The 144,179-nt window shown below is 35.0% G+C and overlaps 1 long non-coding RNA gene across 1 annotated transcript; it reads left to right on the forward strand.

Moving 5' to 3' along the window:
• The first annotated feature begins 10,282 nt into the window (after positions 1–10,282).
• Positions 10,283–83,791, forward strand: LOC134733088 (uncharacterized). The gene is made up of 4 exons (XR_010116651.1): positions 10,283–10,522; positions 36,484–36,637; positions 37,238–37,393; positions 83,629–83,791. It is a non-coding gene; the product is annotated as an uncharacterized lncRNA (long non-coding RNA).
• The last annotated feature ends 60,388 nt before the right edge of the window (positions 83,792–144,179 follow it).

Consider the following 144,179-nt stretch of genomic DNA (forward strand, 5'->3'; position numbering starts at 1 on the left):
ATTCTCCCAATATTTCAAACTTTTTCATCATTATTCTATTATAATGATCTATTTCACCAATATTTGATGTTACCGTTGTGTTTCATGAACTGCACCCATAAAAGATGACAAACTTTTTCCGTAAATATTGTGTGTTCTGACTGCTCCACCAACAAGCCGTTTCCCATCTGCCTTTCTCTCCTTAAGCCTCCCCATTCCCTGAGACACAACAATATTAAAATTAGGCCAATTACTAATCCTGCAATAGCCTCTAAGTGTTCCCAAGAAACAGAGACTCACATATCTTTCACTTTAAATCAAAACCTAGAAATGATTGAGCTCTGTAAGAAAAGCATACCAAAGCTGACATAGGCTGAAACTAGGCCACTTGCACTAAACAGCAAGCCAAATTGTGAATACAGAGGAAAAAATCTTAAAGAAAATTTAAAGTGCTACTCCAGTGGACACACAAATGATAAAACAAAACAGCATTATTGCTGATATGGAGAAGGTTTGAGTGGTTTGATAGAAGATCAAATCAGCCACAGCATTCTTTAAGCTAAAGCCTAATCCAGAGCAAGGCCCTAACTCTCTTCAATTCTGTGAAGACTGAGAAAGGTGAGGAATCTAGAAAAGAAAATCCGGGGGCCGGGCATGGTGGCTCATGTCTGTAAACCCAGCACTTTGGGAGCCTGAGGCAGATGGATCACCTGAGACCAGGAGATCGAGACCAGCCTGGCCAATATGGTGAAACCCTGTCTCAACTAAAAATACAAAATTAGCCAGGCGTAGTGGCACACACCTGTAATCCCAGCTACTCAGGAGGCTGAGGCAAGAGAATCACTTGAACCTGGGATGTGAAAGTTGCAGTGAGCCGAGATCGTGTCATTGCACTCCAACCTGGGCAAAAAGAGCGAAACTCTGTCTCAAAAAAATAAATAAATAAATATATATATATATATATAAACAAGAAAAGCTGGAAGCTAGCAGAGTTTGGCTTGTGAGGTTTAAGGAAAAAGCCATCTTCATGACAAATAATGCAAGGTGAAAAAGCAAGTGTTGATGGAGAAGACAGGCTGACTCTCTTGTTAGGGGCTAATACAAGCTGGTGACTTCAAGTGGAAGCCAATGCTCATTTGCCATTCTGAAAATGCTAGGGCCCTTCAGAATTCTGCTAAATTTACTCTGTCTGTGCTTTATAAATGGAACAACAAAGCTGGATGACAGCATATCTGTTTACAGCATGGTTTACCGAATATTTCACTTCCACTGTTGAAACCTACTTTCCAGAAAAAAGATTCCCTTCAAAACATTACTGCTCATTGGCCAGAGCACCTGGTCACCCAAGAGCTCTGATGGAGATGTACGCAGAGATTCATATTGTTTTCATACCTGTTAACACTATATCCATTCTGCAGCTCGTGGATTAAAGAGTAATACTGGCTTTTAACTCTTATTATTTAAGAAATACATTTCATGAGGCTACAGCTGCCGTAGATAGTGATTCCAATGATAAATCTGAGCGAAGTAAACTGAAGGCATTCTGAAAAAGGTTCACCATTCTTGAAGCCATTAAGAACACTTGTGACTCATGAGAGGAAGTCAAAATATCAACATTAACAGGAGTTTGGATGACAGGGATTCCAAACCCCATGGGTGATTTTGAGAGATTCAATACTTTAGTGAAAGAAGTAATAGCAGATGTGGTGGAAATAGCAAGATAACTTGAATTAAAAGTGGAGCTTGAAGATGTGACTGAACTGCTGCAATCTCATGATAAAACTTGAACGGATGAGGAGTTGTTCTTAGAGATGAGTGAAGAAGGTGGTTTCTTGAGATGGAATCTACCCCGGTGAAGATGCTGTGAATGTTGTTGAAATAATAGCAAAGGACTTAAATATCACATACCCTTAGTAGATAAATCAGCAGCAGGGTTTCAGAGGATTGACTCCTATTTTGAAATAAGTTCTACTGTGGCTAAAATGCTATCAAACAGCATTGTGTGCTACAGAGAAATCTTTCACGAAAGGCAGACCAAATCATTGCAACAAACTTCATTGTTGTCTTATTTTAAGTAACTGCCACAGCCACCCCAACCTTCAGCAACCGCTACCCTTATCAGTCAACATCAAAGCAGTACTCTCCATGGGCAAAAAGATAAGGATTAACTGAAGGCTCAGATTGTTAGCATTTTTAGTAATGAACTACTTTTAGACATAGTGCTATTTTCTATAGACTACAGTATGTTGTAAACTTAACTTTAATACGCACTGAGAAACAACAACAAAAAAAAATGTGCCACTGGCTTTATTGTGATACTTACTCTATTGTGGTAGTCAGAACCAAACTCACAATATCTGCAAGGTATTCCTGTATTTGACTATTTATCTCCTTTCCAAGCTTCATTGGATTGCTTCAGTTGTTTGGTAAGTTCTTTTCCTCATCCCTAAAAGTTCTGCTTTCAAGGGGGCTTTATTATAAAAGAATTCAGACACAAGATTATCTGTCTCCAGGCTAAAAAAAAAAAATAAAACAAGACAGAAAGATTATTTACTGGGGCATTTCTCTCACTTCCCTGAGACTAAATATTCTCCAGACTTGGGAAGAGAATTTAAAGTGAGAAGCAATTTGTAAACATTGGTTGGTTATGCAATAAGAGTTACAACCTGCCTTCCTTGTTCACTTCAGTGGGAAGGAAATAATGAAATAAACTTCTTAAAATGTATCAGGATACAAGTTTAGGAGAAATGATTCTCCTTTCTCACAGAAAATCTTGAGAAGGAGAAAGCTTGAGGGAATCCCCTTTACCTCACAGTAGAGAAATGTTCTGAGACAAATGGGTGTTCACGTGCTGAGGGCATGAACAAGCCATGAAAGGCATCCTTGAAGCCAAATCTAACATTTCCTGCCTTTGAGAAGGTCATTAAATACAACTGAAAGAGAAAAAGACTCTGAAAGAGTTCTGAGTCTTTGACAAGGGGGGCATGGCAGCAGAAGGCAGTCTAGACCATATGGTCAGAGACCAGGGAGGAAGATTGACACCTCAGAGGATGCCATTGCAGAGGGATGACAATGCAAGGGCCCAGATTTATATACCCCAGTGGATGCCAGCATGGAACAACTGTGGACCATATGCCTTTATTTAACTAACTTGCACCATAATGCCACATAATTCCCCCTGCCCACCCCAAAGACATACACAAACATCACCACCACTATTGCTTAGATAAATCCAATGGAGAAGGAAAGATATTAGAATGATTGCAATTTTGCATTGACTGTGTTCCAATCAGAAATCACTATTTATTTAGAATTTACTAAGTTGTTTGCTGCCATCATTTCAAATGCCAGCAAAAAACAGCGTAGATACTGAATTAGGAAAAAATAATTACTTGTATATTTGTGTTTATGGTCAGGAAACCAATTCCACTACATGGCTTTTGTAATACAGCGCCACGTTGCCGTCTCCACTCCATAAGTTATTGGGGATCGTAGGATTCTTGTGTGATTCACGCTATACTCAAATGCCATCTTCTCAGAGAGTCTGTGGTTTATGTATATAATATAGTTTCCCTGTCACTACCTATCACTTCTCTGCTTATTTTTTTTCTCCATAGCACTTACTATTACCTGACACTGTAAATTTATTTGCTTATGGATTGTCAGTCTCCCTCTGCAGAAATAAACTCCCAGAGGACATGGACCTTGTGTTGTTGACTGTGATTTTCCTAGCGCTTAGAAAACTCCCTGGTACAGAAAATACCTCGAATAAATATACATAGGGTGAATTAAACATTATATGTATATATATATATAATGTGTTTACATGTATTTACTTAGTGTATATAAATTTATATAAAATATAAAGTACATATTATATAACATGTCATATGTATTTTGATAGTATTTGTGTTAGGTAGATGTGATTTTTCTTTTCTCTTCTTTTCCTTTTCCAATAATTACTGAAGAAGTTATAGGTTATTTCTCAGTAATCATAAAGTAAGGAATTCACTGAATTATGATATTTTGCAGGAGAGGCAGATCCTTGTTTTTGGCCTTAAAGGCATAGAAGTGAAGAAAGGGCTCAAAGAGGTGACCTTAGAAGTGATATTTTCTGTTTCATAATTTTACCTAATATTACCCCTACATACAAGTCTATCTATCTGAAGTGGGTTTTTTATTGATTAATACACCTTTGTTTTCATAGAATAGAAGAAAGGAAGACAGTCTCAAATGTTTTGTAGGTTCAATTCACACTGGAATTTTTTTATCACAGGAAGATATCTGGGTTAATTATAATGTTTGCATTATGCCACATTATCATCCCCGGTGCACACAAAGTCCTCTGTTCTATCTGTCTGTCTGTCTGTCTGTCTATCTATCTATCTATCTATCTATCGATCTATCATCTATCTATCTTCCTATCTATCTGCTTATCCCTCTCTGAGCTCTCATTTCACACTCTCAACCTAGGCAATAATTCTAAAGTGTTTAATGTATATGGTTTTTTCTTTACCTTCCTAAAATATATGCATTAATATTTTGAATGGATGCATTTAAATTAACTATGTGATATTTTGTTATACATAAAAATGTTTCACTTCTTTTCATTCAGCTGTATGTTATTAAGACCAGAAGTGTTGTTATGTTCACATCTTTGCCACTTCCAAATACTGTATGCTATTCGTTTTATTTTGTTTTTTATAACTACCATATCTTGCCTATCTACTTTCTGTAAATAAATATTTATATATTTAAAGCAAATTACAAAACTACAGAAGGGTCTACATAAATACCTAGTGCATCTTTGTGAAATAAAATGCATCATTAAGGAAATCTCAATTCTGTTTTTTAAGTTTTTTCTTCAGCTGAATTTGGTTTAAGTTACTTTTCAACCAGCTCAAATACTTAGTGTTCTATTTTAAATTAGAAGGGTAAGTAATTTATTTTTCATATTAGCAACGAAAATGCTTACACTCACGTGTTTATGTGTATGTGCACTCAAGTCTCTTTTTAAAAGAACGAAAGGATCCAGAGAGGCTTTTTCCTGCTGTGAAGGACAAAAACTCAAGATAGTGTACTCTGACACAAAGTGCATTTCTTTGCCAATCTCTAAAATGTCACTTCATGGGCAGCCTGCTGGGCTCGGCTCAGAGCCATGGTGCCTAGTCTGCTAATAAAAAAGAATAAAGGTTAATGAAGGTATTGGGTTATTTATGATCTTGAATAAAATAGCCTAGGTTTCATCTGGATGGTTTGTTCAAGGCATAAGATCTTGCCTTTGATTTTTAACATTGTATTATTCTTTTCTGCAGACCTTGGATTTTAATGCTTTTTGCCAGGATACAGTCTTATCACATTTATTATATATGCAATTATATTACAAAAATAAATGGATATATCAGAGATATTTAAATGTGATGACTGACATACATGAAAAGTAAAATAATAAATCCTTCAGAAAACTTACTTTGCAATTTAGAAAGGGATAATCTTGTACATTAAGCACATCTTTTGTTGCTCATAAGCAACTTATTTAGAGAAAATAAATGCCAACATTTAATTGTGGCATAATGACATATAGGAAAATATTGTTTATAAAGAACATATCATGCTTAAGTCACACACTTCAGATTTAGGTTTAGGAATTTCAATTTCATTTAAAAGAAGACAAAGGGTGCAATCAAACTAGTCTTCTTGTCAAGTGACAGAATGTGACATGCCAGAAGTATGTCATGCTCCATAGTCAGGATCTCATCATAGAGTTTTGAAGTCAGCTGAAAGTGAGTATATGTGCTATTTAGCCCGCTACTGGTAAATACAAGAATACCAAACGTGTAAGGTATATAAAGTGGTTTAGTTCTATGCTCCAATCCAGAATCAGAATTGTCTACATTTATAATATACACAATTTGAAACATTATATTTACTGTGATAAAGTCTGTAGCTGTGGATAATCATCTCTTACACCTTCAATTTGCTCTGAAGTTAAGTGCTAAATATGAAGCCATCTTTCAAATGACCACTAACCATTTCGCAATCCATTGTACAATATTAGAAAAATAAACAAATCCTTATTAAAATTAACCTATTTGACATTTTTCTTAATTTTCCAATTTCTTAATTCTTAGGCCTTGGATGTGTGAGTCTCTATTAATTTTTATGTTTGACTTTTTCTTCTGGTTTGTAGGTCAATTTATATTGTAATGACACAATCTATTGTACTATTTTTTTCTTGACTGAAACAAACAGTATTTAATTATCTCTTTAAAAAATTCTACTCACTAAAATTACGCACATCATACATTTGACAAATATTTTTGGTGTGGCTAATATGTGCCAGACATTGTTTTAATATTGAGGCTATAGCCATAAAAAATTATTTTAGAGCTTGTGTTATAAGTTATCAGGAAAATACTAAAGATTGTTAGTAAACCTAATTTTCCAAAACTGCATAGACAATCTACAGAACATCATACGTTTATCTGTGAGGTAAAATCCCATGACCATATATGTATTTTTAGCGTTTAGGTAAGAGAAACTCAATTTATGATCATTGGTGGAGAAAAATATTTCGTACCCTATTGGAGCAGGTCAAAGAATGTGGTTAATGTAGTTTGGATATTTGTCCCTACCAAAGCCTCATGTTGAATTGTAATCCTCAATGCTGGAGGTGGGACCTGGTGGGAGTTGTCTGGATGACGGGTCTGAATTCCTCATTGCTTGGTGCTTTCTTCATGATAGTAAGTTCTTGCAAGATCTGGTTGTTTAAAAGAGTGTGACACCTCCCTCCCCACCTCTCTCTCTCTTGCTTTCGTTCTGCCACATGACATGCCTGCTTCCCCTTTGCCTTTTGCCATGAGTAAAAGCTCCCTGAGGCCTCCCCAGAACTGAACAGAAGCCTGTGCCATGCTTCCTGCACAGCCTGCAGAACCACAAGCCAATTAAATCTCTCTTCTTTATAAATTATCCAGTCTCAGGTATTTCTTTATAGCAATGCAAGAGCAGCCTAATACAATGATGATCATTAATCTTTGGAGTTTTCACTGTACTCACTTTCTCTCTGCAATATGTGAAATGGTGGCTTCTCCTCCAACCTAAGTCCTAAAATGAGGACTACTTGAAGCAAACCTCCCAGCTGACCCATGATGGATATACAGCCTGAGTGAGATATAAAACTTCATTAACTTTAAGTCAGTTTAGTGAGCAATAATTAACACACAGTAAAACTCACCCGTTTTAGATAGATACTTTGATGAGTTTTAACAAATGTCATGGTGGCCACAATTGAGATGAAGAACATTTCTACTACCTCAACCACTAAAGTAATAAAAAATAGCCACAACAACCAGATTTTCTTTTTAAGTGGTAGTACCTAGTTTCTGAAAAAATCAGAAGCAAGCTTCATAAATATTACTTGCAGCAAAGTACACTGGTGCAAAATTTCTGAACCCGACTTTGAAATTACGTTTCAAGAACCTTAAACTTTTATAAATGTTATACAATTTTAAATAATCGATATTTTTACATATGTAATTATGTGGCCTAACAGATCAAAATCAGAAACAACCATATCAACTAATTGTCTTGCACCCCCATAATGTACTACAATATAGCCACTATGGCTATAAAAACATCTTACAACATGAGAAAATGTTCCAGATTATTTTTATATGGGGAGAAAATGTAAATTAAAATGCAGTAGATACAGCAGAACCTAATTATGCAAAATATATATTAACATAGGATTTTATATACCAAATGCTTAGAATTATTGGCCTGTTTCAAAAGATTGTCATTTATGGCATGTGAAATATTGCTAGCATTCAGATATATGATCAGACACAGTTCAGTTAAGGTTCAGAGAATGAAGTTTCCTAATCCTCATTTGAAAGATTTACTAAAAACATAATCCTGGCTTTTCCACATCTAATTTTGTGACCTTGGTCAGATTATTTAATCCTTCTAAGCTTTAGCTTCCACATTTTAAAATGTTATTTAAATAACAATAGAAGCAGTAGTGGTAATAATAGCACTAATAGTAATGAAGGTTATATTTATCTCATAAGGTTATTTTGGTCCTGAAAAATTACAAAAAATGGCATAGTGTCTTGCACTTTGTGGATGCTCGATAAAAATTAGTTGCTTTTCTGAAAAGAGATAAGATATAGAACTTTTCACGGTATTCTATTGCTTGGATTAACAAATTTTGATTGGCCCATAGTCTCCCAAGAGAAGAGTATATATCTTTTGTAAAGAAATATTCTGTAGATAACCTAATAGAACAATGTGTGGTGTTTCAGTACTGAGTTATGAGGAACAGTGGGCATAGAAAAAGAAGGCAGAGCTCTTTGTAAGATTGGGTTTTACACGTACCCAGAAAAAAAAAAGTCAACTTAAATAACAAGATTTCAATTCAAGTTAAAATTAACCTTTATATTTTGTTCTATATCTTATTTCATAGGTATCTTTCTACTTATTTTGAAAGATGAAGATCCCACATAGAGTTTTATATGTCCAAGACACACAATCACTGTGACTAATTCAGACGCTGCTGCTATCAGAAAATGTGATGAGTTGCAGAATTCAGTACTGAATTGCATCTATCAGTGCCTGAAAATCAGCATTGCATGCAGAAGAGCCCATTACAATGTTAAATTGGTCTCATACCTAGATGAGCAATTATTTGCCTATTTTCACAATAATGTATCTGCTGCATTAGCTTCTTTGTTAATATAAGTGCAACACATGTACTGAATGCTTGAATCCTAATAAATAAATGAGTGAATAAAATTCTCTCATTTCTCATACAAAAGGCTAGAAATGAAAGCCAAAAGGAAACCATCTAAAAAGTCTATAAAAGCCAAGAATAAACAATCACAGAATCCTATAATAAAACTTGTCCTAATTGAGTCAATGCTGTCTGGTTCACTTATTCCTTCAAGAAATGTTTACCGAGCACCTATATGCCAAATGGTATAGGCTCCAGGAATAACGCAGATAATTTTGCAGATTATTTCTGTTTTCATGAAGCTTTAATAGTTTCAGGGAAATTGGAGAGCTGGCAAGGTATGCTTGAGACAGGAAAATAAGCAAAGAAGAAAGTTTCAAATATGACAAGTACTTTAAGGATAATTAAAGAAAATTAAAATTGTATGCATATGCATTTCTACATGACATTTTGTGTCTGGAATTGGTGGGTTCTTGGTCTCACTGATTTCAAGAATGAAGCCGCGGACCCTCGCGGTGAGTGTTACAGTTCTTAAAGGCTGCGTGTCCGGAGTTTGTTCCTTCAGATGTTCAGATGTGTTGGGAGTTTCTTCCTTCTGGTGGGCTCGTGGTCTCGCTGGCTTCAGGAGTGAAGCTGCAGACCTTCGCGGTGATTGTTACAGCTCATAAAGGCAGTATGGACCCAAAGAGTGAGCAGCAGCAAGATTTAATGCAAAGAGCTTATGAACAAAGCTTTCACAGTGTGGAAAGGGACCCGAGCGGGTTGCCACTGCTGGCTCGGGCAGCCTGCTTTTATTCTCTTATCTGGCCCCATCCACATCCTGCTGATTGGTAGAGCCCAGTGGTCTGTTTTGACAGGGCACTGATTGGTGCGTTTACAATCCCTGAGCTAGACACAAAGGTTCTCCACGTCCCCACCAGATTAGCTAGATACAGAGTGTGGACACAAAGTTTCTCCAAGTCCCCACCAGAGTAGCTAGATACAGAGTATCCGTTGGTGCATTCACAAACCGTGAGCTAGACACAGGGTGCTGATTGGTGTGTTTACAAACCTTGAGCTAGATACAGAGTGCCTATTGGTGTATTTACAATCCCTGAGCTAGACATAAAGGTTCTCCACGTCCCCACCAGACTCAGGAGCCCAGCTGGCTTCACTCAGTGGATCCCATACCTGGGCTGCAGGTGGAGCTGCTTGCCAGTCCTGCGCTCTGCGCCCGCACTCCTCAGCCCTTGGGTGGTCGATGGGACTGGGCGCCGTGGAGCAGGGGGCGGTGCTCATCGAGGAGGCTTGGGCCGCACAGGAGCCCACGGCGGAGGGCCGGGGGAGGCTCAGGCATGGCGGGCTGCAGGTCCCGAGCCCTGCCCCACGGAAAGGCAGCTACGGCCCGGCGAGAAATCGAGCACAGCGCCGGTGGGCTGGCAATGCTGGGGGACCCAGTACACCCTCCGCAGCCACTGGCCCGGGTGCTAAGCCCCTCGTTGCCCAGCCCGGCAGGGCCGGCCGGCTGCTCCGAGTGCGGGGCCCGCCAAGCCCACGCCCACCCGGAACTCCAGCTGACCCGGAACTCCAGCTGGCCCGCAAGCGCCGCGCGCAGCCCCGGTTCCTGCTCGCGCCTCTCCCTCCACACCTCCCTGCAAGCTGAGGGAGCGGCTCCGGCCTTGGCCAGCCCACAAAGGAGCTCCCACAGGGCAGCGGTGGGCTGAAGGGCTTCTCAAGTGCCGCGGAAGTGGGAGCTCAGGCAGAGGAGGCCCGGAGAGCGAGCGAGGGCTGTGAAGACTGCCAGCACGCTGTCATCTCTCAATTTGAGCAGAGGTACTCACTGTCTTTGTTTTAGACCACCTTTTCATGAATGTGTGTGTGGAAAACAGCATTAGAAGATAGAGATACTGTCTTCCTCCAGGCAAAGGTAGCTTTGTTTACAAAGTCTGATGATAAGAATAGTGTCTCTCTCCAGAGCATAGGGAAAATTGTTTTTTTATTTTCACCCCCCATTTGGTATAATATAAATAATGTCATCCTCTGGGTCAAAGATCAGGAATTTTCACTATCTATTATAAAGATTTAAACTGTGAGAAATAAGCTACTATTTCTCACAGACCAAGTCACTATAGGGAAACTCAGAGACAGCTAAGAATTAGGGGTTTTGGTGACATTGTATTTCTCATCCAGGAATCTTGTTGGTCCCATTAACAAAATCAGCAGAAACAAATCTGAATTTAGATAGGAGGATGGCTGCTTAGAAAATATGCCTTAAAATATTCCTAAGAATCATAGCACAGGCAATCCAACTTGGCCCTTATTAGCGTACTTGATTGCTCAGATGATGCTAGACATGTTAGAAAGTAAAATATACCCAGACTCGAGTTCTGGGCAGAAACTGAAGAAGGCTAGTCTGCAGAAACTACTAATAAAATGTACCCAGACTGGAGTTTTTGGCAGAAACTCTGCAAAAGGCTACTCTCAGGTGTTGACATACAAATGTTCCTGATACAAGTACTCATGATAGCTCATTTAGAGGAAAATTACTAGCTTGTTATGGGGCACTGATCAAAACTACCTCTACCATGGAACAGCACCAAGATTCTTAGGTCAGAAATATCAATCATACTAAAAAGAAAGATGTCAGAATAAAAGACAGAAGAAAAGGCCAGGAACGTTTGTTAACAAAATGAAAGTGGCACATTCAAAATTATGAGTGAGTGCAGTATTTTGCAGGCTTCAAAGGGAAGACAGCATATATGTGGGTAGGTTGCCTCACCCACTGTAGGGCCCATCATAGAGCCCACCAGTGCTATCCATCTCTATTAGCATGTGCTTCGAAGCTTATGATTTTCTTTTTGTCGAAGCAAAGAAGTTTGCCTGGCTTGCCAACGCAAAGGACAACAATAAGAAGAAAAGATGCTTAAATATTAGTAATCAGTAAAATGTTAATTTGTCCCAAAGAAATTTAATGTGGCAGTACCAAGCACAAGCAAGGATTTGTAGACATTGACCCCTACACATTCCTTGTGACAGGAGATTTTTTTTTTTTTTTTTTTTTTTTTTTTTTTTTTTTTGAGACGGAGTCTCGCTCTGTCGCCCAGGCTGGAGTGCAGTGGCGCCCTCTTGGCTCACTGCAAGCTCCGCCTCCCGGGTTCACGCCATTCTCCTGCCTCAGCCTCTCCGAGTAGCTGGGACTACAGGCGCCCGCCACTACGCCCGGCTAATTTTTTTGTATTTTTAGTAGAGACGGGGTTTCACCGTGGTCTCGATCTCCTGACCTCGTGATCCGCCCGCCTCGGCCTCCCAAAGTGCTGGGATTACAAGCGTGAGCCACCGCGCCCGGCCGGTGACAGGAGATTTTTAAAAGCACTTTGGAAGAGTATCTTGCATTATCTAAATGTAACAATTGCATACTTTAAAATCCAGAATACTCTTGTACATATTCATCAGGAAACATGGACAAGAAATCTCATTTGCAAATGAAAAATATGGAAGAATTTATTTAAAAAAACATATTTAGAATAATAGTTATCTCTGTAAAAAGTGAGTGGAGCATGTGATTGTGTAGCATGCACACTGGATTTCAAGGCTCCTGGTAATTTTGTTTTTCTTGAGTGATAAAGTGAGTACATAGGAGAATGTTTTATTTTGCTTAGAAAACTACACAATACACATATACATTATGTGTGTGTATGTGTTGAATACACATACACAAAAGATATTTCAAACGTTCTAAAAATGGAATGATGCATGTCTATGGTACAGGCTGAATGCTTATTTCAGACAGCTCTCATCTGTTATAAAATCATAAATAGTCTTTATATGTAGCACTCGCTTAGGTAAATGCTTCTGAATGTTGATGTAAATCATTTGATGAGACATTTATCTCACTTCAAGAGACTAAATTGAATACCTGGCCTAGTTATTGACAAGCATAGACTGTAAAAGGAGATAATTGGGCTACCTCAAATTAGACCCACTTCTGCCTTTCCCTCCAAGGGCTCTAGCCACTAGTGGTTTGTGTGAGTTGCTATGTTTCATATCAGTAACTACTTATCAACTGAGAATTTGAATTTTTATCTAAATGCAGTAAAATGGAATTCTCAACAATGGAAGGTGAAGTGAAAAATTACACAATTGCTAGCTACCTATAATAAAAGTAAAAGGTAAAAGAACTGTGTCAAATAAGAGTTGGACTCTGCCTCCATATTTTAGGAACCTATGTTATCAAAAATAATGGCTCTACTTTTTCTCAAATAAACTAAACAAGAAAACAAAATGAGTGGGGAAAAATCTAAATTATATGTTCATATAGCTAAGCAACACCGAACAGAAAAAAAAACAAAAACTGAGACAAGCAGGAAAAAATGAGAAGACAAGTGACAGACTGGCAGTGGCAGAACCCAAAAGAGGAAGTTCCACAAGGAATGGGAAATGCTGTGAGCGGGAGTCAGAGTGAAGCAGGAAGATCACTAAGGAGATTAAGAAAAGAAAGCAAGGAAACTCCCTAAGAGGTGTCCAGATTTAGAATGTATCAAGAAATATCACCTTCGGATAAATGCTAAGAAGATAGCAGAAGCATGTCTTTAGAGCTCTACTAAAATCTCCACAAATCCAAAAAAGTGGATGGAGCAACCAGGATAGCAGAACAAAACTATGGAAATGACGTGTTGAATAAGACCTGATGAATATGCATCAAGGAGACTGGGGCAAACCACCAGGTCAGCAGTGGTGTGAGAACAAAAGGAAGAAAGAGAAGACGGCTCTGAGCAATCCTAAATCCTCACCACTCCAAACAGTCTTCCCACTGGGAGTAAAGAAATTGGTGGATCTGAGAACAGCAATCCAAACTGGTGAGTACAAGATTCTCTGGGAAGGAACTGACCATGAGGGGTGACCTAGGACTTCACAGCTACTGAAATACTCAACAAAAGGACAGAGACTTGGCAACAGAGACAGACAACTTGAAGTAAAATACAAATTGCTTAAGGAATAAAACAGATTTGGGGTAAAAGGAAGGCAAGTTTTCGATACCATTTGAGGAAAACTTGAGAGAAAGCAGGTGGCAGAAATTCTGGTAAAGTGACGGAGAGACTATTTTCTCAATATTAGTTGTCACATCTCAGGTTGGGTCCTAGAAGCAAGCTCTGAGACGGGATTTAGCACACTGGATGCTTATGAAGGGGGAGCCTTCGGGATCAATACTTGTGAAAGGGAGGGAAGGAAGTGAGGCTGGATACAGGGAGCTACCAAGCTGCAATGTCAGCGCAATAGCCTCAGCTGTCCACACTGGGAGCTCTACAGCAAGAAAAGCCCTTCAGGAATTGTTCGGAGTTGGGTTTTCATTCCCATCCTCATCCTTTTTTTTTTTTTTGAGACGGAGTCTCGCCTTGTCGCCCAGGCTGGAGTGCAGTGGTGCGGTCTCGGCTCACTGCAAGCTCCACCTCCTGGGTTCACGCCATTCTCCTGCCTCAGCCTCCCCAGCAGCTGGGACTACAGGCGCCTGCCACCACACCTGGCTAATTTTTTGTGTGTATTTTTAGTAGAGACAGGGGTTTCACCATGTTAGCCAGGATGGTTTTGATCTCCTGACCTCCTGATCCTCCAGCCTCAGCCTCCCAAAGTGCTGGGATTAAAGGCGTGAGCCACCGTGCCCGGCCTCCCACCCTCATCCTAATTGGTTGTAGATCACTCCAGGAAGGGGAGTGAATGTGAGCAAAGTGGTTTTCTGTAGCTGAGCTAATCCCTGAAAAGGCTGATAGCTCAGAGCTTCCTCCTGACAGCACCCCTAGTGGCATTCGCAATAATATTTTCATCACACCCCCAAAGAAGCAGCCCTGGAGCCATAAAATGAGAAATGCTTTTCTGGCTTAAACTTCTAAAATTATAACAAAATTCATCTGACTTAGACATAAAGAATAAAAAAGGATTACATTCAAACCCATAGTAAATACTAGAAGAATAAAAGAGGATAATGAGAATCAAATACCTATTGGAAATGGAGACACACCAGAAAAATGTGTCATAATGCAGGGAAAACCTATAAACTAGTATTGCTATAGGAGTAAACAGGGATTATGAAAGAAAAATAGGATAACTGGTAGAAAGATTGGAAAAAATGAGAAATAAGGACCTGAAAGACAGTTAAAAGAATTTGGGAAATAATTATAAGTAAAGTTTAATAATCAGAAAAAAGATTAGAATTAACACAAGCGTAAAGAGATATGGCAGAAAATATATTGTTTTGAATAGATAATAAATAAAAAAATAAATCACATATTAAAAGAGAATACAAAGGAGGTTTTTCAATACTGAGGTAATGGTAAAATTAGAAAATTAGTATTTTGTGGTATCTAATGAAATAATGGAACTAGACCAGGCATTCTTAAAATATGATCTGACAACTAATGGTCGTCCGACTTACTCTATTTTCCAACTGCCTAACTAGATGAGGCCCAATTGTCTTCATGCACTTAAACCAAAATAACGTATTGCAACAGGTTGAATGCAGAAACAGATATGAGAATTTAGCTATATTCAAACAATGAAAATTAAAGAGTTTTGTAAAAATATAAAATAATGCTATATTTTGAAAAATATTACTTTTTATATATGTCTATGTTAACAAAATAATTAATATTGAACAAATAAATTTATATCGGTATATAACATACAACAATCTTAAGACCCACATTCCTTTCAAGCAAAAAAGGAATATTCACAAAATTGACTCTATTTTCATCCATGAAGAAAATCTCTACAATTTCCAAAGGATTGATAAAGTATAGAATATGTTCTCTGACCACAGTGAAATTTACCTAGGCAACTACAACAAACAGCCTCTAGAAAAACTCTATTTGCTAAGTAAGAAGTGAATGTTATTTAAACCTTAAATAAAAAGAAATAACAACAGATATTATAAAATGTCTTAAACTGAATGATAATAAAAGTGTGTTATACAAAAAACCTGGGACACTTTAAAATAGTAACAGATGAAAATTTATAGCCTTAAAGTAATGCACTAGGAAATAAGGACAGCTCGAAGTATAAGGAGTAAGCATCCATCTAAAGATGTTAGAAATAAAACAGCAAAGAAAACTTTAATAAAAAAAGGAAAGATAATGTAGATGAAAGCTGAATAATAAACTGAAAAAATATAAAGAGATGATTAATACATTGAAGTGTTAATTCTTTGAAAAGACTAAAAGCAAACATCTGGCAAAATGATTTTAAAAAGAGGGGAAAGGGGTTAGAAGGCATAAATAACTTGTAACAAATTAAAAAGTAAAAGTACTTTGTCTCTAAAAGCTAGCAGGTATTAAAAAGATAATAAATTATTATGAAAAGTTATGTCTGGAAATTTAGATGAAATAGGCAACATTTTAGGAAACCATAATATTAAAAGATAGACACAAGAAGTAACTAGTAACAGTGACATCAGCAAGATGGCTGACTAGAAGCTCCTTGTGGTCTTCATTCCCATAAAAAGAAATTCCAAAACTACAAAAAAAAATCTACACTTTATCCAAAATAACTAAAGGAGCACTGGAGAATAGTGAAGAAGCTGCAGAAATCTTGTAGAGCACAGAAACTCAGGATGGTCACACATGGAAGGAAAGGAGACACTTTGCCTCTGCCACCTCATTCCCCTAAGTCAGAATCGGCTTGGAAACAGAAGGGACTTCGCTTTGCAAGGAAAAGGTAAACAAGAGGACCTCACAGCGCCCATTATCATCACAGGCATCTGCATCTGCACTCCTGGAGACACCTGTAGTCCTCAGAGGCTCTAAGCCCAGCTGGGGAAGCTCCCGAGAGTACATGTGCTGAGCTACCCCTAGAGAAGGAACTGACACTGTGCCCCACCCTCATCCCTGTGGCCCATGCGGCCACCTCTCTGCACCATCTTAGAACCAGAGCCACTGCTAGAGTGCATCCTACTGCGGAGATTAGCAGCAAATGCATCCCTCCATCTCAGAGGCTAAGCTGCCACTGCAGCATGCCCACTGAGTAGTGTTCCATCTCCAAGCAAAGGTAATGCTTCATCTTTGCCCCTTACAGCTAAGCTACTGCAGATCCCCTACATTCCCCTCAGCCCAGTTGCTGTTGCACCCTCTATATAATTATATATATATATTTATTATATTTATTTATATTATATTTATATATATTTATATATATATGATATATCATATATATATATCATATATATATAATTGAGAGCTTCAACAGCAGACTAGGTCCAACAGAAGAGAGAATCTGTGAACCTGAAGAAGGTCTTTTGAATTGACTCATTCAAAAGAAAAGAAAAAAGAAATTAAAAAAAAGAAAAAAGAATAAAAAATAGTGAAGATAGTCTACAGGACTTATGAGATACCATTAAGCAAACAAAGTTTCACATTGTGAGAGTTTAAAAGAAGGAAAAGAGATAGAGAAAGAAACAGAAAGCTTATTTAATGAAGTACTTTCTGAAAACTTCTCAAGTCTTGGGAAAGACATGGACATCCATGAAGCTCAAAAGTCCCCAAATAAATTCAATGCAAAGAGATTTTCTCCAACACATATTAAAATCAAAACATCAAAAGTCAAAGACAAAGAAGCTGAAAAGCAGCAAGAGAAAAGCATCAACTCACATATAAGGAAATCCTCATTAAATCATAAGCAGTTTTCTCAGCAGAAACCTTGCAGGTCAGAAGAGAATGAGATGATATATTCAAAGTGCTAGAAAAAAAACTGCCAGTCAAGAATACTATTCCCATCAAAGCTGTGCCTCGGAAGTGAAAAAAAAAAAGTAGACTTTCACAGAGAAGCAAAAGGTCAGGTTATTTGTTACCACTAGATCAGCTTTGTAAGAAATGCTTAAGAGTTCTTAAAGCAGAAATGAAAGGACAATAATTGTTATCATGTATATATATAAAAGCATAAAACTCACTGTTAGAATTAAATGTGTAGTAAAATCCAGAATACTCCAGTACTACAATGATGCTGTGTAAATCATACATACGTCTAGTATGATGTCTAAAGGTCAAAAGAGTAAAAAGTGAAGCTACAATAAGTTATTAAGAAACACACACTATAAAAAGATGTAAATTGAGACATAAAAACATAAATTGTGAGGGGAAGGGTAAAAGTCTGGAATTTTTTGTATGTACAGAAGTTAAGTTGTTATCAGCTTAAATAGTAGATTACAACTATAAGATATTTTATGCAAACCTCATTGTAACAAAACAAAACAAAAAACTATAGCAGATATGCAAATGATAAAGAGAAAGGAATTTAAGCATAGGACTACAGAATATTATAAAATTATAAAGGTAGTCAACAAGAGATGAAAAAAGGGAAAAAAGAGACACAAAACAACCAGGAAAAATTAACAGAATGGCAGTAGTAAGTGCTACCCTACCAATAATAACCTTGAATGTAAATGGATTAAATTTTCCAATCAAAGGACATAGAGTGGCTGAATGCATAGGAAAACAAGAACTAACTATATGCTGCATACAGGAGACTCATGTAAACTTTAAGAACACACATAGGCTAAAAGTGAGAGGATGAAAGAAGATATTCCATGTAAATGGCAACTACAAGAGAGCAGAAGTGGCTATACTTATATCTGATTAAATAGGTTTCAAGTCAAAATCTATCACGAGAGACAAAGAAGGTCTCTATTTAATGATAAAAAGGTAAATTAATTGTGAGGACATAACCACTGTAAATATACATGCACCCAACATTGGAGCACCTAGATACATAAAGCAAATATTAATAAATGTGAAGGAAAAGAGAGATTGCAATACAATAAAGTAGGGGCCTTCCATAAGCCTCCTTGAACAATGAATAAATCAACCAGTTAGAAAATTAATAAGGTAATACTAAATTGAATTGTATTTTTGAACAAATGGACCTAAAACACACTTACAAAACTTTACCTCCAACAACAACAGAACACACATTTTTCTTCAGTGCACACGAAACACTCTCCAGTATAGAACCTATGTTAGGCTACAAAATGAGTCTTAACAAATTTTAAAAGTTTGAAATTATATCTAGTATCATTTCATATCACAAAGATATGAAACTAAACATAAATAACATGGTGAATTGTGGAAAATTCACAAATATGTGGAAATTAAACAACACACTTCCGAACAACCAATGAGTAAAGAAAGAAATGAAAAGAAATATTTAAAAATATATGGAGTCCAACAACAATGGAAACACAACATACCAAAACCCATGAAATGTAAGAAGGACATGATATTTGAGAGGGGCCCGGAGTGGAATTATATGGTTTGGATCTGTGTGCTCACCCAAATCTCATGTTGAAATGTCCCATTGCTGGAGGTGGGGCCTGGTGGGAGGTGATTAGATATGGGAGTGAAATTCTCATGAATGGTTTATTACCATTCCCCCTTATTATTATATAGTGATAGCACTTCATTTCACTTATATGTAGAATCTTAAAAAATAATTAAAATCTACACAGATGAATAATAAAACAGTGGTTACCAAGGGTGGAAGGTGGGGGGAGGATATAAGAAATGTATGTCAGAGAATACAAAGCAGCATATTTGCAGGATAAACAAGTTCAGAGACCTCATGTTTAACCTACGGTTTATAGGTAATAACATTGTACTGTATATTGAATTCATGCTACATAAGTAAATTTTAACTATTCTTGCCACAAAAACAAAAAAAAAATGGGTAACCATGTGAGATAATGGATATGTTAATTGGCTTCACCATAGTAACCTTTTCACTATCTATATGTATTCCATAACATCATGTTGTATACATATACACAATAAAGTTTATTTTAAATAAATAAAGAACTGGTAAAACTAAATATTCTATTGGCTATTAAAGAAATTAAACTCATAATTTTGAAACTTTGTATAAGAAAAACCTCTAGGTCCATATGGCAAACTCTACCAAAGAATTAGAAAGATAATACCAGCCTTATACAAACTTTCTGTAGAAAGTAATAGTGTATTTCTAAGCTCCATGTGGCAAATACCACTTTGATACCAAAATTTGACAAGGAGAAGAAAGAAAACCTATAAGCTCATCTCATTAATGACAATACATGTAAAGATCCTAAACAAAATAATAGAAAACAAAATCTAGCCTAGCAAAACACATTTAATAACCCAGACTAAGATGAATTTATTCCATGCAAGAATAAAATTAGAATATCAATTCTTTTAGTTTGCTACGTTATCAGAAGAAGACAATCATATTATCAACATGCTGATGAGAAATAGAGTTTGATTATAGCAATCTATGAAAATATAAAAACTATATTGCAAATATACCTAATAGTAAAGCATTGAAACTGTTCTTTTTGAGATTGGGCACAAGACAATGGTAATTTTTGCTTCCACAACTATGTAACAATTTACTGATTTTCTAGTCAGTACACTAAGTGGAGAGAAAAATAGTATATTTGAGGACTGAAAAAAAGAAACAAAACTTAACTTTCTATAGATTATATGTAGGGAGAAAATGCAAATAAATCTACCCATAAAAATTAGAGTGAATGAGTTAGCAAGTTTGCATGATACAATGATAATGTATATTAATATTATCAATTGTTTCACTGTATAATGGCAATCAAAAGAAAATTTCTTTTAAATGATACCATCTATAATAGTGTAAGATATTAAATATCCTGGAATGAACCCTACAAAAGGTACACATGGCTTCTCAACAGAAAATCAGAAACTTACATGAAGAGAAAATAAGGAATACCTAAATATACCATGTTTACGATTAAGAAGAAACTATATTGTAAGGGTATCAATATTTTCTAAGTTGATTTAAAGAGTATGTGCAATCTCAATTTTAAAACCCTAAGAGTCTCTATATTTGTGGGTGTGTGCAAGTATATATGGCTTATCAAACTTAGTCTAATATTACTATGGCTATGGACATGACCAAGAATAGATGAGACACCCTGAGAAAAGAACAAAATTGGACTATATGTTCTACCAAATATCAAGATCACAGTAAAGCTACAGTAATTAACATTGTATCATATTAGTGCAAAACATAGAACTATTTCAACCAAAGTTCTCAGAAACTGACTCATGGATACTTGAATCATGATAGAGATCTTTGTAGAGTTGTGCTCTCTCAAGCAATAAAGTAATAATATTATTATTAATCAAAGTTTTAAATAATACTAGTAATATATGTGCATTATCTCCAGTTTACTACTAAAATTGTCCTCATTTTATAGTAGGGAAACTGAATAGGTTAATCAATTTGCTCACAGTCAAACAGAATGGGACAGTGGAGCCAAAATGTGCACTGAGCTATTCTGAGTCTAAAACCTATGTATATTTTGTGCTTCCTATGCCAGACACTGTACTAGAAAATTTTGTGTATATTATGGCACTACCAGAAAAGAATTATTCTTAGAAATGTTTCATGTATGAAACATTTGGCTTATTGTGATGAAGCAGAAGTTTTTCTTGTCTATGTTTATGAATTTTTAAAAATGACAATTATAATATTGATGACTTTTTATTGAGAAACAATTTTCCAGAGCAAACATCAATACACTAATCATTTAACTAGATTCTATACAGAAAACATAAATCCTAATTGTTTGTTCTTATTACTTTATGAGAAATTTTACAATAATTATTAGGATTATAAGTCAAATTTTGGTACGTGTTAATTTTACCCATCACAACTTCTGTTGTGAGTTTATTCATGACTACTATTTCTCTTGTGTCTATTTTTCTCTCAGGTCAGATTTTGCTGATCTAATTTTATAAAGAAAGTTAAAATTTTCAATAACTTTTCATTGCCTTCTGCATTTTAAGCTCCTGTTTTGTTTTGAGTTTATTTGTTCTATGAAATCTAATTTTACCCAGATCAATTTTGTTAGGTTTCTGTCATGCCAGTAAGACATATTTTCTTCATTTTGTTTTGCATTCATAATAAATTATACTCAGATTCATTCAAATTGTCATCAGAGTTAAAATGGTTGGATCCAGATTTCCTGCTTTATAGCTATTTGTATTCCAGTTTTTGTTCAGATAGTGAAATTGAGGCTCACACAGTAAGTGCCATGGCATACATTTGAAAACAGGTCTGTCTGACAACCTGGTTTCCAGTTTTTCTTTTGTATGCTAATGTCTCTGACATCAGTTATCTCAAATTTAATTCTGACTTTGGGGATAATTTCGCCTTGCCTTCCTTACAGCTTGTTGTCTGGATAAAATGTGGAAACTTTTGTAATCTGTAAATAATATGCAAGTTTAGACATAATTTATCTATGTAAGTATCCTTTATTATTATTATTACTATTATTTATTTTTATTTATTTATTTTTTTTTTTTTGAGACGGAGTCTTGCTCTGTCGCCCAGGCTGGAGTGCAGTGGCGCAATCTCGGTTCACTGCAAGCTCCGCCTACCGGGTTCACGCCATTCTCCTGCCTCAGCCTCTCCGAGTAGCTGGGACTACAGGCGCCCGCCACCACGCCCGGCTAATTTTTTGTATTTTTAGTACAGACGGGGTTTCACCATGGTCTCGATCTCCTGACCTCGTGATCCACCCACCTCGGCCTCCCAAAGTGTTGGGATTACAAGCGTGAGCCACCGCGCCTGGCCAGTATCCTTTATTATTATGACTATGATCCAAATGTTTGTGCGCTTTCACCAGATTCAGAATCGTTCAGGGCCTTCATCCTGGAATTCCCAGCCCCCAGAACTGTGAGAAATAAATTCCTGTTGTTTATAAGCCACCCAGTTTATAGTAAAGCCACCTGAATGAGCTGAGACAATTATTAACATTTATTCTATTTGAAATTATTAGATAAACCTGTTTTTTTGCAGCTCAATAAATTTCCTTGGCCTACTTCTAAGATGGATAACCATTAAAGATATATCTGATTCTGGCTGGGGGCGGTGGCTCACGCCTATAATCCAGCACTTTGGGAGGCTGAGGCGGGTGGATCATCTGAGGTCAGGAGTTCAGGACCAGGCTGACCAACATGGTGAAACCCCGTCTCTACTAAAAACACAAAAAAATTAGCCAGGCGAAGTGGCGGATGCCTGTAATCCCAGCTCCTTGGGAGACTGAGGCAGGAGAATTGCTTGAACTGGGGAGGTGGAGGCTGCAGTGAGCCAAGATCATGCCATTGCACTCTAGCCTGGGCGACAAGAGTGAAACTCTGTGTCCAAAAAAAAAAAGGCTCTGACTCTGAGAGGTGAAGCCAGCTGGACTTCCTGGGTCGACTGAGGACTTGGAGAACTTTTCTGTCTTACAAGAGGATTGTAAAATGCACCAGTGCTCCGTAAAAACGCACCAATCAGCGCTCTGTAGCTAGCTAAAGGTTCGTAAAATGGGCTAGTCAGCACTCTGTAAAATGGACCAATCAGCACACTGTAAAATGGACCAATCAGCACTCTGTAAAATGGACCAATTAGCAGGATATAAACAGGGACAAATAAGGGAATAAAAGCTGGCCACCCCCAGCTGGCAGCGGCAACCGGCTCAGGTCCCCTTCCACGTTGTGGAAGCGTTATTCTTTCGCTCTTCACAATAAATCTTGCTGCTGCTCACTCTTTGGGTCCCTGCCATCTTTAAGAGCTGTAACACTCACCGTGGAGGTCTGCAGCTCCATTCTTGAAGTCAGCGAGACCACGAACCCACTAGAAGGAACGAAATCTGGACACAAGTCTATATATTAATCTTATTTTTTAGTATTAATCCTTGATATGTATTAGGTAAGAGTTCCTTTATGCTTATTACACTTGTTAACTCGTGAGTCTTCCCATTCTTTTGAACAATGAATATGAACATTTTCTCATTTGGTAATTTCTTACTCGAAGTTTGCATTTGGCCATGTTTGAGTTAGGAATACACAGGGAAAGTACCATTGCTAAATAATTTTTACAACTACCCTTTTCCTGTTTTTCTTCTATAAAGTATTTGATGAGGTTTAGAAAAGAAAGCAAGAGTTTAATTAAAATCATGTAAACAAGAGCAGATTTTCACGTCTGAACATGTTAAACAGAAATTGGATACAGCCTCATGCTGTAAACATTTGAAAACTGAACAAAATGTATGAAGTCACTTTTCAGACATTATACAAAAGCCAGGACAGAACCATGACACCCAAGAGTAAAGTAAACATAATGGTGGAGCCTGGTTTCCCAGACTTTCATTCTAGCAAGGGTGGGAATAGAATGCCAAGAAAAATGAGGCTGCCTTACTGAAGTGAAGAGCCAGAGATCAGAGATCGGGAACATTGAGAGTTACAAGTAGTGGGACAGGGTTTCAGTGAGCCGGAGGTTATATAGCAAAAAAAAAAAACAACAGCTCCAAACATCTTCATAAGGATTCTCTTGAGTCTTTGCTGAACATGAACTTTAAATTATGCATAGACATGATAAAACTTCAATGACTTCTGAGCTGAATATTGAACAATTCCTAAAGTTTCAAACATTCCAGGAGGACATTTAAACTCTGACAAGCCAGAGCAAGACCTTGTTGGTTACTCAAGCAATCTGTTGAGAACCAAAGATGGACCTGATAGTAATACATAGCACCTCACCTCTAGATTAAAGAATAATTAAGGACTACTTTTTAAAATGTGCCTCAAAGATTCAAGCTAATCTGTTGCTTGAGTGAAACAAGAGCCAACGAATTTAAAGGAATAAAACAATATTCAACCACTCAATGGTAAAGCACTTGCAGTGTTCAGAATCTGGCCAAGTGCAGGAAATTGAAATGCATAACCAGGAAAAACTAGTCAATATAAATGAATCCAGAAATGAGAGAAATTTTGGAATTATCAGACAAGAACTTTAAAATAGCTAATGTAAATATACCAAAATGCTCAAAGGAAAACAAAAACATAAAGAAAAGAGAAATGTAAGATACGAAAATAGCAATGTAGAACTTATAGAATTGAAAAATATAATAGCTTAAGAAAAAAACTAGATATGATTAATCACAGATGAGAAACTGCAGAAGAAAAAATCAGTGAATATGACTCTATTATTAATAGAAATGGTCAAAATTGAAGTAAATAAAAATAAAAGACCTAAGAAAATGAGCATTATAAAATGGGACAGTATCAAATAATTGAACACATGGGTATTTGGATTTCCTTAAAATGGGGAGAAAAAAATTGGAAAAATTATGAATAAAAATTTTTCCAATGTTGATAAAAATCATGAGCTAGTAAATTCGAGAAAAAATATAAAACAACAAGTAGGCTTTTATTTCATTGAGCAGTGGTTTGTAGTTCTCCTTGAAGAGGTCCTTCACATCCCTTGTAAGCTGGATTCCTAGGTATTTTATTCTCTTTGAAGCAATTGTGAATGGGAGTTCACTCATGATTTGGCTCTCTGTTTGTCTGTTATTGGTGTACAAGAATGCTTGTGATTTTTGTACATTAATTTTGTATCCTGAGACTTTGCTGAAGTTGCTAATCAGCTTAAGGAGATTTTGGGCTGAGACAATGGGGTTTTCTAGATATACAATCATGTCATCTGCAAACAGGGACAATTTGACTTCCTCTTTTCCTAATTGAATACCCTTTATTTCCTTCTCCTGCCTGATTGCTCTGGCCAGAACTTCCAGCACTATGTTGAATAGGAGCGGTGAGAGAGGGCATCCCTGTCTTGTGCCAGTTTTCAGAGGGAATGCTTCCAGTTTTTGCCCATTCAGTATGATATTGGCTGTGGGTTTGTCGTAGATAGCTCTTATTATTTTGAGATACGTCCCATCAATACCTAATTTATTGAGAGTTTTTAGCATGAAGGGTTGTTGAATTTTGTCAAAGGCCTTTTCTGCATCTATTGAGATAATCATGTGGTTTTTGTCTTTGGTTCTGTTTATATGCTGGATTACATTTATTGATTTCAGGTCATAGGCGTGGGCAAGGACTTCATGTCTAAAACACCAAAAGCAATGGCAACAAAAGCCAAAATCGACAAATGGGATCTCATTAAACTAAAGAGCTTCTGCACAGCAAAAGAAACTATCATCAGAGTGAACAGGCAACCTACACAATGGGAGAAAATTTTTGCAACCTACTCATCTGACAAAGGGCTAATATCCAGAATCTACAATGAACTCAAACAAATTTACAAGAAAAAAACAAACAACCCCATCAAAAAGTGGGCAGAGGACATGAACAGACACTTCTCAAAAGAAGACATTTATGCAGCCAAAAAACACATGAAGAAATGCTCCTCATCACTGGCCATCAGAGAAATGCAAATCAAAACCACAGTGAGATACCATCTCACACCAGTTAGAATGGCCATCATTAAAAAATCAGGAAACAACAGGTGCTGGAGAGGATGTGGAGAAATAGGAACACTTTTACACTGTTGGTGGGACTGTAAACTAGTTCAACCATTGTGGAAGTCAGTGTGGCGATTCCTCAGGGATCTCGAACTAGAAATACCATTTGACCCAGCCATCCCATTACTGGGTATATACCCAAAGGACTATAAATCATGCTGCTATAAAGACACATGCACACGTATGTTTATTGCGGCACTATTCACAATAGCAAAGACTTGGAACCAACCCAAATGTCCAACAACGATAGACTGGATTAAGAAAATGTGGCACATATACACCATGGAATACTATGCAGCCATAAAAAATGATGAGTTCATGTCCTTTGTAGGGACATGGATGAAACTGGAAAACATCATTCTCAGTAAACTATCGCAAGGACAAAAAACCAAACACCGCATGTTCTCACTCATAGGTGGGAATTGAACAATGAGAACTCATGGACACAGGAAGGGGAACATCACACTCCGGGGACTGTTGTGGGGTGGGGGGAGGGGGGAGGGACAGCATTAGGAGATACAACTAATGCTAAATGACGAATTAATGGGTGCAGGAAATCAACATGGCACATGGATACATATGTAACAAAACTGCACATTGTGCACATGTACCCTAAAACCCTAAAGTATAATAAAAAAAAAGAAAAAAAAAAAAAAAAAAAAAAAAAAAAAAAAAAAACAAGTAGGCTAAAACACCAACAAACAAAACAAAAGTACATGAAGGCATATAATCCAACTACACAAAAACAGTTATGAAAATATAAAATCACCCAGACAAAAAAACACATTATGGATACAGGAACAAAGATATGAATGACTCCAGGCTTCTCAACAGGAACTTTACAGGCAATGGAACATTATTTTTAAAGTGCTAAAAGAGAGAAGAAAAAAAATCTATATCCAGCAAAAACACCTTTCACAAATGAAAGTGAATGAAGATTTTTTTTCAGACAGACAAAAGCTGAGAGGATGTATTTTCAGCAGACCCACAGTATAAAAAATATCTTCAGGCTGAAGGAAAACAATGCCAGATGAAAAATTGGATTTATAAAAGGAAATGAACAGCTCCAGAAATGGTCATTATGTGAGCAAATATGCAATAGTTTTCTGTCCCTTTAAAAAATTTTTTGAAAGACAAATACTTAGAATGAAAATAACAATGTACTGTAAAGTTTACAACATATCTAGAAGGGGGAATGCCTGACATCAATAGCACAAAATATAAGGAGCACACTATTGTAATTATACTGTGTCATGTTCAGTTATACATAAAGAAGCAAAATATTATTTGAATATAGACTTTATTAATTTAAAGATTCATTTTAAAAACCATACACTAGCCTTTAAAAAGTAAAACAAAGAGGTATTGCAAATAAGCCAATAATGGAGATAAAATGTAATATTAAAGAGCAAAAATAATTCAAAAAAAGAAAGAATGGAAAAATATATAAAAAAGCAAGATTGTAGTTAAACTCAACCATAAAAATAATTACAATAAATTTGATCTATACTTTATTTGAATTGAATTACTTTAAATATGCACTTTTTGATACGGTAGCCACTAGCCACATGTGGCTATTTAGCATTTGGAGTGTGGCTAGCATACATCAAGAACTAAATTTTTAACTTTATTAAATGTTTAATTAATTAAAGTTTAAATTGGAAAACAAACAATTCGGTTATTCTGAGACTTTTCAGTATTTTTGGAACCCTGCGTGTATGTGAATCAACATTTTTAACTGTAAATTTTAAGAAATCTAAAGATAAGATATTTTCAATGAAAATTTTATGTTAGACTTGAAATAAGTTTAAGTGTAAAATATAAACTGGATTTCAAATATTTAGTATGAAAAATAATGTAAAAATCCCATGAATATATTTGTATTTATTACTTAGTGAAATGACAATATGTTGGATATACTGAGTTAAATATATAACTGCTATCAGTTGCCTGTTTCTTTTTATGCTTTCAAATGTGTCTACTGCTATCATTTCAACATTTTAAAAAATGTATCACTTGTCTAAAACACTTTGATAAAAAGGCAGAGATTGTCAAGCTGTACAATAAAGCAATAATCAACTACATGCTGTCTGTAAGAAACCACTTTAAATATAAAGTTGTAAAGCATCCAGAATATCTCAAGTGATATTGAAAAAGAATAACAATTTTGGAGACTTAGAGTACCTGTATTCAACACAACTAAATTTTATGTTAAGGACATTGTGGTACTGACAAAGGACAGCAAGATCAATGTAAGAGAATAGAGTGCCTATCAAGATACTGATCTATACATATGTATGGTTAGATTGTTGACAAAGATTCCAAAACAGGCCAAAGGAAGAAAGTCTTTTCAAAAAGAGGTGCTAGAACAACTCAATATTTATATAGGAGAAAAAATTTGAACTTATGCATTATACCAAGAATTAATTTCACATGGATAATTAATCTAAACATAAAAACAGCCACCATAAAACTTTTTTAAAAACTCACCAGATAATATATTCATCAATTGGGTAAACAAACACTTCTTAGTCTGGACAAAAAGCAATAACCATAAAAATTTTTTTTAAATTAGATTTCATTAAAATTAAAAATTTCTGTTCATCAAAAGATATCATTAAAAATTAATGTGAAAGACACAGAGTAGCAGAAAAAAATCACTGGAAGAAACTTTGTATGGTGATGAAAAGATTCGATAATGATACACATTTGTAAAAACTCATCGAACTTTACAGTAAATGTTCTCATGGTTGTGGACTATTAGGTCTCTCCTACATTATTGGTGAGGACCTAAGATAATACACCTAACTGGCAAATATCTGGTAGTTTCTTACTATTTTAAACATAATCTACTCATAAGTATTAGCCCAAATAAATTAAATCGTTAAAAAAAGTACACACATGTCCATAGTAGATTAATCTACAAGTAAATCTATGTATTTATCATAGTAGCCCAAATCTGGAAACTATCTAGTTGTCCAGGTATCCAATATAAAAAAATGACTAAAAAAACCCTAGCATATTCATACACATTCATTCATGGAGTACTATGTAACAATAAGAGGGAAACTCGTGTATGGAATTACATGAACATATATCAGGACCATGATGCTGAGAAACAGAAACCAAATACCAAAAGAATGCATATTGTATGATTTCGTTTGTATGAAGTTCCAAAAGAGGCAAAACTAACATATGCTGGGAAAAAAAAAATCAGAACATTGGTTGCCTCTGCCACTTGAGAACTCACCATTAAGTTTTCTACTTAGGTGTTAAAGAGGCAAAAAAGTGGAATGCTTTGTCTCAATATCTGGGAAAAAAAGCAATATTATATAGTTGAGAAAGACACATTTTTTTCTAGTACTACGGTCTTAGGCAAAAGAGTCTTCAACTGAAGGATATTGAAAAACAAATAAAAACAAATGTTTATTTTTCAATAATATATAGGTTAGATATCCCCAATCTAAAAATCTGAAATCTGGAAAGTTCCAAAATCAACTATTTTTTGAATACCAACACAATGCCACAAGTGAAAAATTTCACAACTGATCTTGTGAGGCATCACAGTGAAAATACAATAAAAAACTGTTTCATGTACAAAATCATTGAAAATATGTGTATATTTTACAGATAAAATATTTGTTAAAAAATTGTGTAAAAGTACCTTCAGATTATTTGTATAAAGTGAATATGAAACAAAAGAATTTTATGTATAGAATTGGGTTCCTTCCCTAAAATATCTTATGTACATGCAAATTTCCAAAAATCTGAAAAAATTCAAGATCTGAAACATTTCTGATCTCAAGAAATTTGGATAAGGGATACTGCATATTTAAAGTACAAAGTTAATCTTTATGTGGCCATTTTATCTTCTAGAAATGTCAAGTACATCATTTTGTTATAATTAGCATTTATATCACCATGTAACCTTCTTTTAAAGAATTATCTCCTTTTATACAAACAACAAATGACCCTGCAAACTGAATTCTAATTCTCTAAACTTAACAGGCTTGTTTAAAACTGTTGAAATGTTTATTTTTATACACATACTTACTTCCATGTGCAATGTCTGTTTTCCCCTTTTCTCCTAAAGAATTACTTACCCTTTACCTTTTGTTACTTGCTACATCTACTGTAGTTCCAAATTATATTGTTGATATCTCTGTTGGAATATATATATTATAGTGTATTATATATTATACACATACATATTTCTTTTTGTGTTTTTAAATGTGTCTACTGCTATCATTTCAACATTTTAAAAAATGTATCACTTGTCTAAAACACTTTGATAAAAAGACAGAGATTGTCAAGCTATACAACAAAGCAATAATCAATTACATGCTCCCTGTAAGAAACCCCTTTTAAATATAAATATATATTATACACATATATAATATACAATCATATATAGATATGATTCTGTGCCCTGCATTCCTTAAGAAGTGACAATTGTTTCTATCCTCAGTGCCCAGCAGATTTGCAACAGAGATATTTGTTAACTGAATAAATAAATGATTCTGAGAATGCATTTTTGAAGGTTTGTTGGAGGTCTACTGATAGAGACATATAGTAGTGGCAAGCTCAAATGCAAAGTTTTAAATTTTGATACACCACAACTCATTATATAAAGAACAAATTTATATAGTGAAATTTTGCCATAAAGATTCTACGTTTTATAGTCAAGCTTCACATATCTGGCAAATTGAAAAAATCAATATTTTTAAGGCATTATAGATGTTTTAGAAAATGTTTCATTTTTAGAATGCTTTCTTTGGAAAATAATTTTGATCTAAATTTTCTAGATAAAAATTTATTTCTACTTTAGTCTTCTATTTGTATTTTTAACACAAAAAAGCAGAAGACTCAAATTTATTACATAGAATTATTTAATAATTCCCCATAAATAATTGTGTCTACTGCCAGTTTGCTGTAATTCATTACATAGATTAATCAGTTCATGATTGCAGAGAGACAGAATAGTTTTTTCCTTCCATTACTTAAAAAACCTAGAAATTCAAAGCTGAGAGAATCTTGCATTTTACCTAGAAAATCTTCCTTATTTCAAAGACTAAGAATGGGAAGCACAGAAAAATCACAACTTAAATTTTGTGGCTAAGAGAAGAGGCCATCCCTTAAACTAACCTCATCTGCATCCATTTCTTTATCATAGAAAAGCAATATTTTATCAAGGAAATCCTTTATTCAAGATACTGATGAAGAAGTAGAATGTGGTAGGCTAAGGCTGTCAATTCTAGAAACACAGTAGTTATTTATGGGAGCTTAACAAAGTATCAATGCTTGGGCCCTAGTTCCCAGAGATTATTTGTTAATTGGTCTCTGAAGGCATATGCCCATCTATTAGTATTCCAGTGTGCAATTCAGTTGAAATCTAAGACAATATCAATTTTTTAAAGTCATAAATATTTCCTTAATCTGTTATAAATTTATGCCTCTGAACCATTTTAGTTGACAATTAGACACTGTTAGGAACTTCTGATAAAAAGCATGCAGATTTTAACATTTCAGGCTTCATGTATTAAAAAATTATCATAATGTTTCAGTTAATTTTTATGTTTGTCTGGAACTGAGTATATAACTAACACCCCAAAAATTTACTGTGTATTATATCATTATTTTTCTGTGAATGCTGTGTCCCTAGAAGAATGAAACAGCCCACAATAGAGCCTCATCCATATTATAGCACACATTGTTATAACAGTCTTGTGGTATAGTGAATTATGGCTAAAATCTACGTTAATATATACTATATTTCATTTAACTTGGCAGTCAATAGCAACATATTTTCAAATATTAAGCTGAAATACAGCTCAAGTTTTAAAAACATCACTATTTTAAACTAAACGCTCTATTTCCAAAACACTATTAAATGCAACCAGAATTTTTATGTTTTTATGCAGTTTGATATGGTTTTTATTACTAAGTTTATGCCAAAATCAAATATGAAATGAATATTTCTGTTTCCAACGGTATTTGAAATATCATTCTGCATTTAAAGTCCAGCAATAAATCGTTTATATTAATTATTAACCTGTGTTGGTCTAAAACTATGAACTGTAATTAAATAGTCCAATAACAGCACAAAAGTAAGTTGATTCAATCTTGCAACTTGTATTTCTTGACACAGATATATTTTCTTAACAGAACATGTAATCAAATCGAGGCTATCAATAACAGACAGCTCCACCTCACTCACAAATATGGAAGTATCAAAATTGCAGTAGAGTTAATCTCTAAGAATAAACTCAGGGCTTCTTCCCTACTGCAACGTTAAAAAAAGAAATTCTATCAATGAAATGATGGGGGTTTCTAAGCTCCCCTTAAAGAAATTAGGTTTCATTGAAATGAGGAAAGGCAACACTCTGGAAAAGTGTTATCTTGGGCCCAATATCATTATGATCAGTTCCTTCTGGGATGATGTTAAAGATTAGTTTATAAAAGTTCTTAAAGAGTTTAATATCTTTTCTTATTGGGCCTAGTTGTATTTATGGAAATTGTGGCAATGTTTGTGATAGCAGCCTCGCAAAAACATGAGAAAGCTTTAAGAAAGAAAAAAAAAAATGCATCTGGCTGATCATTAGCTCAACGTCTAAATGTCACTCTTTCCAAAATACTTTTCTGAGAAATGACCATGGGATTTTTCGCACTATTTTCTGACAAAAGGAAATAGCAGCCTATAAAGATAAATTCTGAAAAGAAGCCAATCTTTTCCCATCAAAAGATACTTACTTTGCTGTAGGTGAGTCACTTGTAACAAGTGTTCCACACTGATGCGGGATGTTGATGGTGGGGGAGGTTGTGCATGTGTGGGGACAAGGGGTACACAGGAACTCTTTGTAATTTCCACTCAATTTTGCTATAAACCTAGAACTCCTCTAAGAAATAAATTCTAGGTGGGGCACAATGGCTCATGCCTGTAATCCCAGCATTTTGAGAGGATGAGGGGGGCGAATCACTTGAGGTTAAGAGTTTGAGACAAGCCTGACCAACATGGCGAAACCGCATCTCTACTAAAAATACAAAAATTAGCTGTGCATGGTGGTGCACACCTGTGATCCCAGCTACTGAGGAGGCTGAGGCAGGAGAATCACTTCAACCCAGGAGGTGGAGATTGAAGTGAGCCGAGATTGCGCCGCTGCACTCTAGCCTGTGTGACAGAGTGAGACTCCATCTCAAAAAAGAAAAAGTAAAAATAAAAAAATTAAAGAAATAAAGTCTATTTATATAAAAAAGAGATTTAATTTACTTATAAAATATTTATAAAGATTTCTGGATTTACCATAGTAGGAAAAAGTTGTTTTTTATTTATTGTTTATTTTATCCTGTTAAAAACTATCCAAAGTCAATAAGCACAAAAATTTTTTGAAATCCCATCTTTGGTGAAAGTACTATTTGTTTGAAACTCGAAACCACGCAATACAAGAGGAGTATGGTTTGGCCCTAAGAGCTTCACTGTGCTCAATTTATTTCCAAACAGAAGTAGTGGGGCTGACCCATATTTATGGCCAGAATTCTGCAGGAAAGCAATGAGAAGACTGGTGTGAACAGTCCTTTGTCTGACAAACTCAGGTAGTTGGTGAGAGACAAAAAGTAAATAGTGAATAGCGAATATTCCCAGCTCTTACTCTACTTTTGGATCACTTGAGAAAGTTTTGAAAATACATATGCTAGGGTCTCAAACCAATGATCCAGGTGCAATTCTCTTGGGACATTGTGTAGATTGTCATTTGTTTTTTAGTTCTCCAAGTTACACTGCACAAAGCTATTCTGTAGCACTTTCTCAATGAGGGCTAAGAGAGCCCACTCACATGCAGTTCTCTATCATAAGGAATATTCTTGATGGCCTGTCAATTATCCCAGTCTTTTCTCCAAAAATCAGCTTATCAGTGAAGAATTCACCTAACTGAAAGACAAATGATTGAGTCTTGTTGATTCAATCTCCTTACTAGAGAGGAAAAGAAAAACAAATTTTAAAAGGTGAACATTCAAAGTAAATTTCTGCCAAAAAGAATGAAATTTCTAAACTTCTAAAATACGATGCAGTTTTTTAAAAACTTAATGAAGACATTGTACAGGAGCTTAGGGAAAGACATGACAAGATCATAGAAACAAAAAAGTCATAACCACCAACCTTACCTTCACAGTTACGCCACTCATATCGTTTTCCCCGATCCCAGACTTCCTTTATATCTAATTCCTTCTCAATTTCAAGATGATTTCTATTTGGTTTTAGTGTCCCACTGACCTTTTTATTATGTTTCTAATAAGCTAATGGTGAATGTTGTGATTTAGGTTTGGGAGAGTCATTTTCAGATTTGCTATTCAGCACTAATGTTTTGAACATTTTGAGTTTTCTGAAGTGAGAACAATTCCAAACTAATGATCCCTTCTTTCTCAAATTGAAAACAACGTTAAATGATATGAAAGTGCTCAGACAACAACATAACTGCAAAAACAGTCACCAACTCAATTCAAATCACATGCAAAATTTTATTTTTTACTGAAATCAATTTGAATAACCTAAAGACATTCTATATGTAATCCACCTAATTATAAATAGTATATTTGAAGAAGTGATCAATTTCCTATTTTTATAGAGTACGGTGTTTGCATTTCTGAGGAAAAATGAATATATGAAAGACTGATATTATCTATTAATCAAAAAAATATAGACAAATGCAGGCAGGAGAGGGAGAGATAATTAAACATTGACCCATTAACACTCTACAAACTTATACCAGATTGATTCTTGCTAGAAGCATTGAAGAATGCATCCCATTTCCTATGGCTGTTTCAGATGCCATAGGGTAAAATCCTCTGGTCACAGCTATTGCTTGGACTCTGTTCTTTCTCAGTTCTTCTATTCTTATATTTTCATACCTATTCTTTTTTTAATCCAATTTTTCTTAGCTAAAATATAATCATAAATGAATTCCAATCTGATATATAAATATAATTGTGAACATAAAGTAAATGTTCATAATATAAGACAATAATAAACTTCCAAATCTGGATTCAATCTTAATTCTAATGTTATTTTCACACTTATTTGAATGTGCTTAATGCTCCCATGAAGACATTTCATTTCTATTGAAGGAATTCCTTTCCTTTGTGTTCAGTATAAAATAAATGGTTTGACTTTGCTCAAAATTATGGATAGTCTTTTCAGTAAAGCTTGAACATGGCAGACAGATTTCTTCTTTGTAAGGAGGTGATACAAAGAACTGACATTTTAATAGACATCATGATAAATAAGCCTTCAAGTTGATGGCATGGTAGCAAGATAACACTAAGGTAATCTTTTCCTCATTTTTTTTTCTCTTTTTAAAGATTTTATAAACTTAAACTGTTGGACAAAATTTGGTTTTATTTAAAATAACCTCTTAAACATATGGATGATTCAACCAACTACTATAAAATGTTAATAATGTTATTACTTGATGGTAGAAAGTCCTATTAATATTCAGTTGTAATGATGGCCATATATTTTGTCGATATCTCAAGATTAATAGCACCTGACATTTTTATCACACCTAACAGTATTTAGATGCGTCTATATATGGAATTTCAATTTCTCTTAAGATGCCTCTTCCTTTCTTCCTGAAGTTCTTTCCTTTCTGTCTCCACTGCTACCACTGGGGTTGAGTTCCACAGATTCATTGCTATACCCTCACTTACCAAGGTAGTCACAGGTGGGAAAATGCAGAAATAAAAATCCTTTTCCTATATATTAGTTGAACAGTGACAGCCTGATAATTTGCAAAGAATAATACTTAAAAAAGTGGGGAGAAAGTATTTCAGGAAATTGTGGTCCCATGAAAGCACATGAAATTCATTCCCAGGTGCTTAGTGCCACAACTTTTTTCCCAAAGACTTTATTAATAGAGACAGTGGAAGGAAAACTCATTAATTTTATTACATGCGACAGATGGTGGCTATTTAATATTCTTGTTAGGCTTAACAAATACTTCTCCTGTCTTGAGGTTTGGATTTTCTCAGCAAGTTCAATGCCCCAATCCTAAATTTAAAACAAAATAATAACAATAACTGAAAGCAGAAACTTAAAATTCCACATTAAATTTTCAAAATTAACATTGAGCAGTTAATTCTTATTCACGGAAGTGAATTAAATTCATCTTTGAAGAAGACAACTTCTTTTCATGAAAAACCATCATAATGGCCTTTTGGTTTTGCATTCTTTATTCCAGAGGTAAGAATAAGAAGCAACCCAAAAGACAAAGTGTAAGACTGTGAAAAAGTCTTTTTGTATTGTAATTTAGTATATATTTTAAAAGAGTCAAGTACAAATAGCCCTTGTTGCTTCCTTTGGTAAGATGTTTCTTGACTCCATATAAACTTAGAGACTGTAGTGTCATAAATTGCTGGAAAATGTTATTACAGAGTTTTTTCTGTTTTGTTTTGTTCATATTTGTTGCAGATTGGATTCCCAGCAAATAGTCTCTTAGATGGAGTTTAGTGTTTAGGATATTAACTATGGAGTGCCTTTAGAGTCAATACAGGAGGGAGAGAAGGAAAGAAAACTGTGAAGAACAAGAAGTCAATTTGCGGCAGCCACCACAGCTTAACTTATGGTGAGGTGTGGATCCTTTAGAATTGTCTCAAGTTGGGCTAAGATGGCCAAGCCTTAGACTTCTAATTCAGTCAATCACGGGAAGTGGGCTGACCTGGGAAGGGAAATGACTTTAAGCAAAGTGGCTGTCTTAAGCAGAGTCTAATCCTCATAGGAGCTAACAGCTGAAGGCTATATGCCAATAGTAATTCCAGAAGAAGGGGCAACAAGTCCAACATTGAAGGGCCATCAGAGTTTTCACCACAGTTCATCTCTTACATAACTCAAATTCACCTCTGCATATACATCCTGGCAGACCTATCATCTGGAGGAAAATTTAGCAAAGCAGGTCAATGAGACAAAAACACCCTTTGCCCCTTCCAACAGATGTGCATTGTCTCTCCTCTCCACTACCCGTTTTAGATTCCCCATAATATCATCTCGTACCTCTGCTAGTACCTAGTGGCATGACCTGTTGCTCTAAGCCCCTGGTCACCATGGCCTTCTCAGGTTAGTGTGCTGCCAGAAATTGCCCATTTATTATCAAAACTGGGCAAGGGAGTTCCAACAGACACCTAAATAGATTCCCCTGATAACATTTTTTCTTTCCCTTTTTATGCAGCAGCAGCCCTGGACCTCATTTCAACGAATCGGGTCAATATGGTGAGAAACAGAAATGAAATTTGAAGCTCCTCAGCTAACTGAATGGACCCCCTCTTGGCCAATGGGACTCCAGAGCAACCTTGAAAACTGAGCTTTTGGCCCTGATGAGTAGGAGGTCAGACATATGTTGTTATATCCCCTCCCTCCCTAACTGCCATTAGGCTTTCATTCCTAAGGGCTAAACAGAAAGCAGATCTTTCTTTTTTCTTTTTTTTTTTTTTTTTAATGAAGAAAAGAGGTTTATTTGACTCACAGTTCTGCAGGCTATACAGGAAGCATGGCTGTGAGGCCTCAGGAAACTTGCAATTATGACGGAAGGTGAAGGGGAAGCAAGCATGTCTTACCATGGTGGAGCAGGAGAGAGAGAGCAAAGGGGAAAGTGCTACACACATTTTTTTGAGACAGCGTCTTGCTCTGTTGCTCAGGTTGAAGTGTAGGGGCGTGATTTCAGCTCACTGCAACCCCCGCCTCCTGGGCTCAAGCAGTGCTCCCACCTCAGCCTCCCCATTAGCTGGGACTACAGGCAGATGCCACCACACCTGGGTAATTTTTGTAGAGATGGAGTTTTGCCATATTGCCCAGGCTGGTTTCAAACTCCTGGGCTCAAGCCATCTGCCTGCATTGGCCTCCCAAAGTGCTGGGATTACAGGCATGAGCCACTGCACCCACCCATGCTAGACACTTTTAACCAACAAGATCTTGTGAGAACTCACTATCATGAGAACAGGAAGGGAGAAATCTGCCCCCATGATCTAATCACCTCCCACTAGGTCACTCCCTCAACATTGGAAATTATAACATGAGACTTGGGTGGGGACACAGAATCACAGAATCAAACCATATCACTGTCATAGGCTCCCAAATATTGTTTCTGACCAAGGAACTCATTTGCTGTGAGATTAATGAGAGGATAAACAGAAAGCAGATCTTTCAAAAGACTCCATGGCTGCTATCAGGCTTATATCAACCAACTGCCTGATGCTGCTCCTCCCTTCTGCAGTTTCCACACAACAATTGATCAGCATTTCTTCCTGATAAGAGACCACCCATGGAGTGGTTCTGGCCAAGCCAATCTATATGCAACTTATGAAGGGGCATGAAGTTCCATTGCACGTGTGCATGTTTCTCCTTTCAAAGATATTCATGACTCCTTCTACTTTATTAAATAGGTATATTCTGCCACCCTGCTCAGCATCAATTCCTGTTCCCTTTGTTCTTCCCTTTAAGTGTCTGTTTCTGGCTTATGGCCAGAGGCCATGCTTTCCAGTCTGTCAGAATGGCCACCCTGCAGGCTACAATGCTTTATGAAAAATAAAGCTTTCCTTTCCAAATTTATGAGCCTCATTATTCTTGGGTTGACAATGGATACATTCTTTATATTAAAAATAAAACCCACAGTACGTAAATATTTGAATTAGACCATCTTAAGTTTGAATTGTCACTATTTGCTAGCTAGGATTGTGGGCAGGTTACCTAAATGATCACCCCTTAGTATCATCCCTGTAAAATACCAATAGTAATACCTACACTGAAGTTTTCTGAAAGGATTGAAGACAATGTAAAATGACTTGCAAAATACCCTGACACATAGCAGTTCACAAGAAATATCAATGATTCTCATAAAAGTTAATTTTCTACATGGTTTACCTTTGCATACCTATCTGATAGATAAGAAAAATGGGAACAGAGAGAGTTAGAAATGTTTAAACTGCAATCACATTAGCAGTTTGTGTAAATAAATACATTTGCTATGTATCATTTGAACACCATTGAAAGATCCCTTTGATTATTGCTGTTTACCTATTTGTTCTGCTTGGCAATTCTTCTTTGCCCCAGGGCAGCTCTCTAAAGCCTTGCATTTAGTTATATTGCAAACAGACTGGTATGTTTCTCATTTAGTTATATTGCAAACAGACTGGTAAACTTCTCATTTGGTGAGAAGTTTAGAAGGTGCATTTCACCTTTAGATTTACCTTAATTATTAAGTGGAAATAATTTCTATGATCCATGGTTCATCTCACTTTCATAAAAACCAATGCAGATAATTTTTCAATATATTAAAGACATTTAAATAGCTAACAGTTGATATACTAATGAGTAGATTGATATACGTAGTTGATGTATTAGGTTGGTGCAAAAGTAATTGCGGTTTTTGCCATTAAAAGTAATATAAACAGTTAATAAATTGATAGCTAGGTAGGTATCCTCCCTTTTTTTCACCATCATAAACGGTGTGAAAGATTGCACTAATGGCCCCAGTTCTTTACCTCTCCCTGTATGGACTCCGTTTGTCAAGTAACTTTGTGGTGGTTTCTTACTGTAAGTGGAGATTCTTTCTCACCCCTAGATTCTTGAATTGAACATACGCTTGCTCTGTTAATGAAATTTCAGTAGACCCGTTGCAAGAAGAGGTATGCATTTCTGCTGTTAACATGAGAAAAACATGCCCCAGCTGCAGCCAGATCACAGGAAAGGAGTAAGAGACATGTGGAACTGAGCTAAACCCAGTCATGTCCGTCAAGATTAGCTGACCTTTTAGCTGTGCCAGGATGTGTGAGCTAACAAAGTTGAAACCAGAGAATCACCAAATGTAACTCAGCCTTCATCAGCCTATCCTCAGGCTTATAATCCTCAGCTGATCTGCATACTTGTGAAAAATGATAAGTAGTTGCTATTTTAAGCCACTGAATTTTGTGTGGCTGTTACAAAGTTAGTTTTCCTGAAATTGGTTAATTTTCAGAATAGAATTTTTTTTCATTTTCTTCAGATGTGTCATCTATTCATGAAATATCAGGTTATCATCTGACATTAGAAGCTCTAGGCATGAAATACATCTGTCAATAGCAATAATTAGAATAACTCGTTTTATACCACATGTTCTCACTCATATGTGGAAGCTTAAACTGTTGTGATGTTGTGCTCACAGAAATAGAGAGTAGAATAGTAGTTGTTAGAAGCTGGGAAGCAGAAGAAGGAGAAGGGAGAGGGTGGTTAATGGACACAAAATTATAGCTAGATAGAAGGAATAAGTTCTAGTGTTCTATCGCATTGATGGGTGACTAATAACAACTCATTGTATATTTTCAAACAGCTAGAAGGGAAGAGTTTGAATGTTCCCAACACAAAGAAATGATAAATGTTTGAGGTGATGGATATGCTAACTACCCTGAATTGGTCAATACATCTTATATACATGTATCAAAATATCACTCCATACCCCCAAAATATGTACAATTATGTGTCAATTTTTATTTTATTTATCGATTTTTTTTATTATTATTGTTTTGAGACAGGGTCTCACTCGGTAGCCCAGGCTGGAGTGCAGTGACGTGATCTCGGCTGCAACCTCTACCTCCTGGGTTCAAGTGATTCTCCTGCCTCAGCCTCCTGAGTATCTTGGATTATAGGTGCCTGCCACCACACCTGGCTAATTTTTGTATTTTTAGTAGAGATGGGGTTTTGCCATGTTGGCCAGGCTGGTCTCAAACTCCTGACCTCAGGTGATCCACCTGCCTCGGCCTCCCAAAGTACTGAGATTACAGGCATGAGCCTCTGCACCCAGCCTATCTGCCAATTATTAAAAATAAAAATTAGAAACTAAAAAAAGTTAAAGAATAATTTTAACTAGGGAAAATTTGTTAAAATTAGGAAAGTGTAAATCATATTACTCAGTAGAAGAAATTTATGTGGTTAAATTTTAAAATTACATTAAATGAGAGTACATTGGAGCTGTAAGTAAAGAAGATACTGGGTAAATCAGGAGTTGATTTCATTCATTTCTGCTTTGTTGAGGATGTGGTAGTGGAAAAAATTCATTCTGTTTATGTTCCACACTCTTAGTTTCAAAAATGTAGTTTCCTAAATGTAGTCTCTTGAATCATTTTTAAATTTTGCATAATTTTTTTGCTAAAGAGTAAAAGGGAAAAATTAACCTCAAAATCTTGAGAAATTTATGAACTCATTGTAAGTATTGATCATGAAACTGTACAGTCAACTCATGAAAATATGAAACTGTAATACCATGAAAAATGAAATTTCACTTCCATTCATCCATTATGTTGCTTAACAACATCAAGGCTCGCCATTGAGTATGGGAATTAGATAGTGTAAACATTTTTAAGGGGACGTAAAGAGGACAGTCATTTGAGACTAACACCAGTGATTTCACTTCAAGTTAGCAAGATGGCTGGGTAGTTATACCTGGGAGTAGAATGGAAAACTTTTAGCTTAATGAAAACACTTCAGTCTATTATCAAAGAAGCAATGATGTTGGGAAAACAAACTTAACTTGTAAGTTAAACAGGAGAGTCACAAAAAAACTGCTATTTAAATAGAGTCCAGAATTGGAAAATAGAAGAAGCAACCAAGCAAATGGAGCAAGAAATATTGAGGACCTGGTCCATGGCCATTTGCCTGTTGCCCTGAGGCATCTTAGAGACAGAGGAGGCATCTGATTCTTGGTGATCTGACACATAGAAGGCACAATAAATACAGGAGTTGATGTGCATTCACAAATATTGCCAAAGGAAGGAGGGCACCACTCAAAATATTACGGTATTGTTAAACAATTCAAAAGACAGATCTCTAAGAAAAAAAAAAAGAGAAGCATCCAAATTTGTGAAGTATCAAGCAAAACGGTAATGCATTTATTATAAAATAAAAATTTGGAGACTGTGGCAGTAGCAGTAATGTTTTAAAAAGAAGAAGTTTAATATTCTATTCCTTACGCAATTGCTGCATCCTGCATAGTTTTGGTTATTAATACAGCATACACATCAGGGTTGAAGAGATTTATACATACCCCAGAGAAATTGTATAAGATGTTCTCTTTTCTCCAATACAGTTGCAAACCCTGAAGCAGCTCAATGTACTGCATATTAATGGGTTTTCAGATATTCTCCAGGAAGTTATTAGAAAAGGGTTGGCAATGAGCTCTGATTACTGTAATCTGATAATCTCCAGTGGAAAGCATTAACAATGTGAATTTCGAGAAGTTAACAAATCTCTCAAGACCAGGGGAAATCTGATAGTCCAACACGGGGAAAATAAAAACAATATGTTTTGCGAATTGCTTTTCTTGTATTTTGCTTTTGGAGGTCAGATATTTCAGAGGGGACTTTTTAAAGCTGAAAATTAAAATCCAGTATATTTTATTAAAATAGAGAAGCTCTTATAATATTTTATGAAAATAGAATGTTAAATAGGTAATGGCTAAATGTAACTACAATTTAACTATTACTGAATGTCAAAATCAAGTGAGTCAAAACATTTTAAATATCAGGATAAATTTTAGAACCTAATTTGGGACTATAATTCACATGTAAATCAGATTTTAACTCAATTTTAATTCAGTTGTACTTTTTTTTCTCATTTTGCTATTTAAGGAGTTGATAAAGTAGAACAGTAAATGTTTCTGCTGATATCTGCTATTTTATCTTCTATACAGAGCCTGAAGATTATTGTTTTTGGGGAAATTTCCCATTTTATGAGACTCTGCAGAAAGCAAGCTCTTGATTCTCACTAGTAAAGCCAGAGAATCCAAGTGTATCTCTCTTGTCCCATCTAAGATAGGAAAAAGGCTTAAGAAATAACTTAAAGGACACTTTTTCTTCTCCCTGGAATTTCAAATCTGATAAGAGTGATGGGAAAACAAAGAGTTGAGAAATCAGTCACAGATAGAGTATTAAGAGTCCAAGCATAGTGGCAGTGGCAAATTCAGCAATAGTAGCATTACTATCAGTTGCCTTCCTACCACATTGTCCTTATGCTATGACTGTGTCTCTGATATCTTGCATTGCTAGATTCCTGCCTCTGTTCTGAGCTGGGTATTTTCCCTTCAGTTTCTTTATAGATTGCGATATACAACATCTTTACTATTTTTAAGTCTTTGTTCAAAACATCTTCTCAGTGAAGATGTAACCTAGTATTATATGTAATACTATAATATGTAACCCAGTATTTTAATGTAACCTAGTATTATAATGTCTTGGCCCTCTCCACACAGCCTACAACTTAGTCTTTAATTTCTCCTTACTGTGTACTATTTTTACAGCAGTTATTAATCTCTAATGTGAAATATATTTACTATACTTATTATTTATGCATTCCAATTCTACCTCTGGAATGTGGGTGTCATGAAAGCAGAGATCTTTATGTTATTCACTGTTGAATCGTAAAGCCTAACACAAGGCCTAGCATATAATAAGAGTCAATAGGATTTATAAGATGGACCCATAAATGAACGAATGTTCTCCCCTTTGTAGGACCTTTTCATTAACTATTCCTTTTGGAATGTTCCGTCCTCATAGTCACTGTTGTGGACTGAATGTTTGTGTTACCGCAAAATGCTTATGTTGAAATCCTGAATGTGATGATGTTAGGAGGTGGGGCTTTTGGGAGGTAATTAGGTTATGAGGATGTAATCCTCATGAATGGGATTAGTGCCCTTATAAAAGGGATCCCAGGGAGTCTCTTGCCCTCTTTCCACTATATGAGGATACAATGAGAAGTTGACTGCAACCCAACCAGAAGAGGGCTCTCACCAGAACCCAGCCCTGCGTGCACCCTGATATCAAACTGTGAGGAATAAATTTCTTTTTAATTAAACCACTAAGTATTAGGTATCTTGCTACAGCAGCTTGAATTGACTGAGACAGTCACACAGTAGCTCTTTCTGATCATTTATTACTCAAAACCAAAAAGAAGTCTTTCCTAATAACACAATCTAAGAGCAGTACCAGTCACCTGCTGTCTCACCACTCTATTTTCATGGTTCTTATCACTATTGAGTATATTTTATTTATCTATTTTGTTTATATATACGGCTTCTCCCTCCCCACCCAAGACGGGTTAATATTATGAGGTTCTGTAGAAAGCAAGCTCTTGATTCCCAAGGGGATTAATATTCACCTTTTAATCCCTAAGAACAAGAATAATGCCTAGCATATATCAGACACACATAAGGCAAACATTACATTTTCATGAGATATTTGAAGAAATATCACAAGGCTAGTGTGCCAATTAAAAGGCATTACAAAAATTATATGTATATATGGTGGGTTCAATGCAGAATTTAATAGGTCAAAGTCCCTCAATAGGTATTCTGCCAGTTTAGCAACCAGAAGAATGCTAAACAAGAGGACAGTAGATTTCAACCATCATGATTTCTCTAAATTAAAACCTAGCTTTCAGACATGTAGCTAAAACCCATGGAGTGTTGAAAATCTTTATTATTTCCCCATTTCATGGAGTATCTACTGTTACAGGCATAGAGAACAGCCTGTAATGCCAGCCCTAAGGTAAGAGCAGGCCTTGCAAGCTTGAGGAACAGAAAGGATTTCAGTATAAATAGAGGAGCTTGAGTGAGGATAAGAACCGAAATAGATGAGGCAACTTTTTTTCATACTGTTCTCTCCTCTGGTTCCATTTAATTGGCCCGAGGACAAACATCAAGCCAGAAACAGAGTTTTGTTCTAGGATTTTTCAAACAAGACCTTGTAGGACCTGTATTCTCCAATGATGATGCTGTAAGATGGAAGATACAGGAGTTTCAGGCAACTATGTCTATCTAATGGGAACGATATTGAGGAACATGAAGAAGCTGCACATCACATATCATAGGCAATCTTATTAAGCCAAAGAAATCGGTATTTTCTAGAAATGTTTCAATCCTCAGTTGAATTCCCTAAAGCCCAGCTGCAACCCTGCCCTTCTTAGAGTTGTTTTTTTTTTTTTTTTCTGATGATCAATTATGTCTTTTACCCCTTAGGCTGAAGTAGGGTTTCTGTCACTTTTAACCAAAGAGCTTCCCCTCCACCTAAATAGAAAAACAAAAAGAATAAAATTCAGCTGCTTGGGTTGAGACCTTGATGGTGCCTCAAAGCCCTGTCCACTTGTCATACCATCCACTGCTCAGGCTTCACAGGCACCTCCGGATACTAGATTTCCATTAAAAATAATTTAACATATTGTCCTAGGAAGAGTATAAGAAGTATCTAGGCCGGGCGCGGTGGCTCACGCCTGTAATCCCAGCACTTTGGGAGGCCGAGGCGGGCGGATCATGAGGTCAGGAGATAGAGACCATCCTGGCTGACATGGTGAAACCCCGTCTCTACTAAAAATACAAAAAAATTAGCCGGACGTGGCTGCAGGCACCTGTAGTCCCAGCTACTCGGGTTGCTGAGGCAGGAGAATGGCGTGAACCCGGGAGGCGGAGCTTGCAGTGAGCCGAGATTGCGCCACTGCACTCCGGCCTCGGCGAAACAGCGAGACTCCTTCTCAAAAAAAAAAAAAAAAAAAAAAAAAAAAAGAAGTATCTAAAGGTCTTATTAACAACTCTTTATGAATCCTCACTAGTCTTCCTTTTCCCTTTTTCATTTACTCGCTTTGTCTCATCTTCCTTAGATTTGTTTTTTATTTCTTTTTCTCAACAGTACATTCTCCTCCAAATAAATCCAACTCAGTTCTTATTTAACCATATTCTCCATTAATCCCTGACCCCATCAACTGGAAGAAATGTCTCTCTCCTTTGAACTCTTTGGCATTTATCCACTGCTCTTTCTTTGCACTTATCAATCCTGGCCAGTGCTATTTTTATTTAAATGCTGTCTAAATTAATCCATGAATATTTCAAGTAAAGCAATGCAAAAATAAATTGGACCTGGTGACCACAGTATGTCACATCTAATATGTATTCTATAAACATTTAACTGATTGATGAAATATTTATAGAGGATTATCTAAAGGATAAGAAATTAAGTCATTTTAGCTGTAGTTTAACAGAATTTATCTTTGTGTTAAGGTAGACTATATCAAAAAGCTTCACACTTAGATTAAACTCACAGAAACTATTTTACTGTATAACTTGGGAAAATATCAAATTGTTCAAATAATATAAAGCCATATTTAGCCAGATACTCTGCCAAGCATGCAGAGTAAAGAAAGTGATTTCTTCTAAAGTGTAGAAATTGTGGGAAAGGGAGAGGAGGGGAGGGAGAAATAGGGAGGAAAAATGTTCACTTTCTTAAGAATATTTCTGTTCATTTTCATTTTTACTATAAGAGTTTTCTTAAAACTAAAAAAATAGCTGTAGGAAACTCATTTTATTTACTGCATGGATATTGGGATATGTTATCCTTTTCATACTGACAAATATGTGAAATTTATCTCTAGTGTAAGTACCTACAAGCTTCAACATCAGCCTTATTTCTCCCGAGAAATATTTTTTTTTTTCTCTTAGGAATTGTGAATTACATAATATCTACAACATACTAGTGTCTGATTTCTTCACTCAGTCCATCAACTACTTTGAAGAGTATTCTTCATGTTCCTCCATCTACAAGAGGAGTATTAATTTCATGTTTAGGTGAGATAAAGATTACATGAAATTATGAAAAGTACTTTTCCCAGTGCATAGCTCAGAGTAAGGGCTTAAAAGTTAGAAGCCTTCATCATTTTGTCATTTTTGTAACATCTACGATCATTATAACTTCGAAGCCTACAATGTTTGGCATTGTGTTATGCTGTTTTCTTCCCCAGTATTTTTTGGTGCATAAGATCTAGAAATTTCAAAATCTATTTTAGTTATTTTTTAATATTATAGGAGTTATGCTTGGGTAGGAGTTTTTTCAAATAGTATCAGAAGGTCAGGAAAATGATAAACCATTCTCTCAATAAACCTTAAGTTTTAGGCAGCATTTGTTAGCAACTTTTGTTTTTAGTTGTTTTGATAATTACCACGCAGGGAACATACATTCATATTACTAATTTTTCATTACGAATTGTAGTCTGCCTCTTGTTTCCTTTCAGTTTTTAACAAAAATGCTGTATGTAACATTTTATTAAATTATATGTGATGCTAGTTGGATACGTCAGAAGGAGGAAAAGTGGTAGATTGTATGATAACATATGAAGTCAACTGGCATGTTTAACGGGCAGAGGAAGAATGGGGAATAAGGACATATGCAGCATGATGTCCATCTTATATAGACTCTTGTTAATAAAATATTATTTTGAGATGTACTTATTTCATTAGGTCTAAGACTGTCTTAGTGATGGAACAGAATTACCCTTCAGGAAGTCCAGTCTTTGCCAACTTACTCTGTTTTAACAATTATCATGGAGACTTATGGTAGTTGAAGCCATCCTAAAGTTTGGTTTTCTTTTTACAATGGTGAGTCTTTATCAGTAGACTGTAGTCTTTCCTTCCCATGTGAGCTCTATGAGGACATTGCCTTGTCCATGTTGTGTCTCCAGCACCTAGTACAGTGTCTCAATGAAAATCTGTTGAAGGGATCAATGTTTTGCTTTTAGCATTGACTGATAAATTTGCTGCTAAATTGTGATCTTTATTGTCATAAGTGTTCAGAAGCTCATGACGTTTTCATTTGGTATATGAACCTGCCTCATAAATTTCTCTACCTTTGCTTTCCCGTTTTTGAAATTTCTTTATATCCATCATTTTGAACATTTTTGCACTACTTTTTATATATTTTTAGATATTATTTAAAATATATAATTAAGTAATCTTGAATAATGTTCAGTTCAATATTAGGTAGAACTGGCCAGGCACGGTGGCTCACGCCTATAATCCCAGCAATTTGGGAGGCTGAGGCAGGTGGATAACTTGAGGTCAGGAGTTCAAGACCAGCCTGGCCAACATGGTGAAATCTCGTCTCTACTAAAAATACGAAAATTAGCCGGGCACGGTGGTGTGCGCCCGTAATCACAGCTACTCAGGAGGCTGAGGTGGGAGAATCACTTGAAACCGGGGAGGTGGAAGTTGCATGGAGCAGAGATAGTGCCACTGCATTCCAGTCTGGGCAGCAGAGCTAGACTCTGTGTCAAATATATATATATATATATATATATATATATATATATATATATATATATATATATGAAGGTTACTAGTGAAGGATGCAGAGGAGTGAAAGGGGTGAAAAGCAAGAGCCATATTCCCCACCAGTTGATTATGTAGTAGCCAGACTGTCCCCGGTTGTAAATCTCTTATGATGTGAAGTTCCTAAGGTAGAAGTGGAGACAAAGCAGTTCTGGCTAAGTTATTACTCACTTGTTATAAGTGACCAAATGTAAGACGATTGAGAAATAATCATTGTTACCAGATTTGATTTAGTTCTAGTTATTTGAGGCTTTAAGATAGCAAAATTCTTGAATCAAAGCAAGTGGACATGATGCAACTTGGAAATTCAACAAAACATCTACTTTATTCATAAGATTTCTACAACCCCAGACTTGCCAACATACAACTGTGACCTTTCTTTTTAGCATTTCTAAATCCCTACATTCACTATCTCAGAGAGCGAAATGAATATGTCCATTTCATTATGAGTTTGAAATACCAGAAGATGGGTTTCCTGTCATTGAAATACATGATCCTTTTTATAGTCCAGTTCCTCTTTCTCCCTTTATCTACTTATGTTGGTGATAAAGATTAAAGACTATCTCTTGCTGTCTATTGTTTCTTCCTCATTTTAAGAATAGAACATACTAAGTGTTAGATGAGAATATGTCCTCCCAGCTACACTTTTCATTCTCCCATGAAGAAAGATATGGCCACAGGATGCTAACAGAATCCCAGTCATCCACTTAAAGATGTCTGCCCTGTATTTTCTCTGCCTCTGTTGCCACTGGCTAGGAAATGGTGACAATCAGAACAATCTAGGGGAGCCTTATGGTGACAATGATGCAGCTGCTTCATATTCCTGGTTCACTTGCCACTCTCACTATTAAATGAGAGATTTGAAAAAAAAAATCTATCTTACTTAAGATATGATATTAGCTAAGCTACTATAACATAAAGACTGCAGCAGCATTAATTCTCATGTTCTTATGTTAACTGCAAATGAAATCACATTTGATTCTTATGTTTTATTGATATATTTGTTTTATTTACCTGCAAGACCTAATTACCCAAAGTAGCAGTAAAGCGAAAACTCTATAAAGGTTTTCCCAAACTCCGTGAGGTGTATCAGACCCTATGAGGTGTTCCCGGCCCAAAGGAAACATTTTGCTAGCAAGTGCATACCAAAAGAGATATACCAGGTTTTATGTTGGACCTCATTAAAATATTTGAATTAGCAGGTCACTGTGGTTAATATATTTGAGGAAAAAGAATCACTTTCATCTCCTTGGTAGGAATATATTTGGGCATTTCGTATCTACAAAAATTAAAAATGTATAAACTGTTTGTTCCAGAAATTTTGACTCTAGTAATTTAGTATAGGAATATACTCAATGAATTATGCTAAGATATAAATTTCTTACAGTGCTGTTTAGAAGAGAAAAATAACTAAAATCTGAACCAAACTGGAAACAACCCAAATTCTCTTTTTTTTTTTTTTTTTGGAGACGGAGTCTTGCTCTGTCCCCCAGGCTGGAGTGCAGTGGCGCGATCTTGGCTCACTGCAAGCTCTGCCTCCGGGGTTCACACCATTCTCCTGCCTCAGCCTCCCGAGTAGCTGGGACTACAGGTGCCCGCCAACGCGCCGGGCTAATTTTTTGTATTTTTAGTAGAGACGGGGTTTCACCGTGTTAGCCAGGATGGTCTCTATCTCCTGACCTCGTGCCCGCCTCGGCCTCCCAAAGTGCTGGGATTACAGACTTGAGCCACCGCGCCCGGCCCCCAAATTCTCTTAAAAAAAAAAGTTGATTTTATAAATTATGGTACCTCCATACATTGATATTCTTAGCAGTTATTTAAAATCTATTTAAAAAGTTAAATAGATTTCATTCTACAGATCAGTAACTGACAAAAGCAAGTTGCCAAAAATATAACATAATAATACTTTATTTTACTACATATTCAAAAAAGTCTTTAAATACAAGGGATCAATATTATTTATAAAATTTTACACCTTAACCAACCTTTCTCTTTTCTTGATCCTATTATTATTAGAAAAAATTAAAAATAAGAAATGTTTCTTTCATCACAATAAGAAAGAGCCCAAAAGAAACTTCTGGGACCTAATGATAAATCATATTCTAATTCTTTCTTTCTTCCCTCACTAATGTTTTGTATGACTTAAAACCAGATGGGGCAATTGCAAGATAGTAAAACCATTTATTTAACATTCCAACTCCACTATTATTGTTGCCTTATCAACTTTTCCTTATTTGGTTTATAATAGTTATCACAGCCTGAACTTATTCATTGTTTCCATTTGTTTCTTTGTGTCTTCGTTATTGTCTGTTTACTCTGTCCTCCATAAACCTGCTGAACTGTAAGTTGCATGAGCCTGGAGCTTTGTTTTTTCTGTTGTTTAGTATATTATCTTGATGTCAAAGAGCAATATCCTTTATGAATGAGTGAATCAATGAATATTAATTGAAAGAATACTTTTCCAAATTAATGAATTATAAACTTGGAGTTTGTACCTCTTCTCTTGTATTGTTTCCCTAGTGTAACAATCATATTAAGATCTAGTCTAATATTTTACCAAAAAATGTGTGCAAAAGTTGTTCAAAAAGCATGAAAGTAAAATTAATTTTTATTAAATCAGAGAATATATTTTTTTCATTATTTGTATTTAAAAACATATATACCTTTTATTCTAACAATACATTCAGCAAATTTAGCATTATACCAGTGACTGGCTTCAGTTAAAATGCAAGTTTCAATATGTGTTTGGTCTGTATAATTTGGGGAAAAAGTTTCTGGAGTGGTGTTTTTTCTTGTTCTAACTGAAAAATCATTCTGCATAAAAATTATTTGCTTCCATACTGAACATGTTAAAGTTTTTCAGATTGGGTACTTAACCCAAAAATTGAATGTGTGCTAGGGCATTACCTTGCACTTTCTTCTATGAGTCTCATAGTAACTTTGATTTAGTTGTTAGAGTAAGAAAAAAAATGGAAATAAGTCAAGGACTCTTTGTGTTGGGAAAAAGAATCATTCCTGTAATTTCACAAAAGTTGGTGCCTTCTTATGAAGGTGATGTGATTAAAATAGAGAGATGATTGAATATGTCTGGGGAAATAAAGTCGGTTGGTGTGTTAAATATTCTTTTGAGTGAAAAGGTACTTAAAAAATAAAATGTAGTACTTTGAAAATAAGAATGTAACTTGTAAGAAAAATGCTTAACCTTGGATTCAATAATTACTTTTGAAGATTTGCTATTCATTTGAAGAAGTCTGTCTATTATATAACACATCAATGAAAGATAAGAATAAAAACCACTCGTGATTTGTTTGTGTGTTTAGACCATGATGTAAATTGATCCAACAAATTAAGCATCACATTTGGATCTATCTAGAACTATGGGTCCGAAGTACAGTAATTGAATATTATCAAAATTTGTATCCCTCAAGAAAAACTACTTGGCTCTAAAACTCTATTTAACACAAATATGTAATAAAATCTAGAAACATTTAAAAATACTTGAAAGAATAGCATACTCATTTTAAATATTGACTTTTTTTCTTATTTACACAGCACTATTGTCTAAGCTGGATAACTGAGAAACACTGAATATAGAAAGATTTTTATGATTGACCAAATGGTAGGTTTTCCTATCAATTCTATCTAGCATTGTGTTCAGTGCTCTCCTTTACTAGGTTGTTGTATGGTTGATGCCCATAAAATCTAAGTAAAAATAGAAAGTCTTCTCTGGAAAAAAAAATTAAAAAACAACTTATGATTAACCAAAGATCAAGAATATAGGCAAAGAAACTGTGGAGATGTATGGTGATGGCAGGTTATTGCCCTTTCCTCTGGATTTGGTGGCCAAATGTCTTTGCCAGGAGGTAGTAACATCTCATCAATGATTTATGACTAAAAAAGCTAATTGAAGGAAGAAATTTTAAATGTCAAAAATATGCTATATGCAGTTTGTAGTAGTCACGGAACCACAGCCCTTCAATCTCTCTTCAAGGAATATCTTGCTCTCCAACTGCAACGAGTGTAATGACCTACTGCCTCCAGCTCTTAGAACCTTCAAGATTCACTTCAGCTTTTCTGATGGAACCAAAATCTTGCTGGATAGCCCCCAGGCAATAAATGAGCATGTCAGTGATAACAGGTCCAGTCTCACTCAACTCAATGCAGGACCTCTCTGCCTGGCATTCCTTATTGTTCACAAATGGACTGGCCAAGACATTGCCATATCTGCATCAGAGTTGGAGGCTTCCCGTGCCCAATCCTGCTTTCTCTTCCCATTCTTTTCACAGGTGTCAGATCTATATCATGGTCTGAACACTTTCCCTATTTAATCCTACTTTCTCTCCCGTTTATCTTTCATAAGCATTGCCTGTCCCAATGAACCTCTCACTCTTAATTTAGAAACAGGTCTCATTATCTGTTTCTCACTTTAAAAATGTAAATTTGCATACATATAATTTTCTTTGAGGCCATTGCATACTGTGCTAGTTAATTAAGTAAAAAGTTTGATTACATGAAAGCTATGTCCTTTTTGCCCTGCCACAAGGCTCCAGGCAGTTACTGTATGTTATTGGCTAGTATTTGGGCTTTAAACATCTATACAGTGTTGTAGTATTCAAACATTTGAGCTGTTCTCTGTCATTTGTACCCCACGTAGCCTAAATCAGTGGTTACCTCTCCTGGCTTCTAGCAGAATCACTTGGATGACTTTTTCAAAAGACTGATGCCGAAACTCCAGGTCAGGTTACAGTCAGGCTTGCGAAGCAGTAACATATACTCAATGTTGAGAAAATAGATTCCTTTGTCCTTATCTCCAAAGTCCACATTGTGATCCCAGCCCTAGAATTTCACCACCTTCTAACACTAAGATCCATGGAAAGGCAAACACAGAAGAAAGCATTTGCTTCAATCTTTGTTCATTTATACTGTCCCAAATAAAAACTTCACATTCTATAACTGAGACTCGATTTTGGTATTCCCAATTTGTACATTCTTGACCCATATCAGAAGTTCCAATAAGTAGAGACCTTAAACTCCTCCAGAGGGGAAACTATGCCACTAATAATGCTGACCAGAAGCCAGGAAACATAACCTTTGGAAAAATTGATTTCTCCAAATCACCATAGACTTTTCTTGTTATTAAAGAGCTAAAAAACAGAACTGTTTTCTTCTTCTTGTTGTTGTTGTGTTTACATCACTCATGGTGTTGTGCTTAATTCTCAGTCTTTCCTTTTATTTGGTTTTGTTTTTCTAGTTCTAGTTTGTACTTGTGCTTTCATAAGTTAACTCTCTGTTGCCCAGGCTGGAGTGCAGTTGCATGCACATGGCTGACTACTGCCTCAACCTCCCGGGCTCGAGCAATCCTCCCACCTTAGCCTTCCAAATAGCTGAAACTACAGGCACTGGCCACCATACCTGGCTAATTTTTGTATGTCCTCAAGCCACTTTTAATTAAACAATAATAAATTGAAAAGACATGGTGTGACTGCCAGCAGAAATTAAGATGACCTAGTATCCAGAATCTCTGCTCAAGCCATCGCTTCCAGGGAGGCCTGCCTTAGCTTTGCTTACTACTCATTAATGTACCCATTAATATCAGCACATTTATAGACCTACTGACACCACAATGCTTGTGTAATTTAATTACAAGCAAGACATCTGTGTCTTAATACATAAAAGACATTTATAGTAATGAATGATAATGGATGTTTATTAGCATATCAACAATTAAAAATTATTTGCCACTTACTCTTTCTTCAAGTTTATAAGGTATAATTTCCATGCTAATTTTATATTGGAAATAAGAGTTGACAAACTGCTATTAGAATACAGGGATTATAGTGATAGCTCTATTTTATTAATTCAATTTTATTAAACAATAATGCAGTGAAAAGGAATAATTTAAGAGGGACTAAAGCAGGCATTTTTACAAAACATACTGCCTCTGCAATTTTTGCATAGTTTTGATATAATGAAACATTACACAAACATAAATATGAGAAATGAACTTCAGAGGAAATAAATATCTACCTCCAGCTATTACATTTCATTTAGATGGATTAGTTGAGTATGGTATATTAAACAGATACACAATTTCTTATCTCTAGAGATTCAATATGGTTTTCTGACAATTTATATTTGATTAACAGCAATACCAACTACAGAGATTTAATTGGCATTTTATTGAGCCAAAGTAAGTAATATTTTTTGTAAAATGCTACAAGTATTTTTTTCACCTAATGAATACAAGCCCCAAAATGCTGCTGACTTATTGATAGCTAAATTCGTTTGACTTAATACACCACTTGCTGTGTAAGCAATAACTTGTTCAGCTAGGCCCAAGTTAAGATGTAGGATAAAAGTCACAGAGAACAGTGAATGGACTGAAACAGAATGCAGGCTTTCTATTTTTGGCCCAAACAGTATTTTTAAAAAATTGTAATTAGCTAATTTAAAAGCTGATAAATTTCACATTAAAGTCATCCAGAATCTGGCTTTTCTTGAAAAAGCAAAATATTTCCAAGTGCTACTCCCACATTCACCCAAGGAAACAGAATGAAGACAATCATACCTATTTTTTTTCCAAAATGATAAAACAAGGTATTCTATCTGTTTATAGAATCAGAAAAGGTTTATAGAGAAACCAGGTGTCTGCTTAAGGAAAAATCCATCCAAAATGTGGCAAACAATTGTGCTACTTCTAACAAAAATATTTTGCTTCCTTGAAGAATTTTTGTTTGGATGCCTGCAGCCATATATCTTATCCTGCCTCCTTTTCTCTGGCAGCTAGCAAACACAAAGTCAAGATGAGCTTCTGAAATTCTGCCCAAATATGCTCTTCTCAAATTCTTTCCTAAACCAATAAACAGCATTGTTTTTCTTCTGGCTGCTTAAATGACAAACTTGGGGTCATTTTGGATACTCTTTTTCTATCATGATTATGTTTTTTTTGTTAATTTTAATTATATATTCACAGTTGTACATATTATGGAGTACCAAGTGTTATTACAATTTTTGAACAAAATTTGGAATAATTTAAGTGAGTAACATATCTAACACATCAAATTTTAGCTCTTTTTGTGATGAGAATATTAGAAATTTGCTGTCTTAGTGATATTGAATTGTACCATACTCAATTATTAGCTATATTCAACACGCTACGCTATAGATGTAAAAAGAAAAATCAAACTTATTCCTCCTTTCTAAATGAGGCTTTGTACTTTTTGGTGATCATCTCTCCATTCTCTCCACCTCTAAGCCTCTGATAACCACCTGATATGGTTTGGCTGTGTCCCCACCCAAATCTCATCTTGAATTGTAGCACCCATAATTCCCACATGTCATGGGAGGGACCTGGTGGGAGGTAATTGAATCATAGGGGTGGGTCTTTCCCTTGCTGTTCTCATGATACTGAATAAGTTTCAGGAGATCTGATGCTTTTATAAAGGGGAATTCCTCTACACTAGCTTTTTGCCTGCCACCATGTAAGACATGACTTTGTCCCTCATTTGCCTTCCATCATGATTGTGAGGCCTCCCCAGCCATGTGGAAATGTGAGTCAATTAAACTTCTTTCCTTTATAAATTATCCAGTCTTAGATATGTCTTTATTAGCAGCATGAGAGCAAACTAATACACCATCATTCTATTCTCTGCTTTTATGGGTTCAATTGTTTTAGATTCCACATGTAAACGACAATGTGCATTATTTGTCTTTCTGTGTTTTGCTCATTTCACTTAGCATAATGTTCTTGAATTTAAACCATATTGTATAAATTATAGAATTTCTCCTTTTTAAAGGCTGAATAGTATTCTGTGGTATATATATGCCACATTTTCTTTATCAATTCATCTCTCGATGGAAACTTAGGTTGATTTGATAACTTGGCAACTGTGAATAGCACTGCAATGAACATGGGAGTGCACACATTCCTTCAACATGGTGATTTCAAATCTTTGGGGTAAATATCCAGAATGGGATTGCTGGTTGATATGGTAATTCTATGTCTAGTATTTTGAACTGTATTCCATAATAACTTTAGTAACTTACATTCCCTCCAAGAGTAAGGGCTGCATTTTTACTATATCCTTGCCAACACCCACTGTCTTTCGCCTTTTTGATTATACCCATTATAATAAATATGAGATGGTATCTCACTGTGGTTCTAATTTGCATCTCCCTAAGGATTAGTGAGATTAAGCATTATTTCATGTATCTGTTAGCCACTCTGTTGTTTAATTTCCATGTATGTTTTAATTTTCTGAAGTTTCTTGTTTTATTGATTTCTAGTTTTATACCACTGTAGTTAAAAAAGGTATTTGATATAATTTACATTTTCTTAAATTTGCTAAGATTTGTCTCATGGTATAATAAATGTAATCTATCCTGAGGAGTATGCCATGTGCACTTAAGAAGAATATGTATGCTGTTGCTTTTGAATAGGATGCTCTGTATATGTCTGTTAGTTCCATTTGTTCTAATGGCTGGAAGTGTTTTTCCTACAGCATTTTGAATACATCATTCCACTCTTTCCTGAATTACAGGGTTTTTGCTGGGAAGTCCATTGATAGTGGTATTGGTACTCCTTTGTGTGTGATGTATTTCTTATTTCTCTTTGCTCTCAGAATTTCCCTTTGTCTTTGCTCTTTAAGAGTTTGATCATTATGTGTGGTGAACTTCCTTAGGGTGAATTTGACTGAAGATCTCTGAACTTTCTGTGCCTGGATGTTGTCTTATTTCCTCAGATTAGGGAAGCTTTCAGCCATTATTTCTTTAAATATCTTTTTAAAACTTTTTTTCTTCTTTAACTCCTATTAAGTGTAGGTTAGGTGTCTTGATTGTGTCCCATAATTCCTGTAAGCTTTCTTCATTATTTTTCATTCTTTCTTCTTCTTGTTGCTCTGATTGGGTGATTTCAAATGTTCTGACTTCAAGCTTATTGATTATTTCCTTTTATGTTCTAGTTTGATTTTAATTAACAAATAATAATTGTACATATATAGAGGGATCACTGATGTTTTGACACTTGTACACATTGTGTAAATATTAAATGAGGATATTTAGTAGAAACATTACCTCAAACATTTATCATTTCCTTGTGGTGAGAACATTCAAAACCCTTTCTTCTAGTTATCTTAAAATATATAATACGATATTGTTAACTCCAGTCACCTTTCTGGGCAATAAAACAACAGAACTTCTTCCTCCTATGTAACTGTAATTTTGTACCTGTTCACTAATCTCTTTCCATCCGCCCTTCCCCCTACAATCTCCAGCCTTTGGTAACTACCATTCTACTCTGTACTTCCAGGAGATCATCTTTTTTAGATTCCACAAATGAGCGGATTCATGCAGTATTTGTCTTTGTTGGCTGGCTTATTCCACTTAACATAATGTCTTCCAGGTTTATCCATGTTGCCACGAATAACAGTGTTGCAACTGTTTTTGCTCCCATAGCTCGGCAAATGGGAGGGAGTGGTGCCCAGCAGCTTCTTCACTCTGGCAGCTCAGTGAGCAGGAGAGCATTTTACAGCTCTCTCACCACCCGCAGCTCGGCAAGCGGGATTGTTACAGTTCTTTCACTCTCGCAGTTTGGCGAGTTCTAGGTTCTTGTCCTGCAACCAAGAGGAATAAGGTACTTGGACACCAGCGAGTGAGTAAGGCAGAGTAGAATTTTATTGAGAGACAGAAGGAAAGCTCTCAGCAGCAAGACAGGGTTCGAAATTGGATTGCCATCTGCGAGGCTGAGTCCAGTGTTTTCATGGGCTTAGAATAGGGGAATGTGTTCTGATTGGTCTATGGGTGGGCTTGGAAAAGGTACCATTCGATTGGTTAAAAGGCATGATCCACAAGGAACCAAGAGAGAAAGTGGGTGAGACGGGGTTGGAAGTTCTCACTCCAGTCGTGGATTCTATCCAAAACTGGTAGCTTGGTTTTCAGGCTTTAGACTGTCCTTGGCCTGAAGGTCGAGTTTCACCAGGGACCCATCCCTGTCTGCCTAGGAATTTGTCTGTCTCCTGTCGCTATCAACATGATTTTATTTTTTATGGCTAAATAGTATTTTATTGTATATACATACAATATTTTCTTTATTGATTTATCCATTGATGAACCTATAGGTTGATCCCATGTCTTGGCTGTTGTGAATAGTACTGCCATAAACATGAGAGTCCAGATAGCACTTCAACAGACTGATTTTCTTATTTTTGTATAAATACCCACTAGTGAGATTGCTGGATCATTTGGTAGTTCTACTTTTCTTTTTGAGAAACCTCCATACCTTTTCTATAATGCTGGTATTAGTTTACATTCCCACCAACAATGTATAAAGGTTCCAGTATCTGTAAATGCAAATCAGCCTTTTTTTTCCTTGTCTTTTTGATGATACCCATTGTAATTGGGGTGAGATAATATCTCACTGTGGTTTTGATTTGCATTTCTGTGATGATTAGCAATGTTAAGCCTTTTTTCATATACCTTTTGGCCATTTGTTTGTTTTCTTTTGAGAAATGTCCATTCAGGACTTTTGTTCATGTTCTAATTGGATTATTTGGTTTTGTGCTATTAAGTTGTTTGAGTTTTTCATATATTCTGGACATGAACTGCTTGTCAGATGCATAGTTTGCTCATATTTTCTCCCATTCTGTAGGTTGTCTCTTTACTGTTTATTCCTTTATTGTGCAAAAGCTATTTAGTTTGATATAATCCCACTTGTCTATTTTGCCTTAGTTGCTTATGCTTTTGTATTCTTATCTTAAAAAATCCTTGCCCAGAACAATGTAATGAAGCTTTTACCCTATGTTTTCTTTTAGTAGTTTTATAGTTTCAAATCTTACATTTAAGTCTTTAATCCATTTTGAGTTGATTTTTTAATACACTGAGAGATAGGAACCTAGTTTCATTCTGCTGCATGTGGATATCAAGCTTCTTACCATCATTTATTGAAGAGACAGTTCTTTCCTCAACATATGTTTTTGGGGCATTTGTCAAAATCAGTTGGCTGTAACTGTGTGGATTTATTTCTGTGTTGTCTATCTGTTCCATTTGTCTATGTATCTATTTTTATGCCAATACCATGTTGTTTGGTAGCTATAGCTTTAGCTGTAGCTTTGCAGTATGTTTTGAAGTCAGACAGTGTGATGCCCCAGCTTTGTTCTTTTTGCTCAAGATTGCTTTGGCTATTCAGGGTCTTTTGTAATTCCACACATTGATTTTCTTTATTTTTTTTATTTTTGAGAACAGTGTTATTGGTACTTTGATAGGGATTACCATAAATCTATAAATTGCTTTAGTATATATTTTAGCAATATTAATTCTTCCAATTCATGAACACAGATTATCCTTCAATTTTTGTCTTTCAACTTATTTTATCAATGTTTTATAATTTTTATTGTAAATTTTTTTCCTTCTCAGTTAAATTTATTCTTAGGTTTTTAAATTTTGTTTGTTGCTATCATAAATTGGATTGCTTTCTTGATTTCTTTTTCAGATAGGTTGCTATTGACATATAGAAATGATACTCATTTTTATGTTGATTTTGTACCCTAAAACTACACTAAATTTATTTGTTAGTTCTAACAGTTTTTAGTGGAGTCTTCAGAGTTTTCTACATATGAATACAATATCATGCTATCTGCAAACAAGGAAAATTTGACTTCCTCCTTTCCAATTTGGATGCCTTTATTTCTTTCCCTTTCCTAATTACTTTGTCTAGAACTTCCAGTGCTATAATGAATAGGAGGGTGTGTGAGTTGGGGGGCGGATCCAGATCTTAGCAGAAATGTTTTCAACTCTTCCTTATTTGGCATGATATTATATGTGGCTTTGCCATATATGGCCTTTATTGTATTGAGGTATGTTCCTTTTTTTTTTTTTGAGACAGAGTCTTGCTCTGTCGCACAGGCTGGAGTGCAGTGGCGCGATCTCGGCTCATTGCAAGCTCCGCCTCCTGGATTCACGCCATTCTCCTGCCTCAGCCTCCCGAGTAGCTGGGACTACAGGGGCCGGCCACCATGCCTGGCTAATTTTTTATATTTTTTAGGAGAGACAGGGTTTCACCATGTTAGCCAGGATGGTCTCGATCTCCTGATCTTGTGATCTGCCCGCCTCGGCCTCCCAAAGTGCTGGGATTATAGGTGTGAGCCACTGCGCCCTGCTGAGATATGTTCCTTTTATACCTAATTTGTTGGGAGTTTTTATCATAAAAGATTTATAAAATCCTTTTTCTATGTCTATTGAAGTGGTCACACAGTTTTTGTCCTTGATTCTGTTTATGTGATATGTTTTGTTTATTGATCTGCATATATAAAATTGAATCATCTTTGTGTCCCTGCGATAAATCCTGCTGGATCATGGTAAATTATCTTTTTTATGTATTGTTGAATTTGGTTTGCTAGTATTTTGTTGAGGTCTGTGGTTTTCTGTTTTTGTTGTGTCCTTGTCTGGTTTTGGTATCAGGGTGATGTTGGCTTAGCAGAATAAATTTAGAAGAATTCCCTTATCTTCAATTTTTTGGAATAATTATCAAAGTGTTGTTATAAGTTCTTTAAATGTTTGGTGAAATTTAGCAGTAAGGTGAAGAAAAGCCCTTGAGGTCCTGGACTTTTCTTTGATAGGAGACTTTTTATTACTGATTAGATCTCATTACTCATTATTGATCTATTCACATTTTCTATTTATTACAGACTTAATTTTGGTAAGTTTTACTTAATTTTGGTAGGAATTTATTTATTTTTTCTAAGTTTGGCTATTTATTGGTGTATAGTTGTTCATTATATTGTTTTATGATCCTTTGTATTTCTGTGATGTCAATATAACGTTTCTTTCTCCATCTATAATTTTGTTTATTTGAATCTTTCTCTTTTCTTCTTGGTCTTGCCAAAAGTTTGTCTATTTTGTTTACGTCTTTTAAAAAACAGTATGTCTCATAGACCTTTTTGGTTTTTTTCAGTCTCTGTTTCGTTTTGTTCTGCCATGGTCTTTATTATTTCTTTTCTTCTACTATTTTTCTTTTAGATTTTTTTTTGTAGTTTCTATGGGTAAAACATTAAGTTGTTTATTTAAGATCTTATTAAATTTTTGATGAATGCTTTTATTTCTATGAACTTCCTTTGTAGAACCACTTTTGCTGTATCTCATAGATTTTGGTATGTTGTGCTTACATTTCCATTTATGTCAAATTATTTTTAAATTTCTTCTTTGTCCTAGTCATTGTTCAGAAGTATATTCCTTTATTTTCATATAATTTTATAGTTTTTAAAGTTATTCCTGTTATTGATTTCTAGTTTTAATCCATTGTGGTAAAAAAGATACTTGATATGATTTTGATTTTTAAAAATTTGTTGAGACTTGTGTTTTAGCTTAATATATTATCTATCTTGGAGAAAGTTCTTTGTGCTGATGAAAAGAATGTATTCTGCAACTGTCGAGTGAAATAATCTGTAAATGTCTGTGAGGTCCATTTGAACCAGGGTTTGGTTTACATTCAATTTTTTTTGTTGATTTTCTGCATGGATGACTTGTCTATGGCTGAATGTGGGTGTTGAAGTCCCCTGCTATTATTGTATTGCAGTCTCTCACTTTAGATCTACTAACATGTGCTTTATGTATTTCGGTGCTCCATATTAGGTGCATATATATTTATAATTGTTATATTCCCTTGATTAACAGACACTTTTATCATTATATAATTAACAGTTAATTGACACTTTTATCATTATTTAATTATATAATGATCTTTGTCCCCTTTTATAGTTTTGGACTTACTGTCTAGTTGTCTGATGTAAATATAACTACTTGTGCTTTCTTTTGGTTTCCATTAGCATGGGATATAATTTTTCATCCCTTTATTTTTAATCTGTTTGTGCCCTTAGGGATGAAGTGAATGTCTTATAGGCAGCATATAGTTGGGTGTTTTCCTTTTCTTTTCCATACAGCCACTCTATATTTTTTCATTGGAGGATTTAATCCTTTTATAGTTGAGGTTGTTATTTACAGGTAAGGACTTACTATTGCCATTCTGTGAATTGCTTTCTGATTATTTTGTATATCTTTTTTTCTTTCATTTTTCTTGTTTACCTTTGTAGCTTGACAGTTTCTGTAGTAATGACGTTTGATTCATTTTCATTTGTGTATCTGCTATAATTTTTTAGTGTGTGAATATGTGTGGTTGCTCTGGTGCTTACATTAAATATTATGGCTATAAAAACGTATTTTGGTTGATAACAACTTAACTGTGGTCATTGACAAACATTCTAGACTTCTACCCTAGCCCTCATACAATTTGAATTTTTTTGCCTTACTTTACATATTTTATATTATATATTCCTTAACAACATATTGTAGTTATCGTTAGCATTGTCCACTTTGATTTTTAACTTTCACACTACAGATTTGAAAGATTATGTACCACCATTAGAATAATGCAGTAGTCTGAATTTGATTATGAGTTTACCTCTACCAATGAGTTTTATACTTTTATATGGTTTATGGTAGTAATTAACATCCTTTTACTTCCAGCTGAAGCACTCCCTTAGCATTTCTTATAAGACTGGCCTTGTGATGATAAATTTCCTCAGATTTTACTAGTCTGGGAAATATTTTATTACTCCTTCATTTTTGAAGGTTAGCTTTGGGGGTTATAGCATTCTTGGTGGATTCTTTTTTTACTTTTTTTCTTTGAGCACTTTGAATATATCAGCCCATTCTTTTCTGGCCTGAAAGATTTCTGCTAAAAAATCTGCTGATAGTTTAATATAATTTTCTTATATGTGACCAGGCACTTTTGGCGCTTTTAGAATTCTCTCTTTGTCTTTGACTTTTCACAGTTTGATTATAATGTGACTTGAAGAGGACATCTTTTGGTTGAATCTAATTGAGGTTCTTTGAATTTCTTAGATCTGAATGTACTTATATCTCCCAAGACTTGTGAAGTTTTCATCTATTATTTCATTCAGTAAGCTTTCTGTACTTTTCTTTATTTCTTCTCCCTCTGGTAGTCCCACAATGCAAAAATTTGGTTGTTAATGGCGTTGCACACACCTTGTAGGCTTTTTTACTTCTAAAAATTCTTTTTTCCCCTTTGATTGGGTTATTTCAAAAGACCTGTCTTTAAGTTTAGAATTTCTGTCTTCTTCCTGATCTTATGTGCTGTTGAAGCTCTCAGTTGTATTTTTTATTTCATTCATTGAAGTCTTCAATTTTAAGATTTTTATTTGACTTTTTAAATGATCTCTATTTGTTGAATTGTCTATTTGTATTTTCTTGTATCTCACTGAATTTCCATAAGATTATTATCTTGAAGTCATTTTCAGGCAATTTGTAAATTTTCCTTTCTTTATGATTAATTACCTGAACATAATTGTGCTCTCTTGGTGGCATCATGTTTCCTTGTTTTTTCATATTTTGTGCGTCCCTGTGTTGATACCCATGTATTTTGTGGAGCAATTACCTCTTCCAATATTAGCAAATGGTTATTATAGGGAAACTTTTTCACCTGCAAATGTGTCCTAGGGTGTTGGTTGGATTTGATGCATTAGATTTGGTTCTAAGTAGGTGCAACAGTGTAGTCAATGAAGTTTCTTCAGCTGTAGTCAACGTCAGTGATGCCTGTGAATGTCTCAGCGGCCTAGACTGCAGGAGTTTGTGCAGCTGCTCCAACAGGTCAGGTGCACCTCTGCTGAGGGTGGGTGTACCAGGTTGTTTTGTGTGCCTTGTGTTCATGGGGGCTACTTTTTTGGGATCTGGCATGGTCTCCCACTGGGGTCAGGGTGCTTGGCTGTTCCAGGTGCCACAGGTGTACAGGGACTGCTCCACTAGGGTCAGGTGCAGCCTCCCCACTGGGCAAGATTTCCTGTTCTTTTGGGGGCCAGGGAGCCACTTAGAGTCTGGTACTAGGATTATGGCTGTTCCACTTGGCCTAAGCTTTCTGTAGCCAAATCTGAGCATTGCAGCCACTGAGATGAGAACAATGGAGTGCCTCCTAGGAGATTATTACCAGGGATAAAAGGCTGTAGCTGCTTAGCTGCAGAATGATGTGCTATTATGCAGGTGAGTAGTGTAGTGGCAGTGGAGCTTCAGGGATGAGGACATGCAATGCCTATTGGCTCCTAGAGCAGTGGCTCTGGTCTCAAGATTTTACCTTAAAGTAGCGGCTTGGATCATGGGCATACACAATATGGGTTTTTTGGGGGGTAATGCAGCCATGTGAACTTCAGTCAGTTCGCTAGCCTGGGCTCAGAGCCTGTGATTACTTAAGAGTTCTCTAGCAGTAAAGACTGTAAGTGTTTGCATTTTTAATGATACCTTCTGGGGTCTCCTGCTTAACTTTTCCTCTCAAAAGTAGTCCCTCCTGGATCCAACTTGATGCTAATTGGGGAGATGGGGAGACAGGGTTGCAAAGGCAGGGTGTTTTGTTCTTTTTTTTTTTTTTTTTTTTTTTTTTTTTTAGACGGAGTCTCGCTCTGTCGCCCAGGCTGGAGTGCAGTGGCGCAATCTCGGCTCACTGCAAGCTCCCCCTCCCGGGTTCACGCCATTCTCCTGACTCAGCCTCTCCGAGTAGCTGGGACTACAGGCGCCCGCCACCACGCCCGGCTAATTTTTTCTATTTTTTAGTAGAGACGGGGTTTCACCATGGTCTCGATCTCCTGACCTCATGATCCGCCCGCCTTGGCCTCCCAAAGTGCTGGGATTACAAGCGTGAGCCACCGCGCCCGGCCTTTTTTTTTTTTTTTTTTTTTTTTGAGACAGAGTCTCGTTCTGTTGCCCAGGCTGGAGTTCAATGGTGCGATCTCAGCTCACTGCAACCTCTGCCTCCTGGGTTCAAGTGATTCTCCTGCCTTAGCCTCCTGAGTAGCTGGGATTACAGACATGCACCCCCACGGCCAGCTAAGTTTTTTATTTTTAGTAGAGATGGAGTTTCACCATGTTGCTCAAGCTGGTCCTGAATTCCTGACCTCAATTCACCCGCCTTGGCCTCCCAAAGTGCTTGGATTACAGGCATGAGCCACTGTACCCGGCCTTTTCTATTTTTTTATTTGGCAATCCTGAGTTCCCTGATTTGCAGTGTCTCTACCACTCTTCCACTGAACACCAGCACTCTCCTTTAAATACTGTAGTTGAAATATGGTTGTTTATTGCTTGTTTTGGTCCTTTTGTTGTGAGGGACATAGGTGTTAGGCACCTCTAGTCAGCAACCTTGCTGACTTCCCTCACCAATTCTTTTTTCAATTTGGTTGAGCTAGCTATTAAAAGTATTTATTCTTTTCTTCAATTCAGTAATTGCATTCTTCATCTCTAAGATTTCTAAGGTTTTAAAATATTTCTATTTCTTCGTCAAACTTCTCATTTTGTTTGTATATGGTTTTTCAAGTTTTTAAAAATTTTTTATCTGTATATTAATGGAGTTCTCTGAACTTTTTAAGAGGATTATTCCAAATTCTTTTTCTGTCATTTTATAGGTCTTTTTTTGGCCCATTGTTTGAACTTTTGGTCCATTGTTAGTTTCTATTGGAGGTGCCATGATTTCCTGAGTCTTTGTAATCCTTGTATTCTCCCACTGGTGTGTGTGTGTTTGCAGCGACAACCATCTTTTCTGGCTTTTACAGATGTTTCCTGGCAATGATAGATCTTCACTATTTAGTCTAGCCTATGATTGATTCTTGTTGGGCCAGCTGGCATTAATTCTGGCCAAGCTAAGCTTGCTTTCAGGTTCTCTAGATGGCTTGGCTGCTACCTTTGCTCTACATTCATGTGGAGCAGCTGGCTAAGTTCTGCTACCCAGCAAGAAAACTGGCTGAGCTCTGGAATTAGGCTGAGCTCCGGATGGGCACCGCAATCACCTCTGATCTACCTAGGCTGCAGCATGTATTCCCTGACCAGAAGGGACCATATATGTATCAGCATTTGCACAGTGTTGCAGGAGGGTCCCTGAGGTTAAGTGTATCAGTATGAATGGAGCAACTGCTGTGTTCAATAGAAATGCATGACTGAGATTTGCCTCCCTTTCTGGGCCAGGTATGGGGATGGACTTTGAGGCCAGGGGGATTGCTGATTAAACTCCCTGGTGTGCCAAACTAGTGCTTATCAAATTTTGCTCAGTTCTGCTGTGACAGAGGCTGGCAATCCTGTCCTTGTGGTTCACATTAGCTAGTCTCACAGAAGTTCTTTACACGAGTGAAATTAATCCCTGGTACAGCAGAGAAAGGCTGAAAGGCAAGGCAGGGCTTCTGGATCCGCTGTGTAATGAAGACTGGTAAATCTGTTTCAGTGGCTCATATGGGAGAGTCATCCAGCATATCCCTGTGTTTGGGGATAGATCCCTGACCACAGTGACAGGGGCTGGAACTGAGACTGGTCCCCTTCAAGATCTGCTGTGCAACAGAGTCAGGCATGTCTGTCGTAGTGGTTCAGCTAGTGTGCATGTCTCACAGCAGTTCCCTACATAGATTCCCTGACTTCAACAAAAGGGGCTACAGCTGAGACTAAGCCCCTTTGAGATCTGCTATGGAACGGGGTGGGCAAACCTGTTGCAGACTCTCTGACAGGTGCATCTCCCAGCAGTTTCCTGCACAGGTGATATACTTCCCTGGCTGTGGCAAAGGGTAGTTGAGCCTCAGATGGATAAATCTCCAAGCAGTTCTCTGCATGTGCAGGATACTTCCTGGGTTTTATGGCAGAGAAGGGCTGGAACCAAGACAGGATATCTTTAAGATCTACTGTGGGAATGAAGCCAAAAAGCTGGTCATGGTGGCTCAGATGGGTAAGTCTCCCTCTGGGTCCTTGTTGGGGTAGTACTCAGCTGGGACAACAGCTGAGGGGCCTGGAATTGAATTACGGACAACTTTTGGCTCCACTACTGCTATGGTTTGGATATGGTTTGTTTGGCCCCACCAAATCTCATGTTGAAATTTGATCCCCACTGTTGGAGTTGAGTCCTGATGGGAAGTGTTTGTGTTGTGGGGACAAATCCCTCATGAGTGGCTTGACGCCATTCTTGTGATAATGAGCGAGTTCTCGCTGTATTTGTTCCTGCAAAAGCTGGTTGTTAAAAAGAGTCTGGTACTGCCCCTTCCCCTCTAGTTTTTAATCATGCCATGTGATCTCTGCATGCTGGTTCCCCCTTGCCTTCCACCTTGAGTAGAAGTAGCATGAAATTCTCACCAGAATCTAAACTGGCACCATGGATCTTGCACAGTCTGCAGAACTGTGAGCCAAAGAAACCTTTTTTCTTTATAAATTATCCAGCCCTGTAAATATAATGGCCCCATAAAAATTTTGATGTCAAATTTCCTAAAATTTGTGACTCTGTTACCTGACATGGCAAAAGGGAAACTACGGTTGCAGGTATTACTTTATAGCAATGCAGAAATGGACTAAGACAACCACTAAGACCAATGGCTCTCACAAGGAGACTTTTGTCCATGGATAGGCACAGATTTCTTATGTGAGGAGATATGAGTAGTAACTTCCTATTTCATGATCTTGCTGACATCACTCTTCGTGATTCAGGTTTAAACTAAAAGGTCACCTTCTCATTAGCCTCTGTATAGGTAAAGAGAAAATAAAAGCTAAGAGACCAAAGTTGAATGCTTACTAGAAGTTTTACGTTTCCTAGTAGGAAAAGTAATCCTACATGGCGGATAAAACTTAGGGCAGTAAACACGGGAATGGCCCTTTCAGAGCTACAAAGATCTCTGTCTCATTTTAGAAGAACGATATTTCAAAGTGCCACTGATTGCTGGCAATATCTAGGCTTATTGATTAGGTATTGTGTAAAGGCTGGGCTGCCTGATACTGGTTTCTGCTGTATCATGAATTACCTATTTTAGAATTATAACTTTCATCTGCCTTTGCTACACTGATGAGGTACCCAATTCAGCAATATTGTATCCAGTTGTTATTTTAACCAAAGTGAGATGTATACCACTGCCAACAGCTGAGATAACCCTGTCAGGGCTCCCTGGCCCTTAATCTGAAAGACCAGTAAATGCTCCCTTTTTATCCCCATCCCATTATCTACATACACATAATACTTAGTTTTCTCCATTAAAATATATGTAATATATTATGTATTTTACTTATGTTGTTATTGTTCATCTTTCCCATTGAAATATAAACTCCATGGTATAACTTTATGTTTTCTTTTTACTGCTATGTCCTCATTACCTAGAGCAGGGTCTGCTTAATAGTAAACAAACAATAAATACCTAATTAACACTAAGATATAATCCTTTACTAGCAAGTGTACCTTCATGTTGCATAGTGTTGAAATAGAATAAGGTACAAATTAATTAATTATAATAAAAAATTTAAAACATTTCTGTAGATTTTTACACATTAAAAGCAAAGCAATGATATGACATTAGTTATTGTAGAAGGCAGAATAATGGTCCCACAAAAATTTTGATGTCAAAATCCCTAAAATTTGTGATTCTGTTACTTACATGGCAAAAGGGAAACTTTCATGGCAGATGAGACTAAGGTTGCTAATCATCAAACCTTAAGAAAATGAGATTTGGGGGATTTGGGGGATGGCCCAATGTAATCACAAGGACCTTTGAAGTGAAACAGGGAGGCAGAACAGAAGGTCAGAATGATATGGTGTGAGAACTCAACCCACTGTTGCTGGCTTTGAAGACAGAGGAGAGGCTATGAGCCATGCAATACAGGAAGCTTCTGGAAGCCGAACAGTGAGACCCACGTCAGACTTCTGACCTACACAGCTATTAAAACAGTGTGTGGTTTAAGCCAAGTTGGTGGTGATCTGTCGTAGCAGTAATAGAAAACCAATATAGTTATTTTTTTTCTTTTTTTTAATTATTATTATACTTTAAGTTTTAGGGTACATGTGCACAATGTGCAGGTTTGTTACATATGTATCTATGTGCCATGTTGGTGTGCTGCACCCATTAACTCGTCATTTAGCATTAGGTATATCTCCTAATGCTATCTCTCCCCCCTCCCCCCATCCCACAACAGTCCCCGGAGTGTGATGTTCCCCTTCCTGTGTCCATGTGTTCTCATTGTTCAATTCCCACCTATGAGTGAGAACATGTGGTGTTTGGTTTTTTGTCCTTGCGATAGTTTACTGAGAATGATGGTTTCCAGTTTCATCCATGTCCCTACAAATGACATGAACTCATCATTTTTTATGGCTGCATAGTATTCCATGGTGTATATGTGCCACATTTTCTTAATCCAGTCTATCGTTGTTGGACATTTGGGTTGGTTCCAACTCTTTTCTATTGTGAATAGTGCCGCAATAAACATACATGTGCATGTATCTTTATAGCAGCATGATTTATAGTCCTTTGGGTATATACCCAGTAATGGGATGGCTGAGTCAAATGGTATTTCTAGTTCTAGATCCCTGAGGAATCGCCACACTGACTTCCACAATGGTTGAACTAGTTTACAGTCCCACCAACAGTGTAAAAATGTTCCTATTTCTCCACATCCTCTCCAGCACCTGTTGTTTCCTGACTTTTTAATGATCGCCATTCTAACTGGTGTGAGATGTTATCTCATTGTGGTTTTGATTTGCATTTCTCTGATGGCCAGTGATGATGAGCATTTTTTCATGTGTCTTTTGGCTGCATAAATGTCTTCTTTTGAGAAGTGTCTGTTCATGTCCTTTGCCCACTTTTTGATGGGGTTGTTTGTATTTTCCTGTAAATTTGTTTGAGTTCATTGTAGATTCTGGATATTAGCCCTTTGTCAGATGAGTAGGTTGCAAAAATTTTCTCCCATTTTGTAGGTTGCCTGTTTACTGTGATGGTAGTTTCTTTTGCTGTGCAGAAGCTCTTTAGTTTAATGAGATCCCATTTGTCAATTTTGGCTTTTGTTGCCATTGCTTTTGATGTTTTAGACATGAAGTCCTTGCCCATGCCTATGTCCTGAATGGTATTGCCTAGGTTTTCTTCTAGGGTTTTTATGGTTTTAGGTCTAACATGTAAGTCTTTAATCCATCTTGAATTAATTTTTGTATAAGGTGTAAGTAAGGGATCCAGAATATACATTTTTTCAGCACCACACCACACCTATTCCAAAATTGACCACATAGTTGGAAGTAAAGCACTCCTCAGCAAATGTAAAAGAACAGAAATTATAACAAACTGTCTCTCAGACCACAGTGCAATCAAACTAGAATTCAGGATTAAGAAACTCACTCAAAACCGCTCAACTACATGGAAACTGAACAACCTGCTCCTGAATGACTACTGGGTACATAACGAAATGAAGGCAGAAATAAAGATGTTCTTTGAAACCAACGAGAACAAAGACACAACATACCAGAATCTCTGGGACACATTCAAAGCAGTGTGTAGAGGGAAAGTTATAGCACTAAATGCCCACAAAAGAAAGCAGGAAAGATCTAAAATTGACACCCTAACATCACAATTAAAAGAACTAGAGAAGCAAGAGCAAACACATTCAAAAGCTAGCAGAAGGCAAGAAATAACTAAGATCAGAGCAGAACTGAAGGAAATAGAGACACAAAAAACCCTTCAAAAAATCAATGAATCCAGGAGCTGGTTTTTTGAAAAGATCAACAAGATTGATAGACCGCTAGCAAGATCAATAAAGAAGAAAAGAGAGAAGAATCAAATAGACACAATAAAAAATCACAAAGGGGATGTCACCACCGATCCCACAGAAATACAAACTACCCTCAGAGAATACTATAAACACCTCTACGCAAATAAACTAGAAAATCTAGAAGAAATGGATAAATTCCTCGACACATACACTCTCCCAAGACTAAACCAGGAAGAAGTTGAATCTCTGAATAGACAATAACAGGCTCTGAAATTGTGGCAATAATCAATAGCTTACCAACCAAAAAGAGTCCAGGACCTGATGGATTCACAGCCGAATTTTACCAGAGGCACAAGGAGGAACTGATACCATTCCTTCTGAAACTATTCCAATCGACAGAAAAAGAGGGAATCCTCCCTAACACATTTTATGAGGCCAGCATCATCCTGATACCAAAGCCTGGCAGAGACACAACAAAAAAAGAGAATTTTAGACCAATATCCTTGATGAACATTGATGCAAAAATCCTCAATAAAATACTGGCAAACTGAATCCAGCAGCACATCAAAAAGCTTATCCACCATGATCAAGTGGGCTTCATCCCTGGGATGCAAGGCTGGTTCAACATACGCAAATCAATAAATGTAATCCAGCATATAAACAGAACCAAAGACAAAAACCACATGATTATCTCAATTGATGCAGAAAAGGCCTTTGACAAAATTCAACAACCCTTCATGCTAAAAACTCTCAATAAATTAGGTATTGGTGGGATGTATCTCAAAATAATAAGAGCTATCTATGACACACCCACAGCTAATATCATACTGAATGGGCAAAAACTGGAAGCATTCCCTTTGAAAACTGGCACAAGACAGGGATGCCCTCTCTCAACACTCCTATTCAACATAGTGTCGGAAGTTCTGGCCAGGGCAATCAGGCAGGAGAAGGAAATAAAGGGTATTCAATTAGGAAAAGAGGAAGTCAAACTGTCCCTGTTTGCAGATGACATGATTATATATCTAGAAAACCCCATTGTCTCAGCCCAAAATCTCCTCAAGCTGATAAGCAACTTCAGCAAAGTCTCAGGATACAAAATCAATGTACAAAAATCACAAGCATTCTTGTACACCAATAACAAACAGAGAGCCAAATCATGAGTGAACTCCCATTCACAATTGCTTCAAAGAGAATAAAATACCTAGGAATCCAACTTACAAGGGAAGTGAAGGACCTCTTCAAGGAGAATTACAAACCACTGCTCAATGAAATAAAAGAGGATACAAACAAATGGAAGAACATTCCATGCTCATGGGCAGGAAGAATCAATATCGTGAAAATGACCATACTGCCCAAGGTAATTTATAGATTCAATGCCATCCCCATCAAGCTATCAATGACTTTCTTCACAGAATTGGAAAAAACTACTTTAAAGTTCATATGGAACCAAAAAAGAGCCCACATCGCCAAGTCAATCCTAAGCCAAAAGAACAAAGCTGGAGGCATCACGCTACCTGACTTCAAACTATACTACAAGGCTACAGTAACCAAAACAACATGGTACTGGTACCAAAACAGAGACATAGATCAATGGAACAGAACAGAGCCCTCAGAAATAATGCCACATATCTACAACTACCTGATCTTTGACAAACCTGACAAAAACAAGCAATGGGGAAAGGATTCCCTATATAATAAGTGGTGCTGGGAAAACTGGCTAGCAATATAGTTATTTTTTAAAAATTGATGTGGCTACTTTAAACATTTTAATTTTTGACCTCTTTTTGATCAAATAATTGTTATTTATGTATTTTTGTTTCTTGATCAAATAATTGTTATTTATGTATTTTTTTATTAAAAGTAAATACACATTTTGCCTTTCCTGTGATTGGAGTACTCTTCTGAGTCATCAGCTTCACATGAACAAAGGACTCACATGAATTATTTGCCTTGGATGAGGTAGTGCAGTGTCCATCTCTCTAAATCAATGCTCAAATTAAAATTTTCAGATGATATAAAATATTATCATTGGAAAATGACCACAAGTTAACTGTAATAAAAATTATTATACAATTAAAAGGAAATTTGAAGAAAACGAAAACCAATGAACATTTAATGTTTAGTATTCTAAATGTTCTTTCTCAAAATTAATAGAGTAAAGCAATCCATCTCTAACGATTGACTTTGAGGCTGGTAAATTCCAGTTGATGTTTCTGGTCGTTGCATCCTTTTAAGTTTTCAAACTAGTTGAAAACTTTTGTTAGTATCATTCAGTATTTAATATTTGCAATTATTAAATAATTATTCACTTCAAATAATGAAATGAAGGTTTTTGAATATCCCTTATTTGAAACTCCACAGGTGAAAATTATAGCAATTATTCTGTTCCTCAAATTCCTAAGACTTTTTCTCTTTTTTAGCCAGAGGTAGTACAGTCTGAAAATGATTTGGACATTTTCCTTTTCCATTGTCACACCTCAGAACTGCCATTGCATTTCTGTAAGAACATTAACTCTTGCTGTTTTTTTTTTTTTTCTCAGCAATCATTTCTTGGCTACTTCCTTAGAATATATTTTTATATAAATAGAACATGGCAAAACATTTTTAAAACTAATATAGTATATTCTATTTAAGGTAAAGGAAAGTTTTGTATGTGTATCATCACCCCTTTTCCTTCTTCCTGTGTATCTTTGACTGCATTTTGCAAATGTTTATCTTCCCTTAGTTTAGTATTGCAACATTCTAACTTCATACAGAAAAACAAAATGAAACACACACATATCCACTTGCTAAACTGAAGTTTCTCATTCATGTATGTGTAAATCACCTGTGGTAGCTCCGTGCTTTTCCCTAAAAATGTCTGGAACTATGGTATTGACTCTTGGACAAGATAGGAATGAAATATGCTAGCTCATGATTGGTAATGTCCTAAGATCAAAACTCCCCTGGAGGTAGCTTGTACCAGCTGGTCAAAATTGATTATCGTAAATATGTGGATTGATGGTCTAAACCTGGTGTATCTGGTTACACAGTCTAGTTTGACTACGTTGTTAGTGTGGTATCTGCATCAATGACTCCTAGTAAACACAAGACTGGGTATCCTTGAGACAGAGGCAATCATACTTATCTTGATGGTTTGTAATCCAGAGATAGTGCTTATCCCGTGTGACTGAGATAGGACCCTGGAAGCTATGCCTGGATGCCTATAATCTGCCTGATATTTTATTTTTCTGGCTGAATTGAATTATTAGTCTTTATTAAAGCTTTATGTTTGTATGCTCTGTGGCATCTCTTGAGTCTTTTAATTATATAACCCTCTGTAATTGCTGTAATGTCTGACTTCATTAAATGGTTCTAGGAATCAACTGGCCTGGAAACTATGACATTGGCAAAATTGTTTTATTTCTCTAAGTACCAAGTTTGCTTTTCTTAAATAATTTTTGACATTTTTCAGTTTTCTTTGATGGCTATATTAAACACACTTAAAATCCTCCCAAGTAAGTGTTCATGTAATAAATGTTTTCCCCCTAATTATTAAAGCAGCACATTTGGAAAATATTGACTTTCTCTATTTTCCCCATTGGTAAGGTAAACGTTTTAAAAGCAGCCAAGGTTAAGGAGTATAGTCAACACAGCTGCAAATGCTGCAACCTAAACGAATTCATAAAAATCAACAGCAGAGTAAGCACCATAATGTTCCAGTATAGAATTTCAATGGTCAGGACAGGTGAAACAACTTGGATTCTGAAACTTTATTTATTCTGTGTGGATTAGTCAGGGTACTTCAGAGAGACAGAACCAGTGGAATATATATAAGCCTGGAGTTCTGATGTTTGAGGGCAGAAGAAGAGGGTTGTTCCATCCTCAGAAGAGAGGGAGTGAATTTGCCTTTCCTCTGCCTTTTTGTTTTATCCAGGCCCCCAGCCAATTGCGTGACCACACTGAGACCAGATCTTCTCCACCAGTTGAACAGGCTCACACAGGAGCCTTCTCTGGAAACGCCCTCACAGACACACCCAGGAATAATGCTTTATCAGCTCTTTAGGTATTCTTTAATCCAGGCATGTTGATACCTGAAATCAGCCTTCACACTGTGTAACCACAGCACCAGGAGAATTGACAGGCATGTACTGTCACTACAAAGCGTTCCCTCTCACACAGTCAGGGCATAGCCTAAAGGCATAAAAATTTCTACCTATGATCTTGGTCATTGTTCTCTATCTGAACACCTCTCACAATCTATTAATTTCTTTTCTCTCTCTTATAGTCACAAGAATTTAAACTTTATTACCTATGTTTCTCCAAGTTTCCTGCTGACTGACATGTCAATTCTAATGCCTCTCATGGTGTCCTAATTTTATTGGCTCTGTGCATTCTATTTATTTTTGGTTTAATCAAAACAGCACATGGACACAGTCAAAAAGTCAAGTAAAATTAGTAACTTTATAATGTAAAAGCAGGATCCTGCTTCATACTTCCCTACTGCAGATTCTTACTAACTGAAACAATTACTTTCAACTCTTTATAGCTGTTTTTCCTGGTTTTCACCTTCATTCCAAGTGACACATTTATATGAAAAAATTTTTCATTTTTACGTATTTGTTAGTGATTTCCAAGTGTAAATGATAAGAAACAAGTTTCTTATTGCTCCAACTCCCACATACACACCAATGTACATTTTTTTCTGTCATTCAGCCTCATCAAGGGGTCATAATTTTGCTTCATGCAGTATATAATGCTTATTTTTGACTCTATACACTTTTTCACAGATGAGTTAGCAAAGAACAATAATTACTTGTAGGGGAGGATGGGTGAAACAAAAGAGCGACTAAGGCAGAAACTAGCCAGGTGTTCTCAAACTCCGTTCCTCTTTCCTTCCTGTACACTTGGTTAGAATACATTTCTCACCCACCCTTTCAGTTGGGTAAATAGACGTGACTGAGTTCAAGTAAAAGGAGTGTGAGTAAAAGTGACATGAACCGCTTTACAGCATCCTGCGTGCAGCCCTTCATGCTGCTTTTCTTTAACAAGCTTAGCAGAGATAAGCATAGAAATGTTAGAAGTAAGAGTCGAAGATGGCTGAGTGTCAAGAAGGAAGGAGGCTATGGCTATATGGAGGAGAGCTGCCTGGTAAGCAGGAGCAGCGAAAGAAAGAGAGAGAGAGAGAGAGAGAGAGCGAGAGAAAGAGAGAGAGGAGAGAGAGGAGAGAGAAAGAAAGAAAAAGAAAGAGAAAGAAAAAGAAAGATAAAGAAGAGAGAGAGGGAGAGAGAAGGAAGGAAGGAAGGGAGAAAGAAAGGGAAATTTCAGGGTTTTGTCTATTGCAAATAAGTTAGGTAACAATTCCCAAACATTTGCTAGTTTTCAAATTATTTTCTAAGCACTTTATGAGTACTAATCATCTAGCAAACTTATTCGTTAGAATATTATCTTTATTTTATTAAAAAGGAATCTCAGAAAGTTAACGAAACTAGTTTAACTGTATATATCTGATAATTGGTGAAACTAGAATTTTTGTTCATACATTCTGCTTCCAAAGTCCACCTTTTAACTACTATTTGAAGCTGTTACAGTTCTTTGTAATGAAAGGTTTGAAGGGTAGATATTTGGATCTTCTTGCTGATTGTAAGCTCTTCTTAATATTTGCAGTCAGTTCCTCTGTTATTGTCTCAGAATTTCATTTGTCCTAAGAGAGTGGAGGAACTGGAGATAGGTAGGGATCCGAAAGATCACTGGAATACTTAGTTCATTTTTCCTCTTGAAACTTTATATTGGGGAAGCAGAGTTACTTTCTTCTGAAAGTGAATCTGGGGACAACATTTTAAAATGGCTTTCTTGGCATTCATAAAGCTGGGAACAGGGTTTTATTTGGAATCAAGCTGTTCTCTAAACACCGCCAAGAAAGAAAGTTGAAAAGAGGTCAGGGAAGTACAAGGTGATATTTTATTGGGTCAGAATTCATATTATAACCCCATGCACTTATAGCTGAGTAATCACATTTCCTGTGCAACAATAGTAATGTTGCCACAACTATACAAACTACAAAATGCTTTCTCATCATACATAAGATCCACTTAATAACACTGGTAAAAAGATATGCCACAGACGATATGCATATTTGACAAAAAGCTCCTATACACAGAATTCTTAAAATGCAAAAATAATGAATGTCAAAACAATAAAACTAATAATTAGTATCATGAGCAAAAGACTTCAACAGTCACATCAAAATAGAAAATATCAAATGGCTAAGAAGCATCTGATTAGATGTTAATCCATTTACTAACACTACAATTTATGCATATTTCATTATAATTTTTAAAATAAGCTTCTTATTTATATATGACATAACTATATAAAATGAGTACTGGAAGTGTAAAACTTGATGGGTTTTAATAACATGAATGCACCCATGTAACTGGCTTTTGGATTGAGAGAAATAACATTGACAACACAAGACATCATCACGTCCTTCCTAGTCACTCTCCTTCCTTAAGTGTACTTACTTTCTGACTTTGGACACACAGCGTGGTTTTGAATTTTACATAGGTGGAGTCATGAAGTTGGTACTTTTTTGTGTCTTAATCTTCCAGTCAAAATTCACCTGTGTTCTTGTACAGAGCTATAGTTCAGATGAATTATTGTACAGTAATCAATTGTATAAATATACCATGGTGAATTTATCCACTTGTCTTTTGATGGAGGTTTAGATTGTTTCCAGTTTCATCTATTACGTGCTTTTGTGAAATACTTCTTCATGTATTTTGGTGAACATATGTATACATTTCTCTTAAGTTTTTATCTATGAGTGGAACTGCCCAGTTTAGGATATACATATGTTCAGACTTAGTAGTTTCTGACAAAAGAGTTTTTAGTGAGATTATGTCAATATACATTAACACCAGCAGTATGTGAGTTCCAGTTGCTACATACTAAGACTAACATTTGTCCTATAATTTGTTAATTCATATGGGTTTATAATGATGCCTCTTTTTTTTATTTTACTTTAAGCTCTGGGATACATGTGCAGAATGTGAAGGTTTGTTACATTGGTATTCATGTGCCATGGTGGTTTGCTGCACCTATCAACCTGTCATCTAGGTTTTAAGTCCCACATGCATTAGGTGTTTGTCCTAATGCTCTCGCTCCCCTTGCCCCTTACACCCTAACAGGCCCCGGTGTGTGATGTGCCTCTCCCTGTGTCCATGTGTTCTCATTGTTCAACTCCCACTTATGAGTGAGAACATAAGGTGTTCGGTTTTCTGTTCCTGTATTAGTTTGCTGAGAATGGTGGCTTCCAGCTTCATCCATGTCCCTGCAAAGGACACGAACTCATTTTTCTTTTCTTTTTTTTTTTTTTTTTTTGAGATGAAGTCTTGCCCTGTCACCCAGGCTGGAATGCAATGGCATGATCTCGGCTCACTGCAACCTCCGCCTCCCGGGTTCAAGCGATTCTCCTGCCTCAGCCTCCCAAGTAGTTGGGATTACAGGCGCGTGCCTCCACGCCCAGCTAATTTTTGTATTTTTAGTAGAGACAGGGTTTCACCATGTTGGCCAAGCTGGTCTCGAACTCCTGACCTCGTGATCCACCCACCTCGGTCTCCCAAAGTGCTGGGATTACAGGCGTGATTACCGTGTCCAGCCCAAACTCATTCTTTTTTATGGCTTCATAGTATTCCATGAATTACTCTGGTAACCAATGAAGTCTGCAACTATTCAGGTGTTTGTTTATTAGGCATTTTGACACTTTCTTTTTTGATGTGACTTTGAAGCCTTTGCTCATAATACTAATAATTATTTTTATTGCATTGACTTTTATTATTATTGCATTTTAAGAATTCTGTATCAGATATGCATATCTCTTTGTCAGATATGCATATCATCTGTGGGTATACTTTTTTACTCTCTTGATGTCTTTGAATAAGAAAACATCCTTACTTTTATTGTAATCCTATTTATCACATTTTCCCCCCTCCAGTTAGTGCTTTTTCAGTTCAGTTCAAGAAAACTTGCCTTCTTCTAAGGCAGTTAAAATTTTATAACTTTTTTAAAATTATGTTTTACTTGCACATGTAGAATAACAATCAAACTGGAGTTAATATTTTTTTTTTTTTTGAGATAGAGTCTTGCTCTGTTGCCCAGGCTGGAGTGCAGTGGCGTGATCTCAGCTCACTGCAACATCCACCTCCCAGTTCAAGCGATTCTCCTGCCTCAGCCTCCTGATTAGCTGGGATTCCAGGTGCATACCACCACACCTGGCTAATTTTTGTATTTTTAGTAGAGACAGGGTTTCACCATGTTGGTCAGGCTGGTCTCGAACTGTTGACCTCGTGATCTGCCCGCCTTGGTCTCCCAAAGTGCTGGGATTACAGGCGTGAGCCACTGTGCCCGACCAAGATTTCTTTTTATTTTACATAATTATCCAATGGACTCAGTATCTTTTATTAAAGAAGAGCGTCCTTTTCCATCGCACTGCAATGTCCCCTTTGTCACAGTTCAAATGAGTGGAGATGTGTGGCTGTTTCTGGACTTGCTGTTCTATTCCTTTGGCCACTTCTCTTTGTTCCAGTCCCTTATTGCCTTATTTATCTAGGTTTGTAATAAATCATCATGTCTAACAGTAAAAGCCTTTTAACTTTGTTTCTTTTTCATCTTTTTCATCAATATTATCTTGGATACTTGCATTTCCATTTCCATTTTATGATGAGCTTACTAATTTGTTTCATGAAATTACTGAGCCTTTGATTATGTTTAATCTATAGATCAATTTTAGAAAAATTGATGCCTTCATAATATTGAATCTTTCAACCTAAGAACATAGTATACATTTTTTTTATTTACTCCGGTCTTCTCTAATTTCTATCACTAATTTCAATTGTTTTCAAGATAAAACTATCACACGTCATTTATAAGAATCAGCCCTTTGTTTTTGATATTATTTTAAAAGCTATTTTTTAAAAAAATTTATTTTCTACGTATTTTAATATATGTAAAATTGATTTTTGTTTATTGAGTTTATACCTGATCTTTATATATTTAATCTTAATTTATTAAATTACATTGGAATAATTAATTTTTTTAGGGACAGTGGTTACTTTAGAGACACCTTTAAGTGTGCTGTTTACCATGTTTTTCTAGACTGTTTTTATCAAATTAGGGAAGTTTCTTTCTCCTCCTGATTAGGTATTGAGTTTTTAATAAGTTTTTCTATTTATCATTTATCGGAGAAAATTATTTTTCTCCTTTTTTAAGGCAATCTGGTGAATTACATTGAATGTCAAATGTTAAACCACCCTGTGCATCAGAAAATATAATTAATCATAATATGTTATTTTTCCAAACATTACTGGACTTCACTTGCTAATGTTCAGTTTGTTAATGTTATATTAGTGAGAGAAAATTTTCAGAAATTTATACTTTATTTTAATAAAGTTTTACTGGGTTTGGTGTTAACAAGGCTGGTCTCATAAAATGAATTGGAGTGGGAAGTATTAACTTATGTTTTAATTTTCCCTGGAAGAATTTGTGTAAGATTTGCTGTTATTTATTACTTAGATGTTTGCTCTAAATAAATGGATGATGCGTCCTGAAAAGTTTTTGTTGTTAATGTTGTTTTAAATTTAGAGACTTTTTAGTAGATATAAAACTAATAAATTTTCTAACTCTTTTTGTGTCAGTTTGGATAAGTTGTGTTTTTCAAGGGTTTTGTTCATTTCATCTAAATTTTCAAATTCATTGCCTAAAGTTTTAAAATAACAAATCTGTTTAATATTTATAGAATCTATGGTTCTCATTCTTAGTGTTGTTTTTTCTACACCCTCTAATTTTTTCTTAATGAATCTGGTAGTGGTTTATGAACTTTACTATCATTTTTCTTTTTCTTTTTTCTTTCTTTTCTTTTCTTTTTTTTTTTTGTGTGTGTGTGTGTGCATGTGTGTGTGTGTGAGATGGAGTCTCACTCTGTCGCCCAGGCTGGAGTGCAGTTGTGTGATCTTGGCTCACTGCAACTTCAGCCTCCCAGGTTAAAGTGATTCTCCTGCCTCAGCCTCCCGAGTAGCTGGGATTAAAGGCATGCACCATCATGCCCAGCTAATTTTTGTATTTTTAGTAGAATCGGGGTTTCATTATGTTGGCCAGGATGGTCTCAAACCCATGACTTCGGGTGATCCGCCTGCCCAGGCCTCCCAAAGTGCTGGGATTACAGGCATGAGCTATTGCACCCGGCCCGACTATCATTTTTCAAGAACCAAATCTTGGATTGATTGATACTTTCCCTTATTGTTCATTTGTTTTGTATTTTTTAGTTGTTGATTTCTGCTATTGTGTTTATAATTTCCTTCCTAGCAATTTTTTATGTTTAACATACTGCTTGAGTCCAAGCTACTTTATTCTTTGATTTCTCCTTTTCTAGTGTATGCAATATAAAAAATATTTTAACATTATTATTGCTTTTCTAGATATTCCTGGTAGGTGCATTGGGTCACAGGTATCCCATTATATTTTGAAATAGAAATTCATTATTACTGTATTTAATTATATTTTTTTGGAACAAAGGATTTGTATGTTAATTGTTAAAATGCTTATAATATATAGTTACAGATATATGCATGTATATGTTTATGCAGTGTATTTTAAGATAATTGAATTTGTTGCAATGCTATCAAAAATATATTACTATTAAATTTTATGTTTTTAAACACATTATTCTCTATATTGTAGTTTCCATATTATAAAATATTTTAGAATATAATTCTTGTTTTATAGTATTTCATTTTGCAGTAGTATCATGTATCATTATGTTTATATTTCCATATTTATAGAAATTTAGATTTTCTCTTTTTTTGTTAGTCTAATTTTTTCTCCTATTTGCATATCTGTATCTCTTTGTTAAAATCATAAATTGTTTCCCTAAGGCAGTCTCAGAAAATTATAATTACCAGGTCAAAATGAGTAACTTCTTAAAGACAACAAGAGATGTTTCAAGAAGACAAAATATTTTTACTTCTATTTAAAGATGAGTAAACGAAGGCTTGGAAGCATAGATAATGCTGGAAATTAAAATCTATTAACTATCAGAGGTAACATTATAGTTCACTGTACCTTCTTGTATAATTTAGTACCTTCTTACTGAGGTACTTTTATGCAATTTGATGTTATAAGAAAACAAAATTGCCGGCCGGGCGCGGTGGCTCACGCTTGTAATCCCAGCACTTTGGGAGGCCGAGGCGGGCGGATCACGAGGTCAGGAGATCGAGACCATGGTGAAACCCCGTCTCTACTAAAAAATACAAAAAAAAATTAGCCGGGCGCGGTGGCGGGCGCCTGTAGTCCCAGCTACTCGGAGGCTGAGGCAGGAGAATGGCGTGAACCCGGGAGGCGGAGCTTGCAGTGAGCCGAGATTGCGCCACTGCACTCCAGCCCGGGCGACAGAGCGAGACTCTGTCTCAAAAAAAAAAAAAAAAAGAAAAGAAAACAAAATTCATCCACTGGAAACATTGTATAGACCACAGTGAAAGTCAAATCAGAAATAAAAACATTAGGCATTGTGGTATTAAATTACTGACGTCGATTATTTTTTTCTAAGAGTTCAGGGAGAAAAAAATCTTACCACAAGAATCGGCTGCTCTGCCTTCCAGTTCACTTTCAAACCCCTTCAAATACATCAATATCTTCCTGACCATATCAACATTATTTTTAAAAGTTAGACAATGAACTTGAATTTTCTGCAGATGGCAAGTCATTTACTGAAATGGAAATAAAGTATGAATCCCGAGGGATATCATGACCCATTAACAGTGGGATGCAGTCCTACATTGAATAATAATTTAGAGCTATTACTAAGATAATTAGAGAGCCAGTTTGCTGCCGGACGGGTTAGACCTTAGCTTCTCCTTTTATTAAAAAGAAGATCCTGATCTGTAAATGAAAAGAACCCAAAGTTCATTAATACCATAACCCCAACATCTGCCTGCCATAAAAAGATAATAATTTAGTATAAATTAATTTCAACTCTTCAGGTGCTGCAGATTTTATCAGACAATTACATCACTGGCATTCATTTTCACGTTGTATTACTTTCAACTTAAAGTTAAATGTTCCCTAATATTTGTTCAACAATGGATACTAGCAAAAAGGCATTTTAGGAAAATTATTTTTTTCTAACTTCTATTGAAAAAGAGTTTTTACACACACTGTTTCTTTCAGTTTTCACTGTGTTGCCTTTAAAAGACCAGTGTGAAATTCCAAACAAAGCCAATGTGTTGGATAAAAACAAAAATGACACTGAGACCTTGTCAAAGAGATTCCTATGGTTCACTTCACCAAGACTTCCCCATACTATTTAAAGATCAATAAGGACAAATTTTCCTTCATATTTCCATCTATATTCTCCCTAAAACTGATTTTTGCTTCCTCAAGCAAAGCTTCACTAAGAAGCAATTAACTGCATGCCATTACCTAGCACAAAGAAAGGAGAGAACTAATGATGTTAGCCATGGCCTCTCTCCCCTCCCCATTGTCCTGTGTCTCTTATATACACTTTATTGTAGATAGAGCAAACTGGATACCTCAGTTCTCTTTCTAGGTAGGAGAAGATGTTAATAGCAAGACGGAATTGAAACCCTATCTTGTTCTTTCTTTTTTTGATTGATATTATCAAAACATATTTGAATAGACATTCATAATTCCCTTGAGAATATAGTGGTGATACGGAAGTTTTCTAATCGTATAATTCCCACTTTCTAACAGAATAAACTATGAAGTTTGCTAGAAAAATATCCAAACCAGCAATTAAAAAAAGTGGGGTTTTTTTGTTTGTTTGTTTTTGTTATTTGTTTTTTTTTGAGACCGAGTTTCTCTCTTGTTGTCCAGACTGGGGATCAATGGCGCCATCTCGGCTAACTGCAACCTCTGCCTCCCAGGTTCAAGCGATTCTCCTGCCTCAGCCTCCCAAGTAGCTGGATTACTGGCATGCAACACCACTCTCAGCTGATTTTGTATTTTTAGTAGAGACGAGGTTTCTCCATGTTGGTCAGGCTGATCTGGAACCCCCGACCACAGGTGATCCGCCCGCCTTGGCCTCAGAAAATGGAGTTTTAATTCAAGCTCTGCTATTGTGTTCCCTGACCTTCAGCAGGCAGGTAATGTCTCTGGAAATTATTTTCCCCTTCTGCAAATAGAGCACTTGAATTAGTGGACCTCTAAATTTTTCAGCTCTGTAAGTCTAAGAATCATTATTAAAAGATACCGAATGTTTACTAGTTATACATAACTCTGTATGAATCTCTCTTCTGTAGTAAATGTGGGCAAGAATTTTGATTGAAATAGCAATACCCAGCATGCTGATGGTATAAGCAATTGTTATTGAGATAACAAATTAAACAAAATATTTCAAATGAATAAAATAGTTCAAATGAAAGTATTTGAAGAATATGCAAAATAGAGACTCATTATACTTTCAAAATCTGACAAATTCCTGGTTACTGAGTGAAGTTAAACAACCCAGGAATCGTGTTTCATAAAATAAAGTTTTAAATTAAGTTTCCCAAAGCATTTAGTACAAGTAAATTCATGTATTTGACAAAAATATTTTCCCCTTGCCATTTAGATATGATTAAGAAACTATTCTGGACAGTTCTAATTCAGGATGACTTAGTGTTATAATTCAACTAATAGGTTGTGAAAAATTATTGCTTATCTGCATTTTGTGCAAATACAGTTTACGATTTAATTATATTTCATAAGCAAAAATGCATTGTAAATTTTATTCTTAAAATTCATAACATTTAACACAGACTTTCAGAGCAATTTCACACTTTAGAAGGAGAGTAAATCCATAATGACTTCAAGCTGATAACTGAAACACAATTTAGGAAAGTATTCACAGCAGATAAGTGGTATATTTACACTGAAGAGCCCCAAATTGGTATGTTTTCCTTCCATGTTCCATAACTCTTCCTATCGCATATTATGATACTGGTCATTCATATGTACTTTATAATATTAATTTATTAATTTATTTGAACTGGAGGCAGGAATAGCTCCTTGGTAGCTTAGTCTTTAATAAAACTTTTACATGAAAGGCAAAATGTGTGGTTATTTGTATTATGTATCTAGCCACTGATTAGTTTCCCAGACGTAGTTATGAACTTGGTGATAATCACCTCAATTATTTGCATTACCTTTAGTACTGTGTCCGATCCTGAGAAAAATTCTGTTTACTATAGGTGATCCGAGACACCAATATGCTTGTTTTAGTCTTTGAAATTTGAATACTAGAAGTAGGGAGTTAATTTAGCTGATGAAAGGGGTAGAAAGGGGACAATACAAAATATTTTACTAAAGGGCATCTTTAAGATGCCCTGAAACTTTACTTGTGTCAGAAATAACTTGATCTCTTTGGCAACTTTAAACTATAACCCAAGTACAGGAGCAGCTTGATTTGTAGTTGTCTTGTGTGTAGTGGTAATACTATTCAGCAGACTATTACAGGCATTAGTTGACTGGTCATTGTGAACTTCATATTATAAAGGCCTCCTCTAGATAGTCCCATATCATAAATGATTTTTAAGCTAAATTATACAACTAACCAAAATAGCAATAAATAAAAGAGAATTACATATTGGCATCATAAAAACATTAACAATACAGTTTACCCTCCATATCCATGTACTCCATGTCCGTGGTTTCCACAAACCATGGATAGAAAATACTCAAAAAAAAATCACACAGCCAAATTAGTGGCTCATGCCTGTAATCCCAGCACTTTGGGAGGCTGAGGCGGGCAGATCACCTGAAGTCAGGAGTTTGAGATCAGTCGGTCAACATGAGGAAACCCTGTCTCTACTAAAAATACAGAATTAGCCAGGTGTAGTGGCACACACCTGTAGTCCCAGCTACTCGGGAGGCTGAGGAAAGAGAATCGCTTGAACCCAGGAGGCAAAGATTGCAGTGAGCCAAGATCGTACCACTGTACTCCAGCCTGGGCAACAGAGCAAGATTCCATCTAAAAAAAAAAATTAAATTTAAAACATTTAAAAATGGAAAGAAGAAATTGCACCCGTACTGAATATGTACAGGCATTTTTTTCCTTGTCATTATTCCCCACATAATACCATGGAACAACTATTTATCCAGTATTTACATTGTGTTAGGTATTATAAATAATCTAGAGACAATTTAAAATACACAGGAGGATGTAACTAGGCTACATGCAAATACTATGCCATTTTATATAACAGACTTGAGCATCCATAGAGTTTGCTATTTGCAGGGATTTCTTGATATCAGTCCACCATGGATACCAAGGGATGGCTGTACTTTCATTTTAAAACATTCTGTGCTATCCACCGTATTCTGTATTTTCTAAAGAAAAGCTCTAATTCTCAGAACAACAGAACAACTCTCTAAAGAGGTTCTCTTACCCTGTGTTACCAACTTGGAAGTTTAGTTTTAGGATTTTTTTTGAATTATTAGCCAAAAGGCCAATAAGACAAAAATGTGTGTGATCCAAGATATTTATATAATTCAAAGCCTGTACTTGATCCAACAAACCCTATTGACAGTATCATCCTGCTTCATTCAGTCTCTGACAGTAGCTGTTACTTGAAACTGATGTGATGAAATGGAGGAATAGGGTAAGGATGTCTTATCGCATGTTCTGAATCATCTCAAAATTTATTCACAAATATGCTATAATAAAAACTCTGATACAAAACTTGACTAAAACTTTTTATTTTTATATATGTGCTATGCTATACCAACGACCCTCCCTCTCAATATACACATACACATATCACTAACAGAGATAAATGAAAACATAACAGATATCAAAAATTTACTGAATGTTATTAAGGGTTAGACCTTAGCTTCTTTATTTATTGAAAAGCAGATTCTTGTCTGTAAATGAAAAAAATCCAAAGTTAATTAATATCATAACCCCAAAATTTCTGCCTGCCATAAAAAGATAATGAAGTAAACATATCTGTTCAAAAGTTATGGTAGGACTTACCAAGTCACACTATTTGGTTTTCCTCTCCTTTCAGGTATCTGGAGAATTACTTTTCTCTGTTCCTTTGAGTATAAGTATGGGCATATGACTAATCCTGGTCCCTAAAATCTGGGTAGAATTTGTATGTGGCATTTTTCAGGAAATACTTTTAGTTGCCAGTACTCAATTCTCCATTTTTTTCTTCTGCCTCTGCAAACCCTAAAGCCTCATAGTAGGATGGTAATATCACAAGATTGTGACTACTCTCTTACTTTTAGAAGTCTGAGTGTCTATAATGAGCAGAGTTCTTCTGATGACATGTGGAATTAGCCAGAAATAAGAGTTCGTATATGAAATTTTTATGTGCAATATGTAATATAATTTCAAAGGGATATATAGCTTGCAACAGTCCAGTGTGGGCTGTGAACATATACCTTTGGTACTATATATTTACACTCCTCTGCCTGAGGAATCCTGCATTACAACAAAATGGTTATAGCTTTATACTGTCCAATTCTGCTCCTCATTCAGCCACGTTCAAGTCTGCAGAATATACCAAAAAAATCTTTAGGGGATTTTTCTGTTCAAACAATATTTTCTACTCCAAAATGGAACCAGATGGAATAAGATGTCTTGAATACTGACCCATATCAATCTAAAAAATTAAAATACAAAAAAAACAAAAGGCAGAGTTGATCCAGCATGTACTTATTGATCCAGCAGATAACTTCAGATTACTAGAACATGAAAGACCTGAAGAGAGCACATTTTGTCTGTGTGAATTTATTCCCATTTGTGTTCAATTCCTACTCTAGTATTTTTCCATGATAACATACTGTGAGTCATCTTTTCATAGACAAGGAAATATTTCTTGCTTTTAGCAGCTTAAGGAAAAAAAGCAGTTTAGAAATTATTCCAAACTCCACATCTTTGAAGAAACAACTTTTTTGTTGCCTTAGACATTATTTTATTATTGGGAATTCCACAAAAACTCATAGCTCTGGATATTGGACAGATGTTTGGTGGGAGAATTAAGTTTAGAGTACAAAAGATGATTTGTGCATAAAATTAGTTTTTATTGTTTATAAAATACATGCATATTTATGTAATCATTTATACCTTTCATCAGTTACTTTTCCAATGTCACATATTTACAACTTTAAGCAACATTATTTAATTGTGATATAAGACAACTTTCACTTTCCTTATCAAATTAAGCATGATGACAGTGTATTTCTCTCAAAAGTCATAACAAATTACTGCATTATTTGTAAGAACATACAATAATCTGATATATTTAATTGCTTTCATGCATATGTGAACTTTTTGTCATTAAAATGGTTAAAACTCCAGAGAAGTAAAAATATTACCCAAAAATGATAGTAAAGTAACATGAGCTATTGTCGAGACATTTAAAGGGAGTTAAGTAAACATGCACAAATAAAAGATGCGATATAATAACTATCTCTAAAGTATGGATGATCAAACTATTAAAATAATTCTTTGTACATTTTATATTTACTCTGACAATGGTCAGAGCTGTTTCACATTCAACCTTTTAAATGATTTCTTAAAGCTAGATGACTGTGTTGAAGAAAAAATCTAGATTCAAATCCAGTTGCAGTCTACTGTATTCACTTCTTTAAATGATGTCAACACAGGTAATATAACCTCATTATTATGCAGAAGAAAGTCATCCCAAAGATCAAAGAATGAGAGCTGATACAAATTATAATTAACATGCTATAGCTGTTTAAGTGTTCAGTGACTTCAGTTCATTTTATGTGACCATTCATTTAATTATCCTCTGTTGTCTGCTTCCATAGATGACCAATTCCAGTTATGAAATGTAGTCTCTATGGAGTTGCCAATTCTTCTGTTTTGTTACTGTCTTTTGGGCTGAAGTCATTACAATTGTGTAATTCTATGCCTTTAAAAGTATGAGGATGTTTTTATATAAATTAAGTTACAGAAAAACTGGACAAGTTGATAATTATTTACTATCTCTTTGTCAAGTTTAATTTTATTTTTCTCATGTCTCAAGCTATTTCTCATTTTCTAAGGCTTTGTTAAAATTAGAAGCTGGGAAAAATAATTTTCAGTTGGCCTTTGGAGGTATATAATGTGAAAAATTTATCTTCTTAATTGAATTGCACACTTATATGTGTGCTTTTCTGTTTCTACATTTCATTTTAAAAGTTAAAAGAAATGTAACCTTTAATTTTAATAGAGTAGCTTCAAGTATATCTAACATATAAGGATTATCTGTGCTTTTTCAAAATTCGAGACAGAGTCTTGCTCTATTGCCCAGGCTGGATTGCAGTGGCACTATTATAACACACTGCAGCCTTGAACTCCTGGGCCCAGGTGATCCTCCAGCCCCAGCTTTCCAAAGTGCTGGGATTACAGGTGTGAGCCACCATGCCTCTTTCTAGTTGTACATTTTTGTTTTATTTTATTTTTATACAATTTCCTTGACCATAGTCTGGGAAACTGATTCAGAAGCTCTAGGGTAGAGTCAGATTATTTGAAATTATTTTTAAGAAGATCTCCAGTGATTTTGTTCCCCTCCAAGATTTGAAACAACTTTAATACATGGAGATGAAGCAGAGGGAAAAACTTACATACCCACAAGCCAGAAGGGTTCAGTAAATAACACAGATCATTTACATTGCAGTTTATTGATTTGATGATTGCATTTCTCAATAAATAAAAAGTCATGCCAGTGAGGTAACTATGAGCAGAAGAACAAATGAATTGTGGGGTGCATGTATAATGGAATACACTATTCCATCAATATTGAATGAACTAGATGGAAACTGAATGGATCTCACCAATATATTTAGCAAACAGAAAAAAATTGCAGAACATATATATAGTGTGATACATGTAAACAGAAGTTGAAGGGCAAAATAAACCATATATTACTTAAGTATATATCAATGAACACATAGGAATTTTAAAAATACCAAATTCAATATAGTCTTTGGTGGAGAGAAGAGGAGAGATACTCAAGATCAACCTTGGTAATGTTGATTTCTTTTTTTAGTGGTGAGGGTAAATTTTTTTTTGTTTTAATAGGAGCCTTACTGCCATTTGTAGCTGAAATATTTCATAAGAAATAGTTTGTTGATTATGGAAATAGCCTGATTTTCATTTTCATACATGCAGAGGAGAGTAAAGGGAGCAGGCGTTTTATGTATCTTCAATACAATAAGTTTAAAATGTCAGAAATCTGTTGACTCGTTTTTGAAAGAGTTGAGAAAATAAAAGGTAGAAAGTAGTGAAGAAAGCTTTTCTAAGACTGCCTTAAATGCCTTGAATTGTCTCTCCTTTCATCTCATGGATGCCATGAGGGAGGTTTACTCATTTAAAATAGTAAGTGAGGCATGCAAAATAAATGAAAAAGTTCTGTATCTATGTTCTTTATTAGTTTCCAATGTCATCATTTATTTTGTTAAATTAATTCACGTTACTTTAGTCTAAAAACCACTAATGAAAAAATCCATTTGGATTCATAGATTAGGTGTGTGACAGCTAAGATTTGAACTTACATGTACCATGCTTCCCTTCCATCCTCAATATTTTTTTTAAAAAAGCACACAAATGCATGAGAATGGTTGCAGATTACTTCCTGAAAGGAAGGAAGCTTTTGTTCTTCATTTTGATTTTAGAGGAGTTATTTAAAAGCCCAGTTATACTCTTCACTTGCAAACATTTTTGGCTATTTGTGAAAGTTCACCTCCAAGGAAATCTAATCAGCCAGACAAGTTATTGTTTCATTTTAGCCTGAAAAAAAAAAATCACACATATATCAAATTACACACACACACACACACACTTTTATGTTAAAGATAGGAGGCCCAAAGAATATAAAATATGGCAATGTGTTTCTAATGTGTTTGAAATGATCATGGCAAATAGTGATTTGCCACTAAATTATTAACAAATTATTTGCATTTGACTTTTGCATCAGTTTCTAATTATCATATAACTTGAAACATATAAACATTGGTTAATACTCTTTTGCAGACATATGATCTTTTAATGGAATTTAATCATTTAATTATACTACTCATGTAATATTTTTAATTCATTAAAAATATTGCTATAAAAATACTACATTTTATAAATGAAAGGTAAGATTTGAAGAAACAAGTTTGAATGTTATCACTTTTTTAATGGTTAAAAAAGGACACTGTTTTATTCTTTTATAATATACCCAGAAACCCAATTGCCAAGGTATTTTTATGTACTTTTCCACAGATGAAGACACTTACACATTAATCTACATTCTAAAACGTGGTAGGTGTCTCAAATGCTAAAGAAACATCCAGTTTAACTGTGAGGCTGACGCTTCAGATGTACCAGAGGATTTTGTAATTTAAATACGAAAAGTCATACATCTTTTTATATTTATAGCAGCATTGTCAGAGCTTACCAAAAATGAGCTGACTTACAAACTATCAATGGATTTAAAAGTATGATCTAATATTCATAACATCAGAGACAGTATATAAGTTGAGAGACAAATTTTATCTTTTTATTGTTAAAGATGTGTTTTTTAACTTTTCCTAGTAGATTTTGTCTTTTCATCTCATAACTGCTCTAATGAAAGGATCACGCCACCAATTTTAGTATATTCCATTATTCATGTAAAATCACAGCCAGTTCAATATCCAGAGAAGAAACTAGTTAGGAAAGTTTAATATTACCATGTTCTTCTCTATGAGATTCATATTAAAGTTTTAATTTTGAGTTTGATCTTTGCCCAAAACATTGCTTATTGTACATAACAGTGTGCTTGTGTATAATTAAAAATTTGTTAAAGGTGTTAAAGATAATTGAGATGAGAATGTAAATCCCTTGTGAAAAATAATCCTATTAATAAAATTCCAAAAGAACAAATACACTGATTTTTTTAATGAATATGATTATATTATAAATGTTTATTTTAAAATTCAAAGTTAGTTCATAATAAATCAGAAAATTTTTAAACTGGAAAGTTCATCAAAGATTAAACCATTTGACCCAGTGCAAACAACTTACAGAGAGTTGATCGGATCCTAGATGTTATGTTTAATGTCATATATTTCCTTAAACTCAGGGTTTCTTTCTTGTTATGATCTGGTCAAGGAGCTCAGATACTACTCTTATACTAAGAACAGTGGTAACATTATTCATTTATTTTGCAAATGTTTCTTGAGCACCTGTTATGTGCCAGGTAGTCTACTGGGATTAAAAACACACTAGAGAAAAGAGTAGTCAAATTCTCCACTCTCATTGATGAATAATAAAATGATCAATAAACACAATGTAATTTCCAAATTATAATTGCTACAAAGAAAATAAAATATGACGATGTGCTAGAGAGTGACAGGTGGAGAATGTGACCTTAATGTGATCAGCTAGGTCCTTGGAACCAAGACTGGAAAGATGAGGAAGAGCTCATCTTGAAACAAAATTGCACTAAAGAATTTCATGCAGAAAGAATAGGAAATGCAGAAGCTCTAGAGGAAAAACAAGCTTGGGTGATTTAGAAATACACGTAACTTGTGAGAGTAGGAAAGTGGGACGAGAAAGTATCAGGATGGTAATCAGGCCCCAGGTTATGGAAAGTCCTTTAGAAATGGTAATGAGTTTTGCCTAATTTCAAGTGTAAATGGAAGCCTTTGGAAGGTTAAAGGTAGGAAACTAATATGCTCTGATTTTCATTTTGAGAGATTGCTCTGGTTGCTTGTAGATAATAGAATGCAAGACGGTAAGAGGACTCATATCGAGATTTGTATCAAACTAATCCTGTCACGAACAATTGTATTCTTTCTTCCAGAGCAAAGCTTTATAAAACACCAAACAAAAACAGCAACTACTACAACTTCTATTTTAAAGCATCAGAGAGCAACTAAAGCCACCAGAACTTCATGAAACATGGTCCCAGGAAAAAGGAAAAAGTGCTGACATTAACCAATATTTCTCCCAATATTTTCTCTTAGGGCATTTGCTGATTCCCAGTGAAGGGAAATACAGGCAAAGTCGGGGTGGACCATTTCCAGACCAGATAGGAAGATTTATACAGTCTAGATAATCAATTTGGTGGCGGTAGCATTAGTAATGTCACTACAGACTGTGTTGTGAGATAAAGCACAAATAAATATAATAAGAAATAGTAAGTAAAATGTAACTATAAGAACAGAGAAATTTTGCAAAAGGTCATGAGGATACTTTGATGAATTCTTTGCCAAAACATTGAAACTTGAAAATCTAGATGAAATGGTTAGCTTTAGGAAAATATAATTTACTAAGGTAAATAATTTTTTTTTTTTTGAGATGGAGTTTCAGTCAAGTTGCCCAGGCTGGAGTGCAATGGCAAGATCTTGGCTCACTGCAACCTCCACCTCCTAGGTTCAAGTAATTCTCCTGTCTCAGCCTCCCGAGTAGTTGGAATTACAGGTGCCCGTCACCATGCCAAGCTAATTTGTGTATTTTTAGTAGAGATGGGGTTTTGCCATGTTGGCCAGGCTGGTCTCAAACTCCTGACCCCAGGTGATCCACCCACCTCGGCCTCCCAAAGTGCTGGGATTACAGGCATGAGCCACTGCACTCAGCCCAATAAATAAATTTTTAAAATGCAGTTCTATATTTTTAAATGTATGGAAACTTATAAAAGAGTTGCATAACAAAATGTGCCAGGCCAAGATTAGCTCACATGATAATAATACAAAATTTATAGATCAGAAAATTCCAGTGCTACTTGAACTATCCAGAGCATCCAACATAAGAGAAAATTCCACATGATTTTCATAAAATGTATATAAAATAAGCAAAAATGCAAAGAGATTGCATATAGAAACAAACACAAAAATTAATATCTCACTATATCAATACTGATGCTAGCAAATAAAATCCAATTGTACATTTAAAAATAATATGCACAAAGTGAGTTGAAACAAATACAATGGAGCCTGAATAATAGAAGTGTTTTATCATTCTGGGAAAAATCATATGGTGATCTTCACATGTGGAGGCATTTGACAATATTGAATGCTCATACTTGTTTGTAAATTGCCTCAATAGTATAGGATTTGATGAATACTTTAAAATATTATTTACTATTAATGAATATATTAGTGCTAAGTTGATATTTTAATGGGAAAACACAAAAAGATGTTTAACTTCACTCCAAATATTTGATACAAATTAAAATTATAATCCTGAGATATTTCTCACATTAAAAAAACCTGAAAGCTGAACAACATGCTTTTCAATCATGGTGGAAGATGAAGCAGAAGCAGTGAGATCTTGCAAGAACTCACTATAATGAAGATAACACCAAGCCATGAGGGATCTGCCCCCATAATCCAAACACCTCCCACCAAGCCCCACCTCCAGCATTGGGAATTACAATATTACATGAGATTTGGAAACAAACAAATTTCCAAACTATATCAACTGGTTTCAAAGCAAGGAGATTTTGGAGGGCAAGTAATTGAAGATTTTAGGAATATGATAAGTTTAGCATCACTATCATAAATCCAAAGTAACATGATATGAAATATATTTAAGTCTGCCCAAGTTAAACCTAAATATATGAATATGAGAGTCACAGTGTGAAGATTAATTGTACAATCATATGACTGGATAAAATCATTTTGAGACAATGTTAAGAAAAGATCAGAGAGAAAACTGTGCCTAGAGAACAATAATTTTAGAGGTGCCTTGAAATAGAAGGACTATGGAGACTGCAAAGAAGTATCCAATGACATAGTGTTGCCCGAGATATGAAAAATGTTTAAAGATAGTAGAATGTAAGCAACAGGTTTGAGGATCATTAAGTAGTCAAGTAAAATGTGACCAGAAACATGACCTTTGGATTCTGACATCGTAGATGTTATTAATATCCTCAAGAATTATGGTTTCACTACAGAAATATGGGAGCAAGCTTGATAGGCCAGCTTGAAAAAGTAATACAGGGTGACAGTGTGACAGTAATCTGGTAGGCAAAGAGGCATCCATTCTCTGGCAGGATAACTGAAAGCGCCTATAAAATGTTTTTCCTTCTGTTTCCTGTATTATCTTTTATGAGATTTGGATTTCTCCGAGTTACTTTATCCTTTGGTCTTGATTTTAGAGACCCCAATATTCTTGAATATTCAACTAGATACCTGGTCAAAGATGGCCCAGGGTCTTTCCAGACTGATAAGGAATTTTAACAAATCATGAGAGAAAAAGCTGGGGCCTATTTGTTGCTCTCACTGAAAGATAGTTCTTGTTTATTGACATCAAGAAAAAAATGTAAAAATAAGATAAATTTAAGAAAGTGCTCTAAGAGTGATTTTTTTTTAGTTTCCATATACAGGGAAAATTTCTCTTTATGATGTACTTTTTCATCAGTGTACCACAGCTTCTTTTGGCTCAGATTTTTAACTTTTTGAACTGACACATCGTAATCTAAATTGAGAATTTGCCATGTGTGGGGGGGGGCGGGGGGGCGGGGGAGAGAGAGAGAGAGACTCATATTTTCTGTGGCTACTGAGAGTAGAGTTTATTAATTCTGATAATTCATTAACCTCTTTTGGGTTTTATCAGTACTCTGATCTACCGTGAATTTGGGGCACTGGTTTTCTAAAATGCCATTGTGTGTAACAAAATTGACAAGAATTTCTTAATATCTCTAATACTAAGTCCATGTTCAAACTTCTCTATCTAATAAAGATGGGAACAAAGATGCTAGAGGGAGGAGGGTGAGGGGCCAAGGGCTGAAAAACTAACTATTGGGAATAGTGAGTACTATTCTCACTACCTAGGTGACCAGATCAATCATACCCCAAACCTCAGCGTCACACAATATACCTATATAACAAACCTGTGCATGTACCCCCGGATCAAAAATAAAACTTAAAATTAAAAAAAAATTTAAAAAATAATAAATAGAAGTCTGGATATAAGCAAATAAATCCCAGAAAGTTAGTATTGAAAAGATAAATAAATAAAAATAACAATGTTGGGTATACATTTTAACAATTTGAAAGTAAGTAGCGAACATTTTGGACCATTGCTAAGAAAAGTAACATATTCTTCCATAACTATATTACCATTATCACATTTGAGAAAATTAACAATAATTTCACAAAAACTAATATACTGTCCATTTTCAAATTTTCTCAACTGTTCCAAGAATGCCAGAAAGTCTTCCATAGCTTTGCTTTGCTGTTATTTTACAAGATCTAAAAAAGGATTCTTAATTGAATTAGTTCATAAGACCCTTTAGTTTCTTTTAATCTTGTACAATCACCTTCATCATTACAGAAAGTCTTTTTCCCTTTATTTTTTCTTTTTAATATTTTATGTACTCAACTATTTTTATAAACCTATATTATTATAGTTTACTGTTCAGGTAAAGACCTAAACAAAGTATGTGTTATATTTAGTGCCGTATCCCTCAAAACTTTTTTGCTTTGTTATCCCCCATCACTTTTGCTTTTATTTTGTTTTTTATTTTGTTGGTTTATTTAAAAACCCAGGTCACTTTTAGTGTAGAAAATTGCATGGTATGTTGTTTGACTCCTCGTGGGGTTAACCTACCCCTCTATTTTCCATATTTCCTATAAACTGGTAGTTAGACCCAAAGGTTTTGTTGTATTCAGGCTTTTTTGTAAAGATGATATTATTTTATTGGTTTTTGTTCATATATGTTAAGTTTCAACTTTCAATAATAAAATTCAATATATTTGATTCCTTAATTATATAAACTTTCTTTACACATCATTTATGTTGTCAAAGTTCATACAAAACATTACAAGGATTTGATTGACTATGCATGGTACCATCACACAGAAGGAGGAGGGAGCTAATCCAGTAACATACATTCAAAGATTAAATTGTACATATACACAGTGTATTTGGCCCTGTTCATTAAGATTATTTATAACACATTCCTCTAAAAGACAAACATTCCTAAACCCTAGTCACCATATATCAAAATTTGCTATTTACATTAAAACCACCTCTTATATTCTAAGAACAATCAATTATTAATAATTTTAAGAAACAAGACACAGTGAGAACTGGGAATAGAATTCAAACCCCCAACTTCTTGCTATGCTCCAAGCTGCCATCCCTAAAATAGGTTTAATTTGGTAATTTTTCCATTGTGGAGAGTGGCAAGAAGAAACAGCTTGAAGACAATATTATGTAATACACATGCAGACACACACATTTCCTTAAAATTGTCAGTTCTTCTTGAGAGTGTAATAGGAGCCCTGATGATGCATTAATTGTGATGATTTTAGCAGGAATTATAGAACAACCAATGCCATTCAAGTAGTGGAGATTGTACTAGAAGTCGAGCACTTGTAGCGAAGCTAATGGAATGCCTATATCTGAATTCAGAACGCTTATGGAATTTGTTTTAAGTGTCTTTTCCTAGGACTTCAATAGACTCAAGTCATAGGCTGGAGACATACTTGGAAGTATACACTTATGAATGGAAAGAGAAAATACAAGTACAAAAATTCAAATATTAGACCTTTGGTGACTTGGTCTATATTCCAGCGGGTAGTTTATTTGACTAACTTCACTTTAACAAATAAATCCCTTCACTTCAATCAGGCCTATTAAATTTAATTCATTAAAGCTATACATACTCCAGAAAGCTTATAAAAATATTTATACCTATTATGTTTATGAAAGGCATAACTTCAGTCTTAAACTAAGCCAAAGAAAAACCTCAATATAATATGGATGGCAGTACAGGGAAACAGAAATTAGAAATTCTCTAAAAAAGGAAAGAAAGTTTTGATCTCCTTTTTTGTTTGGTGAGCAGTATTCCATATAATACCCAAAGTCAGCTTAAAAATATTTTCATTAACTATTTTTATTCTAAATGAGCATTTGAGGGAAGTTACCAAGGCAATTCTTTCCTCAAAAGTAATCCATTCCTCTTTAGAATAGCATATTTTAAGGACCATGTTAATACCTGGGATTTTTACTCAGTAAATCGTAATGATTACTGTGTGTAAAAGAACTTTAAGCAGCATTGAAGGCCTGTGTTGGAAATAAAATATTACTAAAGACTATAAAAATAATTTAAATTAATTTTACATGTTCTTTTTTATGACAGAGAACAGCACTGGCTCTGTTAATGTTTTAAATGGATAAATAATTTCTTGATAGGTATTTAATTTTTCTTCCCCAACTGTTGATCCTTAGAAGTCATTCTTTATATTTGATAGATTGTTTTCAGAAAAGTTATCAACAAGTGTATAATAGTTATCTAAAACTGTAAATTTAAAATGCAGTGGCTTAATACTAGATCTGAGAGGTCTGAAAAATGGCAACAAAGACTAGATTTGGAAAGTATGGTCTTGAATTGCTTGTCAAATTCTGAAGCTATGAAGAATGAGTGTTTCAGCTTTGGATTACAAAACCTCATTTATGATTTTATAATACATTTGAAATAAAAATGATTCAACTACATTTGGTCCACTGACATAACTTTGCACTTCATAGTCCTTTATATGTTGTAAGACTATTTTTTTCTTATGTTATTACTAAAAGTTTTGTATGAAGCTGCAGCATATCTAAATTTCATCAGGCTTATTTTTTAAGTGAAACTAAGATTCATCACTAGATTCAAGTGAAGACTGATCTTTTTTGTCACTTTTTAAAAAATAATTTTCCTGTCTTTATCTTTTCTTTTTTTAAATGTATTAATTATTAAAAGGTTATGTAAAAAACATTCAGGTATTTATATTAGAAGTATATATAATTAAAATTTCCTTTTCTACCTATGCTATCCAAAGGTAATGCTTAACAGACTTTCACGTCTTCTTCCAAGAATTGTCTATGCTTCTATGAATATGTATTAAAATAAAATATAATTTTGTTGTATTTTTTGGCAACTTGCTTTTATCAGTCATTGGTGCATAGAGTGATATCTATTTAACTTTTACAATAGATTTTAAATGACTGCGGAGAAGATTAATCTATAGCTATAGCATAATTTATAAAATCAATGATTTTTTTCTGAAGAAAGTTTGGGTTGTTGAGTTTTTTCTAGTTTTGTTTAGATTGTTATTTTTCTATTCCAAAAACACTGTAAGAAATATATATTTTAGCATAATTCATTGACTATATTCCTATACTAAATTACTAGGGTCAGAATTTCTAGAACAAAGTGTTATCCAATTTAAATTGTTATCAAGTTTAAACATAGAAGATTAAAATTAGTGGAGCCAGCTACACAGTGGGGTGTGTTCCAGGATCCTTATATTCGTGTGTATTTTTTGTTTTTATAGAAAGAAATATTTTAAGTTACTTTCAATTTTTATTGAAAAATATGCACACAACTAAATTTAAATGTTATAATTGCACATCTGGCTATATTTTTGCAAACTTAACATCATGTAACCAGCACCACCCACATATCAAGGTTAAACACCATCCTGATTTCTAACAGTGAAAGTTAGTTTCTCTGGTTTTGTTCTAATGTAAATAGCGACATAGAGTTTACGTTGTGTCTGGCCTCTTTCACTTACTGTTATATTTGTAATATTTATGCATGTGTAAATTGTTTATTCTCATTACCATGTGATACTCGATTGAGTGATTCTGGCACATTTTTTCTATATTGGAATATTGGATGGAAATTTGGGTAGTTATCAGTTTAGGCTATTTTGAAGAGTGCTACTATGAGTATTCTACTCATCTTTGGGTGAACATATGCTTTCATTTCCATTCAGCATTTACATGGGAAAGGTACTGATGGATTACAGAGTCTGTATGTGTTCAGCTTTAGTGCATGCTGGCAAAAGGTTTTCTAAAGGCGTTTTAGTGATTTACAGCGTCATCTACAATGTATAAGTGTTTCAATTGCTCCATATCCTAGTTCTATTTCTGTTTGTTTTATTTTGTTTTCAGGTTAGACATTTTGCTAAATATGTAGTGGTGCCCGATTGTGATTTCAATTTACATTTTCTTGATGACCAATAAAGCTGAGCATCTCTTCAAATGTGCATTGGCCATTTGGTTATCACCTAGTTTAAAGAATTTGTTCATATTCTATTGAGTTGTCCTTTTCTTAGTAGTTCATAGAAGTCCTCAATATATTCAAAATATGAGTCACACACTTGGAAGTTATATTGCAAATATTTTCTCCCATTTGTATTATATTTTCAGACTCCTAATGATATTTAGATAGGTCACAAAAACATGAAACATAAAAGTAAAAATCAGTAAACTGGAGTTAATTTAAATTAACTACTTTTCAGAAACACTGTTAATATCATAGAAAAGCAAGCCACAGATTGGGAGGGGGAAAATATTTGCTGTACATATATCCAATAAAAGAATTGCTTTTGGAATAGGTAAAGTACTACAAACTCAATAATAAGGCAAATGACTTAAAAACAATGACAACAGTTTGGTGAAGACACTTTACAAAAGACATCTTAATATGGGGCATATAATGAATAACAAGATGCTCAACATCATTAGTTTTCAAAGAAGTGAAAACTAAATCAAAATGAGATACCAACAGACACCAATAAGAATGACTAAAATTAGAAAGACTGATAATACAAAGTGATGGCAAAAAATGCACAGCAACTTTGCATTCATATATTGTTACTATGAATGCAAAGTACTATAGGCACATTAGAAAACAGTTTGGAATTTCTTATAAATTTAGATGTACATTTACTACCTGAGCCACCAGTCTCACTCCTAGATATTTTTTTTTTTTTTTTTTTTTTTTTTTTTTGAGACAGAGTCTCGCTCTGTCGCCCAGGCTGGACTGCAGTGGCGCAATCTCGGCTCACTGCAAGCTCCGCCTCCCAGGTTCACGCCATTCTCCTGCCTCAGCCTCTCCAAGTAGCTGGGACTACAGGCACTCGCCACCATGCCCGGCTAATTTTTTTGTATGTTTAGTAGAGACGGGGTTTCACCGTGGTCTCGATCTCCTGACCTCGTGATCCGCCCGCCTGGGCCTCCCAAAGTGCTGGGATTGCAAGCGTGAGCCACCGCGCCCGGCCACTCCTAGATATTTACACAAAGGAAATGAAAAATTATACCCACACAAAAACTTGCCTATAAATATTCATGGAAATTACATTCACAATTGCCAAAGACTGCAAAAAACCCAAGGTTTCTCTTTTTCTCTTTTAGAAAGTTTGAGTAAACATCTGGGAATAAAAGTATGATTTTGGTTCTCTTCCATATCTCAAGCATTTTCTTCCTGTTCTTTTCAGAAGAGCCTATCTCAAACTCTTTAGACACAATATTTATGAGAGGTTTAATCTTTCCTTCAGAGGTTTTGAACTTTTCTCTGTGGCTCCCACATTGTGTTAAAGATTGGTAAATATTTTGAAAAGGTGACTAGCCATGTGTTTGGGGAAAGTACCATTCCCCAAGCAGAGCTTGGTTTTCTAAATGAGAGACTGTGAGAAATTTCAAGTTCACTTATTAGAAGCCTTCTACATTCTGCATGACTCAGGTTTCAGAAAATGTATTGTCTTAGCTCATTCGTGTTACTATCAAGGAATACCAGAGACTGGGCATTTGCAAAGAAAACAAGTTGATTTGGCTCACAGTTCTGCAGGATGTACAAGAAAAAATGGTGCCAGCATCTGCTTCTGGTGGGCAATTAGACTACCTCCACTCATGGCAGAAGGCAAAGTGGAGCTAGAATGTGCCAAAGTCACATGGTTAGAGAGAAAGTAAGAGAGTAAGAGGGGAGATGTCAGACTTTTTTCAACAACCAGCTTGCCAGGGAACTCTTGCAGGAACTAATGGAATGAGAACTCATTCAGTTCCCTCCCCACAGGGAAGTCATTAATCTATTCATGAGGGATCTGCTCCCATGACCCAGTCATCTCCCATTAGCCACCACTTTCAACACTGGGGATCACATTTCACATGAGGTTTTGGGGCGACAAACATTCAAAGCGTGCATGTTGTGAAAAAATCAGCCTTGTTTGGAGATCTAATTTTTTTCACATTGTGTCCAATAAACCACAGAATTGCTAGTTTCTCTTCCTCAAGCCACATTCTTCTTCTTCGAGGGAAAACCTGATTTTTAATCCCAAGATTGGAAATCTGCAAACGATCCTAGGGAGGGAAATGACTGGAATTTCCATTCATTTAATTCTGTTTTCACAGATCTCTTATGCTTTAAAAAACGTAAATTTTACAATTAATCTGTCTTGTATGTCATTGTGATGAGAACATTGTCTGCAGCAACCTACTATCGCTTTTATAGCATTAGAAGTTTCTTCTATATATTTTCATGTCAATGTTTAGGTTTCTAAGAAAAACTTTGATATATTCTCCAAGTTAAAATACACATATTTTTAAAGTTTCAACAAACTTTTAAGTTTATAATCTGAGAAACATTCCTAAATTTCAAAAACAAATATCTGAATTATTTAACATAAAATTTAATCTGATTTTTAATATTGATTTGTCCTTTGAAATTTGTCATTGAATTTATATTTTTAAATACACAAATTGTCACTATGTTATTTTCCTAAACTACAAATTGAATCACAGCATTCCCCTGTGGAAAACCTTTGTTTCTTTCTTTTAAAGAATAGAATTTCAATTCCTTTTATGGTGGTCAATACTTACCATAAACTTGTCTTAACTACTTTTATAGTAGCTACATCTCCTACTGCATCTATCCATTAATCTGAATCACTGATTATTCAAACGTATTCTCTAGGTATCCCTATATACTCTCAAATCTATGAGATTTTACCACTGTAATGGTTCTAAGTAGAACACAACAATCAACTTTTCTGCCCATCAAAATCTTACTATTTTTCCAAGGGCTAACTCACATAGCCCCACCTCCATTGAGGATTACCCTAATGAGAAGTATACTCATCTTCGTTTAAATTCTAATCATTGTTCATTTCTCTTATCACTTAGTTATTCCTACCCCCTTTTATTACACTCACTGGTCTCTAGATCTTTCCCATATAGTAGGAAACTCCTTGAAGAGGAGCCATACCTTAATCGTGTGTATATTTCTTATATACCTGCATGAAATGTACTAAAATATTTGTTGAATATATGTGACTATTGTTTTTATTACATAAATATGGTTCATTGGTAGAAAACAATACTAATATTTTATAGTTAGGATCCATTACCTTAAAATAGACATTTTATCTAGTTGACATCCTAGCAAATTACCTAATCTTTAAGTACATAAAACGTATATTTTAAATTACTAAATCTTGCTTTATTTTCCCTTTAAGAGCAAACTACTAGCTACAATATTTTCTAAAAGCTTTTCCTACTGTATCTTTTGGAATAGAGTAACTTTTTGCACAAATCCAAGCTCAGCACTTGGATAATTTGAATGATTTCTCTATTTCAATATATTAAATCAGAGGAGTTTAAGATGAAAATTCATTAAGTAAATATAGGCATTCCTCAACTTGCAAAATATTTCTATGAACACCTTAATTTTATAAATGATGTGTTGCAAGCTTTTATTCAGACTACTTAAATATAAAACACTCATTGCTCAGACTGGCCATCAATACTGTTCTCTAAGGGGGGAAATAGCAGCAGTTTTTGACTGCAAGAAAATTATAGTCTTTCCTGTATTGTAAATATCAAAGACATCATAAGGCAGGTAGAGAGTTGTAAAATGTCTCTTTCAGTAGTTGGACAATAAAGAGAAAAATAAATATCATCATGGACTTTAATGTGCACAGAAAATAAAATGTTCAATAAAAAATATTAATTATTTCTAGTTTCATGTTTTCTTGTTTACACAGGTAATATATTTCAAAATAGTTTATGTACCTTTAAAATGAAAATACTAAAAAAATGTATGAGAAAAGAATAGAGTAAGTCAATGCTTTAACTTGGTGGTTCACAGTAGGGAGATTAAAGTTATTCCAATATTTTCTTGATTTCTTAAGGTTTAACAAGTCATATTCTTTGACAGTAAATATTACTAGAAATAAGTAATCCCAACTGGCTGAGGGATATGAGAAAAAAGTGTCAGCTCTATTTGAGATATAAAATGAGAATGCTATAATACTAAATATCTCTCTCTCTTTCTTTCTCTCTCTCTTTCCTAGAAAAGGTGTCTCCTTGTTTACTAGAATGGTAAATTTATGTTCCTAAAAATGTCCTTGGTGGCGGCCTAATACCAACTTGCATTTGAAGAATGTTAGAATTCAGGTACAGAAAGTGAAGTGATTTGTCCATGGTTATAAAACATATTATCAGAATAAGGGTTAGAAGCTGTTTCTAAACAGGATTGGGACCCAAATCTTCTGTTAACAGTTCTATATAGCAACTCACTTTCTTTTATTTTTCAGCTGATTAGATCAATTGGAATTTCTTTGTGTGTAAAACATTTTCAAACTTAACAAAAGTCAAAAAACATGGTTTTGATTTAGTGTAAACTTTCCAATTAATTTTATTTATTCTTTTTCATACTCAAAATTTCTAGAGCCTGCAAAGTTGACTACCTCCATGCATGAACCAAAAATTGAGGTTTCTTACATTTTTAGTGAATATCTCCGTTTTATGGAGCATGCTAATTGACAAAAAATTTGGTCATTTGGAAGTAGTACAAGGCTGCTCTTGGCTGCTTTCATTTGTGGGAATTCCTGATCTGAATGCTGTGTTCTATAAATGATTTCTGGAATTTGGCTTAGATGCTTAGTTCAGTCTACATGTTCAGCTACATTTTCTCCTCTCTACTCATCTGCTGCTCATGCCTCCCTACAGCTAACTACCTATAGAAACAAAGCCTATGTCTCCAGCCTTCTGTGACACCCATAGCTACCACTAGGTCCTCCTATTTCGGGCATATTCCAGGATGATCCTGCCTCTTCTCTCATTTCAGATATCCTGCCTTTTCTATCTTCATGCCTATCAAGCTGAGAGAAATGGACTGTTCCTTTGCTGTCTACAGAGAGGGAAAAGAATTTCAGTCTACACCACTCTCACTAATCTCCAACAACATAGCTCTTGGTGGCATTTGGGGCTGCCCTCAATAGTAAGCATGTCATTCTACATACAGGGAATTGGTCTACACAAGATTTCCTGCTGTTGCCATCACCAACAGAGATTCTTAATGTAGACATCTAACACATTCTGATCTTGCAGTAAGCTTAGCAAAGATATTTCTGGTAAAAATGTACTCAGCAGCAGAATGACTTCAGCAGTTCATTTACCGCTTGATCTGCCTGTTTTGCAGTTGTGTGGTCCCAGGAATGCTTGCTTACTATGATATTTTATAATAGTTTCCCATGATTTTTTTCCCGGACTCTGAAAAATTGCTATGAAAACCAATAGTGTATCTTTTTTCCCTGGGGGATAAGGTTTGGAAGAAGTAGTAGAAATGGGGTAGAAGCAGTTCAGGTTGGGCATATTTAACCACTCATAAGAAAGTCAATATTAATGGAGGCATAATTGCCAGATCAATTGAAATAATTATCCCTCCATACGCTGCACTGGGAAGACTACATTTATAGATAGCTTAGAAACACTGGAGTCAGATTTATCACAATTACAATCCCAAATCTGTGATTCAGACCTATCCTCGTAATGACATATGATTGTTAACCTCTACTTTATGACTATCTAACACTTAATTACAGTATATTTACACATATATACTGTATATATTACACAAACAAATATATAGAACATACATATATAGAAATACATACTGTATGTATATATATTTTTACATATACTGTGTGAATATGATATACATTATCATATATGATATATATTACATTATAATATATATCATATATGTGAGATAGTGTATATATTATACATATATGAGATAATGTATATATTTATATATGTATGTATATATACATATATGTGTATATATGAGATAATGTATATATCATATATATGAGATAATGTATATATCATATATATGAGATAATGTATATATTATACATATATGAGATAATGTATATATAATATACATATATTATATATTATATACATATTATATGCATATATACATATATAATGTATATATTATATATACACATACATATACAAACATTATATATGTATATTATATATACATTATAATATATATCATATATGATTATAATGTATACAATATATATGAGATAATATCATATATATTATAATGTATGTAATATATACACACGGTATATACAAAAAAGTCCTAATCTCCCTTCTGTGATCCACCAAGCTAAAGCATCTTGACTTACTCTATTCCTTTCTCATATACTTTTTGGTATTTTTATCTTTAAAGGTACATATATATGAATATATGTTACATTATATATTATATATACACAGTAAATATATATTTATATATAATTATTCATATATAATATATATTCATATATTTTATATATGTATAAAGGATTACTGAAAAGACATAATCATTTATTCCTCCAGATGTTCTAAATGCTGCCATTTCTACCATTTATAAATTAAACAAACAAACAGAGCTCTGGGTATCGAGAACATAAAATTCTTGATTTCCTAGAAAATTACCTTTACTGGTCTAGATTTCAGTGTGAGGGCATTGGCTATAGCAAGAAACATTGTAAATAAAAGCCAAGTAAAATTTATAATTACATGTTTTATAAAAATACATTTTCTACATATTCCTCTGAATCCTTTCTCTAAGGATATTTAGCAGAAATTCTTTATTCTTAGTGCCAGGTCTAGCTGCATTTTTATTTTTAAAAATAATTTACCTTTTTTTCTCTTATTGGCTTTGTGAATTAATAACTGACCATCATCTCATTGCTAAGACTATCCATACTCTATCTGTGGTCATCTATAGCAAGTACACAATTATTATTCTTTTTGCTAGTCTCATTACTAACTTCATTTTATATTCTCAGTCTTAAATATTCTTTCCTACTTTTTGCCTATTTTTTTTCACATTTAAGCTATGGTGTTGCACTTGTGTAGCCTGGAAAATGGTCTGAAATACTTTCTGAATCAAATTGATAAATAAACGAATAAATAGATCTACAGCTTTGGTAAATAGCTATCTATGAGTGATCTTGAGCAATTTAACTGCTTTCTCTAAACATATTTCATCACATGTCAAATTGGAATACTAATTACCTTATATATTGTTTTGGGAATTCAAATGATATAACATTTTAAGTAGCAAATGCAGTTTCTGGCATCTAGTAAATGCTTAATAAAAGTTAATTGTATCTGAATTTATATTTAGTCCTGGAGGTAGCATTTTAAAAGATCCACTGATAAAGTGTAACCAAATGGCAATAACGACAACTGATGATTTTTCATGGGGAAAAATGGGATAGCAATACTATAACAAGGTTCCTTTTTTAAAAAAAATAGAACAAAACTCCAGAAGACACATCTGTGTGCTCGAGTGTGTGTGTGTGTGCTTGAGCATGTTTGAATAAGCAAAGATGACATCATAGAAGAATTAAACTCAAACTACTGACTGAGGTTACCTTGTGAGACTGGAAGGCAGAAGAGAGGACTTTACATTTTAATTCATATGTATTTTTAAATGGAAAAATTGGAGAAACCACTGAAAATTTCTAGATGCTTTCTTCCAATTTCTATTTTTTTCTCTGTTTATTACTTTAATCAAAGACATAAATATTACATTAAAGTGAATTACTGAAGAAAGAATACAGATAAAAATGTGAGGAGTCTGGAAATCATTTTATACTAGGAAAAACACTGAGGACATTTTATGTAAAGCTGAGATAAAGGAGGAATTATGGCTGTCTTCAAATATTTGAAGGACTCTCATGTGAAGGAGAATTTACACTTATTCTATAATGCTCCAAAGGGTGGAATAATGTCTTAATAAAAGAAGTAACAATTTAATCAGAGTAAAGGAAATCTTGAATGAGCTGCTACTCAATGTTAGCTTTAAGAAGATGTCACATGTTTGTCTTTCAGGGGTGTTATATGTAAGTGAAAATTGCTAAGGTAGATCTAATTAGATTCTGAAATAACATCTACACTGCTATTTTTTTACAAGATGAAAAATATCTATTTGTTTTAAGAAAGTTTGCTAAATGAATTGACAAACATTCATTGAGTAAATAGTACATTCCAGATAATATGCTACACATTAGGGATAAGCAGGTAATTAAGATGTATCTGATCCTTTGAGGAGCTATGGTCCAATTATAAAGACATTCACAAATAGATAATTTTAATAATACAATTACTGTCAGGATAGAAATATATACAAAGCACTATGAAAGCATAGCAAAGAGAACAACAAACTTAAGTTAAAGAGGAATTTCCTATTAGGTATTGATAACATTTGTTTTGGAATGTTATTATCTGATTTTTAAACCCAAATCAGTACATAAGTAACATTTGCAACAGTTTGACTTTGAACATAATCTGGATATAGTTATACTTCTAAACTATTATATAGATAAGAATAGATTTTTGTAGCATCCCAAGCCATTCAAATGAGCCTATTAGAAGTTTAGAAATGCTTAAGAATCGAGAAAAATTAAAGACCTTTCAGTAAGGTGAAAGGCTTGACTACAGGGTAATTGCAAAGGAGGCAATGATGCAATTCCAATTTTGAACGTTATAAATTATGCAAGTGATTTCAACAGCAGGGGGGTTATTTGTCCTGATGTGAAGATGTTGCAAAGCTCATGAATTTCAAATCTGTAAATTAAGAACAAAGGATTTAGAGCTTAGTTAGAAGCAAATGAAAGACAAGTTATGCCAACAGAGGTCAATGCTGTGGCTCCCTCTGACTGTTAGGGATTGTTCAGTGTTACCCTCTTTTCACACTCCACTCCAAAAAGGGAAAAGTGCTGATGGATCAGGTCCAAGAACATAGGTGACTGAGGTGACAAGGGTCTGAGTATTTGGAGATGTTATTTAAAAATAGGTTGAAAGCTCTTGCAACTGCCTGTTGTGATGTGTTTAGAGAGGGCATGTTGGATCCTGTCTGGTAATTTTCTTTTTGATTCGCTTTCCTCTTTTCTCCCAACTAGCTAGAGATGTAAGAAGTATCTCCTGTAAGTCCTGCACAGGTAATTTAGCCTAGTTTTACATTTTGACAGATCATATTATAGCTCTTCAAGGAACCCTGATGTTTTCCATGATATTGACTATTATAATTTGTTTTGCATTTCATTTATTCAAAATGCGCCAGAAAACTCAATAATTAATTTTAAGTCTTTATTTTCAATATAACTAAAAATAGCAGATAAAATAATCCCATTTGCTGTTTTGGCCTGCTTCCTTTTAAACACTATACTATCAGTTCTACCAATTGTATCAGCTATTTCAGATTGTCAAAGAAAAGAAAAAAGTATTGACCCAAAAAAAGATCAATCCAATATTCACACAGACATTGCCTGTATTCGACACCATATGGCTCTTCGTGTTTGCATTTTCCCTCATATTTCATTTCAGTAGAATCCCAATATACCACAGCCAAAATAGATGGAACAAAAACGGTTCATCAATGAAATTGCATTAGGAAAGTTCTATTTTAGACATTTACTAAGTGGACAAGTTCAGTAACAGAGTCAGATTCCTGAAACAACTGGAATTTGATGCAGATGAATGCCAGATCAATAGGCTTTTAAATCACAGAAAAGTTGGAAAGCAGCAAGTGAAATTGAAGTGGTTCTTTGTTTAAGTTACCTTTCTCTGCCATTATATATTTTTCTTCAGTTATTGGAAATCACTATAGACTTCTTTTTGGGCATAAAAATGCAAATGTGTGCTTTTTAGTTCATCATATTCTTAAGAAGTTTGATTAAAAGATTTTTTTTCAAATGTGTGGTTTTGTAATCCTGTGTTCTATTAGTCTGGCTTTAATAGATATCTTTAAAAAGCTTATTATCACAAAAAGAAATGTAGCCATTTTGTGTGTTATGCTCATAATTATTGAATTGTTCATTTCAATTTGTGAATTTTTTTTTGCCCATTTTGAAGCACAGGCTATGGTTTTATTTATTTTTTTTTTCTATGATATATCCCATGGCCACCTTGTTTGTTTCATCATTACAATACTTTTTATCAGTACATTGGATTAAGTCAACGTTACCTTGATTTTATTTCCTTGCTTGTAAATCCTAAGCACAATTTAAAAAATGCTTCTGAAAGATCAAATACTTTCAGCAAGAATTTATTGCTGTTGGGGAGATTTGTGCTTACAAATTTCAATATAATATTTTGTGACCGTAAAAGTCAAACACCAATAGTAATGGCATAAGCTGAATAGGGGGTAGAACGAGGATGTGCAAAGTCATTTTCAAAAGTCTCATGATGTTAGAGCATTCACTTATGTTCCTTTTTTAAAAAAATTTTGGTAAAATATGCTTAACAAAATTTATCACCCTAATCATTTGTAAGTATACAGTTCAGTGTTATTAAGTAGAATCATGATGTTGTGCAATCATCACCGCCGTCCATCTCCTTCACACTTTTCAGCTTGTAAAACGGCAACTCTATACTCATAAAACATAACTCCCCACTGTCCCCTCCCTCCAGCTCCTGGCAAGCACCATTCCACTTTCTGTCGCCATGATTTTGACCACTATGCTAGGTGACTCATATACGTGCAATCACACAGTATTTTCTTTTTGTGATCGGTTTATTTCACTTAGCTTAATGTCTTCAAAGTTCATTGATACCATACCATATGTCTGAACTTTCTTCCTTTTTAAGGCTGAATAATATTACATTGTATGTTTATATCATATCTTGCTTATCCATTCATTTGTCCATGGATACTTCAGTTGTTTCCATGTTTTACCTAGTGTGAATAATGCTACTATGAACATGGATGTTACAAATATTTCTTCAAGACTCTGCTTTCAAATCTTTTGGGTGCATACCCAGAAGTGGAATTGCTTGTACATATGGTAATTTTTTTAATATATATTCTCATTACTTTTGATCTAACAATTTGTCTTTCCTAATTGTCTGCTGTGACAAATAATCTTCTCTGGTGTGTCTTCTGCTGGCTTCTCATTCACTTTGTTTTTGTTCCTCTTTTCCTTTTATTTATAGATTAAAAATTCAACTTGCTTTGCAAAAACTTTTTAAAATCTCTATTTAAAGCTTTAATGCACAAAAAGACAGCAACTGAGCTGCATCTTAAATTTTATAGATTGATGTCTTAGAAACTACCAACTTAGCCCACTGGAAAACATCACTGGTATCCTTTATGATGTAGCCAAAATTGGGGAATTTTTCCTTGCATTTGTCAGACTTAATTGACTGTCATGAAAGCAATGAACCAGAATGTGTCACGATACCAAGAGACAGCAATCAAAGGCTAAAATTTGTTTTTTATTGTTGTTGTTGTTGTTCCTTTTACCCCCGAAAAGAGGGCAACATTAAGCAACAGAGACACATTGTCAATGCCAATCTTCTGTTCGTGTTGCTAAAATTTATTAATTTTTTTTATAATTTGATACCCAAGAAGTTGAAGAAACAAACCAACAGAATGTTGTCCCATGACCAAAGTCAGCCTCAATGGGCCTGAGTGGGTAATTATTTCAAAGAAAAGATGGGTTCTGGCCCTTTTTTAAACCTTTTTGATATATAAAAGAATGGCAGTAATGATATCCAACTGTGTGTTTCTTTTACATATACTGCAGTGATCTAATGAGCACATTTAGAAAAGCAGCAATTTCTAACTTTTGTAGTATTTTCAGTACCTCAGTACATTTGATGAGAAGGTATGAACTATTTGCAATTTGAAGCAATCATACATTTGATTAAAATTGATAATCACAAGAAGGGTTTTATATCAGGTAAAATTTGACTTACTGAAAATAAGTCCCCAATACATAAATTTACTAAGAAATCTTCATTCTTTATTGGCATTATCTGAAGTTTTATCTTTACTCTTCAATGAGACTATGGGCATGGTGTCAGATCATGAAAACATAGCTTAGGTCATACAAAAAAAAATTGTGCTTGAAATGTAAGTGCTTATGTACAGTGAACATCCTCCTTAATGTTGTTAGTTTACAAAGCAAACTGTGATAAGCTTTGAAAACTTATGGTTCTTTATCAAAAGACCTGGTTTCAATTCCCAGCCAGCCAATTATAAGCAATGTAGCAGAGGGCAAATACAATATTATCTCTGAGCCTCAATTTTCACATCTGTAATAACATGTCACAGAGTTGTTTAAAAAGCATTGAAAATACAGATAATGGTTTATTTGTATTTTTTACATGTTAACTCAGCATCTAGAAGAGTCAGGTACTATACCAGGAACTGCGGGGAGTGGAGGGGCTGAAGTCTATATGCTTGAAGTCTGTATTCTGGGAGAGACAGATGTATAAACCTCAATGTAAGGTGTTTATGTTGTAATTGAAGAAAAATCTAAATGCTGGGAGACCTCTCAGTAGAGAGAGATAAGCTCTGTCTTTGGATGTCAGAGGAAATTTCATTTAAATGTAATATTTAGGTCTTGAAAGGAAAAAGTTTGCTGGCAGAGCAAGAATTCACAGTGGAATAAACACCACATGTACATGTAGGAGGATGGAGGGATAACAGAGCAAGCAGTGTTAAGGAAAACTTGAGAATCTTGCGTGGATGGAACATAGAGTTGGTGGGAGAATGGTAGCTGATGAGGCTTAAAAGCTTCACCAGGAACAGATTGTAAAGGGTCATGAAACATAAAGGCTTTTAGATTTGACAAGAAGGATACTAACAAACTATGGCTCTTCATGAAAGAGATGCTTTAGAAAAACTAGTCTAGCTGTAACATGAAGAATCATCTGCTGTTCTCAAGGCTAGAGTCATGGATGGCAAATAGTATCCACTGCAGCAATCCACGTATGTGTCAATGAGGCCAGAAATAAAGGACAGAGGCCAGTGTTTGTAACTGAAGGATGTATTTGGCTTGGGACACATTTAATTTCAATGATTATATTAGGTAGGTTAAGGAATGAGTGCTTGGGGAAATAGTGGCTTGCTCCATTGAAACATTTTACGGTTAAATTTTTCAACATGAATTTTCAACATTTAATTAACAAGTATCTTTTGCTATAGAATGAAATCAAAGCTCTGTATACAAAGACTTCCATTACCTGTATTTCTGCAGCATCATCTCTAGTTCGTATCTAGGTTTCAATAATCTAGAAGTAATTCCCCAAATGGCTGATGCTCTTTCTAGCCTCTATACCTTTGCATGCTCTGCTTCCTATGCCTAAATGCCTGAGTTTCTCCTTCATACCCTCATTATTGAGACTATTGTGATAATGTAAACTCTATTTGACTGTGTCTAAATCTGTTTCCCAACTCTGGCACATGACAGGCACACAAGAACATTTTAGCGAATAAAAAATAAATAAGGTATAAAGCAGTGCAATGGAACAAATTTGTTCAAAGAAGGTCTGTCTTTTGGCAAATATTTGTCCCAACAATCTCCAAGTTAGTAGGATAGGGTTCTGAGTGGAGTCAATATACTACAACACTACTCATTTACAGTGCGAGCCTTTTTTCCAAGCATAATGGCAAGGGGGTAATCCAAATTTCATAATTATAAACCTGTACAAAAATTTTAAAATCACAATGTTTTATTAAAATGCCTCTTAATTTTTAGACTATTCTTTTACATTTTATGCAACTCACATTTTTAGACTAACAGGTACATATTCTGTATGAAATGTAATAAAAAAGAAGTTTCCATCTATGTTTTGACAACTTGAAATATAAAGATTTTTAGTTAATCTTTTTTTGACATCCCTGCCCTCATCATCTTCACTGACGTGCACAGGGAGCATCGTTTGAGCATGATCAAGAAAATGAGACCCAGAAATACCAAAGTTAATGCTATTACTGTATATCCAAAGAATTACCTCACCATCAAATGATTTTTTTGTTCTCTTCCTGACCACCTGAATGAATAAAGCAGGATAATGATGACATTCTCATTATTTTAGGAACACATTTGCATTCGTAATGAAAAAGTCCCTAAAGGGCACAGACACCATAGAGGTGACTATCTGAATTAATTAAAATTGTTTGCCTGATTAAATAGAAAATGCAAGTGTAAACCTCATATCAGAGGAAGTTTCTCTCTTCATGAAACACAAGAATAAACTATTTCTAGCAAAAAGCCTTACAAGATTAAACTTTAGAAAAAAAAGTTTCCATTAAAAAAGTCTTGGAAGATTAAACTTTAGAAAATAAAATATGTTCCCACATTTTTGTCTACTTTAAAAAACCGACTCTCTTATTGGCCAACAAAAATAAAATACCGATATACTATATTTTATATGTTCTAAATTCTTCAGTAGTTGATTAATTGAATCCACATAAAATAAGATCCTTTAAAATGTAAACACGTTTATCTCAAAATTTAAAAAATGCATTTAATATCTTAAAACTTTTTATAAATAACTCCTCTAAATGGGTAAAAATTTATTATTTTTAAAAATAAATACAAGGGTATGAACATAAAGAACCATTTGCTCCTTATGTAGAACGTTCCCCTCAATGTCAGAAAGCAATCAAACACACATCTTTCTCACTTTAAGAATGTTTTCATGTGTGCAAATCAATTCAAATGAGCTATTAATGTAATATTTAATAGAGCCATTAAAATGTGAATAATCTTGAAGTGATTGTATTACTTTTCCAGTGTTTTCCCAATAGAGTTGCAGCCACAAGGACAAGATATGTATGTGAAGGTGACCATTGTTCCCAGAAACACAAGCTTTGATACAATGAATCATAAAATAAAACTACACAGCATATATCCTTCTGAAATAACTCCATAGGAGAACAGGTTCATTTGGACTTTGATCTACTGTTATTATGAGAAAGTGGATCAAGGTGAGAATGTGCAGTGCTGATTCAGACCTAATTCAGCAGTATGGAGTAAATTAATACACTGCAAAGACATTGCTTAGTAATAGTAGAAAATAGTCAAGAAGATTCTTGAAAAGTGTACAGATGTAGTCCTTGACAGTATGTTATGTAGTCTTCTAACAACACCCACGTAGTTTTCCTTCCTTTCTCTGATCACTTTTAGTGTTAGTAGTCATAAATAGGATTTGATTATATTTCAAATCGCATTTCTGAAACTATTTCATTGTTTCAATCTTGTCTTCCCAAATAAGGTTGAAACCAGCAAGAGTAGCAGTGTGCACACATGTGTATGTATGTGTAGTTTTTTCCCAACCCTAATCTACAGAGTTTTTATACATATTCACACACTCATACCACATATGTATTTCTAAAAGTCACAGTCACATTTTCATGAATTATAAAATTTTGACACTGCCTTTTATTTACATTTCTCTTCGCTTCTTTAACTTTCTGCCCTTATACTTGCTAAAACTTGTGTCTTAATCAGAATGTCAAGATCATGCATATCACCATAACAAATAAGAAAATCAAAGCTTACTGGATTTTAGGTGTAATTAGGGTAAAAATATCATAATACTCTACGTTTTTTATAAAATAGCCATTTAGGTCAGCTCACATAGAATCATACCAGAAGTATCAGTAAGGGGGCAAACTAATTTATTGGTGTAGCTCTGTATTTCAGTGGCTTAATAAATGCTTTAGCAGCCCGTTATACTAGAGAGTGGTAGCATCATGCAGGGCATACATGCTTGTTTACCTTACACTGATATAGAAAACTCACATATCTTGTGAATTTAGTCGCTAAAACCAGTGAAATGATTTTACGGCGTTGAAATGACTTGTCAAAAATTGAAATTTTGTGTAGAAATTTTTCTCTTGTCTAACATCAATTTATTAGCTGATATGTTTTCCCGACTACATTATTTTTTAATAGTGAGGGGACCCATTTTATCAATACAGCTTAAAGATGGTTCCATAACCAAATATCTATATTTTTATCTAATTGCTGCCCAGAGGCTTCAGTGGTAGACATGTTAGCAAGGGAACAAAGAACATTAAAGATATGTTCTGGAGGAGATAATTATGTAACACAGAGGGGATTTGGGCAAAAAATAACAACATGAAACAGAAAGTGCCAGTTGAAATTCAGGAAAAGTGTTAGATGAGTTCATGAAGAGGAGGAAATGTTTGCTTCCAATAGGTATCCAAGGGAGTTTTATTGGGGTGATGTTTGCTGTAAGTAATATACGCCATGATGTGGTGAATCACAAGTAAAGAAAACTTCAATTAACAATATAGTACAGACGTGGCAAATCATGGAGGAATGATTAGTTCAATGACTTTCAGCAACAGATGCGGAAAAAGAAATAAGAAAATAAAACTACAAAGACAAAGAACTGTAAAGGAGGGTAATAAATGTTACTCTGTAGGGAAGTAAAGGTGGTTAGATAATGTAATGGTATCAATAGAATTATACTTCAGAGACTGTAATGTATCAGCAAATTATAAGATCAATTGGAAAGGGTGACATTAGGAAAGGACGTAAACTTAGCAAGTTATGAGTCTACGTAAGCTGCTGTTGAGTACAGAGGAGGATCATAGAGCAAGATATTATGGAAAATCATAATGTGCTGACACCAATATGAATGCAATAACTAACATTTATTAAACCTTTATTATACATAGGCCCTGGGCTAAGTACACCACATGGATTATTTTATTTAATCATCACTAAACTGTGATTACTACCTATAGGTGGTAATGTTATGTACATCATACAGATGGGACAATGCAGGTTCTTAGAGGTTAAATAACTTGACCAAGTTCTCATATCCAGTAATAAAAGGAGCCAAGATACGAGTCTAAGCTTTCGACTCCAAACCCCTGTTATTAACAATCACATATTGTTCTAAGAAATAAAAGAAGGAAAAATCAAGGATGACAGAGATCTGAAGCAGGGTGACTGGAAAAAGAGCTGTGCCATTAATAGATATTGGAACATGGATGAAAGTGTTCCTTTTCAGGAAGCTTTGGCCTGTGCAGGCCTAGTTTCAAACTAACTGATTTGACCTTCTATCTAAGAAATATACCCAAGCAGTGGACCTGCTGAGAGCATTGACAGGCAAAGGGAAAGGCCCTCACATGGGCTGACTGCTGGTAGGGGAGCACAGAAAATATGATTATAGTTCATTTTCATGCCAGCCAAGAGGAAGTGACATAATTTCCATTTACAGAGGAAGACAAGGACTTTTTGGTGCTAAACAACTTACCCAAAGTTATTCAGCTAGTTACTGATAAAGACAAAATTCTATTCTGCATCACCTTCTTGCCAGAGTCCAATTCCTTTTCAGAATATTCGGATCCAGGCAGTTTAATATATCTGCTAACTGAATCTTCAATCGCACTGAACTTTCAAAAGAATCTTTAAAGTGTACTACTTCAAAAATAGAATCTTATTGGCTCATTGTTAAACTATAATTCTTTCATAATAATTATCTTAAATATCAATACATGTCTACATGATTTTTTTTGCTAGGCAACTATTTCCAAATTCTTTCTTCTTTCAAGACATGACTTTCAACATCTACAGCTCACTAAGTGTACTCTCAGATGTCTATAATGACCTGCTAAATTCTGCAATCCCACAAACTCTTCTCATAGCTCATCTTCTTTGACTTCTCTGCTGACCACACCCTCCTTCTTGTCATGTCTCCTTGGATTTCATAGCACTACCCCTTCTTTCTCTTCACCTCTTTATCCTTTCATTCTTAGTGTTCTCAACTCCTACATCCTTTCCTAACAACTCTTCTGATGTAATCCTTCCTATTCATCTTTTCCTTTTCTACTCTCTTTTCATGCTGTAACAGCCCACTACACTCTTTTCATGCTATAAGAGCCCATTTACTTCAATAAATTCTATCCCAAGAAATATATCTCCAAATTTTATCTACTAGCCAAATGTCTGTTCTAGATTTCAAGATGTAGCTTCTTGGGTGTATTACTCTAACCTCTTGCCTTCTCCTGGGTTCCTATCTTAATAGTGTCAATTTCCTCTCAATTATTTTAAAGCCAATGTCTATGTGCCTTTCTCCATGACCTTTTCCATCTGGTAAGTTGCTAAATCCTTTCACTTTGAACTCTCCAATATCTTTCATGATAAGAAAAATATAATAGTGATAAAGACACTATCAACTACCCACATCAGTACCACAATTATTGAGTGTTTATTTTGAATTCAAACTGCGCTAAGCATTTTCCTCATAGGGTATCATTTAATCCCCACAATGCCATTACAGTGAAAACAATTGAAGTAAGGAAACTGAAGAGACTCAGAGAACACTTGCCCTTGATCATAAAATGGGGAAAAGGCAGATACATTATTCAAAATAAGGTGTAACTAACTCTGGTCATGAAGCCCTCTGCTCTGCAGCCACATCCTTTCCATTCCCACTGCTAGTGACCCAGTTTGTCCTTCATCATGTCTTCTCTGAATTAATGCCAGAGCCTCCCCGCCTCTAACTGTGGCCCTTCCCTTTAACTGTTGCAACACATCTATCTTCATAAAAGCAGGGTTAAAACAATTTGTTTTTCATCAGAAATCTTCTTCAAGCCCTAAAATAAATGGCAAGCTTTGAGTGTAGGTAAGATTTCCTGGGCTGAGTAGCCAAAACATTTTCCTAGTAACTCAATTTCTTCACTTATTCAAAAAACATTGATACAGTTTTTTGTATGTGTTGTGTGTGTGTGTGTGTGTGTGTGCCAGACCCTAATCCTTTACCAATATTACACAATTAATCCTCTAACAATCCATGATGGAAATGCTTTTTTCCTCCATCTTACCAAGTAAAGAATTGAGCACAAGAAAGTCAGGTCAATTGTCCTATGGCACAAAGCTAGTAGCTAGTGCCTCTGGGCATCAATCAAACCTCTGCAGTCTAGCTCCAGAGCCCATGCTCTTAGCCCTCAGGCCCCGCCGCCTCTCCATCATTTGTCTTGTTGATTTAAGAGGTTGGCAAGCATGTATTTCTTCTCAGACAGATTTTAGATCCATTAAGGTATCCATCTTTACATCTTCTCCATCTTGCAATATCACAGTATCTAATACACAGAGCCTTTCAAATAATAATCTAAGATAATTTATTTTAACATTTATTTATGGAACATCAGAGCTGATTTAGACCCTAGAGACACGTATTCTTTTGAAGAAGGCGGAACACTTCTGCTTAAGAAAACTTACCCAGTGTGTGGATGGAACGATAATAAAAAGGAATGTAAAAATTACAATAAAAGAGGACATTAGGCTAGAAATGAGGAGGGTGGTAGAATTTAAATAAGTAGGACAAGGTCACATTCGTGCTGTGAACTGAATAATAGAGAGATGATCCCAAGATAAGTACTTTCTAGTCAGAGGGGAGAAATAATAAAGGTACTAAACAGGGAATAAATATGACATTTTAACATGCCTGAGAAATATAGATGATCAATGTTGCTAGACTTTGGTGAATGAGGAAGAGAGTGATACAATAAGAGGCAAAAGCTCCAAATAGACAAGATGAGATTGTTTAAGGCCTTATAAGCTATGAAAAGGAGTATTAAATTTATTTTAAGTTCAATAAAAAGCGATTGAAGAATTTTAAACAGAGGAACAAAATAATATGATTTCCTTTTTTTTTGAGACGGAGCCTTGCTCTGTCACCCAGGCTGGAGTGCAGTGATGCAACCTCTACTCACTGCAAGCTCCGCCTCCCAGGTTCACAGGATTCTCCTGCCTCAGCCTCCCGAGTAGCTGGGACTACAGGTGCCCACCACCACGCCTGGTTAATTTTGCTTTTGTATTTTTAGTAGAGATGGGATTTCACTGTGATAACCAGGATGTTCTCGATCTCCTGACCTCAGCCTCCCAAAGTGCTGAGATTACAGGCATGAGCCACCGCACCCAGCCAAATAGTATGATTTCTATATGTGAACGATTATCTTGCTCATATGGAAAACGGATTATTCTGTTTAACAGTAGAAGCCAGAAAACCAGTAAGGAGCCTGCTCGAATGAGCCAGATAAGGGATCAGAAAATTTTCTTATAGAGAGACGGAAGATAAATGTTTTATGCTTTGTGGCTATACAAATCTTTGCCAGAATAACTTAATTCTGCCATTGTAGCAGAAATACATTCACAGTAAATAAACAAATAAATGTGGTTAGTTGTTTTCCAATAAAGCTTTATTTATGGATATGGAAATTTGAATTTTACATCATTTTCGCATCATAAAACATTATTTTATCAGCCATTAAAAAATGTAAAAACTATTCTTACCTGGAGGGCCATAAAACAGCAGCCAGTGTGCTAAATTTGTCCTGTAGCCTGTAATTTGCCAACCCTTTGTCTAGATAAGAGAAGATAACTTCACCAGGTTCATGGAGATAGAGGAGTCATTTACCAACATGAGGGAGAATTGCAAATAGTAGAATAGAATGGAGGAAAGGAGATAAAAATATCAAAAATTATATTTTGGGTATATTATGATTTAATACATCCTAACTTTAAAAAATAAAAATGGCCCTGAAATTTATATGTTTCTCCCTTGAAATTGTATAGTGTTCAGAAACTCAGTTTCTTACAAGACATGCTATTTCTTTCATGAATACTGGTACTTCAGTATATCAGAAAGTTTGTCTTTATTTTAACTGGAAATCTATCTCCCCGAAACCTATGCCTTTTGATTCTGGTCCTTGTTTCTAAAACTAAGCAGACTAACTTGTATCTCTTCCGTATGAGAGTATAGAAAATGTCTAAAAGCATCTATTACCTTTCTTTCTCACTTCTAGTCCTCCAGGCTAAACATACCCAGTCTTCTATACTTCATTATAAGACATGTGTCTAGAATATTTATTGACCTTCAACTGTTTTTCTTTTCTTTTAATGTCCTCCTTACAGTTGAATGTAAAATGTCACATTATATTAAATTAAATATAAACAAGACTATATAACTTCTCACTCATCTTTAATGACAAGAGTAATAAGAGCCTTCAAACTACAAGACTAAACGCAAATCAATCTATGTCAGCATCTATAAAATTCAGCTTAACTTGAATCAGGGCTCAGAGGCATAGAATATTAAGGAGTTCATTCTCAAGTCAGATGAACAAAAGTTTTTCTTCACATTTCCAAGTCACCTCCATAGCAGCCTTCCAGTCCAGCTGAAATTACTTACAAGGCCAAGTTAATATTACCACAAGCTTCAAGTCAAAATACTACCAATGACATCTATTGAGCTGGTTCAATACATAAATCACATCTCTGCCTAGAGAAGAGTCAGAGATTATTTCTCCCCTTGGATAAAGCATTACTTCATCCAAATGAATCAAACACAAGAGGCATAAAACTCATTTTATATCCTTCATGCCTTTCCTTTTTTATGGCATACTTTATGGTTGGGGCCTGTTTTCTATTTTTTGTTGCTTTGGATATGAAAATATGCTCTGAGGATGATCACAAAATATAGGTGAGCTCCCCTTCACAAGCTTTACTCTTGAAAGAGCATTTGAAAGTGAAAACTCAGAAATAAACAAGTAGAGCTGGCTTTCTGAATGAATAATAGAGAAACAGTCTTAATGAGTGGTGTGTATTCACCATCCCCTGAAGGGAGGCACACTTAGGAAGCCGCTACATTTGTGTTCTCTTTGGCACCATTGTTGCCTTAACGCTCATGACCACCAGTGATTATTACTTGACTTCCCCTAGGAAGAGCTTCCTTTACATTTGACTTATAAAGCCAATCTTATCCAGGAACCCAATTTTATGTAGTTGATTTATTAATGATGTGGTGATTATGTAGACATCATCATAGACTCATAGTTAAATGACATCTGTAATAGCCTTCTAGAGCTGCCATAAAAAATCAAGGCTTGAGAAACAGATCTTTATTTTTCACAATTCCAGAGACTGGAAATCCGATATCCAAGTGTCGTCAGGTTTGGTTTCTCCTGAGGCCTCGCCCCTGGGCTTGCAGATGGCCACCTTCTCACTGTGACTTCACATTGCCTTTCCTCTGTGCATGCACACTCTGAGTGTCTCTCTCTTTATCTTCTTTTAAGGACACAAGTTATATTGAATTAGAGTCCTACCCTTATAACCTTATTTAATCTTAATAACCTCCTTAAAGATCCTGTCTCCAGATATGGTCACATTGAGAGTTGGGCTTCAATATATAAATTTGGAGCAGACACAACCCAGTCTATAACAGCATTTAATAACATGGAAGCCACAAGCATACAGACACACATACAAAGTTATTGCTTTCTTATTGTTCAAAAAGTAAAACAATATTTTCATTTTAAGAGTTCTAAAGCAGTCATAGTACAGTTAGGAAAACAGAAACGACTCTAGGTATTTCAAGCACGGAGAATTTAATATATGGATCTGCACCATATGTGAAAGAAGAGCTAAGTTAAAAAGAGCACAGGGAGATATTCTGGGGATTAGAAACAACACAAAACAGCCACAACCATCTGGAATGGGAAGGATGCAAGAGGAGGTAGTTACCATAACTATATAGCAGGATTCAGAATCACACCTCTGTAGAGACCACCTGACAGAAGCAGGATGTCAAAGAATGAGACTCTCTGGTAGGGGAATATATTGGTTTATGTTACTGAAGAGGCTAAGGATAAACCCGTTTTCAATGTGGCTTTATTTTTGTTAAAGCAATGTGATCACACCCTGGTTTATCCTTCTCAACTTTTCTTTCTTGGTTTTGCTTACGATTCTTGGGTCAGCTGTAAACTCTTGGCCCTAAAATGGCAGCCAGAGGCTCCTGGGTGCTCTCTTGTTCTTATACGACATGGGAAAAGAAATAGCTTTCATCATCCATTCATTTAAAGAAAAATAGGACCTCATCCAGATAAAAACAGCTGAAGACAGGTGCCCAATCTTGAGCTCATCACTGTAATAAAAGTGATGAGATTACAATGAGTGGCTCAGGCCAATCTGGCCTAATCCTGTGGCTTGAAGTGAGTCAATTTCACTCAAAATGCATGTCTGCCATTCAATAGACAATGAGTGAAATGGAAACTAGGCAGTAATAAATGATGCTTACATTATAATTTCTTTGTGAATTCAACCCTAAAACTAGGTGAAATTAATTTTCCTCCATAATATCTTATTTGTTCCTGAATAAGTGGATGAAAGTTTTATTAAGAGAATAAATGAATGAACTAATAAATCAGTTAATCATTAAATTAATATGAGTATGTTTAATGGTGTAGAAAATAGATTTGGGGAAGCTTTCAGGATTAATAGAACTTTGGTAAGGTAACAACCCATAAAGTATTACTTTGAGGATCTTTGTGCCATTATCCGTCACATTAATAATTATTATAACATTAACTACAAGTTATTGGTAATTATTAGCTACCAGGTGGTTATTAGCTACCTACTATGTGTTTATATATATAATCTACATTTCTTTTTATATATATATAACATCTACATTTTATCATCTAAATTATCTACATTTATTATCCACAAGCACAGAGATGTACAGTAACCAGCTCACGAATACCCAGCCAGAAGGTGAAAGAGCTGGAAATTGAGCCCACACATTTCAACACCACAGGACTATTGTTGACATCTATGCCAAGTTATCTGTTGTGAAACTAGTAAAATAATTGAATAAAAGTTATTCTTGATTAAAAAAAAGTCTGGCCTTGTATTTCATTTATCATATCCTGTGGCCAAATTGTCACTTCCTAATACCAGCCAAATATTTGAAATAACCTTTTTGCATGATTGAAAATGTTCTCTATGCTAATAATTTTGTGTAGTTTCTCATCTTGAAATCTCACATTAGAATTCAGTTTTGCTGCTTTACCCACAGAATGAAGTGTAAATTCACTACTCTGGTATTTAAAATCTCCACAATTTGCCCCCAATCTACACTTTTAACTTTAGCTCTCATCATTCTCAATCACACACCTTAGATTTCAGTCTCACCTTCCAATAAATAGACCCTTTTCCATGATGTTTTATACCTCTTCCAGACAAATTCCAACTCCTAGAACTTTCTTAATTCTATGAGCTGAATATAATATGGGAATTTTTTTCAGAAGTTCTAAAGATCTTTACTTTCTTAAATACTTTTTAACAGGAAACTTTTTGACCATTATTGAATGTATGGCATTCCTTGATGAAATGTAGGTTTCTAGGCTGCCAAGACCATAGCTTACTTAATTGTCTATAACCTTCCATACCAACTCAAAGCTCAAAAATGTAACTAATAGTTTTATTAATGAGATTAAGAAAATGAGAAATAGAAATGCTAAAAAACATATATTTTATCCAGTTCTTTTAAATATCTAGATCTTAAGTCAAGGGAAGAATTACAAAATCTTATGAGAAATTCCATCATCACGAGTACCTTTTATAAAAATAATACCTGTATAACAGATAAAAATAGAACCCAGAGTATGTAATATGTTAATGAAGAGTTCCATGTTTTTGTATGTTCAAGATTCAAGACCAATATCAACATTGTTAAACATACGATTTACATTTTTTATTGCTTTTTACTTCCATAAACTCAGAAACATAATGGTTTTAGAGAATTCTGCATTTTCATGAGTTTGCTGCTTACTTTCTGATTAATTTCTTACAACAAATTACATATTCTGATTTTCCTGTTATCATTTTGGGAAATTTGACATGTGACTTACTCAGGCTTTCTTCTTTGTATGTAAATAAGGTAGAAATTAAGGTGTATTACCTGACACTTTTATATTGCTTATGAGTAATTTTCTATAATAAAACTTAGTTAATCAATTTTACTACTTAATTTTTATGTACCAGGGTGATGTCAAAACTCTTCAGAAAGTTTAACATTAGATCTTTTAAGTAGTTAATAATTTTGAAAGCACAAAATTTCCATCAGATGACATGGAAAGCACAGAAGTAGGGTATCAAGAGGCAAATATTGAAGTCTGCTGAATTTGACTGAAGATAGAAGAATAGAGACAGTTCTAGATCAGTGCTTTCCAACAGAACTTTTTGTGGTAATGAAAATGTCCCACATCTGTATTGTCCAATATAAGAACCATTTGCCACATATAGCTATTAAACACTTTAAAGTGTGGCTAATGTTAATGAGAAAATTAATTTTAAATTTTATTTACTGTGAACCAATTTAACTTTAAATAGCCACATGTGATAAGCGTCTCCCCCACTGGGCAGTGCAAGTATGGAGTATAGCATACACAGAAGAGGTACAGATGGAGAATTGGTATTGGGAGAGGCTCAGCAGCCATGTGACAGCTAAGACCACTGGATATCTCAAGTTAATATTGCAGAATAAATGTTTACTGGGAATGGGAAGATGTCAAAAACAAGTTTCCCTTACTTTACAATTGTGTCTGGACTTTCTCATCTTCGGAGGTGGTCTTAGTGTGGGGTAATGGACTGGAAGAGTTACCAAGGTTGTTATTTTATTTTATTTTATTTTGTTTATTTTCCCAAATACCCATTCTAATCTTGGTAAATACTTGTTGAGGGAATATTTAAAGTTAGAACATTTAATTTTTTTTTCCAGTGATACCTACAAGAATATACCGCTGGAAAAAATGTAATTGATATAAGTAAGAGTAGAAAAATTCACAATCCATATATAAACCTTCTTTAGAAATGATAAGATATATAATTTAAATTAATGAAGAGCACAACCAAGATAAAAAACGCTTTTCTGTCTCTGCAAGTAGCTGTGCTCACATTTGTGTACACTACTCTGGCAAACTGGATTAATGTTTTCAGATATATTCTCCATTCTGCTTTTAATTTTGTAGCTATTAGTTATTAGTATAAGTGTTGTAAGTTATTAGTATAAGTGTTAATAACTTGCATATAATTTTTTTCTAGTTGCCTGACTCATCGTTGACAAGTAATTTCAGCATCAGAAATAAATGTTACTCTCACGTATTCTGTGTCTCGGTTCTATTAAGAGAGAGAGTCTTAGGACATGGTTAATGTCAATTATTCATTACTTTACTATTCCCACTAGTTCAATGGTACGATAAGAATGCCACCAATTATCATTTCGTTGATACCTATCATAATGAGAACCTGTTAAGTTAATGATGAGACAGGTGTTCATCATTTAAGGGACTCCTGAGAAGACTGCTCACTTCGCCATTAATAACATCTCTGAGACATTTTCTATTTACGGATACCATAAAGACTGGGTTTCACTAGCAACTGGATGATTAAGGAGAAACTTTTTTTAAAGACTGGTTAAACTAATGCTGAAATTTTATAAAATAAATTTTAAAAGAAACCCAATTAGGTTAGTCTTCTGCAATTATTTTAAAACTTAAAAATCATAATAAAAAGCACAAGAGTACAAGTGTACTTTAGGGTTAGGAGTGGATGTTGAAAATTTTTCAGCAATTAGCAATTTAAATATAATTAAATTCTACTGAGTACCTTCTTGCTGCAGGGTGTGATCTAGAAGTTCAAGATCATCAAGGTTGGTATCTTCTGAGGTCTCTTTCCTTGGGTAGTGCATGGCGGTCTTCTCCCTGTGTCTTCACATGGTCTTTTCTCTGTGTGTGTCTACATTCTAATTTCCCCTTCTCATAAAGGCACTAGTCATATTGGTTAAGGCCCAAAGTAACGACACTGTTTTAACTTAATTACCTCTTGAAAACGCTTATCTTCAAATACAGTCACATTCGGAGATACTAGGAGTTAGGACCTCAATATGAGTTTTGGGTAACACGATTCAGCCCATAACAGTAAGTATGCCTTCAAGCTGCACCCTCTAATAAAGTTAGATAAGTGTTAGACTAGAAGTATAAGTAGGTGTAAAAGTTTTTAAGATATTTCAAATAATATAAGATACAGACATAATTAACTGCTGAATAAATGCTAGAAGTACTGTTCATAAACTGGAGATACTATTTCAGGCTGAAGTTTGGGGAAGGACATGCATGGCTTTAGGAAAGAGGTAAAAATTGATCTCAGTCTTACAAGATTTGGTTAGAACAGTTAAGAAAATAATCCAGGAGAGTGAAATGTCATTAATAATCATGGAGCTCAGAGAAAGCATAATTATAAGAAGAAGAGGAAGCAAGTTGGGATGAAGCATAATAGGAGATTATACTGGAAAGTTATTTATGCTCAAGCTGAAAATGTGGAGGCACTGAAAAGACACTCTGAGATTTACCAATTGAGCAGAAGAGAAGGTCCAAGAAAGGAACCTATTGGCATGCCTGAATTTTCAGTAGCTATCTGATTCCACAGGAAAGACTGACCATTTTCATTTCACTGTGCATCATATAAACAAGAAACTTATTATTACAGTAACTGAGAATCAGTCTAAGCCAAATATAGTATGAATTTAAATCACCAACCTCATGGGAGTAAAACTATTCCTTCCCTCAATGCCCTAAGCAAAGATTTTGGTCACTCATCAAAGGCCAAGACTGACGTAAAACCTGAGCAAGTAGGGAACTACTGAAAGTTGCATTACAGCCTGGGTGACAGAGTGAGACCCCAGTTAAAAAAAAAAAGAAAAGAAGAAGAAGGAGGAGGAGGAGAAGGAGGGAAAAGAAAGGAAAGAAAAGAAAAGAAAAGAAAAGAGAAAAGAAAAGAAACCCCATTAAATGATTCCCATGAGTATCGGAAACTAGTATAAGCAAGTATCTATTCACTTTCTAATAGCTTCAACCCTGGAAAAATCTGGCTCTACATTATAAAAGGACAAATGTCTTTCAAAATATATTTTTATATTTTTCTTTCAACTACAAAAATAATTTCTAATTGAGACAACAAAATAGTTCCTAGATAGTTTTGGAAATGCACTATTGTAATACACTACTTTCACAGTTCCAATATAATTAGTTATACTCGAAATAGTGAGTTTCGTGTTTAGAATTGATATTGTATTTTATTCTTTTAACATTTGAAAAGACGGTATGGAATTTTAAACGCAGAATAACATTAAAACCAAATCAATATGTTGTTCATGCATGGTGTACAAGGGAAATTTTTTAGTAATTCCTACCTTTTCAGATCATTAATCTTAATAATTATATTACACATGCTTTATACCTCCCTCAAAATTACTAATACACCAACTCTTATAACTGAAAATTGGATGGAACACAGATTCCAGAGTGACTCAACAGGCAATTCTCAGGAGACAAATTCAGCTCTAATTTAGTCGTATAGCTTCTTGATAATAAACTAATATCGAACAGGTAAAAATGAATACCTTTACAACTACAGCCTATTTTCAAGAAGTTTTATATTATTTTATCATTGCATTGGACTTCAAACATTGAATCACCATTTATGTGTTTGTTCTGCAAATAAAAACAAATAAACTACTTGCAATATTTTCACATCTTTAGAGTCTTCCATCAAAATATGTCCCTTTGGGACCTAATTAAAGAGCTTCTGTATAGCAAAAGAAACTATCAACAGAATGAACAGACAACCTATAGAATGAGAGAAAATATTTGCAAACTATGCATCTGACAAAGATCTAATATCCAAAATCCATAAGATACTTAAACAATTGAACAAGCAAAAAACAAATAATCCCATTAAAAAAAGAACAAAAGACACAAGAAGAGACACTTCACAAAAGAAGATATATACAATTGGCCAAGAAACATGAAAAAATCCTCCACATCACTAATCATCTGAGAGATGCAAATTGAAACCACAGTGAGATACCACCTCACATCAGTCAGAACGGCTATTATTAAAAAGTCAAAAATAACAGAAACTGGCAAGGTTGCAGAGAAAAGGGAATGCTTATACACTGCTAGCAAGAATGTAAATTAGTTCATCCACTATGGAAAGCAGTTTGGAGATTTCACAAAGAAATTAGAACTACCATTTAATCCAGCAACTCCATTACTGAGTATATACCCCCCAAAAAATCATTCTACCAGAAAGACACATGCACTTGCATGTTTAATGCAGCACCATTCACAGTAACAAAGATATGGAATCAACGTAGGTGCTCATCAATGGCACACTGGGTTGAAAATGTGGTATATATACATCATGGAATACTACACGTCCATAAACAAGAATGAAATCATGTCTTTTGCAGCAACATGGATCCAGCTGGAGGCCATTATCCTAAGCAAATTAAAACAGCAACAGAAAACCAAATACCACATGTTCTCACTTATAAGTGGGAGCTGAACATTGGGTACTCAGGAATATAAAGATAGCAACAACAGAACCTGGAGACCTCTGGGGCCAGGCGTGAAGGGCTGAAAAACTACTGGGTACCATGTTCAGTACCACAGTGATGGGATAATACATACCCAAACCTCAGCATCACATAGTATACCCAGATAACAAACCAGCACATGTACCCCCGAATCTAAAGTAAAAGTTGGAAAACATATACATGTTCCTTTGATATCAGACAAAGTCAAACATCTTAACAAACACAAAAAAACAGCATTTCACAAAGAAGGTAGGCAATTCACAGTGGTAACTCCCTTTCTTTCTACTATGTATTAGTGGTAAATATTTGGGCAAATGTAGATTTTAATAATGTATTCATTAGCACATATGTAATGTAATATTTCAAGAATTCCACCAAACACACAAAGTGTGTCTCTATAATCCCTTATCACTCCATTTCTTATATATACAGAAGTGCATGTCAAATTTTTTGGACATTTCTTTACACTTGTATTACATAAGTATTTAATATCTCTTTCCACTTCTAAAATAATGGCAAATCATTTAACCCTGCTCAGTGATTTTCTTGTCATAGTAAATTTCACTCAGGATTGTGAATCTAACACAGACAGCTCTAGTTATTTTGTTTAAAACATAAAAGGCTACTGTGGCTGTGGTTTTAATAGGCTTCCGGATTTCATATTGTAAGGAATTCCTCAGTCACAAACTTGAAATGTTCCCAATACACAGAAATGATCAATGTTTAAGATGATGGGTACTCCAAATACCTTGATTTGAACATTACGTGTTCTATGCATGCAACAAAAGATACCCCCTTAAATATGTTAAATATTATGTATCAATTTTTAAAAATAAATTCTTAGGTCATGTTCTGTCTCCAAACTATATTGCCTCTTAAGTTAGAAGCATTCTATGTCTTCACTGAAAATCTATGAAAACGGCAAAATCAGTTTCTTAATAGATTTCAGCAATTTGATTCCCATTTCAGAATGCTCATTTCCTGGCTCTTGAAAACATTGACATATTGCAAAAAGTTAGGTTGGAAGATCCAAGTGCCAGCTATTTGCAACTTATGACACTTATCACCAAAGATGGGTGCGACCCATCTTCATTAAAAAAAATAGCCAACAAATGATTATTGGGCAATTCTCTGTTGGAAGAAATACATGTTAGGTGGTGAATGTAATGCAAAAAAAAAAAAAAAATGCAAGTCAGGCTTCAGGAATTTGGAGACAAACAACAGGAGAAATTTGTTCTTAAACTCAGTTTTAGAAGAATGATGAAAATTTTCAGGGATGTTTTTTCCCCTTCAAGACCTATAACTGGATAGCAAACTGGATAAAGTTTATACAATTCAAAGTCTTAACTGAATCAGTATGTAAATACATGGAGGAATGATGCATGTTAAAGCAACCAGACATTTATAACTCAAAGAGAAAGAGTCCTATTCTTTAACATTACAATCTTACAGAGAAAGTCACTTAATCATATGGTAATATCCATGGCCTACACAAAAGAAAAGGAATCAGTATCAGTTCTCACTGGAAATTAATATAGTCTTTAAAATAGAAAGTAAAAGATGTAGGTGCTTAGAAAGTATTTATTACATTTAAAGGAATAAATATTGGTTTGTATATCTTTATTATATTTGGAACAAGAATGATGTTCTCTAAATCCACATATCTTGTTTAGTAACCTCTCCACTTTATCTAGGCTGTTTTTATTTAATATTCACAACAAGATATTTTATAACAGTAATATATGTTATGTGCATTTCAACTATAAAGTGTTACAATAGCTGACACTGCACACTGCATCCAAATCCTCTAATAGAGTTTCAAAATTTTTCACAAACTCATCTTATTCCTTCAACAGAAGTGATCCCCAGTGAATCTCTCTCCAGCAATTGGCTTTACATCAGAAAAATTTAATTCCCTGGACAAAGGAAAGAGAACATTTGCTTTAGTATAGTATAGACTTTTTTCCCCCAGCATATCAGATTTCTCTTGCTCTTTAAAGAAATCCATTTTATCTCCACCTCCTAAAATCAATAGAAAATATACCTTTATAAATTCTATGTTTAATCCACCTGATAAATAACATGTAGTTATATAAGATTACACAGTAGTTTATGCTAATGTATTTGCCACTGTTGTTATTATCATTAGCATTTATTAGAAAATACGTTGAAAGAAGGCAAAGAGTAACGAGGAACAATGTAGACAGAAAGTAGTACTAGCATCTATTCTCAACATTTCCTTAGCATCTTTTTATAAGATTGCTTTCCTTCACCTTTTACATGCCATCTAATTCTCAGCTATACAAAAGAGTCTTCATTCTGGAAGCTATCAACAATTTTGGCCCACATCAAGTTTGGCCTTCATAAAAACTGTGTCTGAGGCAATTGAACGAACAATAGCCAATACAAGGCTTTATAAATTTAACAGTTGAAAAAATAGCAGAAATGCAAGGTCAATCCCGCAGTTTATACAGACATAATTAAAAGTCACACCTGCACCCACCAATGACAAGGGCACCTCTGCAATCAAACTGTTTTCTCTGGCCAACTTCTCAATCAATTGCATGTCATTCTCTTGGAGTTATGATGCAGTCAACAGATTCATGCACAAAGACAATTGAAATGACCGAAACACCTTTTCCAAAATACAACCATTTTAGCCACACAAATAGAAAAGTAGCACTCTAAGGACCTTTTGTTTAAATTTATTTTTCAAATTGTCAAAATAAACTAAGAAAAACAAGCAGGTCTTGGCCATATTCGACCTTAGCGTACGTTATCAAGAGGTTTTTCACAAGTGGAAACTATTCAATGGAGAACTATCATTATTCAGTGAGAGTCAAGGAGAATTGTAGCAATTGAAAGCATTCAAATAATAAAATACTTGAATTTTACTTTTAATTTCATTTCTAATGTCCTGCAAAGCCCACTTGACTTCTTCACAAGCTTTCCTTACACTAAGTTTTCTACAGAAGGTATGACTACATATTATATTTCTGCTAATCTTCGGGGCAGGAGGAGAAATTAAACTAGTGTTTTAATCAGTATGTAAAAATGTTTTATCAGGCCAGGCACAGTGGCTCATGCCAGTAATCCCAGCACTTTGGGAGGTCAAGGCAGGCAGATCGCCTGAGGCCACTAGTTCGAGACCAGCCTGACCAACATGGTGAAGCCCGGTCTCTACTAAAAATACAAAAATTAGCTGGGCGTGGTGGCACGCACTTGTGGTCCCAGCTACTCAGGAGGCTGAGGCAGGAGAGTCTCTTGAACCTGGGAGGTGGAGGTTGCAGTGAGCCGAGATCACACCACTGCATTCCAGGCTGGGTGACAGAGTGAGACTCTGTCTCAAAACAAACAAACAAAAACTGTATTATCTATTATCATACAAAATAATTGTCTATTATCATACCAAAAAACTGCAAGTACCAATAGATAAATATACCCTAAAAGTCTTATTTTATATTCAGAATAGTCATGTTAAAATGGTTATCTCTACAAAATGCTATCATGTAAACAATGATATTTTTCAACAAGAAACCACAACTAATCATTGTACCTCATTCCCTGCTACTGAACTAGGTGGGCCCTTGTAATGTAGTTTCAAAAATACTTCCTTGAGCCAGTTTTGAGGTCTTGGTGAAAGGTAGATCAGTTCTCCTTTTTGAGCAGCTGATAAGTTCACACAGGAACAACTTTCCATTATCCAGCTCTCACACTTCCAGGTTAGTGTAAGCCTTCCCTATTCATCCCAGGGCGACGTAGTAAAGAAGTAAAAACACCTCCTATCCCTGCAGCCCACAAAATTAATTAAATTCACCAACTTACATGGGTGGGGTAGACCTAGCTAAATCCACCCCACTTGCCATTCATAAGCTGCCCACTTCTGGCTCCAGTTTGCTGTGACCTCGTCCTTAACACAACTCCCAGAGTGGCCCTGCCTCATAGCCTTCTCTTACTTGAAGCAGTAAGTAGCAAACAGTTCTGCTTTTCATCTATCCAAGTGTTAGTGTGTTGTGTTATGCCATCAGAAAAAAACAAAAAAAAACCTTTCTATTTTATAAAATAATCCTAGGGCACTAGAGTCCTCATGACTAATTGTCATAAATGAAAGAAATTCACTCGTGTAAAATCAATTCATTTTATTTTTTGCTTATGCGCAGGTGCACATGAAGTGTGAAAAATGAATAATTTTATTAACTTCTGTAAAAATACTTTTTCACAAATGTCCATTGTTACAAAGCATTATTTGGATCCATTCTGATGTTCTCATGTTTAAATGTTAACAGTCTTCCTTCCTTTTTCCCATCTACGGCAGTAGAAAGTTTAGAAAAGATAGAAACAACCACTGACAACTTTTTAGTCTTTTTGGTGTTTTCTTTATGTGACATAGTTATTATCTAAATGTAGAGAGAATTTTTAATCCTGGCTCGCGCTTGTAATCCCAGCACTTTGGGAGGCTGAGGCGGGCGGATCACGAGGTCAGGAGATCGAGACCACGGTGAAACCCGGTCTCTACTAAATATACAAAAAATTAGCCGGGCGTGGTGGCGGGTGCCTGTAGTCCCAGCTACTCGGAGAGGCTGAGGCAGGAGAATGGCGTGAACCCGGGAGGCGGAGCTTGCAGTGAGCCGAGATCGCGCCACTGCACTCCAGTCTGGGTGACAGAGCCAGACTCCGTCTCAAAAAAAAAAAAAAAAAAAAAAAAAAAAAAAGCTTTGCTCTTTCTACCATATTACATATTACTGTCTTTGTATGAAAAGTATAGATATAATAAAATTGTAGGATTTAATTAATACTAAATCATATCTTCTTACCTCCATAAAGAAAATAGAAACTTCAGATAAATTGGATATTAAGCTATTATAAGAGGAGCAGAAACTGAGAGTAAAATGCAGAAACTAATAAAAGCAAATAAAATACAAATGTATAGATCCCACCCCCCAGTGTGTTTTAATAGTAATAAAGTCATGGGGGAGAGATAGGAGATTTGTTAACGTAAAGAATGTCCACACAAGAAAGCTTTTTTGTTTACATGTATTTATTTAATTACTAAGGAGAGAAAGGAAGAGAACTAACATTTATTTGGCATCTGGAGTATTCTAGGCACTGGCTCAATGATTTCACATTTTTCTTACTCTATACAACATCACGATGTGGTAATTATTATCCCCATTTTATATACAAGGAAACAGGTTCAGAAGCACTAAAGAGTTTGCTCAAGTTTGCATATCCAATAAAGATTATGAGTAGGATTTCCACTCCCACTTTGGATCTGAAGCTTATAATATTCATTCCCTATAGGTAAAAGAGATTCATGGCAAGAAGGTGGCTACTGATGCATAGAAGCCAGAGAAAACATTAACCCATAAATTGGTTCATTTAAATAACTATGTATTAAAAATTGTGAAAAGAAATACTAGATAATAAAATGAGACTGAATCACAAAGAAGATACGAAATATCCAAACAAACAGAAGACATATAATATGTAGGATGGAAATGTGCATAAAATATATCAGAGTAGTTACGTCAAAAAATAAGCAGCAGGAGCCTTATACTATTATACAGCTCAATTCTTAGTATTGGGGGATTACATTTATTTTAGTTTGCTTGTTTTTTTCATTCACATGCCTTGAACATTAAATTGGATAGTAGTTGAAACATGGAAATATGTAAAGTGGTCACATATAGACTAATTATTTCAGTTAATGTAATGATTAAACATGGGTCTTTTAGCACAATCTATTTTGAGACGGTTCTATAATTGGTTTCTGAAGTCACATGGGTATTCAAGAGTACTACTTTAAAAACATTATAGAAAATGTTCACTTCCAGGAAGATGGAGTGGTGAATGCATTTTTTAAAAATATCTCTTACTACATACAGTTAAAAACCCTACACATTATATATAAACAAACGTAAGAAGATCCTCAAAGGTAGAGAGAAGAAGGCGACAGATTAAGGACCCTGGGACCCAAGAAACAACACAGTAGTAAGTCCCTAAGTTTTGTTTTTGGCTCATATATCTTAGACTTAGAGCTGAAAAAAAAAACAAAAAACTGGTAACCCAAAAATGCCAATGGGCATAGACAAAAAAATACACACACACACATATATATATGTGTGTGTGTGTGTGTGTGTATATATATATTTCCAATATATATATATTTCCAATATATATATATTTCCTATATATATATATTTCCTATATATATATTTCCTATATATATATATTTCCTACATATATATATTTCCTATATATATATATTTCCTACATATATATATTTCCTATATATATATTTCCTATATATATATATTTCCTATATATATTTCCTATATATATATTTCCTATATATATATATTTCCTATATATATATTTCCTATATATATATATTTCCTATATATATATATATGGAGATTGGAAATATTATATATATCCAATCAAAATCCTTCTTTGTCTACCCTAAGGACCGTGAAAGAAATATTCTAGAAAGATATAAAACTTTAAACAATAATGGTTTTACTCCAGACAAACACATAGAAAAAAAAAAAAAAAAACTGTGGCCCGACCCTACTCACAGTAGCAAAGGTTGAGTGGGGAGCCTAGACTTCCATTTTCAACTGGCTTGATAAGGCAGCCCAAAGCCTTCCTCCCTGAAGGTGGTATCAGAAAGACTAAGTAGAAGGCTAGCACTTTCATCCCTACCCAGCAGTAATGAGGAGCCCCTACTCCTCACTGCAGGAGTGGTGTCAGAGGAAGCCTCACAGAGTCAGGACTTCCATCAACACCCATAAATTACAAGCACTTTTTCTCTCCACTCTACCCACCTAGAGTCTGATGCTAGTGGAGGCTGTGCAGCGAGCAGTAATGAGGAGTATTCCCACACATGTCAGCTGTCACTGAAGATCCAGTAAGGAGCCTGGACTTGTACGTAACTGCCTCCCACATCTTGCAGTATTGAGGCAGAGTGCCTTCTCTTCTCCTAGTGAAGTTGTGTCACAAAAAGCCAATGAAAAGAAGTTTAAATAAGACTCAAAATCTTATAACATAATATCCAAAATATTTAGCTTTTAATCAAAAATCATTTGTCATAACAAAAAGAGTATACTGAGTGGGAAAGGAAGTGAATACTGAGAAGATAGAGATGTTAGAATTCTCTGAAGAAGATTTTAAGACAACAATAAAGGAAATATTTCAACAAACATTATAAACAAGCTTGAAATAAATTTTGAAAAGAGGAAGTTTCAGCAAACTGATAGAATACAGATACTCCTCTACTCATAATGGGATTACATTCCTAATAGCCCATTGCAAGTCAAAAATATCATAAGTCAAAAATGCATTTAGCATCCGCAGTGAACTCATCCAGAAGTTGAAATATCATAAGTCATCATAAATCAAGAACTTATATTAAAATGGAAATTATATAACTGAAAAATAAAATATCAAAAGAACCTCTCAATAGATGGGTTTAAAAACAGAATAGAGAGAAAAAGAAAAGAATCAGTGAACTCAAAGATAGAAAGATACAAATTACACTTTCAGAAAAACAGAAAGTGGACCAAAAAAGAAGAAGAAATGAAGAAAACCTCGCAGACCAATGTATACATAATAAATATATCTATCATTTGTGTCATCAGTGTTCCAGAAAAACAGGAGAAAGAGAATGGCGTGAAAAAATTATTCAAAGAAATTATGACTGAAAACCTCCCAAAGTTGGCAACAAAATAAAAATCCACAGATTCAAGAAGCTGAGCAAACCCCAAACAGTATACCCCAAAGAAATGCAAAGCAACATACATAATGGTGAAATTCCTGAAAACTGAAGACAAAGAAAAAATTCTTGAAAGCAGCTAGAGTGAAATGACACTGTTCTTATAGAGAAAAAACAATTCAAGTGATGGCAGATTTCTCATCAGAAACCATAGAGGCCAGAGCCGTTCCCCAGTTGCTCTCCTCTGGCCTCCCTATTCCCTGAGACACAGCAGTATTGAAATTAGATCAATTAATAATTCTACAGCAGTCTCTATGTGTTGAAGTGAAAGAAAAAGTCACAAACCTAAACAAAAATTAACTCAAAATGAACTACAGATATAAATAGAGAACATAAAATTCATAAACTTTTAGAAAAAAATGGAAGAAAATATTTGGGATCTAGGGATAGGCAAAGAATTCTTAGACATGACACCAAAAGTGTTATCTATAAAAGAAAAAAATGATAAATTAGAATTCAAAAAAATGAAAAATTTTGTCCTGTGAAAAACTCTGTTAAGAGAAAGAAAAGAAAAAATACAGATTGAGAGAGAATATTTGGAAACCACATATCTGGCAAAAGAATAAGACTGAAAATATATAATGAACTCTCAAAAATCAACAGTAAAAACACAATCCAGTTAGAATATAGGCAAAATAAATTTAAAATATTTTCACCGAAGGATATACAGATGGTAACTAAGTATATGAAAATGTTTAACATCATTAGTCATTAGGAATAAAATAATGAAAAGCCTAATGAGATACTGCTACATACCTACCACATGGCTAAAATAAAAAATACTGACAGTGACAAATGCAGACGTAAATGCAGAGCAGTTTGGTCAATCATGCATTGTCATTGGGAATATAAAATGATACAGTCACTCTGGAAAACAGTTTGGCAATTACATAAGAAAAAATAAGCTTGTCATTACCATACTCTACAACAATTGCACCGCCTAAGCGTTTATTCCAGAGGAATGAAAACTAATGTTGGCACAAAAAGCCTGTACAGGAATTTTTATAGCAACTTTATTATAATAGCTGAAAACTAGAAAAAAACTCGGATGTCCTTCAGTGGGTGAATGGTTAAACAAACCACGGTACATCTATACCAGGAAAAATTACTCAGCAATAAAAAGTAATGGACTATCAATACAAAGAACAACCTGACAAGCCTCCAGATAATCATGCTAAGTAAAAAAAAAAAATACGTATAGCAGAAGGTTATATACTACATGATTTCATTAATAAAAGACTCTTTGACATGACAAAGTTATACAAATAAATAACAAATTCATGTTTTCAAGGGGATAAGAAGGGGGTAATGGTGAGAGTAAAGTGGGTTTGGTGATACAAGGACAACATGAAAGATCCTTGTGATGGAAATGCTTTGTGTGTTGACTGTATTGATAGCAATATCTTGGTTGTGATATTATACTATAGTGTTACAAGATGTTATCATTGGGGGAAACTGAGTAAAGAGTACATAGAATCTCTGTATATTTTTTACAACTGCATGTGAATATACATTTATCTCAAAATAAAAGTTTCAAAATAAAATACAAACTTATGAAATATTTTCTTCCTTAGATCTGTTTTAAACATGAAAGCAGATGGCTGGTTCATGCTTTCAAAAGCTGATGTGTAATTTGGACTTAGACAAGTGAGATTCTTAAAGAAAAGTGAAAAAGCACTTAAGGAGCCAAATCTGTTACAAGTTAGTTGCACTGTGTATTGTTTTCCCTCATGGGAAACTAGGTTTAGGGACTTCCATTTTACTTAACTGTTTTTTCAATAAGATTGCTTAAAATTTCTTAATTAAATAGTTGTTTATTTAGCACCTATTATACAACAGGAACTATCCTAGGTATAGAAAAATTGATGTGCAAAAAATGACATGCCCAATAGAATGTGACAGTAATATATAATATTCAGAACCATAAGCCAAATAACCCTCTTCGTTATGAATTATGTAGCCTCAAGTATTCCTTACAGCAACACAGACTAAGACACTTAGCAAGACTTCCTGTGAATTTCCATGTGTTAAAAGTTCTATCTGCACTGAAAATATAGTTCAAGCTAATGACTTTCAAAATGAAAAATATTAAACTTAATTTCTATACAATGCATAGGCACTTTTAGGTTAAGTTTTTTGGAAAATCAAATTTTGTAGATTTTTGTATGTTTAAAAAAAGAATTTAGTAAATATCAGAATGGAGTTTGCCTGCTACTTTTCTTTCAGCAAACAGCAGCATCTACAGTCACTAAGAGGAGCATACTTCTAAGGAAAATTAATAAATATTTTTTCCAGGTTGTCAGTGTTAATTCCTTTAAACGAAATCTCCATCTTATTAAATTTGTTTGTTCTTTAAAAGGTTTTGAAGTGAAAATAATTAAACATTTCCTGGAAAATAAAACATAGTATTCAGCTCCATAAGCCAGTAATGTCCATAAAATAGTAAGGCAAATAGGAAACACCATAGCTATTTCATGGATAACTGGGATTTATGTAACTCATGTAATTTTTGCTTGCCTTCTGTTCCCTAGTCGCACAATAATTTGTCCTTGAATTGCAGAATATCATATTTTTATAGAATTTGTTTGGGTGACTAGACTCTAAAGCCCAGCAAAACATAATTCTCTCATTTAATATTTTGATGACAAAATTATATTCTTACCTTGTCTAGCTCTTCAAGTGCTCCCTATAATTTCCTGGATAACTCTTGTTGTTATAAAACTTAACATCGATTTTCTGTGGGTATCATTGTTTGGATGACATAATCACAAAATATTTTATAATGAGAGCACATACTATTTTATAATATTTTAGTTGTCCTTTAAGCTTCACTATTGAATGCTTTTCTGGAACTGAAAGGTAGCAGTAACAGCATAATTAATTTCTACTGTGAGCAACAGAGATTTAAACATCTGTTCCTTTATTATGGAACTCTGCCTAAAAACCAATGTAAGATTTGGATTAAAGCTGTCAAGGACAAATTACACTTAAGAAACGGAAAAAAAAAAAAAGTGCCTTTTTAAAAGAGACCATTTATTTTTAGAAATCTCAACACCTTTGCCATTTATATCACCTGGTCAGTAACATGTCTGTATGGGACAAGGATTTCTGATCATGCCAAGTTATTTGCCAATTTGTTCAAACAGTGCATAAAAAAGATGGATTAGAATAAATAATACAGAGAGAATTTTCTTTGCATACAAATAGTTTATTTCTCCCTTTTTACATCATGGGATCCATTATGGAAAATTAAATAAGCCACGATCACCTAGTACATGTTAGTTTAAATATCAATTTCAAATCTACTACATCTAATCTTTTACAATAAGTATGCTTGATTGCTCCAATCATTGTCCCATGCTTCTGAAGGGAAAATAAGGATCAGAAGGGGCTTTTTAAAATTGATACGTAATATTTGTACATGTTGATGGGTATATGTAATATTTCGTTACATGCATAGAATATGTAATAATCAAGTCAGAGTATTTAGAATACCCCTCGCCTAGAGCATTTATCATTTCTGTGTTCAAGACCTCTCTTCTAGCTGTTTTGAAATATACAATTCATCGTTGTTAACTATAGTCACCCTACTCTGTTATTGAACATTAGATCTTATTTCTTCTATCTGTATGTTTATACCCATTAACCAATCACTCTTCATTACCCTCCGTCTACACACATACTCTTCTCAGCCTTTGGTAACTATCATCCAACTCTATCTCCATGAGATTAACTTTTTAAGCTCCCATACACGGATAAGAACATGTGAATACGAACAAGAACATTGTCTTTCTGTGCCTGGCTTATTTCACTTCACCTAATGACCTTCAGACTAGGCATGGTGGCTCATGCTTGTATTGTAATCCCAGTGCTTTGGGAGGCTGAGGTGGGAGGATCATGTGAGGCCAGGGGTTCAAGATAAGCCAGGTCAACATACAGACACTCTGTCTGTCAAAAAAAAATTTGAAAATATTAGCCATGTGTGATGGCATGCACCTTTAGTCCTAGCTACTCAGGAGGTTGGAGTGGGAGGGTTGCTTGAGGCCAGGAGTTCAAGGCTACAGTGAGCTGATTGTGCTACTGCACTCCCGCTTGGGCAACAGTGTAAGAGCGTGTCTCTAAATAAAAACCCATAAAGGCCTCCAATTCCATCATGTTGCTGAAATAATAAGGTTTCATTAGTATGGCCAAATAGTATTCCATTGTGTATATATACCACTTTTTCTTTATTCATTCATTTGTTGGCAGCTACCTAGGTTGATCCCACAACTTTACCATTTTAAATAGTGTTGCAGTAAACATGTGTGGGTATCCCTTTGATATACTGCATTTCTTTCTTTGGATAAACATCTGGTAGTGGTACTGCTGGATCATAGAGTATTTTTACTTTTAGTTTTTTGAGAAACTGTCATGCTGTTTTTCATAGTGGCTGCACTAACTTGCATTTCAACCAACAGTATATAAGAATTCCTTCTTCAATATATGTTTACCAGTATGTGTTGTTTTTGTTTCTTTGATAAGAGTCATTCTAACTGGGGTGGGATGATATCTCATAGTGGTTTTGATTTGCATTTCCCTGACTTTCATGCATTTTTTTTGTATACTTGTTGGACACCTGTATATCTTCTTTTGAGAAATGTCTATTCAGATCTTCAGATTTTTGCCCACGTTTTCAAGAGAATTTTTTTCCATTGAGATGTTTGATTGACTTACTTGTATATTCTGGATATTAGCACCTTATTAAATGAATAGTTTGTCAATATTTTCTTTCATTCTACAGGTTATTTCATCTCTCTGTTGATGGTTTCCTTTGCTATGGAGAAACCTTTTTATTTAACTTAACCCCATTTGTCTATTTTTGGGTTTTTTGCCTATACTTTTGAGGTCTTGCCCATAAAATCTTTGCCTAAACCAAGGTCCTGAAGTATTTTCATTCTGTTTTCTACTAGTAGTTTTATAGCTTTGGGCCTTAAGTTTAAGTCTTTAACTCATTTTGGTTTGATTTGTGTACATTGTGATTGATGTATGTCTACTTCCATTTTGCTAAATATGGATATCCAATTTTCCCAGAATCATTTATTGAAGAGGTTCTTGTATTAGTCTGTTTTCACGCTGCTATTAAAAACTTCCCAGCCTGGCCAACATGGCGAAAGCTCGTCTCTACTGAAAATACAAAAATTAACTGGGCGTGGTGGTGCATGCCTGTAATCCCAGCTACTCAGGAGGCTGAGGCAGGAGAATCATTTGAACCTGAGAGGCAGAGGTTGCAGTGAGCCAAGATTGCACAGTTGCACTGCAGCCTGGACGACAAGAGTGAAACTCTGCCTCAAATAAATAAATAAATAAACTTCCCTGAGACTGGGCAATTTATGTAGAAAGAGGTGTAATTTACTCACATACTCACAATTTGGCATGAGTAGGGAGGCCTTAGTAAATTTACAGTCATGGTAGAAAGGGAAGCAGGCATGTCTTACATAGCAGCAGGTGAGAAAGAACAAGAGAGAGAGCACCACGAAGGGGGAAGAGTCTTATAAAACTAACAGATCTCGTGAGAACTCACTCAATTTCACGAGAACAGCATGGGGGAAGCCACCCCCATGATCCAATCACCTTCCTCCCTCCACACGTCGGAATTACAGTGCCTCCCTCCAAGCGTGGGAATTACAATTCCAGATGAGATTTGAGCGAGAACACAGAGCCAAACCATATCAGTTGTCTTTTCCCCAGTGTGTGCTCTTGGCACCTCTGTCAATAAATTGGTTGTAAATACATGAATTTATGTTAAGTTCTCTATTCTGTTCCATTGGTCTATGTGTTTGTTTTTATACCAGTACTATGCAGTTTGGGTTACTATAGCCTTGTAATATATTTTTAAGTCAGGTAGTATGCTGTCTTCAGCTTTGTTCTTTTTGCTCAGGATTGCTTTGGCTATTTGGCATTTTTAGTGGTTCCACAGAAATTTTAGGCTTTTTATCTATTTCTCTGAAAATTGCCTTTGGTATTTTGATAGGGGTTGCATTGAATCTGTAGATTCTTTTAAGTAGTTCAGTCGTTTTAACTACATTAATTCTTCTAATCCCTTATCATTGGATGTCTTTCCATCTATTTGTGTCCTCTTCAATTTCTTTCATCAGTGTTTCATAGTTTTTCTTGTAGGGATCTTTTACCTCTTTGGTAAATTTATTTCTGTATAGTCCTTTTTTTTTTGTAGCTATTGTAAATAGGATTGCCTTCTTGATTTCTTTTTCAGCTAGTTCATTATCTGTGTCTAGAAATGCTAATGATTTTGTATGCTGATTAATAAATTTGTTTACCAGATCTAAAGGTTTTTAGTGAAGTTTTTAGTTTTTCTATATATAAAACATGTCATATGCAAACAAGGATAATTTGATTTCCTCTTTTCCAGTTTGGATGCCTTTTATTCTTTTCTCTTACATGACTGCTCCAGTTAGGACTTCCAGTACTATGTTAAATAGGAGTAGTGAAAGTGGGCATCCTTGTCTTGTACCAGTTCTTAGAGAAAAAGGCTTTCTGCTTTCCCCATTTCGTATAATGTTAATTGTGGGTTTGCAATATATGACCTTTATTATGTTGAGAGATGTTACTTCTATGCATAGTTTGTTAAGAGATTTTTACCATGAAGGGATATAGAGTTTTATAAGAAGCATTTTCTGCATCTATTGATATAATCATATGGTTTTTATTCCTCATTCTCCTTGGTGTGATATATCACATTTATTGATTTGCATATGTTGAACTATTCTTGCCATGGGGGGATAAATCCCACTTGATCACAGTGTATTATCTCTTTGATGTGCTATTGGATTCAGTTTGCTAGTATTTTATTGAGAATATTTGTGTCTATGTTCATCAGAGATATTGGCATATAGTTTTCTTTTTTGTTGGTATCTTTGTCTGGTTTTGGTGTAAGGATAATGTTGGTCTTGTAGAATGAGTTAGGGAGAATTCCCACCTTTTCAAATTTTGTTTTGAAATTAATTAAAGATAATTAGTGTTTAGTTCTTCTTTATCAGTTTGGTAGAATTAAGCAGTGAAGCCATCAGGTGCTGGGCTTTTCTTTGTTGGGAGACTCATTACTGATCAATTTTTCTTTTTTTTTTTTTGAGATGGAGCCTTGCACCGTCACCCGGACTGGAGTGCAACGGCGCGATCTTGGCTCACCGCCACCTCAGCGTCCCGGGTTCACGCAATTCTCCTGCCTCAGCCTCCCAAGTAGCTGGGATTACAGGCACACACCACCACACCCAGCTAAGTTTTATATTTTTAGTAGAGATGGGGTTTCACTATGTTGGCCAGACTGGTCTCGAACTCCTTACCTCGTGATCTGCCTGCCTCGGCCTCCCAAAGTGCTGGGATTACAGGTGTGAGGAACCACGCCTGGCCCTTTTGTGCTATTTTTATGGGTTGCTCAGGGGTTTTGTGTGTTTTGAGGGAGGGCCTTGCTCTGTTCCCCAGCCTGGAATGTGACATAATCGTAGTTCATTGCAACCTCAAAATCTTGGGCTCAGGTAATCCTTTTGCTTCAGCCTCCTAAGTAATAAAGACTACAGGCACATGCCACCATGTCTGCCTAATTTTTTTTTTATTTTTTGTAGAGA

The sequence above is a fragment of the Symphalangus syndactylus genome, chromosome 17 (genome assembly GCF_028878055.3).
Source record: "Symphalangus syndactylus isolate Jambi chromosome 17, NHGRI_mSymSyn1-v2.1_pri, whole genome shotgun sequence".
NCBI lineage: Eukaryota > Metazoa > Chordata > Mammalia > Primates > Hylobatidae > Symphalangus > Symphalangus syndactylus.